At 52.3% G+C, this 121723-nt stretch overlaps 5 protein-coding genes and 1 long non-coding RNA gene across 20 annotated transcripts; 5 read left to right on the forward strand and 1 right to left on the reverse strand.

The window, feature by feature from the left end:
- The first annotated feature begins 10863 nt into the window (after positions 1-10863).
- IP6K2 (inositol hexakisphosphate kinase 2) lies at positions 10864-41390 on the forward strand. 3 transcript variants are annotated; one of them, XM_015077034.3, is made up of 6 exons: positions 10864-11023; positions 32891-33222; positions 35161-35383; positions 36270-36445; positions 39985-40160; positions 40616-41390. In XM_015077034.3, the coding sequence occupies exons 2-6, from the start codon at positions 33021-33023 to the stop codon at positions 41114-41116; spliced, it is 1278 nt and encodes a 425-aa protein (XP_014932520.1). In that variant the 5' UTR covers positions 10864-11023; positions 32891-33020; the 3' UTR covers positions 41117-41390. The 3 variants fall into 3 exon arrangements, with proteins under 3 accessions (XP_014932520.1, XP_014932519.1, XP_026894478.1); XM_015077033.3 differs by lacking the exon at positions 10864-11023 and adding an exon at positions 13793-13934; XM_027038677.2 differs by lacking the exon at positions 10864-11023 and adding an exon at positions 18354-20078.
- On the reverse strand, positions 40145-43077 carry LOC113593551 (uncharacterized). The gene is made up of 3 exons (XR_003413770.2): positions 42622-43077; positions 42358-42417; positions 40145-40284 (listed from the first exon to the last, which is right to left on the reverse strand). It is a non-coding gene; the product is annotated as an uncharacterized LOC113593551 (long non-coding RNA).
- On the forward strand, positions 42623-55076 carry NCKIPSD (NCK interacting protein with SH3 domain). 3 transcript variants are annotated; one of them, XM_015077031.3, is made up of 13 exons: positions 42623-42779; positions 45911-46020; positions 46270-46474; positions 46662-46752; positions 46958-47448; positions 48730-48900; positions 49050-49136; positions 49225-49363; positions 49444-49524; positions 49675-49803; positions 49898-49990; positions 50125-50297; positions 52540-55076. In XM_015077031.3, exons 2-13 carry the CDS (start codon positions 45974-45976, stop codon positions 52741-52743), a joined length of 1911 nt encoding a protein of 636 aa, XP_014932517.2. In that variant the 5' UTR covers positions 42623-42779; positions 45911-45973; the 3' UTR covers positions 52744-55076. The 3 variants fall into 3 exon arrangements, with proteins under 3 accessions (XP_014932517.2, XP_026894477.1, XP_053075392.1); XM_027038676.2 differs by lacking the exon at positions 42623-42779 and adding an exon at positions 43118-43403; XM_053219417.1 differs by lacking the exon at positions 42623-42779 and having other exon boundaries at positions 45927-46026.
- Positions 55077-60109: 5033 nt separating this feature from the next.
- LOC106979182 (cadherin EGF LAG seven-pass G-type receptor 3) lies at positions 60110-98199 on the forward strand. Of its 10 annotated transcripts, XM_027038674.2 has the most exons (54): positions 60540-65361; positions 66874-67524; positions 67903-68128; positions 68458-68573; positions 68943-69031; positions 69140-69297; positions 69832-69995; positions 70257-70382; positions 70473-70642; positions 71059-71244; positions 71795-71911; positions 72281-72452; positions 72594-72735; positions 72844-72964; positions 73283-73466; positions 73782-73883; positions 75280-75374; positions 75599-75808; positions 76034-76229; positions 76501-76656; positions 77055-77229; positions 77872-78039; positions 78263-78389; positions 78478-78684; positions 78891-79065; positions 79295-79407; positions 79857-79936; positions 80398-80524; positions 80962-81078; positions 81186-81334; positions 81610-81725; positions 82038-82196; positions 82767-82967; positions 83346-84234; positions 90231-90389; positions 90470-90609; positions 90841-90951; positions 91508-91671; positions 91881-92045; positions 92125-92277; positions 92557-92639; positions 92724-92871; positions 93365-93478; positions 93613-93690; positions 93984-94079; positions 94169-94275; positions 94422-94491; positions 95419-95511; positions 95597-95692; positions 96064-96234; positions 96871-97050; positions 97240-97294; positions 97541-97677; positions 97915-98199. In XM_027038674.2, exons 1-54 carry the CDS (start codon positions 61248-61250, stop codon positions 97927-97929), a joined length of 12633 nt encoding a protein of 4210 aa, XP_026894475.2. In that variant the 5' UTR covers positions 60540-61247; the 3' UTR covers positions 97930-98199. The 10 variants fall into 10 exon arrangements, with proteins under 10 accessions (XP_026894466.2, XP_026894468.2, XP_026894469.2 ...); XM_027038665.2 differs by lacking the exons at positions 90231-90389; positions 90470-90609; positions 90841-90951; ... (15 more) ...; positions 97541-97677; positions 97915-98199 and adding exons at positions 74103-74117; positions 85625-87382 and having other exon boundaries at positions 60110-65361; XM_027038667.2 differs by lacking the exons at positions 90231-90389; positions 90470-90609; positions 90841-90951; ... (15 more) ...; positions 97541-97677; positions 97915-98199 and adding exons at positions 74103-74117; positions 85625-87382 and having other exon boundaries at positions 60110-65361; positions 80401-80524.
- Positions 98200-98334: 135 nt separating this feature from the next.
- On the forward strand, positions 98335-100807 carry TMEM89 (transmembrane protein 89). Its single transcript, XM_015077030.3, has 2 exons — positions 98335-100216; positions 100609-100807. Exons 1-2 carry the CDS (start codon positions 99656-99658, stop codon positions 100792-100794), a joined length of 747 nt encoding a protein of 248 aa, XP_014932516.2. The 5' UTR covers positions 98335-99655; the 3' UTR covers positions 100795-100807.
- An 8749-nt stretch (positions 100808-109556) lies between these two features.
- Positions 109557-118315, forward strand: LOC106979218 (cytochrome b-c1 complex subunit 1, mitochondrial). 2 transcript variants are annotated; one of them, XM_015077023.3, is made up of 13 exons: positions 109557-109707; positions 109962-110102; positions 112110-112196; positions 113261-113390; positions 113610-113808; positions 114346-114425; positions 115841-115956; positions 116196-116339; positions 116471-116631; positions 116742-116827; positions 117162-117250; positions 117603-117678; positions 118120-118315. In XM_015077023.3, exons 1-13 carry the CDS (start codon positions 109639-109641, stop codon positions 118182-118184), a joined length of 1443 nt encoding a protein of 480 aa, XP_014932509.1. In that variant the 5' UTR covers positions 109557-109638; the 3' UTR covers positions 118185-118315. The 2 variants fall into 2 exon arrangements, with proteins under 2 accessions (XP_014932509.1, XP_014932508.1); XM_015077022.3 differs by having other exon boundaries at positions 109562-109707; positions 109959-110102.
- The last annotated feature ends 3408 nt before the right edge of the window (positions 118316-121723 follow it).

The following is a 121723-nucleotide window of genomic DNA, read 5'->3' on the forward strand; positions in this document are numbered from 1 at the left end:
GATTTGAGATTTGAAGGAGACTCCCTCCAGGTAGGGACTCCTCAGAAATTGTCACCGTCATCCTAGTCATCCTAAACATCATGGTGAAACTTGGCCAGAGATGCCTTTTGGGTCTAGGTTGCATTTTGTAATGTCATGTGCTAAAAAATCAAACTTTTCTGAAATTTGTTTCTACTGTGTGACATTTCTACCCCTTTTTCTTTGAGTTCTTCCCAACCAGAATCCTTGCTCCTGTGAGCACTTCTTTCTCTTCTGTCAAACCAGTTATCTGGCTTGTCTTTAAGTGCATAAGTCAAGCAGTGCCCAACCCATTTGTAGACTAGAGGGCAGGAGGCTGCCCAGGCTGGAGTGTGAAACCAAAGGAGCTACCCACAGACACTAGGAAAGCCAGGACCTGACCCCACCAATCAGTCCATCCTGATAGGCAGAAGGATGGGCATTTGCCGGTCAGCTGTTGGAGAAGGAGGTCTAAATAGTACCAGCCAAATCTCCATGGCCTTCTTGGCCACCGCCCTACCACTTCCTCCCTGTGCAGAATTGCACTGAGCCAAGGGTCAAAAGTCACTGTGTACTCTGCAGAAAGCCAGATCCAGCAATCTCTCTTCTGGCCAGGTCCTCAGGCCCCCAGAATGAGGAAGCAGGGATTTGCAGTTGGTTATTTTTCTGGCAAACTGGTAAAAAGGAAAAGCTTAAGTCTAGACCCACCAGAAAAGCAAAGCAGCACTTTCCAGCATAGCATCCAAGCATAGCTAGCCTGGACATTTTCATTTTGAAAGTGAAAGGCCTAGGCTCGAGGGGACATCTGCAGCACACTCTCCCATGCCTGCCATGAGCCCAGCCTGGGCAGCTGGAGGAGTGGGGGACCTGATGCCGAGGCTCGGATCTGTAGGACAATCGGGGCAGAGGCCTTTGGGGCAGATGTGCATCAATCCCAAGCAAGATGGAATCGCACATGAGCCACGTTGGACTCCTGGCGTCCTGTCCCAGAGCTGGCCCACAGCCCCATGCCCAGGATGCAAAATGAGGCCACATACAGATTCATATGACCCCAGATGAGGGGCTGTTGAAGCTTCCAGCTCCGGAAGCCAGAGTGCTCTCCTAACCAGGACAGAGCTGGAAGACAGAAAGCACATGACCTCCAGCCCCCCAACTCAGGGCACTGACCCTTCAGAACTCAAGATGGCTCCACTGGACTGACAGCTCCAGGCTAAGGCTGGTCAGATGAGGAGTTGGAGACCCTCCAGCACCTTGGCTTCCTCCTCTGTAAAGAAGGAAGCAGGCTATTGGAGGGCATCCACTCCGCTGCCCTTGGCTTTGCCTACATGCCTTGGCCCAGTGGAATTCCAGTCCGGCCCCTCACCTGCCTGGGCTGGGCCTAGGCCCAACCACAGTAGGGGGCTGGGGTTCAGTGGCTGGTATGGTCTCTCCCTTGTGATCACTTTAAGCTGGGCATCTCTGGCTCACAGCAAAAAGCAGGCCCACTCCCTGACAGAGAACTGGCCTCACAACTGAAAACCTATGTGAGTTATTCTCATACCTGAAAAATGGATAAAGCTAGTTTTATATCCCAGGAGGGCTAGCCTTGCGCCTGGGAACTGGTCATGGGCCAGGTTTACAAAGTGAAGGCAAAGGTACATTAAGAGTGCCAGAGTACGGCTCGCTGAGACCAGGCGGCCTTCCAGCACAATGGGAATTTCCAGTGTCCTTTGTGGCTCTTCGCAGCCTGGACATGGTGAGGACGAGGTGTGTGTCCAGGACAATGTGCTAGGAGCTGCCTCCATCTTGGTCCTGTGGGAGCCTTTTCTTGGTAATTTTCCTGCCTTTTGTTCCATAACAACAACAACAAAATCGGGAGTGATTTGCAGCCAGCCCCTCCCCAACTGGCATACTTCCCAGAGCTATGGATGCAGGGGAGGAGGTAGGGTTGTGGGGGACCTGAGTCCTGCCCCTGCCCTGGTGGGAACATCATGTTCTGAACTGGGCTCGGAGCTGCCTGTACAACCCTCTGACACTGGGGACCTTGGGAGCCCTGGGCCCCGGGGGGTGGAGTTGATGGAGAATGGCCAGCTTGATTTAAGGAACAGGCAGGGAAGGGTTTCTGATAGATAACTGACCCCAGAACAGCTCTACCCACACACTCCCTCCCGACCCTTTCCCTGGCCCTGGCCCTGGCCCCAGCAGAGAGGAGCCCTCCCTTCCTCAATCCCAGGCCAGGGCTGTGTGGGAAGAACAAAGTGGTCCCCAACTGGGATCTCTAGCACAGAAAGGCTGCCTCCATCTTCTGGTCCAACTCTCACTCCTCCACTTTTGGACAACTTCTTTCACCCTGGCAGATCCCTGCCCGGGGCCCAGCTACTTGCACCCCAGAGACAAGGTCTCTGCTCAGCAACCTCCGCCACGCTTCATCTCCAGGCCCCTTGCAGTGCTCGCTGCCTGGCCCTTGGCTCATCCTCTAACCTTTTGTGCCCCTGCCCCCTCAGCAATGGCCTCACCTCATCTTTAAAGAACACAGAAACGATGGGTCAGAAGCCCCGGGCTCCTCCTCCGTTCCCCATGTGCCCCCCTAGCTCCTGCCCCACTGTTCTCTTTTCATGGCAAAAGCCTTGAGACTTCCCTATAGTCACCTCCTCACCTCCTGTTCTGGCCACAGTACAGCACCGCAGTCCCCAGAGATTTACAAGAGCGGAGCCAAAGCACATGCTGGCTCCCCAGAGTCTTAGCTGAAGTCAGCACAATGGACTCCTCCCTCGTGCTTCAAGGACCGACCACCTTCTCGGGAACATCCAGTTCTCCTGGTTTTCTTCTCACCTCTGTTGCCAGCTTTAACTCAGACTACAGTTAAATGTTGAGTGTTCCAGGGGCGCCTGGGTGGCTCAGTCGGTTAAGCGTCCGACTTCGGCTCAGGTCATGAACTCACGGTTCGTGGGTTTAAGCCCCGCGTCGGGCTCTGTGCTGACAGCTCGGAGCCTGGAGCCTGCTTTGGATTCTGTGTCTCCTTCTCTCTCTGTGCCTCCCCTGTTCTCACTCTGTCTCTCTCTCACTCTCTCAAAAATAAAGATTAAAAAAAAAATTTTTTTTTTTAAATGTTGAGTGTCCCAGGGAGGGCTCCACTCCACTCCCCACCCTGGGACCCTTCAGCATTTTGTTAGAAGCAGCGTGGCTTTGGGTGTTATCTCCATGCTGCTCAGCCCCAGGTTTATACCTCCACCTGGGACACTGTGCTGAGCTGAGTGTCCAGTGGTCTGGGCTGGGATCCCTCCCCTGGGCTCCTCACTCTCCACCCACTGGGAACCTTCTGCAGTGTTTGCTTTGCTTTGCCTTTTTTTTTTTTAATTTAAAAAATTTTCAAAGTGTGGAATATAACTAATACCGAAAGGTGCATAAAACAAAGACATTCCGCTCAATGATTTCTCACAGGCCAAACACTCCTGGCGCCCTGCAGTGTCCCTGCGGCTCTTCAGTCATTCCTCCCTGCTCTGTCTTGGCTTAATATGAGGTGGTCATTACCTCGATTTTCTTGATCCTTAACCACTTAAACATGCCTCTCTAAAAAAACACTTTCTTGGGGCACCTGGCTGGCTCAGTCAGTGGAGCATGTGACTTTTGATTTCCAGGTGGGGGGTTCAAGCCCCACATTGGGTGTAGAGCTTACTTAAAAAAACAACAACAAATAAATAGCCACTTTCTTCATATGGTGATATAAACACCTATAATTAAATGCATAAGGGAGAACCCATCCTAACTGCTGGGTCTTAGCACAGTCTTTATCTTTTATCCCTTGAACAACACGGAGGTTAGGGGGCACCAACCCTCTGCACAGTCAAAAAAAACCCCATGTATAACTTTTGACTCCTCAAAAATTTAATAGCCTACTCTATGCTGACGGCTCAGAGCCCAGAGCCTGCTTCGGATTCTGTGTCTCCTTCTCTCTGCCCCTTCCCCGCTTGTGTTCTCTCTCTCTCTCTCTCAAAAATAAACATTAAAAATGTTTTTTAATTTAATAGCCTACTGTTGACCAGAAGCCTTACCAATAACATGAACGGTTGTTTGACACATTTTGTATGTTATATGTATTATGTACTCCATTCTTACAATAAAGTAAGCTAGAGGAAAGAAAATCATAAGAGAAAATACATATGCAGTACTGTACTGTATTTATGGGAAAATACGCAAATAAATGAGGTCCAAACCTGTGATGTACATGGGTCAACTTACACTGACATAGAGTGGTTTGCCTTTGTTGTGTACATTAGGCCATTTTGTACCCACTTTTCTGCATCTTTCTTTTCTCATTCATCTCAACTTGTTTCAAGCCCTCCAATTCAAGTGGTGTTATTCCAATTCCTTCTTTTTGATGATGACATAAAACCTGTCCCCAAGGGACACCTGGGTGACTCAGTCGGTTGAGCATCCATCTCTTGATTTTGGCTCAGGTCATGTTCCCAGGGTTATGGGATCGAGCCCTGTGTTGGGCTCCACGCTAAGCATGGAGCCTGCTTAAGATCCTTTCTCTCTCTCCCTCTGCCCCTCTTCCCCTCTCCCCCTCTCGTGCCTTTCTCTCAAAAACAAAACAAAACAAAAACAAAAACAAAAAAAAACAAAACAGGGGTGCCTGAGTGGCTCAGTTGGCATCTGACTTTGGCTCAGATCATGATCTCATGGTTTGAGCCCCAAGTCGGGCTCTGCTGACAGCTCACAGCCTGGAGCCTGCTTTGGATTCTGTGTCTCCCTCTCTCTCTGGCCCTCCCCCACTCACACTCTGTCTCTCTCTCTCAAAAATAAAAAATTAAAAACATTTAAAAAATTAAAAACAAAAACAAAAACAAAACTCTGTCCCCAGACTTTTTGGTACTTCTCCAGTGAAAGGTGGAGTCTAATTTCCCTCTCCTTGAACATATATCCCAGACTTAGTGACTTTGCTTCTAATGAATAAAATGAGGCAGAAAAGACACTGCGACTTCTGAGTCTAGGTTAGAAAGGGGATGCAGCTTCCACCTGGCTTCTTCTCTCTTGGGACAACCATCCTTGGAATCTAGCCACCAAGTTGTGAGGAGGCCCAGGGCACATGGAGGCCACGCGTGGGCATTTCAGGTCTCAGCTCAAGCCTCAGCTGACAGCTACACCTCAAGTGAGGAACTTTGGATGATTTCAGCCCCAGCATTCAAGCTGCCCAAACGGATGCAGCAGAGAACAGTTTCTGCTGAATCTTGCTCAAACGGCAGATTTGTGAGCAAATAAATGTAACTGTTTTAAGCCACTAAAGCTGGGTAATTTGTTACATAGCATAGTAGCCAGAACAGTGTGAAGGCACCAAAATGTTCCTACCATGGCCTTGTGGATGGGCCATCACTTTGCAATTTTTTTCCCACTACACATGATGTAGCAATAAATATCCCTGACCATATAGCCCACATCTCAGTGCTTTTATTTCTATAAGTGAGAATCCAAAGTTTGCGACTATAGGGTTTAAAGGCGTTTGCATTTTTATTTTACTGGGGTTTGCAAAATTGCTTTCCAAAAAGGTTGTAACCAGTCTTTGTCAGTAATGTTGGGACAAATCCTTTTCCTTACATCCTGAAAAGCAAGAGTTGGTGCAGTTCTTTTTAACTTTTGCTAGTTTACTAAATATAAAGTGACTTACCTTGTTTCTCTTCTTAAAAAAAAATTAATAGCCAGGGTGCCTGGGTGGCCCAGTCAGTTAAGCGTCTGACTCTTGATTTTGACTCAGGTCATGATCTCACCGTTCATGAGATCAAGCCCCACATGGGGCTGTGTGCTGACAGCGCAGAGCCTGCTTGGGATTCTTTCTCTCCCTCTTTTTCTGCCCCTCCCCAGCTCTCGTGTGTGTGTGTGTGTGTGTGTGTGTGTGTGTGTGTGCGCGCGCGCGCGCGCGCGCTCTCCCATTCTCTCTCAAAATAAATAAACATTTAAAAAAAATTAATAGCCTTGGGGTGCCTGGGTGGCACAGTCAATTCCTGATCTCCGCTCAGGTCATGATTTCGAGGTTCGTGAGTTTGAGCCTGTATTGGGCTCTGCACTGATGGTGCAGAGCCTGCTTGGGATTCTGTTTCTTCTTCTCTCTGCCTTTCTACCACTTGTGCTCTCTCTCTCTCTCCAAATAAATACATGAACATTAAAAAATGTTAAATTTAATAGCCTTTTCTTAAAGGAGTGGTTTCAGGTTCATAGCAAAATTGAGCAGAAAGTACAGAGTTCCCATATATCACCTCTTTGCCCCAACACACAGCCTTGCTCACCATCAGCATCCCACATCAGTGTGGTATGACTGTTAGAATCAATGAACCAATATTGACCTGTTATCAACCGAAGTCCAGAGTTTACATAGAGTTCATTCTTTTTGTTGTACATTCTATGGGTTTTGACAAATGGATAATGACATGAGCCCACCATTATAGTATTATACAGAACAGTTTCACTGCCCTAAAAAATCCTCCGTGTTCCACCCATTTATTCATCTCTCCCTCTCCCTCAAATGCCTGGCAACCACTGATCTTTTTATTCTCTCCATAGTTTTGCCATTGTTACATTTTAACTTTGATTTGTATTCCTTGCCTTCTGATGAACTTGACTATTTTTTCATGTTGTGAGGTTCTTTTGGTTGCCTCCCAATACCCTTTTTCTCCTTTATCTTTGCTAATAAATCCAAATTGTGTCCCGGGGCACCTGGGTGGCTCAGTCAGTTAAGCATCCAACTTCAGCTCAGGTCATGATCTCACAGCTTGTGAGTTTGAGCCCCACGTCAGGCTCTGTGCTGACAGCTCAGAGCCTGGAGCCTGGTTCAGATTCTGTGTCTCCATCTCTCTCCGCCTCTCTCTCTCTCTCTTTCTCTCAAAAATAAACATGAAGCAAAAATTAAAGGGGCACCTGGTTGGCTCAGTCGGTTAAGCATCTGGCTTCAGCTCAGGTCATGATCTCATAGCTGTTGAGTTCGAGCCCTGGGTCAGGCTCTGTGCTAACATCTCGGAGCCTGGAGCTTGCTTTGGATTCTGTGTCTCTCTCTCTCCCCCTCCCTCGCTCATGCTCTGCCTCTCTCTCTCTCTCAAAAATAAATAAACATTTTAAAAACTTTAAAAAAAAGGGTAAAAAAAAAAATCCAAATTTTGTCCAAAGTGGCAAGTGTCCAGTTTCAAGTGATGGATGAATCTTGACCCCATTCCCCGACCTCTAAGACTCTTAATACAATTTTCTGTAGGAAATTTCCCATCTAGTACAATTCCTATACTTTTCATAATAAATTATTCCTAAATATTTTATAGCTGTGTTATTGTTAATTGAATATTTTCCTCATTCTTATTGATTTCTAGGGGCTTATTTGTAGGAAATTTTTGACATATTTTTCTTGTATTTATTACCTTAACATTTTCTCTTATTAATTGTAGTAGTTTTCAAAGAAGTCCTTTTGATTTTCTAGATTTCCAATCATGACATTATGCAATCATGAATGTTTGCTCATTCCATAATTCCTTTATGCTTATTCTTTTTTACTTTACGATTTTATCTTTCTATTCAATTGAACTATATGAAACTACCAACTACCTACTACTTTCCTCTTTTCTCTCTCTCTTTTAAGATGTAACTCATTCCATTTTTTCTCTTGGTAATTTGGAAACTTCACTACTTTTTCCGTTACATTAATGGCTACCTTCTCCCTCCAGGCATGAGGACTGACCCTTCAGGATAATTTACCTGTTATGGGGGAGAGTTTAAGGCCAGTTGGCCCTTCCTCCTTGGTAGGTGACTTGTTCTATCTATCTGTGAGCTTGTACAATGTTCTCTTTCTCCTTGGAGTTTAAGAATTCACTATAGTCTTTCCTTTTCCATACTGCCTGGGAATGAGGCCAGTACCTCCCATCTGCAGACACAGCTTTTTCTTCAAGTCAGAAAAGTTTTCTTCTATCATTTATTTGGTTTGTGCCTCTATTTCAGCCATCCCTTTTTCTCCTTCTAGAACTCTTGTTTGCACAATAGGACGCCTGGATTTGGCCTCCAGATCTCTTGTCTGTGGTCTGTTCCTTCATGCCTTTGAGCTTTCCATTGAACTTTGAGCTATTTCTTCCATTAGACCCAACCACTTTCTTCATATTCCTCCAACATACCAAACTTGTTCTTTCCTTGGGGATCTTTGCACTTGTTATGCTATCTTCCTGGAATGGCTTCTCTTTCCCTGCTCAGCCAGGCCTCCAGGTTCATCTTAGCTCAGATGTCCCCTTCTCAGATATACCTTTCCTGCTGCATTGGACATAAACACCATACTCTGGACATCAGCTTGGTTCCTTTTCTTCATTATTCACACTGCCCATAATGAAGCTGCGTTTTTATTTGTTTGGCTGTTGTTGTTTTTACTGTTGGATCCATCCTTTACTTCCCCACACTCCTCACTGTGGGGCAAGGACTCTATAAATCCTTCAAATTCTTGTCGTGTCCCTTCTTCTCATGTACCTAGTGTCTAGCCCAGGTCACCCCTTGGTAAACACTTATGGAAGAAATATAAGAGTGAATTAATGCGGGGCTGCCCCAGGGAGACTCTACTCTGTCCAGCCTCAACCCCACACATAGGAACATTGGAATGGGAGAGTGGGTCATCAGAGGAAGCTGGGACAGTGCTTATCTGTGAGGGCTTGAATGACTGGTGCCTGTTGGGCCTTTTTTATTCTGTGACTATAGGCAGGGAACAGGAGCAAACGCTGGGTTGGGCTTCCTAGCAACCCTGCTGAGTGTGGGGACCTTTGGGCCTGACCCAGGCAGGGCTAGCCTTGATCTGGGGTACTCTCACCCTGCCCCAACCTCCCTCCTGCTGCCCCATTTTAATTTTTTTCCATAGCCCTTATCGTTTAATACCACGTGCCATTCTTATTCAGTCAGCCAACAGGTACTTCTGGAGCTTCCTTGGTATTTGAGGTGCTCAGGATATATCCGTGACTAAAACAGAGAGATTCTTACTTCACAGGGCTCTTGTTCTAGTGGAGGAAACCACGCTTCCTATAAAGGATAATAAATGCTTCCATAAAAAAGGTAACTGTTATGGAAAAGAGTGGAGCAGCGTAAGGGGATAAAGGTGATCTCACGTGCTGGTTGAAAGGTGCCTGTTGCAGTCTGAAATGAGGGACTTCGAGGGCATTTGGGTACAGTCCTGTGGAAATCTGCAGAAAGCATTCCAGGTATGGGAACACCTGGAGCCCAGCTCCTGAGCCAGGGGAGTGCATGGAGTGTGATATGTGAGAAATCGAGCTGCTGAGCAGTGGAGCCGGAGATGAACAGGGGAGATGCAGCCACAGAGGTAATGGGGGATCATAAGGCCCCTGACAGCTCTGACTTTTCCTTGGGCAGGTGCGACTGCAGGGCTCTGAACAGGTCAAAAGGGATTCTGATTTATGCATTTACAGGCTGGTGTGTGGAGAATGGACTGCAGGTGGCAAGAGCAGCAGCAGGAGACTGGAAGGTGGCCGTGACATTGCCCTAGAGAGAGAGATGGTGGTGGTTTGGGCTGGGTGAAATCCATGGACCTGGCAAGAAGTGCTCTCATCCTGGGTAGATGATGCATGGAAGGAATAGGACTTCTTGAATGTAAGTGGAAAGAAAGTAGTTAAGAGGTACTATGAGGCCTTTGGTCTGAGCAATAGAAAGGACTAAGCAGTCATCACTTTGAGCTGGGGAAAGTGAGGTAGAGTGTGTTTGGGGGATGAGCCAGAGCTAGGGTGGCACAAGTTGAATTTGAGATGCCAAGTGGAAGTCAGAGTGCAGATGCAGAGTCTACAGCTGGGCATTGAGTGTGGCCCTCAGGGTCTGGACTAGACATACACTTTTGGGAGTGATGGACATGAAGGTGGAATCTGAAGCCATGAACCTGGATAAGATTATGACAGAAATAATGTAGACAGAGAGAGGAGGCAAAGAGGAGGAACCAGTGAGGTGAGAGGAAACCACAAGGGCATGGAGCCCTGAAACTCACAGGTAAAGTGTTTCCAAGCGAAGAGAGATCAGCTGGTCACAGGAAGTCGTTCTTGCCCATTCCTATAAAGGCAGCCACCCGCCACCCCCCCCTCCACCTTTGAACCATTTTGGTTCAGTGCTATATTTCCAGCACAGTGTATAGGTATTCAGTACCTATCTGTTGAATAAATAAGCATATGCATGAATCCACACCTCTGCAACCCCCCAGTGCACGTACAGCATGGGGCTGCAACGTTGGCCTCATTTACAAAAAAGTGGAGATCAGGTAGGAGGCTCTGACCACTCTCAGTAGCACCTCCCTCCCCCCTCGAATTTGCCAGCTACACTGACATGCACTCAGGTGGGAGCTCTTCTGGCCAACCCATATGACCCAGGACAAATGAGCCTCAGACAAGTCATGCAGTGTGGAGGTTGGTAGGGCCTATGTTGGCAATGGGTCATCTGCCAGTCCCCAGAGGACTCTACAGTCATTCCTCTGTCCACCCCTCTGCATCCAGTCATCCATCCACCTGTGCATATAACCTTCCTTTGCTCACTGTCTACAGTCACTCTATTGCCCATCTTTCCATCCAACCACATCCAGTCCTGTGTCCCGCCATATGCTAGGGTGAAGAACTTCGCAGTTTGTTGCAGACTGCCTCAGTATTAGTCTTGGAAAGCCCACATCCCGGGAAACCCTTGGACTCTGGAAAAATGGGACACTTGGTTGAGCCATCCGTTCACCCAAGCATCCCTAGCACCCCACATGCCCCAAACCCATCTGTCCACCCTACCACCCACCTGACCTCCCCCTTGAAGGCAGGCAAGGCTCCGCCCCATCCCTGGCCCCGCTCCTCGCCCCGCCCCTCCCGGAAGCCGCTGCCTCGGATCCCGGCGCCCTAGCAACAGCGCTTTTCGCGCTGCCCAGTCCGCGAGCTGGGCTCCCGGTGTGAGCCAATAGCGAGGGGCTCCTGGAGCGAGGCGCGGTGGGCGGGGCTCGGCGCGGCCGCCGCCATCTTGATGGGAGAGAAACAATAGGACGGAAGCACCGCTGGACGGGCCGAGGCCGCAGGTAACGCCCGCCTTGTCCGGCCTAAGGCTCTGCCGCCCTGGTAGATTTGGTGGAGGATGTCTCCGGGCCGTTCGGGGGCGAAGTCTCTGGTCATTAGGAGTGTCTCCGAGTTATTTGGGGAGGGGCTCTCCCGCGATCTTGGGGGCGGGGGGGATCTCTCAGGGTCTTTGTGGGGCCGGATATCCTCCGGTCATTTGAGAGAGGCGTTATTTCTTCAGGTTACTGGGGGGAGACTGTCTCCCCTGATTTTGAGGGACAGAGTCTTTTCTGGTCATTGAGGGGTCTCCCAGGTATTTTGGCGGTGCAGGATCTACCCCGGTCGTTGAGGAGGTTTTCTCAGACCTTTGTGGGGGAACGATCTCCTGGGTCATTGCTTCCCAGGACAGCGGCGTCCGTGGTGTCCCGGGTTATTGGGGGTGGGGGGGGGGGGTTCTCCTTGAGTCTGCGGGTGGAGGAGTCAGCCCACCGCCTCAGGTGCCGTTTACCTGGGGCCGGCAGTTGTGCAGCCATTTTGAGTGTTGAGTGCCAGTGGGGCCTGTCAGCTGGTGTACGGTGAGGAAATCTGCCCACCTTGTTATCCAAAAAAGTCCCAGAATGGATCAGAGGACGCCTTCTTTAATAGTGATAAGCGTCGCCGTGGGTGGAGCTTTCATTTCTTTCACATTGGCTTAAAGACTGCTTTTGTCTCTTGCATTCTAAGGGTTTGTATCATTTTCCTCAGTTTCCTATGTTAAGAAAGCTGCACTAGCAGACAAATGAGGCCAAACGTTGTGAAAACAAAATGTGGAAAACAGAAAACCCGGTGCTCTTACGTACCAGGGAAACAGAACTAGTTACTGCTTGGAATGAAACATTTTGGTAGTTCTACGTAACCCAAGAATAAAATAATAGTTGGAAGGATGAAAGAATAGTTTGAAGAAAAAGTACTGAAACTTTTCAAAAGTGGCTAACAGAGATGTTCCAGTTCACCAGCTTTATGATTTTTTTTTTTTATAAAACACCATGATTACGGTAATTTTGATGAATTCTAGTATTTAAAGTATTTGCATTTTTAGTAGGGTTACATTTAAGTGACCTCAGATGCTTATTTACATAGGTTGCTGCTGCGGAGCTCGTATAATTGCATCCTGTAGCCCCGTGTTAAGTATGTGAAGAGAAGTTTCAGGGTGGTGGTGTTACTGTTTTAACTTTAGCCACTATCAGAATTAGAAACCGAGCAAAATGAATACTTTATCATATTTGACATGAAAGGCCAGTTGATGGCTTAGTGACTTTTTCTTTGGAGAAAAAGTCAGTTGAACTGTTAACTGTTACTCCAATTGGTTTATTTGCCTTGTGACTTTAGAATTCACAGGAATTGTTAGAAAGAAATCAAATGCATGAGAGCCAGCACTAGAGTTGAGATAATTGTAAAAACCAGTTCAGATGTAATAGAACTTCTGTGCTTCACCATTTCGTAAGTGACAGACCGGTACAACTGTATACTATCCTGGGGTCTGTTGGGCAGCGGAATGTGGGAGGAAGGAGCAACCACTGACTGGTGAACCTTAGCCAGTCTCCCTTGCAGAGGGGTGCCAGAGCCTTCTGTAGGCACCAGAGATGTCACTGGTATCTAGGCAACAGGGATGAGCCTGAGCCTCCCTGAGGCCAGCTTACTGAGGTGAAAATTTTCCATTGTTGGGATCATAAAGAAGATGCTCTGGGGAAGAATTTTCCCTTTAGGTGAAGTTATTGTACCTAGTGAGATAATCACCCTAACAAATTGAGCACATTGTTTTACAGTGGATGGTAAGCAGATGATTTCTCTTGTGTGATTACGTTTTTGTTTTTTAAATAAATTATATTTTTTGCCTACTTGAATACCAAGTAATAAAAGTAGCAAGTGGTATTAGTATTTTGCAGTATACTCTGGGAGCAAGAAAAGGTCCTGTTTCCACAAAATTGAATTTATAGTCCACCTCAGAGTTTGAAGGAAGAGACAGTCTCCTAAGCTTATGAACAGTTGGTTTAGTCTGTCATCCATCACTGGCTTCTGTAGTTACCAACTCCTAGTCCATCTTGTTCCACGTCACTCTGCCTGTCACTCCCCACCTTAAAAAAAAGCTGACTTTTTTAAGGTGGCATACCCCTAGAACATATTTTATCCATAAGTATTTCATTGTGTATCACTAAGAGACAAAGAGCTACCCATGCTATCTACAATGCCATTTTTTCTGCCTAAAAACCAATGACAGTACATTATTTTTTTCACCCAAATATCTGGTTGTGGTCAAATGTCCCTGATTTTCCCATAATTTTTTTTTTACAGTTGATTTATTCATATCAGGACCCAAATAAGATATGCACATTGCATTTGATTGAAGTGTCTCTTTTGTTTCTTAATTTTATATATGCTCTTTCTGTTTTCCTTATAGTTATTTTGTTATTGTTGTTTTTTTAATTTTTTTAACATTTATTTAAGACAGCGAGCAGGGGAAGGGGCAGAGAGAGATGGAGACACAGAATCCGAAGCAGGCTCCAGGCTCCGAGCTGTCAGCACAGAGCCCGACTTGGGGCTCAAACTCAGAAACCATGAGATCATGACCTGAGCTGAAGTGGGATGCTCAACTGATTGAGCCACCTAGGTGCCCCTCCTTGTAATTGTTTGGTTGAAGCAATTGTCATTTATCTTTTAGGATTTCCCATACGCTGGCTTTTGCTGATCACACCCTGTGCTTGAGACCTTTTCACTATGGTGGCTTGGTTTGAAGGGATTCTTCGTGTAGATCTTTTCAGCGAAGAAGTTGGGAAGGCTTTGCCAAAGCTCATTCAGAACTGAGCCGCAGACTGTGAACTCTGAGGGCTGTCAGGGACCTAAAGGGCCACACAGTGCAAGACCCTCCTCCTCTCTCTCTGTCGTGTGGTCCAAAGGGTATGTATGAGACCTAGATTTCCCATGTGAAACTGGGAGGAGATTCTTAACCCATGGCTTCCAGGGAGGGGGTAGATGTTCTGCCTCTTTGTCTCTTTACAGACCTTCTCTCACACTGCTCAGGCAGTTCTCACCTATAGGGGCCCTGACCCAGTGCTCTTCTTTCTTTGCACATTACTCTTAGAATGCCTTCTGTCTTCCCTTTGTAGGCTATTCCCAAATCTGTTTTCGAATTAGGTTCACTCAAGCTGCAAATCCATTGCTCCCAACTATCTGCTGAACATTTTTTCTTGGGTATTTGACCATCCCCTTATATTTAAGTGTCTGCAGTTCAACTCTGTGAATTCATGAACAAAAACATCCTTGTTCTGAAGTGGGAAGGCTCAATATTGGACTCATTCCTCTAATTTGATTCCCTGTATCAGGAGTTCTGAAGATAGAGTCCACAGTTGTTCACATCCCAGACTGTATGTAGAGTTCAGTGAGGATGTGCATTTTTCAGGAGAGAGGCCCACACATCTCAGATTCTTGAGGGGGCCAGTAACCCCCTAAAGGGTTAAGAACAGTGTGGTACACCTAGTCATCTACCAAATCCTGTTTCTCTACTTTCGCCACCCCCTTCCTTCTTTAATTCCCCTGTGTGGGCTGGCCACCAGCCTCCCTAGGTACATTGGAGAAGGCAGGAGAATCTGTGCCCTGCTGAGTGCCACTGAATGTGGGGAGGTCATTCCAGGTGGGACAGGTGTCTGGAGAAGGCAGCTCTGGTGTTTTGGGAGCCCCAGAACCTGGGGGTTCTCAGGACTCTTTCCTACTCCCTGCCCCTGGGATGACGGAGGAGAGACCCTTGAGGGAAGGAAGCTTAGGCTGGGAGAGGCTGGAAAGATCAGCTTGGTCTTGATCCTTATGTCCTCCTAGAGGTTGAAGCTCTACTAGGGGTACTCCTGCTATCATCTTCTTCTAGCAAACTCTCAGGCTCAGGACTGTGAAGGCGGTGTTGTCTCCTTCTCTTTCACCTTTGGTTTTGACATCTTAAGATAACCAGATACTAAGTTCATGAGCCCACAAAGTTACCTGAAACATGTCTGTGGTGTAAAAGTAACAGAGTAGCTTGAGAGCTTTCTAAGCACACATAGTTTTTCTTTAAAGGCTTATTTTTCTCCTCTCAAACCTCCTTTTTCACACGTGCTTCTTTTTTTATGTTTACTTATTTATTATGAGAGAAAGAGCATGAGTGGAGGAGGGGCAGAGAGGGAGAGAGAGAATACCAAGCAGGCTCTGCACTGCCCATGCAGAGCCCGACATGGGGTTCAATCCTACAAACTGGGAGATCATGACCTGAGCCAGAATCAAGAGTCGGACACTTAACTGACTGAGACACCCAGGTGCCCTTTCACATGTGCTTCTAATGTGTATAAGAATTCTATTTTGTTTACTCCTTAAGTAAGAATGCAGACAGTAGACCCCAATAGATGCTGGTTCTTCTGCCACCGTCCCTCTGCCTATGTCACTGCAGTAGTGACCTGTGAAACCAGGTTTTCCCTTTTCTCTCTGCCAGCTTAATTTCCCACAATCCTTGGTGGCTCACGGACATTACAGGGCAGAGTGAAACTGGGTGCAACCTCTATGCTTCGTCCCAGCAATTCTACTTCTAGGAATTTTCCTACAGAAATACTTCCACAAGAGTGCAAAGACAGCTACAAGGACACTCATTGAATTATTATTGTAATAAATAAATTAGTGTCAGTAGGGAAGTTAAAAAATGCATTATGATTATGTGTAAATATTATGTGTCTTTGAAAGGAATTCTGTATGGACAGATACATGGCTAAGGCATATAGTTTAATGGGGAAGAATAGCAAAACAACAAATGTTGAATGATCCTACTTGTGTGAGAAACTGGAGTAGTCAGAATCATAGAGACAGTTGAATGGTGGTTGCCAGGGGCTTGAAGGAAGGGAGACTGGACAGTTAATTGTTTAATGGGTACAGAGTTTTAGTTTGGGAAGATAAAAAGTTTTGGAGATGGGTGGTGGTGATGGTTGTATAAAATGTGAGTATACTTGGTGCCACTGAACTGTACCCCCCAAACAGTTTAAAAGGGTGAATTTTAGGGGTGCCTGGGTGGCTCAGTCGGTTAAGTGTCTGACTTAGGCTCAAATTCTGATCTCACAGTCGTGAGTTCAAGCCCTACGTCGAGCTCTGTGCTGACAGCCTGGAACCTGCTTCAGATTCTGTGTCTCCTTCTCTCTCCCCTGCTTGGATTCTGTCTCTCTCTCTCTCAAAAATAATAAACATTTAAAAAAAATTTTTTTTAAGGTGAATGTTCCATTGTTTCACACATTTCATCACAGTTTTTAAAAAGGTGAGAGAAACAGCCAATTTTACTGGGGGAGATGGGGGGAAGCAAAGTAATACATATACAGCCTGATCCTGTTTATGTAAAGAATAGAAAAATGCATGGAAGAAAATCTGCAGGATGAAGAGACTAATAATGGTGGTCATTTTATCACACTTACAACCAGTTAAAAATCTTTATATTTTTAAAGGCTAAACAAGATATCCTTTGGCACTCCATTCCTCTGCCTGGCGTTGAAGCCTCCTCTCTTTGCACTCCTTCCATGAGCACAGGCTTAGTATATGCCCTTATCGCCTCGTACTGTCAAGTCCCTCCTGTGACCTCCATTTCCCAGTGGACTCTGGAGGAACTGTAGGGCAGTGGGTAGAGAACAGCCCACGTTTGGGGAGTGCACTGCATGCGAGTCAGGCAGGAGGCTAGATGTTTTACTCTTGTTCCCACCTCAGAGCACCTCTGTAAAACTGTACCATGCCTGGTGTACAGATAAAGACAGGCACCAAGAAGAGGTAACGCACCGTTTTTACCCCAATATAAAGCAGGCCTTAACTTTGCCAGGAGAATTTTTTGAGGGGCGCCTGGGTGGCTCAGTCAGTTAAGCATCCGACTCTTGGTTTTGGGTCAGGTCATGATCTCATGGTTAGTGAGTCTGATCCCCGAATTGGGCTCTGTGTTGACAGTGCGGAGCCTGCTTGGGATTCATTCTGTCTGTCTGTCTGTCTGTCTCTCTCAAAACAAATAAACTTGAGAAAATAAAAATAAAAGAATTTTTTGATACAGCCCAATAAAAATAAAAGAATTTTTTGTATAAACTTAGAGTACTTGGAAAGTTGGCCTTGTACTTGTATAAACTTAGAGTACTTAGTACAAGTACTTAGTACAAGTACTTAGAGTACTTGGAATATTGGCCTACAATATTTATTGTTTTTAATTACACATACACATTTAGTTATTATCTAAACAAAATGTATTCCTTTAGAAGTTCTACTTTTTACCCACATATTTCATGAATTCTGTTCCAGCTTGTCTGTGTGCATCTTTGCCATTCTCAGAGCCACATTTGGAGGTGCTCTCCTCCTTTTTCAAAAAAAATTTTAATGTTTATTTTTGAGAGAGGCAGACAGAGTGTAAGCAGGGGAGGGGCAGAGAGAGAGACATAGAATCCGAAGCAGGCTCTAGGCTCTGAACTGTCAGCACAGAGCCCAACGCAGGGCTCAGACTCATAAACCAAACCGTGAGATCATGACCTGAGCTAAAGTTGGACGCTTAACCGCCTGAACCAGCCAAGCGCCCTAGAGGTGCTCTCCTCTTGAACATTTCCTTCTCACTTCTTAGTGGTAGATATGTGACATTGTTACCGGAACCGCTACCCTGAACTGGTTGTGATCTCTTGGGTGTGATCCTGCTACTGTGTTGATATATGTATATTTTTCTAAGTAACAGTATTACATACCATATAATGCATCCCAAAAGGAATGCTGTATCCTTCATCCTCAGTGTAGCTCCCCTCCCTACTGGCTCGCTCTTTCTCTCTCTCTCTCTCTTTTTTTTCTTTTTAATGCTTATTTATTTATTATTTTTTTAAATTCTTATTTATTTTTGAGAGAGCATGAACAGGGGAGGGGCAGAAAGAGAGGGAGACAAGAGGATTTGAAGCAGGTTGTATGCTGAGAGCAGAGAGCCCGATGTAGGGCTCAAACTCACAAACTGTGAGATCATGACCTGAGCCAAAGTCAGACGCCACCCAGGTGCCCCCTCACTGGCTCTTCAGTCTTCCTGAAAGTCTTCTCACCTTGGCCTGTTTTAAATTTTTTTTTTTTCAACGTTTATTTATTTTTGGGACAGAGCGAGACAGAGCATGAACGGGGGAGGGGCAGAGAGAGAGGGAGACACAGAATTGGAAACAGGCTCCAGGCTCTGAGCCATCAGCCCAGAGCCTGACGCGGGGCTCGAACTCCCGGACCGCGAGATCGTGACCTGGCTGAAGTCGGACGCTTAACCGACTGCGCCACCCAGGCGCCCCAACCTTGGCCTGTTTTAAAGGGCACCACTGCACTGGGTTAAGCTCTGGGGATGGAGGGAGGAAGCAAGCTCTTCCTGGTGTTGGTTGTGATGATATACCCCACAGGTACTTGCCTTGGGATCAGGGAGGCTGTAGCACATTACCATTTTGCCATTTTACATGGGAGGTTGGAGGGGAGATGAGGACATCTTTTTACCCAGAAAGTTTGTTGGACCTGACTGTAGTCCACATCTGGCTCAAGTGCACCTTGGGTTCATTTTTCTGTTTACAGACATTTTCTCCAATCTTTTTCAAGGTTGTGTATTTGTTTTTAATGTAAATTTGCATAAGTAGGGTTCTCTTCTAAGTGAAATTACACTAATTCAATTTTACAAGTAAGGATTAAGCTATGGTGACACATGAGCATTATCATTATATGCTGGCTAAAAGTTAATATTCTAGTAACAAAAAGTTTTTGTACTTAATGCCTCTGAGATGCCACTTAGTTAAGATTGAAATGGTTGGGAGGACGAAAGCTCCTAAATGTGGTCTTCAGGTCAGAACAGACAGCAAAACAAGCATGTGGTTAAACAGAAGTCATGCCTTGGTTTGATTTTAAATGTTCATGAAATGTAGCTGTTGGTGAAGATACATAGCACCTACAGCATCCTGCCCACAAAAAAATAGAAGTAACAGCTCCAGCAGCTGCTCATGGGACCCTCACTATGCTAAGTCTTTCACCTGTGTTCTTTTTGTTCCTGGGGTAATGTCATCCCACTCTGAACTGAAGGATTTGAGGCTTTGGGTTGTTTTTGAAACCCTTGTGACTTGGAGATGGAGCTCTAGTACCTGCTGTCATAAACTCCTTAGGACAGCCGGAATCAGTCTGGGCCTCTTGGGCTGCTTCTGCTTGCTTTCTGTTGTAGAGAATTCACAAAACTTTCTTTGCACTGCTGGGTTTGTTTGCTTGTTTTAACTCATTCTTGTGAATGTATTTAACTGAAAGTCATAATTGATCAAAATGGGAGGTTATTTAGTTTTGTTCTGTGTATCCATCCATTTATCTTACTTCAGACACTAATACATGTTTTAGAAATTGAGTGTCCAATCCCAGGCCAAGGAAGATTAAAACTTTTCTTTTAAGGAGGTAAGATGTGTTAGAGACAAAGAAGCAGAACACCTGGCTAGTGTTGCTATTTCTGCTCCAGACTTTTCTATCCCTAGCTGCACACTCAGAAATGAGGGGCCCCATGGGTTGTGTGAGCTCTGTCTTACTCTTTTGGGGAATGTAAAAATCTTGCATCCCCCTTCAAAGCTTGTTTTATAAGAATAGTAGATTATTTTTGTTTAACAAGTATAAAACTCATGCTAGATGCGAATTTTTACTGTAACCCTCCTCCCTACCTTTTTTATCTGGGATTGAGATCCCAGGTCTATACAACTTTGGTATCTTTGCTAAGGCTGCAGCAACTTTTGTCTTGGGATTAACCTAGCTCCACGCCTGCCTTCTTTCACTCTGATGCCCATTTGTTTAAAATGTGCTTGAAACTTGGTGTCTGTGGACTGCACCTTTAGCTCATTCCTCCCCTTTTCATGAGCAACAAGTGATGCTCTATCTCTGGAGTTCTCAGTTTAGCTTCTTTTACAGGGTGCTCTGTGGAGGTGTGTGAACCCAGCACCTGTTGGTTCTCATGCTAAACAGAATCATACTGTTTCCTTGAGAGACTGTCTATAGAGTTACCCAACAAAGGAAGAGGAAGGGTGGATATAGAATACATGACCAAAGAATGTATGTATATTTTTTAAAGTTTGTTTGCTTATGTATGTATGTATGTATGTATGTATGTATGTATGTTTATTTTTTGAGAGAGAGACACGGAGTGTGAGCAGGGGAGGGGCAGAGAGAGAGGGAGACAGAATCCGAAGCAGGTGAGCTTGTGAGATCATGACCTGAGCCAAAGTCAGGTGCCTAACTGACTGAGCCACTCAGGCGCCCCTAAAGTTTATTTATTTTGAGAGAGAGTGAGAGAGAGAGCACCAGCATGGGAGGGGCAGAGAGAGAGGGAGAAAGAGAATCCCATGCAGGTTCTGCACTGTCAGTGCAGAGCCCGATGTGGGGCTTGATCTCATGAACCACTGTGAGATCATGACCTGAGCCGAAATCAAGAGTTGGCCGCTTAACCTACTGAGCCACCCAGGTATCCCAAAGAATGTATATTTGTATGAGCTTGAACAACCTGACAGGAAAAACATACAGTACTCTTAAACCACTTAATTGCACACTGCTGAGATTATGGTCTCCTAAATGAGTTCTTAATGAACATTTTCAAGTTTTCTGCTATTATGAGTAGAGGTTTTACATGTAAGGCAGTGAAAGATGTCCTTCCATGAACAGTATATCTTCTCTGAGGTGAGTGCTTCTGGAGGAGAGATAGTGGAGTTGGTTGCCAACTCCCTGCTGAGGGTCTGGGTTTCTCTTCATCTATGTTCTTATTGGAGAGTATGCGAACACAAGTGTCTTTTCCCCAGGTCCTTTGAGCTGCTCCTGCCCCTGCCCCTTGTAGTATCTACGCTTGGCTTTATGGGACAAACACAGCGACACCTTCACAGGGTTGCATGCTTGAGGACCTTAGGGTTGATTGGGATGCTGCACCTTGAGAGCCCAGGGGAAGACTGTAAGCACCAGATGCAGAATCCTGGGGCATTTGGAAGTGTGGACCTTGCAGAGGTGCCAGGTGGGAGCTGACAGACTCTGGGCCCTGAAACACTGATGGATGTGGCCAGCAGGTCTAGGGCAGGTGAAGGCTAGGAAAGGAGGAAACAGGCTGCCCTCTTCCAGGAATGATTCATTTCACTCTCAGAAGAGTGTGTGTGTGTGGTTTTTTGTTTTTATAGAGAGAGCATGTGTGTACAGGGGGGACAGAGGGAGAGAGAGAGAGAATCTCTCCATGCCCAGCCCAGCACACAGAGTTGATGCAGGGCTTGATCCCACAACTGTGAGATGAGCCGAAATCAAGAGTCGGATGTTTGACTGAGCCAGCCAGGCACCCCAAAAGAGTGTTTTTATTTTGAAAATACTGGAGGTTCTTTGTATAGAACCAAAGAAAGGGAACACAGTGGCAAGATGTCAAAAGTGAAAGTTCCCCATTGGCCTTCCCTCCCAGTCCTCAAAATGTGCTCTTGAGTGACTGAAGTCACTGCCCTTCTCACAAGCTGGCTGATTCCAAAGAAGTCAGTGTATGATTTGCTTCAGAACTGTGGATGTGGTTGAACTTGATCTCCTCAAAGTTTCTTAGTATTTTGCTATGCTTTATTTTGGAAAGAAATCTCAGGACTTATGGAGGATGACTTGGCAAATGGCTCTATGTTAGGACAAAGTGCTGTGACCTGTGCCAGTGTCAGGAATTTTTTCATGCCCGTATCTCATTCTTTTTCTGGCTGGTCGTGGAGGAACACTGAGTATACTGAGTGGTTTGTGATAAAAGCTGCCAGATTGGTGCTTTGAGCCTGGGACACTTTGCAAACCCTTGAGGAAAGTATTAACTAAGTGAGGTTTTGCAAGGACCTGGAGCAGATTGTGCCCCCTGGACATATAGGACCTGGTGCAGTGCAGGATACACTTTGGTCCCTCCATCAGCAGGTACAGCACTCAGGGTGTCGGCCTAGGCATGTCAGGGATGCCTGGGTTCTGTGGCTGCCCATGAGGACTGAATCATTTTTGGCTCCCTCTGTTTTAGAGGATGAGCTCGTGTGTCATCTGGTTAGGGAACCAGCTGAGGGATGAGTAGGGGTAAACATCAACAACATGCAGAGAACATATAATCTTGCCTGAAGCCAATGGACCATTATTTGTCAGCACAAGAGAGAACTGTGACTCAAGGTAGGAAAGTCCCTCGTGGATTGAGCCCTCACAGCAATTTCGGCTGCAGTCTGAAGCAGCCATTTCTGTGTGTTTCTGTTGTGTGTATTTTTTAGGGGGTGGTGGGAGTCATAGACTGCACCAAGGAGGAGGAGACTAGAAATGAGAATTGCCCTTGAAAGAGGAGTAATGGGCTTCTTTCTAAGGAGGACTGAGAATTCCTGGTGTATGTATGAAACACATTTAGTTATTTAAAAGAAAATGTGATTCTCAGATAAAGAAGACATGTGACACCTTAGAATCAATAATTTCAATTTCCTTGAAGGAGTCGTGCTATGCTTTTAGCTAAAAAAAGCTTTTTAAGTTGCTAAAACTTTGTAATTCTATCAGTGTAACTCTGATGAACATATTTCTAGGTAGGCTGAAAGTTCCTTCTCATCCCCTTCCATTTTGGGACCCTCTAGTCTTTCATTCCAGAAATCTAATTTAACAAGGCAGAGAGATGGGGTAATGTGTCATGCTGGTGGTTCTAGAGAGGAGAAGCATCTGAGAGGCTGCTGCTTCCCTTACAGAAAAGCTTGTCTGGATTTTTGGAACAGAATCTGGTGTTTTATTTGTTCCTCAGCATTGGGGGAAGGATCTGTGTTATTATGGCTTTAATGAAACAGTTCCGTGTACAACTTACAGCTTTTCACTTATTAGAACTAGAATAAAGGGGCACCTGGGTGGTTCAGTCAGTTGTGCGTCTGACTTCAGCTCGGGTCATGATCTCACGGTTTGTGAGTTCGAGCCCCGTGTCAGGCTCTGTGCTCAACAGCTTAGAGTCTGGAGCCTGCTTTGGATTCTGTGTCTCCCTTTCTCTCTACCCCTTCCCCACTTGCTCGCTCACTCTCTCTCTCTCAACAATAAATAAACATTTAAAAAAATTTTTTTTAACTAGAATAAAATGCTAACGAGGGAGAAAATGAACACCACAGGCATCTGTGTCAAGTTGATGCAGAGATTGTGTCTTGTCTCTGGCCCTGCTGCTTCAGTGGAGCCAGTGCCTACCATGGCATTGGGAGGATGGGGGGAGGCGGGACAGACAGACACCTTGCCAGCCCGCCAGCCAGGCTGCAGCTCCTTTAAGGTTAGGACTAGGATTCCAGCCATTCTTAGCAGTGACTCTTTCATCTCAGGTACCTGGTTTTTGTGGTGACGTATACCTGTTATGGTGACCTCAGTACCTGGCACCTCAGTATGCCCATCATGGCCATGTCTACTCCAGGGGGCTGTTGCAAGAGCAAGGGTGTTACAGAACAGACTAAGTGCTCCAAAATGGGAGCTCTGGTCTCTAGCATGTTTGTATCACGTTGTCATTGAAGTTTGAGGAGTTGGTTACTTCCTTTTCTGATCTTCCAACACCTTGTATACACCTTAGGGTATGTGGGGGTTGTTAACGTATGGTCCATCTCCCAGGGTCTTCATCATGGAGTGGAGCTCTGAGCATGCAGTGTGGGCTAGGGCAGTGTTGGATGAGCTTAAAACCTTCAAGAGCTAAACAACTATCTGGGTTTTCCTATTTTAGTCTTAGTGATTTCTTTTCTTTTTTCACCTCTAATATTTTTCCTCCCTGTTGTAAAGATAATATATGCTCTGAGTTTGAGACTATTTCAAGAAGTTTGGGACATTTAGAAAACTGAAAAGAAAGGAATAACGTCTTACTACTTGGTACAAGGCAGATCCAGGTTTTGTGCTGTCTGAAGTTTATATAATGTAATATGAATATATATATATATATAATTTATTTATATAAATATATAATTATAACTGCCATCTTTAAACAAAAGAATTTACAATTATGAAACCAAGTAGGTAGGAAAGTGAGGATCTGTTTAGATTGAAAAAAAATCAGAAGATACACATTTCAAAATCAGACAAATACTACAACTGCAATACTTTTCCTACATTTTGAGGCAGCATTTTGATTACCTCTTCAGTGACAACAGTGTTATAATGTTTCTATAGAAAGGGCATACAGTTGCTCCCCTAGGTTGATGCTCATCTGCTTTCTCTTGTTGACAACTTAGAACAGTTTCTTTCAGCTTCACAACTCATCCTATGTCATGTAAATTTTTAGAACGTTGTCAAATTTGGGAAACCTGTATCAAGTTTTTTTCACACCTGAGCTGGGAGACTTGGAGGCATTCAACTTTTTTTTTTAAGTTGCCATTTTTAGGTGCACCTGGGTGGTTCAGTCTGTTAAGCCTCTGACTCTTGGTTTTGGCTCAGGTCATGATCTTACAGTTTTGTGAGTTTGAGCCCTGTGTTGGGTCTGTGCTGAGTGTGTGGAACCTGCTTGGGATTCTCCCTCTCTCCCTGCCTCTCTCCAATTCGTGCTCTCTCTCTCTCTGTCTTCCTCTCTCTCTCTGAAAAATAAACGTTAAAAGAAATAAAGTTGTCTTTTTTTAACATTTATTTATTTTGAGAGAGTGCGAGCAGGGGAGGGGCAGAGAGAGGAGAGAGGGAATCTCAAGCAGGCTTTTGCGCTGTTAGTGCAGAGCCCGATGCAGGGCTGGAGCTCACAAACGATGAGATCATGACCTGCACCAGAGTTAAGAGTTGGATGTTCAGCTGACTGAGCTACCCAGGTGTCCCAAGGCATACAGCATTTTTAATGCAGTGGCAGTGACAAAAGGGCCTTGGAAGGGGGTGGGACAGCCATGACCTCTGTGAGTAGCTGGTACTTTTTTAAATTTTTGTGTGTATGTGGTAAAATATACTTTATGTAAAATTTACCATTTTAACCATTTTTATTGTATGATTCAGTAGCATAGCTGGTACTTTTTGACAGTCATTTTCTCTATAATTCTTTGGACATAGTTGAGACAATATAGATTATACAATTTTTATATCTTGCTTTCATTTAAAAGAGTATATCATAAGCATTTTTTCTCAGATTGTTTAAAAATTGTAAAATTGATAAACTTTTTATAATATCTCGATAGTTCATCATGCACTCTTCTGTTACTTGACATGGAAGTGAGTGCGATCACAATGGGGTATAAGAGATACCTTGATCTCTGTGGTGCAGCGGTGGGAGTTTTCCTGAGGTTGGTAGTTTGATGCCCTGTACTCAGATGGGTCAATCTGGTCAGCCTCTATCCTTGCCTCCCACAAGGCACATGTTGACAGCTTTCCTCTTACTTCCTGGCTTTATTTTGCTAAAACTCCTTTTTGTGTATTCATTTTGTTATCAGGGGTTGTGCCTCATCTGGTACCCAGCTTCCTCAGAAGTCCAGGTCATGCAGGGAATGATTTTCCTTCTGCATTGTCTTGCTGAGATAACTTACTTAAATAAAGCTGGATGGCAGACCCACCAGTGTTGCTGAAAGAGGCCTTCAGCAGAGACTCAGCACCAACCCATGGCCATTCTTTGCTTTGCCTGCAAAAGATGGGGATGATCATCTTGTAGTGATAACTTTGCAAAGTAAAAGGTTTGAGTCTTTGGGATGTGAACTTTGAACCAACACAGAATTTCTGATTGCTAGTTTAGTATATTTGTTTTAAACTATGATAGAATTTTAATCTTCTTGAGGCCACATTTTTAAAGTTTATTCTTCAGTGACCATTCTTTCCCTGCCTGATTTTCTACAAAAGATAATTTTCCAGGAAGTTGATTGTCATTACATTAAGAGCTTAAGCTTTGTTTACATGAAATGTTTCCACATCACCAGGTCCCACATGAGTGTTAGGTGCAGAGTCCTTCATTTATATTCCTCAGTTATTGTAGACTTGATAGATGGGGAATTACAAATGCAAAATTAATACCAGTCAGTGCTCAGAATACATTTTGTAAAGTGTGTTGCATGCCTCATTTTAATAATTGTACCCACTGTATGTATGATTGGTTTGGGTTTGGATAATTGCAGTGGTTGCCTTTTGAGTTCTCTTGTTAATCTGTGTGTGACAGGTGTTCATGACGCAGTAGTGATTTTGAGGCACATCCTGTGAAGTGCCTACTCTGTTCGTGTTCTTCTGGACTCTGGAGATTCAGCATGAACGGAGCGGTCAGAAATCTCTGATTTTATGGACCTTTGTTTTTTGGTGGGGTCAGGGTCAGGGATAACAAAAAATAAACAAGACAAATAATAAAACATAGTATGTTACATAGTGATAGGTACTAAAGAGAAATAAAGCAGGGTTGTATAAGGGAGTGTGGACAGGGAGATATGTTACTTTCAGATGGGGTAGCTGATAAGGAAGGCCTCATTAAAGAAGTCATTTTGGGGCGCCTGGATGGCTTAGTCGTTTGAGCGTCCAACTTCAGCTCAGGTCATGATCTCACGGTCTGTGGGTTCAAGCCCCGCGTCGGGCTCTGTGCTGACAGCTCAGAGCCTGGAGCCTGCTTCAGATTCTGTGTCTCCCTCTCTCTCTGACCCTCCCCCATTCATGCTCTGTCTCTCTCTGTCTCAAAAATAAATAAAACATTAAAAAAATTTTTTTAAAGAAGTCACATTTGTATGAAGAGCTGAGGAGGTAAGAGAGTAAGCCAAGGGGGTACCCAGGGGAGAAGTGTACAAAGCAGAGGGAATGGCAAGTGCAAAGGCTCTGAGGTGGGTGTATTCCAGGCATGTTTGAGAAATAACAAGGAAGCTAGTATAAGAGGAGCCGACTTGATGCTGATTTTTCTTTCCTTCTGGGTGTTTTACAAGAAAGGCTTATTAAGGGCCTTCATGCTTCTGTTTTGCTTGATTGTAAAGGATGTTTTGCTTTGACTTTATAAGAATTAAAAAAGATAACCATGCAATTGGTTGTAGTCTGTGAGTAGGGGCGCCTGGGTGGTTCAGTCGGTTAAGAGTCCAATTTGTTTTTTTTTTTTTTTTTTACAATTTTTAAATTTTAACTTGTTTTATTTTTTATTTTTTAAAATTTACATCCAAATTAGTTAGCATATAGTGCAACAATGATTTCAGGAGTAGATTCCTTAGTGCCCCTTACCCATTTAGCCCATCCCCCCTCCCACACCCCCTCCTGTAACTCTCAGTTTGTACTGCATATTTATGAATCTCTTCTGTTTTGTCCCCCTCCTTGTTTTTATATTATTGTTTCCCTTCCCTTCTGTTCATCTGTTTTGTCTCTTAAAGTCTTCATATGGGTGAAGTAATACGATTTTTGTCTTTTTCTGACTAATTTCACTTACCATAATACCCTCCAGTTCCATGCACGTAGTTGCAAATGGCAAGATTTCATTATTTTTTTTGATTGCCAAGTAATACTCCATTGTACATATATACCACATCTTCTTTATCCATTCATCCATCGATGGACAAAGCGTCCAATTCTTGATTTCAGCTCAGGTCATGAGCCCCGAGTCGATTTTCTGTCTCTGCCCCTCCCCACAGCTTGCGCACGCATGCTCATACTCTCAAAATAAATAAATAAACTTAAAAAAAAAAAAGTCTGCCAGTATTAAGAGCCTGATAAAAATTAGGCTTTCAAAGTGAGCACATGGCTTTAGGATTAGCATTGGGTGTCATGGATTTACAAGGGGAAATTTGGCTATCTCTGAAAGTCTGTACCATCTGGCAATGCCTTCACAGAAAGGGAGGCGTCCGCACTTTGACCAAGATGGTGACCCAGGCTGGCCTTGGCAGGAGTGACTCAAAGATGCTCAGTGTAAGGCAAATGACCCGAGTGAGAACAGATGGGAAGGTAAATTTCATCCAGTGCATTTGCATGTAGAAACTATTTAAAACCTAATACGATCTTTTTAAATACAATTTTTTTCTGATTATTAAAATAATATATACTTATGAAAATTTGGTAAATTAAAAAGTATAAGAAAAAATTTAATCCCTTTATTGAAGTGTAAATTATATACAATAAGATTCATCAATTTTAAGTCTAATTTTATGAGTTTTGACAAATTTATGCAGTCATATAATTACTGCCCCAGTCATAGCTAAAACACTGTCATTACCCCTAAAAGTTCTCTTGGTCCCCTTTGCAGTAAATCCTATTCTCCTACTTCTGCAACTGCCTATCTACTTTCCATAGTTCTGCTTTTTCTAGAATTTTGTATAAATGGAATCTTATAGCACATAGTCTTTTCTGATTGGCTTTTTTTCACTTCTGATGCTTTTATGATGAATCTTTGTTGTTGCATGTATCAGTACATTCACTTTTATTACTGAATAATATTGCATTATATGCATATACCACAGTTTGTTTATTCATTCACCCATTTGATGGATGTTTGGGTTTCCACCTTTTGGCTGCTGTAAATAGTGCCTCTATGATCATTCATGTATAAGCCTATGTGGACATTTGTTTTAATTTCTCTTAGGCATATGCATATGTAGGATTGTTGGGTCATATAATAAGTATATGTTGAACTTTCTAAGAAACCGCCAAACTGTTTTCTGAAGCGGCTGTTACCTTTTTGCATTCCTACCAGCAGTGTTTAAGAGTTCAGTGACTGACCCTGGTGGTGGAGTCATGGGTTATGTGCAGATGCCGTATGGTGGCGGCTGTGGGGCTCAGGGAGAGCAGGTGTAGATGGTGAGTGTTGATTTTCCACCATCAGGCTAGTGTGCCTCACAACATTCCCTATCACTATCCAACCCTGGGGCTTTTCTTGAGGCAAATAAGTGGCCCCAGCAGACTCCATTTGTAGCCTCATTAAACTAAATTCTAGATGTGTGAGCTAACGGCTCAGGGCTTTTCATGAGTCATAGTTGTTTTATTTGCAATATATTAGAAGCTAAGATTATTAAGGTGTTGTTTCCAGTAAATTCTTCAACCAGTTTGACAGATTTAGGGAGATGGACTGTGGAGGAAATCTGTGTCCTGTCCTAGGATGAATTATGTTGTTTTCCTTACCTGTTCAGAGTTCATGGGCCAATGTGAGGCAATGTGGAAAATAAAATAGATGCTAAATCTGAAGGCAGTATTTTGTTTTCCACCCCACCCCCCCCTTGGTACAGGGTCCACACATTGCATGGACATCTCAGTAACCATTAATACTCTAGGATTCTTGGGAAACTGGGCCTTAGACTTTGGATGTTTAAAAACCATTGAGAGAACCCTCTGCTCAAACCACATGTGGAACAGAGAAAGAGCAGGTGAAAAAGCAGGTGTTTTGGGTACTTTTCTTCCTTCTGGCCAGGTTGAGGCCACTAATACGCTGCTCTGTAATCCTTGGGAAGTTTGATTTCTTCAATTTCCCACAGAGATAGGGCCTATAAGGGAAGCTAGACTGGAAGCTCCACTTCTTTGTCTGCACCCCAAATGTAAGAAATATGTAGTACAGTGAAGCCATACATATGTTCATATTGAGAGATTGAACATAATTGAAATAAAACAATCACAAAACAGGACTTACATTATTATGTGCAATACAATGATACTTTCTGTTTTTTAAGTTTATTTATTTATTTTGAGAGAGAAAGGCAGAGAGGAGTGAGTGGGGGAGAGGCAGGCAGAGAGAGAGAGAGAGAGAGAGAGAGAGAGAGAGAGAGAGAGAGAGAGAGAGAATGAATCCCAAGCAGCCTCCGCACTTCAGTGCAGAGCCCGATGCAGGACTCTAACTCATGAACTATGAGATCATGACCTGAGTTGAAGTCAGACACTTAACTGACTGAGCCACCCAGGTGCCCCTATTTTTTTTCTATATGATTAAAACAAACTAGTATTCACTAATTGCATTACACCACCCACAGAGTAGAGATCTACTTCAGGCCTCTCTTCTCCATTTTAGAAACCAGAAAACTGGAACCCAGAGGGAGCCAGGGACTTGGAGTCTTTCTCTAAGCAATCGAGTGGCAGAAGTGGGACTGGAACCCGGCTTCACCTCATTACAGGATAATCACTTGTCTCCCTAACATCACCTCACATTTGGCAGTTTCCTCTGTCATCAGCTTGCCTCAGGCAAGGGTTGGCCTTATTTTTCTTGCATCTCTACCCAAGATGATGATTACTCTCCAGTGAGCAATGTCCTACGGACTGCCAGAGTTGGGTGCTGCAGGGAGGGTGGCAAGGTGCCATGTCATACCCAGCAGCTAATGAATACACTGAGGACCTGGGAGTAGATGGAGACATTCACCTGGCCTTTTGGCCTCTAGCCACACTCCTGCACCATACTAGAGAGTGCTATGAAGGACCGGCTTTTGTTTTTGACCTTTGGTGTGGAGGTGGGTAAAAGATGCCTGGAGAGAGATATTTTTCTATTTAATTGAATAAATTTAAGGAATCTTGGACAGAGTTGGAAAGGGATTTGCATTGGTGTTAGCATTACTGACAACAAAAGCAGTTTATACTCGTATGAAAGGTTTGGATTGTTTCTAAAGCCTGGACCATGAGGAGCATCTTGTGCAATAACAATTTAATAATTATGGTACCTGGTTCGTGCTTGGGTACTTACTGGCAGACCGACTGTGAGTCAGTACAGTAGCTTTCCTTTGGTATTGCTCGTACTCCTGAGGTCTTTTCAGTGGGTTATTATGAACTGGTCTGTGTAAACCTGGAGAAAGGGCTTGTGTGGCCAAGTATACCAGAGCTCCACCTTCTGGAGAGAGTCTGGAATGTCTGGAATGTACTCATTCTTTGAACTGATGTCACAGAACCCTTGCCAGCACTTGCCCTCCTGAGGGCTTCTGTGATGCTGAGAAGGTGGTGCCAGGAGAGGAATCAGGACCTTTGATTTTCATCTCTTTGCATTTGGCACCCACAGTCAGTTCTCTCTAAAAAGAGATTAATACCAGTTGAAACTCTTAAAGAGAATTTTATAAATATATAGGAAATAATACAAATATAAATATAAAACATAGGGGTGCATCTGGGTGGCTCAGTCGGTTGAACATCCAACTGTTGACTTCGGCTCAGGTCATGATCAGATCATGAGGTTGAGTTGTACATGGGGCTCTGCGTTAACAGTGTGGAGCCTGCTTGGGATTCTCTCTCTTCTCTCTCTGCTCATCCCCCGCTTTTGCGTGCACGTGCGCGCGCTCTCTCTCTCTCTCTCAAAATAGTAAATAAACTTAAAAAATAAAAAATATAAGTACATGGTGAAGGCACTCTCACAACAGGCTAAGTGTCCCTTGGATGTAGGAGTACTGTATGAAGGTACTAATGCCAGAGACCCTGGGCACTAGAGGTGGCCCTATGACGGCATCCAAAAGATTGAGGTTCATTTGGGAGCTTATTGTCCCTGGCCCTTCCCTCACCTCCCCAAAGCAGTGTCATTGTTTGCAACAGAGAGAATAGTGTCTTCCTCACAGAAGGTATCTCAAGGACCAAATGAGGTAAGTTCCCTTGATGAGCCAACAACATTTAATAGGTGCTTTACTCACCTTAGAGGACAGCGGACCCATCTTTAGCAGACCTATTCTTACCCAGCATGTCAGCTGGGGTAATGGAAACTGGAAGAGTTGCCATTAAAAACCCTGTATGGGGGCGCCTGGGTGGCTCAGTCAGTTGAGTGACCGACTTCAGCTCAGGTCATGATCTCACAGTTTGTGAGTTCAAGCCACACGTCAGGCCTGGAGCCTGCTTCCGATTCTGGGTCTCCCTCTCCCTTTGCCCCTCCCCCTCTCGTGCTGTGTCTCTCTCTGTCTCAGAAATAAATAAACATAAAAGAAAAAAAAAGTAAAAAAAAACAAAACCCTGTATGTTTGATGAAATGGCCTACATGCTGTTAAGTAGTGGTAGTAGCAACCATGTAGTCTGTAAATTATAGACAGGAAACAGAACTACTAGCTTGACATGCCTTGAAGTGGTTAACAATTGTGTAGAGGTTGTTTTGCTAAGATCTGGGGTGTTTAGTGATGCAAAGTCAGGTCTAAGGCCTAAACCTCAGAGTGGATGAGAGCCCTGATTAGGGTAGGAGCACAGCTTTGGTTTAAAGGTGTGCCCCAGCTTTTGGAGATCAGGATAGAACTGATAAAAATAGTCAGTGACCTAGAACACCGTGTATCTTTTTAAATGGAGTTAGCCAGCCTTGATCAGTTGTTTTTAGATACAGACGTTAATCATTAAAGCTAGGCCCAAGCTCCACTGCTAATAAGGTTAATGGGGCTTGTCTTTGGCCTTGGGGTGGGGGTGGGGGGTGGACACCCTGGGGGAGTAGATCTTACTAGATGATGACTAAGCAGGTTTTCCTTTTAACTGCATTTTATAAAAGTACAATTAACGACTAAGAGTGAACCCTAATGTAAACTATGATGATGTGTCAATGTGGGTTCATCATCATTTGTAACAAACGTACCACTATGGTGGGAGATATTGGTAATGGGGAAGGCAACACGTGTGGGAGCAGGTGGTTATGTGTGCAGTCAGTGTATCTTCCTCTCATTTTTGCTGTGGGCCTAAAACTACTCTAAAAAATAAAGTTAAAAATATATATGCATGGAGTTAATCTTATTAGAAAATGGTAAGATTTAATCTGAATTATTAGCCTTGAAATGGGACTTTACCATATGTGGCTTTGCGTTTTTCCCGCCCATCTAACGCCGCTGTCGTGGTGGGAGGGCACTGGTGTGGGGGGTACACCCGGAGCCAGTCGCTGCCTGTCGGCATCTGGCCCCGCCCCGCGGGAGCTCTGGCTGTTTGTTTCTGCGGGAGAAGGCGGAGCCGGGGTGGGCGGCGTGGGTGGGGCCTGGCGAGAGCACAGGCTGCTTGTCTTTCCGCTGGAGGAAGGCTAGTGGCTCTAAGGCGGTTCCCAGGCCGCTTCCAATGCCAGTGTCTCTCTTTGCTTCCGGCAGAGCGTCCTGGCCCGCGCGACTGAGGAGTCAAAGCGAGACAGACGGACGCACGGACAGACGACGGACGGAGGACTCGCTGGCCGCTGGACCCCGCCGCCTCCCCCTTCTTCCTGCCGCCTGCGTCTGGAGGATGAGCCCAGCCTTCAGGGCCATGGACGTGGAGCCCCGCACCAAGGGCGTCCTACTGGAGCCCTTTGTCCACCAGGTCGGGGGGCACTCATGCGTGCTCCGCTTCAATGAGACGACCCTATGCAAGCCCCTGGTTCCGAGGGAGCACCAGTTCTACGAGACCCTCCCAGCTGAGATGCGCAAATTCACTCCCCAGTACAAAGGTGAGCCCCCGCTGCCATAGGGGTCTCCGCTGGCGAGGAGATGCAAGGCGGCACTTCGCAGCCGGGGAAGGCGCGGGCAACTATCCCGGGAGCCCTCCCCTCCTTCCTCCCCACTCTGTGTTTTCCCTTCTCCTCTTGGCCCTCAGCCCAGCACCTCACACCCTCAGTTTGCAAGCCCTGGTAAGATTGCTTAATTCTGTTTTGTTTTGTGGATTTGTTTTGAGTTTATTTTTGGTGGAAGTGTAGTTGTGTTTTATGTTCAGGTATCTCTTGATCACAGTACCCCATAGGAGTCCCCCCACCCCCGCCCATGGGAGACAGCGGGGGAAGACTTTGGGAGGATTTTTCCCAGAATGCTTGCGGCCTGCTTTTTGTCCTCCAGGAAACCAGAAGCCCTGGTGATTAGGTAGGCTGGGAGCAGGGTTGAGTCAGATGGAATGCAGGAGTGGGAGGCCTGTGCTGATTAGCTGAAACCCTTTGCTATTACGGAATGTCCCTGAAATTGCAATGTTATGGCAACTCTTTGATTCACATATGGTGACTCTCTGTTTCTTTTTAGAATGCATTTTTGGGGGGACAGCATTAGCCATCATCATGGTGTGGACTTTCCTGGGAATGGGGGATATTTTGTAAATCAAAGAACCCATTAAGGAAATTAAATTTACATTGCCTGGTTGTACAAAAGACTCTTGAACAACTTAGGTTCTTCTGGGACTGTTGAAACATGCTCTTTGAAGACAGAATGTACTGGGCGCCTCTCTCTGTACTCTGTGAATATGCATGTGTGTTGTGGTTGGGGGTGGGGGAGTTGAAGGCCCTCACTTGGTCCTTCTCTGTTGTTTTTTCCAGGACAAAGCCAAAGGCCCCTTGTTAGCTGGCCACCCTTGTCCCCCTTTTCCCCCTGGTTGTTTCCCCGTGGCCACAGGGAAGTGTGGTCCCCTGAATTCCCTACCCAGGCTCCTCTGCTCCTCTGCGCCCAAAGACAGGGACCACCTCAGAAGTGTCATCTCTCTCTGAGCACGCATTCCCCTGCAGCAAGCGAGCAAGCGGGCGGGCAGCAAGGACTGAGCAAATTGAGTGATCCCAGGCCAGAGAGGCCTGGGAGGAAAGGTGTTCAGCCAGTCGATTGTAAGGCGCTCGTCGGCACCTGCTGAAACGCTCCCACCTGACAGCCCCCTCCTCAAAGACTGTCTAATTACACATGGCAGGTTCTAGAGACTCAAGGGGGAGAGCTGCTTTCAAGGCCACCATGCGTCTGTGCTCCCGGCCCAACCTTATTTGCCTTGTGTTCATTTTGTTCTTTTGTGACTGCAAAGACCAATAAAGTAACATGTTTGAGGACAAAAGGCTTGGGGTGCCCACCCGTGTGGGGGTGCTGCAAGAAGCCTTTGCTAGGGTGTCTGTTGTGCTGTGTGGTTTGTTTTGTTTGCTCCTTTATTATTTTGTTTTGCTTGCCCAGTCTTCCCTTACCCTTGGACCCTTCTTACCCTTCAGGGCAAACCTTTGTTCCCAGTGTTCAGGCTCTGCTTTAAAGCAAGTCTCAGGCCGCCGGAGTTTCTGTTTAGGGCATCAAAAATTCCCGTAAGATATAAAGAGCAAATGTTTTTACGTCTCTTTTAGGATTAGAAGAATTACATAAAATTTAATAAACATTTTCAATAATGGAAAAATGTGTCTTGTAATTCTTTGGCTCTTGCCTTGTTGAGTGCATCAGAGAGGAAGACTCTCGGCCATGTTTGCTCCCTAATCGCTTGTCTTGTATGGTGTCATCTTTTCTAGCTGTTTTGATATTTGTTAGGTTTGCAGATGAGTTTGGGGCCTCTGGCAACATAGAGACTAAGGAACAGGGTAAGAAAAAACCAAATGTTACAATCATGTTATTTATAACACATCATCTTTGGAATTAAAAGTTCTTTCTGCTCCTCACCCCCCTTCCAGGTGTGGTATCAGTTCGCTTTGAAGAAGATGAAGACAGGAACTTGTGTTTAATAGCATATCCATTAAAAGGGGACCACGGAATTGTGGACAGTGTAGACAATTCAGACTGTGAACCAAAAAGTAAGCTTCTGAGGTGGACAAACAAAAAACATCACGTCCTAGAGACAGAAAAGAGCCCCAAGGACTGGGTGAGACAGCACCGGAAAGAGGAGAAGATGAAAAGGTGGGTATAAACTGAGAGGGGAACCCTGGACTCTATGGGAGGGGAGGTGTCATGGGATCTTAGTTATAGTCCGGTCGTCTGGAGCTAGAGACTCAAACGATGGTGCCTTGTCACTCAGTGGCCAGGTCCCACATGGCAGCTTCTTTGTAATGATTCTGGGTTAGGTTATGCCATTTTGGGTAAACAGCTACAGTGGCAGCTGTAAAAGAGTTTTAGTCACTCATTGCTCCTGCAGCTGCCCTGTGCCAGGCCCTGTGCTACATCCTGGGGATGTCGCAGTGGCCAAGGTAGGAACTGTCCCATCACCTCAAGTTGCTCATTGATGGTGGGAGACAAAATGGTCAGTTGGGCATCCCCGGAATGTAGGACCCACTGACACAGAGCCTTCCAAGAGCCGGTTCTTGGCAGAACTGGTAAAAATATAAATAATATATAAAAATTGAGAAGTGTTTATAATGTGGCTAAGTAGGTTGGCTTATTCCCATGGGATTTCAGTTCAGCTTTTCCCAGTCTCCAGCATTTGGAATCAGGGAACTTGGATGTAGCAGAAGCCAGGGGACAGTACTGCCTAGAAAAAAAGGTCAGTGAAGGCTGCTTGGGGGTGGGGGGGTATGCAGTGGTGGAGGCAGAGGCTGTTCTTGCATCTTAGGTTCTCTTGCTATAGAAAAAACAGTGATCTGGCCCTTTAATTTTTTCAAAGTCAACTTTCTTGAGGTATAATCCACTTAGAATAAAATGTATCCATTTGAAGTGTTCAATGTGTACACTAAAACCACCACCACATCAAGATCTCAAACTTCCCATCACTCCAAAAGTTTCTTCATGCCTCTTTGGCCCTGAATTCTGATAAGATGTTGTGATTTATTGGCTCCTTGTCTCTTTACAGCCATAAGTTAGAAGAAGAATTTGAGTGGCTAAAGAAATCTGAAGTCTTGTACTACAGCGTAGAGAAAAAGGGGAATGTCAGTTCCCAGCTTAAACACTATAACCCCTGGAGCATGAAGTGTCACCAGCAACAGTTACAGAGAATGAAGGAGAATGCAAAACATCGGAACCAATACAGTATCCTTTGCTCACAGGGTATCTTTGCCTTGGGGATAGGGGAGGGTAGGTGAGATCCTAGGAGCTCAGAGAGGTTGGGTTTATTTTCTAGTCATGGTTGTGCCAGGGCACCCTTTGTGGTAACCATAGGCAAATACCACTCCCTCAGGAATAAGGGCTGGTCTGGGAATACAGGTGGTGGGGAGGCGGTTGAGGGCCACCTCATGGAGGGACCAACCTGCATCAGGGAGGCTTTAGCCTAGAGTGCAAGGGGCTGGTTTGTGTTTTCAGACTCCTACAGAAGTCCCCAGATAGTGCTTCCTGCCAAGAATGGGAGTGGCAGATGGGTGCTTACCTTTCAATCCTGGTTCACCAGACTGGCACATGAATAAAGCATGGGGCTTCCCCCCCACCCCCCAGCTTTTTTTTTTTACTTAGTGATTTCTTTTTAATTTAATTTATTTAGTTTTTAAAGTTTATTTATTTTGAGAGTGAGTGTATGTGCATGCATGAGCAGGGAAGGGGCAAAGAGAGTTCCCAAGCAGGCTCTGTGCTGTTAGCACAGGACTCTATTCCAGGAACCGTGAGATCATGACCTGAGCTGAAACATAGGTGCCCCTTCTTTCTTTTTTTAATCTTGAGGGGGTAGTTCCTCAGAATTGAGTATGTTTTATTTTTTTAACTTTTTACTAGGGAAAATTTTACACATATTAAACATAGAATAATACTTTGAACTTATAAGTACCAGTCACCCAGTTTCGGTGATTAACCTACTTATGTCAGTTTTGGGCCGTGACTGTCTCTTATACGCAGCATCCCCCAGCTGAGCTGTTTCTTTCTCCCTTTCCCTTTCTCCCTTTCCCTTTTTCCCTTTCCCCCTTTCTCCCTTTCCCTTTCTCTTTTCCTTTCTCCCTTTCCCTTTCTTCCTCTCCTCTCCTGTCCTCTCCCCTTCCCTCTTTTCCTTTCTTCCAGAGGGAGGGAAGGAAGGGAGAGAAAATCCTAAGCAGGCCCCCGTGCTGTAAGCATGGAGCCCAGTGTGGGTTTTGAACCCATGAACCATGAGATCATGACCTGAGCTGAAACTAAGAGTCAAATACTCAGCTGACTAGCCACCCAGGTGCCCCCAACCGAGCTCTTTCTGAAGTGTCTCCTGTGTCATTGCATCCATACACATCTCATCATGCATCTTTAAGAGATAGGGGTTTTCTTTTAATTAAGTTAGAAAACGAGAACAAGTGGGGAAGGGGCAGAGAGAGGGAGAGAGAGGATCCCAAGCAGGCTCTACACTGTCAGCTCAGAGTCCGATGCGAGCTCAAACTCAAGAACTATGAGATGATGACCTGAACCGAGATCAGGGGTTGGACGCTTAACTGACTGAGCCACCCAGGCGCCCCAAGACAAGGGTATTTTTAAGATGTGAGCTCCTTAAAACTGGACAGTAGTGCCTTATTGTCAGGTATCTAGTTTGTGTCCACATTTTCCTAATTGTCTCATAAATATGTTTTTACTGACGGTTGGTTTGAATGGAGAGCCAAGTGAAGTCCACACATTTTTGGTTGAAATGTTTAAGTCTTTTTAAATACCGTTTTTATTTTTTCATCTTGGAAATTTCTTGTCAAAGAAACTAGGTCTTCTAAACTTTCCCACCATCTGAATTTTACTGATTACATCCCTGTGGTCTTTTACATGTTACTCTTTTCTCTTTGTTTCCATTAGGTTTTGATAATTTGATCTAGAGGCTTGGTCAGATTTAGGTTCAGTTTTGGGGTAGGTGGGAGCTAGGATCCCTTGGAAATGGTAGTGGCCATCAGGAAGTGCAGTATTTGTCTGTCTTGCCTGTGTTGCTATTGCCTTAGATCCATTTTTTCATTAGGCACTTTTCTAATTTTGTCATTCCTTCTTAGCTGGAATCTGTAAAGATAAACTTTTTCTCATCAATTATATGCTTATACTGAGGTATAGTTTATATAGGAAAGGTAGATTATTTACTGATTATTTGGAATAATGGGTGGGTTTTTTAACATCCATTCAAAATGCTAGTGGGTTTTTCAGCATTATTATGAACCTGTGAATTTAGACATATTTGATGCAGTTTTAGTCCATTGCAGTTTTATCTTTACTGATGCACAGATTCTTCCATGTTTTGTTTTGCCTTTTAAAATAGGCTCTTGAGAAGCACCTGGGTGGCTCAGTTGGTAAGCGTCCAACTTCGGCTCAGGTCATGATCTCATGGCTGGAGAGTTCAACCCCCGCGTCAGGCTCTGTGCTGACAGCTCAGAGCCTGGAGCCTGCTTCGGATTCTGTGTCTCCCTCTCTCTCTGCCCCTCCCCTACTCATGCTCTGTCTCTCTCTGTCTCTCAAAAATAAATAAACATTTAAAAAAATTTTTTTCGTACTTTAAAATAGGCTCTCGAGTTCTTCTGACACAATCATAGTAGTCTGTGACGACTCTCTTACTTTCTGGTATGAAAAGATGGCCCAGGGTCATGTATATTTCCTACTCCAGATGTGAGTTCAGTCATTCCTCTGAGGCAGGAGTTACAAACCTGCTCAGTAGAGGGCCAGATAGTAAATGTTTCTGGCTTCACAGGCTGAAGCTGCCACACCTCTGCCACTGTAGCTTGAAAGTAGTCATAGATAATCATGTAAATGAATGAGCATGACTATACCCCAATGAAACTGTTTATGATCACCAAGATTTGCATATCATTTAATTTTCCATGTGTCATGAAGTATTATGCATATTTTTTGACAACTTAAAATTTTAAGAACGATTTCTAGTTCATAGGCTGTACAACAAGTAGCCATAGTTCACCAATCCCTGCCCTAGGAAAACTGGTCTGGACACTAAGGGTGCTCACACAACTATCTGGTCATTGTTTCTAGACCTTTTCAGTGCCACACAGCTGGGAAATACACTTTTATTTTATTTAAAAAGTTTTGTTAATGTTTATTCACCCTTGAGAGAGACAGAGACAGAATGCAAGTGGGTTAGGGGCAGAGAGAGAGGAAGACACAGAATCCGAAGCAGGCTCCAGGCTCTGAGCTGTCAGCACAGAGCCTGACGCAGGGCTCGAACTCACAAGCTGTGCAATCATGACCTGAACCGAAGTCGGATGCTCAACTGACTGAGCCACCCAGGCGCCCCCGCATTTATTTTAAAGAGAAAATTTTTCATGAGTTTATGCAGATATTTCCAGTTCACATAGAAGGTTATGGGATTTATTTATTTGATGTTCTGTTTGAAACTTAGGACAGTGTGAAACCCTGTTCCCATACCTTGTTGAGTTGTGGCAGTGCCGTATGTGTGTCGCCCAGGCCTATGTTGAGTGCGGGTGCAGGCGGTCCTCATGCCAGTTCCCTGACAAGAATTCAGTTCTTTGATTTTAGCCCTCTAGTCAGCCTTGGGCTCCCTACATGGGGGATAGCAGGACTGATGGGGCCTTCTGTGGACCTGGGCTTTTCTGAGGCACTGTGTGCAGGCATTGTGCCCTGGAGTGCCAAAGCCCCCATGCAGCAGCACCTTTTCTTTAGAGGGAGGATTGTCCTTAACCACTCAGAATTCATCTTACTGGAAAATCTGACTTCCCGCTATGAGGTGCCTTGTGTCCTGGACCTCAAGATGGGTACCCGCCAGCATGGTGATGATGCTTCAGAGGAGAAGGCAGCCAACCAGATCCGCAAGTGCCAGCAGAGCACATCTGCTGTCATCGGTGTCCGTGTGTGTGGCATGCAGGTGAGGGGAGTGCTGGTGCATACCACGGGCTGGCTAGGGCATCCAGTAGCTTCTACTCTCCACCGTGGGCATAGTCCTGCTGTTTTCTCAAGATTTCAGCATGGCTGAGTGAGTCTGTTGCTTTCTGGTTAGAAAAAAAAAGCATGCATGCCTCGGTGAACTGTCTGGGGCTGAGCTGGTTGACTGAGTCCAGAGTCTCTGGACAGGAGTGGGAATGAAGGCAAGATGGTTAGGCCTTCTCCACCAACTGATATGCTAAGCAGGGGTCTGAGGACAGAACCAGGTCAGAGGGCTGCATCCTGAGTGGTGGTAGATCAGAAAGGGTATTGCCTTGTATGACTGGTATACTTAACAGGTTAAAGGACCTGATCCAGGGGTGTCCTATTGCTGCTGTTCCCCAGGGTCCAGGCTCTGAGACAGCTGTCAGCACCTAACCTGCTGGTCTCTTCCCACAGGTGTACCAGGCAGGGAGTGGGCAGCTTATGTTCATGAACAAGTACCATGGACGAAAGCTGTCAGTGCAGGGCTTCAAGGAGGCACTTTTCCAATTTTTCCACAATGGTCGGTATCTGCGCCGTGAACTCCTGGGCCCTGTGCTTAAGAAGCTGGCTGAGCTCAAAGCCATTTTGGAGCGACAGGAGTCCTACCGCTTCTACTCAAGCTCCCTATTGGTCATCTATGATGGCAAAGAATGGCCTGAGGTGGCCCTGGACTCAGATGCTGAGGACTTGGAGGACCTGTCTGAGGAGTCAGCTGACGAGTCTGCAGGTGCCTATGCCTACAAGCCCATCGGCACCAGCTCAGTGGACGTGCGCATGATCGACTTTGCACACACCACCTGCAGGCTGTATGGCGAGGACAGCGTGGTACATGAGGGCCAGGATGCTGGCTATATCTTCGGGCTCCAGAGCCTCATAGACATTGTCACAGAGATAAGCGAGGAAAGTGGGGAGTGAGTTTGCTGGCTGCACCAGCACCTGAGAGACTCTCTGTGTCCCAGGCACAGCTGTGCTGCGTCGGGGAGGAGGCCAGTATGGCCAGGCGTTGGCCCCTGCAGCCTGGAGCTGATGTGCAGAGGCCTCTGTGAGTCCCAGCCTGAGCCAGCCCCAATCGCGTTCGGAGTCTTTTATTTATTTTAACTGTTTCTTCAACATTCCACATTTGATGATGCAGATACCTCTTTCTTCCCTGAGTGTAAATGTTCTAATACAAATCTTTTTGTTAATTGTACACAGTGCTGCTGTCGTTCTTAAGTAGGGGCAGGCAGCCAGACCCCATCCCAGCCCTCAGAATCCTGACACGTTCTGTGTCCTCCACCCTAGCCCAGGAATATTCTTGCCACTGCCCCCACCTCACGGGCCCTGAGGTCACCCAAAGAGGACCTCCACACATATAACCTTAGGTTCCTTTTGGGTCTGTGCTGGCCTAGTGTCCCAGCATCCCCTAAGAACTACGTGACCCTTGATACAGGTCTTTTCCTGTCCTCCATGCAACTTAAGCCAAAGTTGGGCAGCAGGTGTGCCAGACCTTGGATCCATCTCCTGGACCACTGGCAGCAGCTAATTGGCTGGTCATTGTGATGTCAGATGTCCTGGAGCCAAACCAAGGCCTCAGGTAGCTGCCAGGCTCTGGTCTTTTGGCGATGGTGGGCTCCATGGTAGAAGGTCCCAGCAGGATGAGGGGGTGGGGGTCCCAGTGAGAAAGGGTGTTCCAGGCAGGGGGGTCCTCTTAACCAAACCTCTTGTCACCACTGCAACCCACAACTATGCCAATCTCCTGTCCTAAGCAGCTGTAGCCAGGGCGGCCCCGAAGAGAGCTACTTCTGTGCTAGGAGGGTTACTGGGAGGTGTGGCAGGAGGTCTTGAACTGCAGACCCAGTGCCAAGAAGGTAGGGTCTTGATGTCCAGTTCTATCAGCCCCACACTCCTTTCTGAGGCCCACTGTGCCTCTGTGTACTATGTCCCCAAATGCCAACTGCATGTACTGGCCTGGCTGTGCCCATACCCGCTACACCCTGGGCCCAGGCTTCTGGTGGGAAATGCGGCTGGACAGGAATGGGAGGCCCCCAGGACCCTTAGGGCCTCTCCCCTGGGTCCCTTCCTCCCTCAGGACATCAAGGACCAGTCCAGGCTAATTGGAGGTGTGCAGGGTCAAACCAGCTCTTAAAGCTACCTAGCACCCCCCTCCCCACCCTTACCAGCTCTTCTATCTGCTCAGAAGGGAGCATCAGACATAAGATGGTTTGGAGTTGTAAGTCCTATAAAGACAATAGAGCAATATGACAGCGACTGGGAGAGTAATGACCTTATGCTGTGAGGGAGGGAATTAGGTCCCAGGCAGAGGAAACCCTATGGAAAGACCCACATTAGAGGGGTAGAGAGAAGCTACTGAAGGGGGGGGGGGGTGCGGGGGGGGGGTGGGCATCCAGGACGTGAGAAATTGAGACTGGGGAATGGCTGACCTGGTTTCGGTGTGGCTGGAGTAGGGACTCCTCAGAGAGGGGTCATGAGGCCTGGGACACCAAGGAGACGGACCCCCCACAGGCGCCTCCAAGTGTCGAATCAGCGAGATCCAACAATGGGACTACGCTCGCGGAGTCGCCGTCCCTACTGTTAGTAGGTCAGGACCCACTCCCTCGGGATGGCAGGGACGCATGCGACTAGAGCGTAGGACACAGACTCTGCCAAAGGAGGAAGGACGGCCGCATACCGGGTTTGAGTGGAGGGCCAGGACGGAGACTCTGGGGTGGGGCGCCCGGGAGGGTGCGGAGCCAGTGGTCGGGGGTAGGGGTGTGTGGTCTAGGAGTCGGAGTTACCGGGACCGGACTGGAGGCCGACTGGAGGTGGACTCGAGCAGCACCGGGTCGCGCCGCTTGGAGCCGCCAGGGGGCGCCGCGATCCGCGCGGGGGCTGCCCCCCTCCCGAGGCGGGGCTGCGGCTGGCGGGCGGGCGGGCGCGCGCACGCGTCGTGTGTCACGGGGCGGGGCGGGGCGATCGCGGTTCTCCGGGCCTGCCGTCCTGGTTCCGCAGCCCCCGCCACCTCCACTGCCCCGGCGCGGCCCGGCCCGGCCCCATGTATCGCGCGCTCTACGCGTTCCGCTCGGCGGAGCCCAACGCGCTGGCGTTCGCCGCGGGCGAGACCTTCCTGGTGCTGGAGCGCAGCAGCGCGCACTGGTGGCTGGCGGCGCGGGCGCGCAGTGGCGAGACGGGCTACGTGCCGCCCGCCTACCTGCGCCGCCTGCAGGTGAGTGTGCCCCTCCCCAGCCCGGCCTCACCGGTCCTTAGACTGGGCCCCATCGCAGGCTCTCGGGACCGACCCCGGAGCCCCAGGCCCGCCAAAACTTCCCGCAGATAGGGAGTTTGAGCACCTGACCCTGAGACCCCAGACCCACGAGAACTGGGACCCCAGGAGCCCGCACTCCCAGAAAAGGCCAAGCCCTTGACAGCCAACTCTGAGGACTCCGGACCTGCAAGCCTAACTCTGGGACTGAGACTCCTTGGATCCCAGACCTATTGAGACTCATTGTCTGAACCCCCATCTAAGTAGAATTCAAGACTCAGTCCTGAGAATCCAGTACCACTGAATTCTGACCAGTTCCTCAGATCCCTGAGACCCCAGATTTGTAATTGGCCCTTTCACTGGATCCCCTGGATCCTACCCTCAGACCCCCAACTGGAGCCACTGCCTCCACCACTAAGACCCCAGACCACCCTGGACACCACCTGTTTCCCCACCGTCCTCCATCCTCACTTCTCCACTGAGGCCCTGGAGCCTAGATGATACTCGTATCTCCTAGATGACCCACTAAGGGTGGGACCTGAGTGTCTTTCACCCTCCTGTACTCAGCCACCCCTAAGCTCTTCTTCAGACTGACCCCAACCCTCTTGGAACCAAAGATCTCAGCCCTTAGTGACACTCCCTGGCACTACTCTCCCCACCCCCACCCCTCTATTACAAGCCATGTTCAGGCCCTGACTTAACAGACTAATTTTCTCTGAAAGTGAAAAGCTCCATCCCTCTGTGTCCCCAGCCTGGGGTGGGGGCTGCTCCCATTGTAAGGAAGTGAGATCTCTTCATGGCTTCCCCTGGTCTGACTATGACCCTATTTCCTTCCAGTGGAGGCTGCGTCTCCAGTTCCTGTTTCCCCAAGAATAGTCCTGCTGTGGGGGCTGGGGTGCAATGTCTCTAGCTGGTCTATTCTGACCTCAGGGGAAAGGAGGGCCTGGAGCCTCCAGGCCTGGCCTGTGCCAGACACCCCCGCCCCATCCTAGTCCTTATCCTTTTGGAAACATCCTGTCCCAGCCTGGTTCAGGACAGAAATAACAGGATAAATTTGGAGATGTCATCTGGTCTTGCCAGAGGGGATGGGCCCTGGACCCTCAGCTTGTTTCCATCTAGGAGTGCCTGGGGTATGAGTGGGGCCCTGGACACAGAGGCTGCCAGCTCTATCGTGAATGTGTCAGACCCAGCCTCTCTGGGGCTGGGGGCTTGTTGGAGGCCTCTTCTCGAAGAGCCTGTGAGGCTCCTCTCCAGGGCCAGTGGGGCTTGGTGTTTGGGGATGGCAGAGAGGCCACGGTTTCTCTCATAGTTTCTTTCTGCATACCTCCCTCTGCCTCAGTCTCCCTAACTCTGTCTGTCATTACGACTCTCTCCCTTTCTCTGTCTCCAGCTTTCAATTTCTTTCTGCGTTGTCTCCCTCTGCCTGTCTCGCTCTCTCTCCCTCCCTCCCTCTCTCTCTTTCTATCTCTTCCTTATTTTCTATGTGTATGTATTTCTTTTTCTGTTCCCCTTTCTGTCTGCTGTCTCTCTGCATTCTGGCACACCCCATGGTACCTGGAGGGCTTTGCTGACCTCTGCATCCATCTGTCTGTCCCCCTCAGGGAAGCTCCTTAGACCCTCTCTGGAGTGACGTCACCTCAGTTCTGAGACTTCCATGTAGCCTGATGGACCATCGTGGACAGGGAAGGGGTGAAAGTGGCTGGTCCCACAGCTGCCACCCCTTACTCTTCACACCATGCCAGGCAGGCTGGGTAGATTGGACCCCTGAGTTGCTGGGTCTGCAGCACGGAATCTGGGACAGGGGCCAGGCCCCTCTCCCATGTCCGTCCTTTGCCACAAACAGAACTGCCGCTTCCCAGGGCAGGTCTGGAAGATTCCTTGGAAACAGCTGAGGGGGATGAGGGCTAGAAGCAGGGGTGGAGAGAGGAGATCCCTTTGGCCCATCCCCAGCTGGTCCCTCAGGCCCATCCCAGGGCCTGCAGAAGGCTCTATGAGGACAGGGCTATTCTGGAGTGTGACCTTGGTTTTGCGAAGGATCAACAAGATCCAGAGTGATTTGTTAAGGGTTCCAGACACTAGAGGCTCCCTGCTTGGCATTTCAGCCTGGGCTCTGAGCCAAACCTGGGGAGAGACTAGGTGTGTACTGCTGGCCTCAAGCTGGGGGTCCCTGGGCTGTTTTTGCTCTGGACCCCTGATTTTCAGAGACAGCTAAGAGCCTCACTGTGGGGTCTGAGTGGGGCCCCAGGATGTAAAGCAGCGGCATGAGGCCACCCCATGCCCCAGCTCCCTGAGTGACACCGTTTGAGAACCTTATTTGATATTCTGGTTCAACTTCTGTGTTCATGTCTACCATTCCAGCCTTTAGCTATAATGGTCCTCTGTCTGCCCCGGTTGCATCCCGGGCTGGGTCTGGGCTCAGTACCCTCACTTGGCCCCCAGGTCTAACTGCCCATCCTTGCCCTCCCCCCCAGGGCCTGGAGCAAGATGTCCTCCAAGCCATTGACCGGGCCATTGAGGCTGTGCACAATGCAGCCATGCGGGATGGTGGCAAGTACAGCCTGGAGCAGCGTGGAGTCCTTCAGTGAGTGTGGGTGAGGGGAAGAGGGCACCGCCTCCACCCCATTACCCTAATGAGCACAGTTGGGTGGGGGTCCTTTAGTGGATACTGGGGTTGTGTGTAAGGCAGAGCTGGGGTAATGCAGAGTAGGGTGGGGCATGAGGGAGGTGGCAGGAGCCCGAGCTTTGGGGGGCCCAGGACCCATGGGGGAGCATGTAAGGACTTTGGGAGTTTAAGGTAACTCGCCCAGTAAGCTCCTTGTCCCTCCATCAGGAAGCTGATCCACCATCGGAAAGAGACTCTGTCCCGCAGAGGCCCCTCAGCCTCCAGCCCTGCAGCTATGACCCCATCCACCAGTGACCACCATCTGGACGCTGCTGCTGCCAGGCAGCCCAATGGGACGTGTCGAGCTGGGTTTGAGCGGCAGCACAGCCTCCCTAGTTCCGAGTATCTCGGGGCGGACGGAGGCCTCTACCAGGTATGTGGGGAGGACATCCTGGCCGAGGGAGGTGGGTGGAGCTTAGGCTTGGTCCAGAGGTTCCAAGGGTCCAGTCGGGTCAGTGATGCAGAGCCATAGTCCGCCTGTGCCAAGAGCTCAGGGCCTTAGCCAGGCCGGTACCCCAGATGGCAGCGTGTCCTCCCAGATCCCGCTTCTGTCCTCTCAGATCCCACCACAGCCTCGCCGAGCAGCACCCGCCATGCCACCTCCACCTGTGAAGCGCCGAGACCGTGAGGCCCTGGTGGCCTCAGGCAGTGGTGAGAGGCGGGATTGGGGCAATTGGGGAAGTACCCTGTGGTGGAATGATTGCTTTGCCTGTGTCAGAAAGTTGGGGGCTCTGGGCTTGGAGGGGTGGGTCTAGCAGAGAAACCAGGCCCTGTGTTGGGAGGGCGGGGCTCAGGGCCTGGAGGGGTAGGGGACCCAGGGGGCTGTCCCAGCACAGCATCCACTCTCTGCCCACAGGCGGCCGCAACACCACGCCCTCCGGGGGCAGTTCTGTGTCCAGCGGCTCCTCAGTCAGCAGCACCTCCCTTGACACGCTCTGTACCGGCTCTAGCTCGTCTGAGCTGGGCCCCAGCTGCTCACCCACGCCCCCACCTGTGCCCCGCCGAGGCACTCACACCACTGTGTCCCAAGCTCAGCCCCCTCCCTCCAAGGTGCCAGCCCCTGAGCCCCCTACAGAGGAGGTGGCAGTTGATACAACCTCAGCCCCTGATGAGCTGGAGGCCCTGGGTGCGCTGGACCTGGGGACTACAGAGGAGAAGGTGGTGGCCGAGACTGCTGTGCCCAAGACCATCGGGGCAGAGCTGATGGAGCTCGTGCGGAGAAACACCGGCCTGAGCCACGAGCTATGCCGTGTGGCTATTGGCGTCGTGGTGGGTCACATCCAGGCCTCTGTGCCGGCCAGCTCGCCTATCATGGAGCAGGTCCTCCTCTCGCTGGTAGAGGGCAAGGTGAGGGTGGGCGGCAGGGCCAGGGGCCTCCCCATCCTCGGGCCGCCCTGCCTCCCCTGCCCCATTCCCACTCTCATGCTTGTGTCCAGCCTTGACTCGACAGGTGTTTATTGAGCTCTAGCCTGGCATTCATTGTGCTGGGTGCTGGGGACATTTGAGCTGATCCTTGGAGGAGAAAGGGAGGAAGAGCATTCCAGGCAGAGGCTCAGCCTGGACCAAGGCCATGAGGCAGGACCGAGCTTGGCTCACAGGAGGAGGTGGAACAAGGCCAGCATGGCTGTAATACAGGGAGTGAGGGAACAGGTGGTGTGGGAGAGGTGAGACCCGGGGCAGGTGATAGATGAGACCAGATGCAGGTGGGCAAGAGTCATCTCTGGCTGCAGGGGAGGAGCGGACATAGAGCATGAGAGAAGGCAGTACCTCGCTGGCCTTGGCAGTGGAAAGGAGTGGGTGCTTTGAGAGCTGTGACAGAGGCCTCAGTACTGACTCAGGTGTGAGTCAGGTGTGTGGGCATTGTAGGGTGGGTGGGATCTTTTGCCAGGGTTGGGGCACTGGTCAGGAAGCGGGATTGGAGGGCGACGAGCCATCTCCATCTGGGGACCAGATGGGCCCAAGATCCCTCCTTAGGGCCCCATGACCTAGCAGCTCTGGTGTGGGGTGGAGGGAGCAGCAGGTCAGTGGACTTGTCTGTGTTGAGTACGGTGGGTGCTGCCAGGCTGGAAGCATTTGGGAGAGACGGGGGAGGTGGGGAGATGACCAGGCCTGGTGCCACTTCATGTGGATTCGGAGGGTGGCATCTCAGTCACACTCAGGCAGTGATACAGTCGGTGGCCTTCCTTGAGGAAGATGTTTCTACAGGGCTGGGATGAGCGGCAGGTTGTTGGAAGGCACCCACAGATGTGTCTCAGGCAGAATCTGAGCCCAGCAGGTTATCAAGACTGGGGGCAGTGGACTTGCTTGCAGAGGGGGTGTAGAATTGGGCTGGTGCCCTTGGGAGCTTTGATGTTGAGGTGTGGGCCACAGGAGCAGGGTCCATAGTGGGAGCTCGACGTGGGGCAGAGGGGAGGAAGGAAGAGAACCAGAGGCTGGTCCCCTCGCAGGTTCTGGGAGGACACTGACTAGGAGCAGCCCTGAGAGATGAGGCTGGGAACCCTTTCCCAATGTCGACCTGGAACTCACACCTGTGACATTCTCAGGGTCTGGGTTGACTTCTAAACCTTGGGGGCTTCCTGGAGATGGTGAGGGACAAGGAATGTGCTGAGCCATTCCTCTCTCCCCCAGGACCTGAGCACTGCCCTGCCCTCAGGGCAAGTCTGCCATGACCAGCAGCGGCTGGAGGTGATCTTTGCAGACCTGGCTCGGCGCAAGGACGATGCCCAGCAGCGCAGCTGGGCCCTGTACGAGGATGAAGGGGTCATCCGCTGCTACCTGGAGGAGCTGCTACATATTCTGGTGCGGGGTGGGGGCCCACGGGTGTCTCCCCCCGACCCTGCACTGTCCCCTCCAGTGCTCAGGAGTCTCCCCTGCGTGTACTCAGCTTGCTTATGTGTGGCCACACGGCTCACACTGACTGATTGTGTCATGCTTCCTCCTCTCCACAGACGGATGCAGACCCCGAAGTTTGCAAGAAAATGTGCAAGAGAAATGAGTTCGAGTCTGTCCTGGCCTTGGTGGCCTACTACCAAATGGTGTGTGCAAGACAGAGGGGCGGGGGCGTGGAGGCACCCGGGTAGAGGTGGGGGTTCCGGGCACTGAGTGCACAGGGTCTCCTGCCAGGAGCACCGGGTGTCCCTGCGGCTGCTGCTCCTCAAGTGCTTTGGCGCCATGTGCAGCCTGGATGCAGCCATCATCTCCACGCTCGTGTCGTCTGTGCTGCCTGTGGAGCTGGCACGGGACATGCAGACAGACACGCAGGGTGAGGCGAGGGGGAGCTTCCTGCCGTGTGGGGGGTTCCCACCATCTGTAGGGGCTCTCACCGCCTGCCTTGCCCCCCAGATCACCAGAAACTCTGTTACTCCGCCCTCATCCTGGCCATGGTCTTCTCCATGGGGGAGGCAGTGCCATATGCGCACTATGGTAAGTGAGCAGGTCACCGACCAGCTGACCGCTGGGAGCCCCACTGCACGTACCTGACAGGGATCGGGTGTCCCCAGAGCTGACGGAGACCCAGGGGGCTGGGTGGTGTGCACAGATGGGGAGGGCTGACTCCGTGCACCCCCCTCCCAGAGCACCTGGGCACACCCTTTGCCCAGTTCCTGCTGAGCATCGTCGAGGATGGGCTGCCCCTGGACACCACAGAACAGCTGCCCGATCTCTGCATGAACCTGCTTCTGGCTCTCAACTTGCACCTGCCAGGTGGGAATGGGGCCCAGCGGGAGGTGGCCGACCAGCTGGGGGTTCTGGCTGGGTACCTGTGCGCTGATCTACCGACACCCATGTCCTTCCTCAGCCCCTGACCAGAACGTCATCATGACCGCCCTGAGCAAACACTCCAACGTCAAGATCTTCTCCGAGAAGCTTCTCTTGCTCCTGAACAGAGGAGGTGAGGGTGCAAGGAATCTGTGTGGCGCTGCTTCGCTGTCCTGGGACTCCATGATCCCCAATAACTCCCTGCAGTGGCTCTGGCCCTCCCACAGTGACAGCCCTGACCCCTCTTCTCTTCCCCCTGCTTCCTAGATGACCCCGTGCGCATCTTCAAACATGAGCCGCAGCCGCCACACTCCATCCTCAAGTTCCTACAGGACGTGTTCGCCAGCCCTGCCACGGCTGCCATCTTCTACCACACAGACATGATGGCACTCATTGACATCACTGTGCGCCACATCGCGGACCTGTCGCCCGGAGACAAGGTACCTAGAGGTGGCTGCAGTGGGGATGGGAGGTGTGTAGAAACCGAAACAAAATGGACTGGAGACAGGACACTGATGGAGACTGGGGACGGGGCACAGCTGGAGCCAGGCCAGTGTGGAGGCCACTCAGTAAGCCATGGCAGGTGTGCCCAGACCCAGAGGAGCCCCGGTGAGCTGATCTGGGCCAGACTGTCTGGACACAGCTGGGGTGGGGAGGGCAGCGGGGTCAGGCGGGAGGAGGTGGCATTTACACAAGGCCTCAGAGGCTGCAGCAGGAGCTTCTGATCTCAGAAGAGGAGAAGTGACCTGATGGACACCCCGAACGGAGTGTGGACTGTATGAGCCCAGGGGAGGCGGAGGTCTGTGAGGAAGCAGCCGCAGCTGTCAGGGCAGCCCAGCCGTGGCCTCCTGGGAAGAGGTCAGATTTGTGGGTATGGGAGGTGGGTCCCAGGGCTTACCACTGGACTTGTGTTGAGCAATCAAGTGGATGAAGTGTGATTACTCAGGTGGGGAAACACTCTTTGGGGGGGAAATGGAGTTGCATTTTGACGTGTCAGGTTTGAGAAGATACCTGTTAGACAGCCAGGTACAGAGCACATTTAGGGTCAGTGGAGCTGAGTTGGGACACTGGAGAGACACGCTGGAGAGTTGCCTGTGCACCAGTGTGACGGGAAGCCTGTTTCAGGGCCACCACCTAGAGTGTGAGGAGGAGGGGTCAGAGGGCAGCTCGGGCCTCGGCCCAGGGCACAGTGAGGACAAGTAGGGAGGAGCCCAGGAGGAAACCCTGGAGAGAGCAGGAGCCCAAAGCAAGGTTCAGAGGAGGAGGGAAATGAGCTGTCTCCACAGTTAAGAGCCTGAGTAAGACGGAGGCTGCGAATTGGCCACTGGAATTGCCCCCACAGAGTCCCCAAGTGACTGACAAGCAGCGTCCGTGGAGTGGAGGGAAAAAGAATGGAACGTTTAAGAGAGAATTTGAAGTTGGAGGGGAGTGAGGGGGAAATTGGAAGCCGTAAATGGAGACAACCCCTGTAGTTCTTCTGTGAAGGGAGCAGAAAAGAGGGGGTCCGCCTGAGGGAGATGTGGAGTCATCAGGAAGTGTTCTAGAGGTAGGCGATGCTGGTGCAGGTCTCTGGGCCAGAGGGAATAATCCAGCAAGCATCAAGAAATGGCTGACGGGAGAGTGGGCCACCACAGAAGTCAAGTAGATCAGGCAGTGGCGGAGGGCCCAGGGCTGTGGAGGGACACCCCTCACCCTAAAGGGAGCCAAGGCAGCTTATTCTGGCAGAGACAGGTGAGATGTCGGTGCTGCGAGGGGAAGACAAGGGCTTTCTGAAAGATTGCTTGTTTTCTCCATGAAGCACAAGGCCAGCTGTCCAGGCATTTTGGGGTCTGGAAAGCCTAGAAAAGGTGGGCTGTGGTTCTTAAGGGCGTGTGAACATAGCAGAGAAAAGTGGCAGGAGCCAAGGCAGTGCTGCGTGTCCGTCTGAGGCTTGTGGTAGGGAAGGAAGCTGAGGCCTGCACAAGGCTCTGTGGCTGTCTAGGGCTTAGACACTGGGCAGTGATTTGTAGGTGCTGTGGTCTGACCAGGCTGGGGGGTTACAGGGTGGTGCTGCCTAGAGAAGGGATTGAGTCCTCTAACCATAGGGAAAGAGGGAAATAAGGGATGGTGAGGGGGGCAGACGGAGGAAAAGCATTGGGATCGTGTCAGTGGATTGGGGGTCTGTGGGGAAAAGGAGCAGCTGGGGTGTCAGACTAGAGGGCGTGTTAGAGCTGGACTCTGGCATGTGTGGAAGGTAGGACGGTGGCCAGGTCCTAGGAGTGGGTTGGGTATGAGGTGTGCCGACAGAGGGGAGAGAGCGGTGTCACAGAAGACAGCTGTGTTACTGGCCTGTGCATTTAGATGGACGGCTGTGCGCTTTAGTCAGAGAAAGAACATTAGAAAGCCTTCAGTTTTGGGAAGATAGAGCTGGCGGTTTCCCCTTGCCGCCTTTCTGAGCCAGGACTCCTGGGGGCTGGCCACGTTCTGGGACGCCTGTGTCTGGAATGGTCCATTCATTCACTTACTCAGCAACTGTTGAAGGCCAGTTCATGTGGCAGGCACATTGTGGGCGCTGGGGATGCAGCCCTGATCTTCGGTGCCGTGAGGCGGTCCGCAGCTCTGGGGTCCACGTGGCAGCCTGTTCCTGTCTGTGGCAGTGGCAGTGCCTCCCAGGGTCCCTGAGCTCACCTGCTCCTCCCACAGCTTCGCGTAGAGTACCTCTCCCTGATGCACGCCGTCATCCGCACCACACCCTACCTGCAGCACCGCCACCGGCTGCCCGACCTGCAGGCCACACTGCGCCGCATCCTGACTGAAGAGGAAGCCTCGCCCCAGGGCCAGATGGACCGCATGATTGTCCGAGAGATGTGCAAGGAATTCCCGGTGCTGGGCGAGGACCCCAGCTAGCGCCTTCCTCCCCTCCCTTCCCTGCAGCCCCGGTCAGGGTGCAGGGGACGCGGAGGCTTGGCCCTAAGCATGTTTTGCACAGACGGTGTGGGGGAGGTGGTGGTGGAAGGGACCTGAGCAGGGCCCCCACCTGAAGTAGAGCCAGTGCCAGGGGCCAAGTGTGGGATTGGGGACCACGCTCTGGGAGCTATGCTGGGGCAGAGGGCCTGTGTGAGCTAAAGCCCCTCCATCTCCCGGTAGGCTGCCTCTTCAGCATGCCCCCTCCCCCCCCCAGCACAAACACACACTCAGAGTCCCGCTGCTGCTCCGGGCTGGGCTAGAGCCGCCATCCCTGTCCTGCCTCGTCTGGGTCCTGGGCCTCAGCAAGCCATGTCTTTGGGGTGAGGGGAGCCACCTTCCGCCAGCTGTTCTTTGCCTTAGCTTTGCCGTGAGTGCTTCTCCTGTGCTCCCCGCTCCCCGTGGGGGTTGCTTTCCCTTGCTCCCACCCCCAGGGGTCTTGGCCAAGCTCCTGCTTTAAAGCAGAATCTTAGAGACAGGCCATCTATTCTGGAGCCTCACAGAATAGGGTGATGGCACTCAGAAAGCCAATGACAGAATATTTTCTCTGTAAAAATGTAGACTGAAAAGCCATGTGTATTTTCCCGTGTGCTGCAGCTCACCTTCGGAAATAAATCACAGGCATCCAGAAACAGGCTCCCCTGTATGATCCTGGGTTGTTGTGGGAGAGGATGGGCAGGGACGCTGGGGCCTCAGGACCTTGTCACTTGCTTGCCCTGATCTCTCCAGTGTAAGGAGGGGGTGGTCCCTGATAGGTCTGTCCATCAAAGTTCCTTGAGCCCTGTTCCAGCTTCTCTCCCTGAGTTCCTGCTTCTGGGCCAAGCCAAGTGCCCTGTGGTCCGTTTGTGGGCGACTGCCCTCCCAGACTTCACTTACATCTTTCTTTGCTTTGAATGCTGAGTCTCTCCCCTGTTGAAAGCCTCTCCTTCATAGCTGCTCTCAAATGAAGCAGGCCCCACCCCAGCCTCAGCCTCCCTCCCTGCCTGTCCAGCTCTGTTCCCTTTCTCATTTGTCAGTGGGTCCAACAAGAGCCCCTCATTTTGCAGCCTCAGCAGAGATTTGGCCATTACTGTAGGGCAAGGAGAGTATCTCAACAGCTGTGGGGTTTAGTTGGCACTACTGTTTGAGGAGAATTAGGGACCGTTTGGCAAAAACTTCATTTTCCTTGTGGGCTCCCAAGTTAACAAAGGTTCTCGCCATAAATGGGGGGAGGAGAGTCAGGAACCCACAGACAGACATCAGTCAGAAGTGGTTTTCATCAGTTCCCTTTGGTTTTTGACCCAGGACGATCCTCATAAGACCCTTCCACGTGTCCAGAGTTCCCGATACTGTGACTTCCAGTCATAACTTTTCCTTTTTCATTGGGGGGCTGAAGGCAGAAGGCTGTTCTGTTATTTTCTCAACAGGACTGTCTAATCCAGCAAGAAGCACAGAGAGGTCAGGGCTAGGGGTGGGGTCCCCTGAAAACAGGTCCTCAGGAAGCTGAGGCAGGAATATTTGACAGGGAACTAAGCACTGATGAGAACTGATGAGGGAACTAAGCACTCATGGCTGATGAGATGTCCTTCCTTAACTGCTGACTCGGGTTAAATGCACAGGCTCCCCTGCTGGACCTGAAGAGAGGCTGACAAAATGCCCCCCAGTAAAGCTGTGTGGCACAGCCTGGTCGCTTTTCATCCCAGAGCCATTCTGCCTTTCCCTTCACATCCAGAGTCAGTGACACTGACTTCCGGCCATGACTCCTTCCTCACTGGAGTGCTGAGAGAACCATGATTCTCCTCCTGAGATAGTGTAATTGAGTGAAAAGCACAGGTCCTGTGACAGCCCCCATGCCTTGCTCTGTTCCCTGTTTTGCGCACACACACACACTGGAAGGGCAGGGCTGTGCTGTGCCATCTGTCCCCATGCTGGCACCTATGATGAGCAAAGTAGGGCCCCATGGCATGAGGATCAGAAGGCCCTGCCGGTTTCTGTATGATTGTCCAAGAGGCCCTGGCACGTGTTTGTAAGGGATGCGAGAGCCCCAGGTGACAAAGTTACATACTGGCCTCTGGCAGCAAACAGATGCTGTGAGAGGGTGCAGACCTCCAGGACCCACTCAGCAGATACCCTGATGGTGCTCTCACAACACAAAATTAGAACCACAGAGGGAAATATGATTAGCCAGAGAGTTCCTCAGTGAGGAAACTCTTTGAGAAAACACCCCTTTGGCTGCTTGGAAGGATGGTAAATGTGGGATATGGTGAGCAAAAGAAAGGGCAGAGGGAGACAACTAAGCCACTCGGGTGGGTTTTTGGGTGGGGCTGAGGGAAAAAACTCAAGAAATTTTGAGGGGCAATGAGGGCTGGGGGGTTGGGCTGACCTCTGGTGTAGAAACGGGTACCTAATGGTGCTGGCACACACACATCAGGCAACTCCAGAGTGAGGGAGTGGGTAAAGATCACATGCCTGCTCAGTCCCCCAAAGATACAGAGGCTCTGAGTAGTTGAAAACAATGTTTTCTTTTTTTCTCTCTTTTAAAGAAATATTTTAATGTTTATTTTTGAGAGAGTGAGACAGAGTGTGAGCGGGGGAGGGCCAGAGAGGGAGACACAGAATCCGAAGCAGGCTCCAGGCTCTGAGCTGTCAGCACAGAGGTCAGAACATGACCTGAGCTGAAGTCAGAAGCGTCTGAAGTCAGACGCTTAACCGACTGAGCCACCCAGGTGCCCCTTTTGTTCTCTCTTTTTGAACTCATGACCAAGACCAAGAGTCACATGTTCTTCTGACTGAGCCAGCCAAGTACCCCATTTTTTCTCTGTTTTTATGGAAGAATAACATAGCCATGAAAAATACACCAAAGAATAGAGCTGAATGAATGACAGAGAATGCTGCTATCACCACCACCCAAGTCAAGAAATAGAGTATCACCAGTCCCTAAGGCCCACTTTGGTGCCCCTCTTTTTAAAAATTTTTTCATGTTTGTTTGAAAGAGAGAGACAGAGCACAAGAAGGGGAGGGGCAGAGAGTGACTCCCAAGAAGGCTCTACGCTGTCAGCGCAGAGCCCGATGTGGGGCTCCATCCCGCAAACTGAGATCATGACCTGAGCTGAAATCAAGAGCTGGACACTTTAACCGACAGAGCTGCTCAGGCGTCCCTGTGTGCCCCCTCTTAATCACTGATTCCTCCTTCCTCTCCAGACCTCCCTAGAGGCAATTACCGATCAGCTTTGCCTATTTTTGAACTTTACACAGATGGAATCATACAGTATAAACTCTTCTGTCTGGCTTCTTCACCATTAAGTTTCTGAAATTCTTCTGTGCGATAGTATGTGGTTCCAGTGTGTTCACCCCCAATGTTGTATGGGATATACCCTCATTTATTCACTGCTGATGACCTTTCAGTTTCCAGTTTTGGGCAATTGTGAATAGCGCTCTCAGGAACATCGTTACACAGGTCTTCTTGTTGCACATATGCATTATACTGGGGAATATGTTTTCATGAGCGGAACTGCAGGGTCACAAGCCAACGCTCCAAATAGTTTTTGCAAAGTAGCTGTACCAGTGTATGCTCCTCCAGTAGCGCAACTTCCAGCTTCTCCACCTCTTTCCCCAAATTGGGTGTTGTCAGCCATTTCTTTATGTTTGCTTTTAGTCATTCTGGTACACTATGGTAGTATTTTTAAATTTGTATTTCCCTAATGGCTAAAGAGGTTGAACACTTTTTCATTAGTTTAGTGGTTCTTTGGATCACTTGTGAAGTGTGTGTTCAAATCTCTGGCCTGCTCATCTGCTGGGTTGTCTATTTTTTTGTTGATTTGTAGTATGTATGTGGCATCTGAGTCCTTGGGTTATCTATTTTGCAAAATCTTCTCCCATCCTTAACATAGTCTTTTGATGAAAGTACATTCTTAGTTATAATGTAATCCAGTTTCTCAGGATTTTCTTTGTGCTTAGTGCATTTTGTGTCCTGTTAATAAATATTTGCTTAAAGTCATGAAGATATTCTGTATTGTCTTCTCAAAGCTATGTTCTCTTTCTTTCATATTCAGATGTCAAATCTATCTGGAATTATGTATGCAGTATGAAGTAGGGGTCTCATTTAATTTTTTTCTACACAGATATCCAACTGACCCTGCACCATTTTTTGAAAAGCCCAGGGGCACCTGGGTGGCTCAGTCTGTTAAGCATGACCAGCTCAGGGCATGATCTCACGGTCCGTGAGTTGGAGCCCCACATCAGGCTCTGTGCTGACCGCTCAGAGCCTGGAGCCTGCTTCAGATTCTGTGTCTCCCTCTCTCTGCTCCTCCCCCACTCATGCTCAGTCTCTCTCAAAAATAAAAAAAAATAAACATAAAAAAATTTTTTTAAAGGCCGTCATTTCCTCACATTGATTCTCTTTTTTTTTAAGTTTATTTAGTTTTGAGAGTGGGGGTAGGGGCAGAGAAAGAGAGAATCCCAAGCAGGCTCTGAGCTGTCAGCAGGGAACCCAACATGGTGATCGATCTCACGAACCATGAGATCATGATCTGAGCCGAAATCAAGAGGTGGATGCCCAACTGACTGAGCCACCCAAGGCACCCCTTCTCACGTTGACTCTTAAAAGCCACCCTTGGGGGCTCCTGGGTGGCTCAGTCGGTTGAGCATCCTACCCTTGATTTCAGCTTAGGTCATGATCTCAGGGTCATGGTATTGAGCCCCTCATCAAGCTCCATACTAAGCTACTTAAAACTCTCTCTCTCTCTCTCTCTCTCTCTCTCTCTCTCTCTCTCTCCCCTCTCCCTTACTTGCTCACTCTAAAAAAAAAAAAAAAAAAAAAAAGCCACCTCATCAAAATTCAAGGCTTCCCACATCTTTAGGCTTATCTCTGGATTATGTTTCAGGAGTCTATTCCTGTACTGGCACCATAGTCTTGGTTTCCTGTAGCTTTCTTATACCCAGTAGAGGAAAAACTGTCCTCCTACTTTGGTTTTCAAGGCTGTCTTGGGTGGGGTGCCTGGCTGGTTTAGTCAGTAGAGCTTGTAACTCTTGATTTCTGGGTTGTGGGTTCGAGCCCCATGTGGGTGTAGAGATTATTTTTAAAAATAATAATAAAACTTAAAAAAAAATACTGTGGGGTGCCTGGGTGGCTCAGTCACTGACTCTTGGTTTCAGCTCAGATCATGATTTCACGGTTTTGCGGGTTCAAGCCCCGCATCAGGCTCTGTGCTGGCAGCTCAGAGCCTGCTTGGGATTCTCTCTGTCTCCCTCTCTCTCTACCTCTCTCCCACTTGCACTGTCTCTGTCCCTACCAAAATAAATAAATAAACTAAAAAAAAAAAAAAAGACTGTCTTGGGTATTCCTGGCCCTCATTTTAGAACCTAGTTTATTAGTTTACACACACACACACGAATGCACACAGACAAAACCAACTGGGGTTTTATTGGAGTTGTATTGAAACCATATGTCAATGTCAATTTTGGAAGAAATGGCATCTTTACAATATTGAATCTTCCAATTTTTGAACATAGTTTTTCATCCATTTATGTATTTATTTCTTTCAATATCATGTGTGTGTTGCACATTTTTTAAATTTATTTTTTATTTTTTTACATTTATTTATTTTTGAGAGACAGAAAGAGAGAGAGCACAACTGGGGGAGGGGCAGAGAGAGAGGGAGACACAGAATTGGAAGCAGGCTCCAGGCTCTGAGCCATCAGCACAGAGCCTGACGCAGGGCTTGAACTCACGAACCGTGAGATCATGACCTGAACTGGTCGGACGCTCAACCGACTGAGCCACCGAGGTGCCCTGCACATTTTTTTTTTTAAATATTCATTTATTTGGGGAGCAAGAGGAGGGAGGAGGGGCACAGAGAAAGGAGAGAGAATCCTTTGCTGACAGCATGGAGCTTGATGCAGGGCTCCATTTCACAAACGGTGAGATCATGACATGAGTGGAAGAGTAGGCCACTCAACTGACTGAGCCACCCTGATGCCCTGTTGCACAATTTTCATTAGCTTTATTCCTGGCATTTTGTTACTTGATGCTTTTGTAAATGGCATATCAAATTTTCTTAAACTGTTGCTGATATGTAGAAATTACAGCTTATTTATTTATATAGAGATTTAATTTTTAAGTAATCTCTACACCTAACATGGTGCTCAAGCTTACAACCTCAAGACCAAGAGTTGCATGCTCCACCAACTGAGCCAGCCACGTGCTCCAACAATTGATTTTTATGTATTGACCTTGTATTCAATGTCTTTGCTAACTAAACTCACTCTAATAACTTACCTATGGTTCTTTAAAAATTTTTACATACACAATCCTATTGCTTGTGCTTGTTTTATTTTTTCCTTTCCAATCCTCATACCTTTTTATTTTTCCTGCCTTACAGCACTGGCTAGGCCCTCCCCTCCCATATAATATTGAGACTTGTGGTCATGAATGTAAAATGTTTTCCTCCAGTAATGTTCTGCTGCTCCAGAACATTGTTGGAAGGGAGGATCTATCATCAATACTTAGTTTCTGTCTTTACAGGGGACATTAGAAGCTGCTGCTGGAGCGGGGCTGGGGTGCGGGTGGGGGATGGGACACAGAGGTGAGTGCACAAGGGGAGGAGGAGCCACAAAGAGAGGATAACAGTGGAGGCAGGAACATTAGGGAGTGACAGGGCTGGCCACCGCCGTTACACCGCAAGTCAAGTGTATTAAGGAGAGGTCTAGGTCTTGCTCTTTACAGGAGCACCAGCTGAAGCCACTGCTAGCCCTAATGAAGACAGCAGAGCTCGATTTCCCTCTGCCATGGTTCCTTTACCCCTCTGCACAGTGCCCACTTAGCCTCCAAGACTTAGGATGGCTCCTCCTTCCCCTGTAGGTGCAGACTTCCTCTTGGTTATTCGAGGCTCTGCTCAGGCATTTTCTCCAGCAGGAAGCCGTCCCAGATCGCTAAGTTGCCTGAGGCAGCTCCCCAGGGACCCTAGTACTCTTCCCCCTAGCATGCCTCCTGCTTCCCTCCTTTGTTGGTGTAAAGTTTCGTGCCCTGCACTCGCTAGATTGTGGACCCGGAGGGCTACTGTACAGCCAAATCCTCGTCCCTGACCCCGCCCCTCCACGCCCTCCACCGACTGGACCCCGATCCAACCCAGTTCCGCCTCAGCGGCTCAGCAGTGCTCAATCCTCACGCCCATAGGAACCGAGACCGTATATCCGGCATGAAGTTCCGACCTTAGGGCGTCCTCAGATTCTGGAGCCCACCTGCCAGCTTTCCACAGCTAGGTAGGGCGCTCAGGAGGTGGGACCCACGGGAACCCCCCCTCCCGGAAGCGAAGAAGTCGAGGGGCCGAAGAATGTGCCGCCTGATTGGTCGATGGTGATGTCATATGTACCGTTGGAGTGGGCTGCAGGCCTGAGCCAGGAGTTTTGCTTTAGTTCCTAACTGGAGCCGCGCCCCTTGGAGCGTTCTGGGATCCCGCCCTAAACCCCTCCTTGGTCTGGGGACGCCCGCGCCCTTTATCCATGACGCTGCAGGGCGTTGCCGCTGCTGCCTTTGCAGGCCAGGGGGCAGAGAGCCTCCGGGATTATCTCTCCGGGCTACCTTGGAATCCACAGAGCCCTCCCCTAAGACAATGAGTCCGCCGTCGGGGGGCGGAGCCTCCCATTGTGCCAATAGTTCTCTCACAACCCGGTGTCGTCTTCTGTGACGTCTATTCCGCCTTATCTGCCCATTGGCCATCCGGAACCGACTTGCTCCTGGAGTTGCTCAGTTCTGGGAGAACTGTATTGAACCGTGGGAGGAGGATTGAGGTTCCGTTAGTCCCTTCAAGGGGTTAAGGGACGCAGTCGTGGAGGGCGAGGGGCGGGGATCCGAGGAAGCCGTGGCTGCAGTTATACAAGGCAACGCCGGGCTCCACGTGGCATCCCAGAGCTTTCGAGACCCGCGGCCTGGAGGAGGGTGTTTCCTCCAGTAGAGGGGCCCCCAGCGCAGGAGACTGCTGGGTTCCAGCAAGGCAGGGAAGAGTTTGTTCTCTATTCACGCCTGGGCGGGTCATCTCCAGTCCTTGCTCTGCAGAGACACTCCAAACAGATGGTCGCGACATGTTTCACGAGTTAAAACTCAGTGGTCGAACAGTTCAAGCTATCAACTTTAGGTCTGGCGTCCCAGGTCCCCATCCAGTCAACCTCCCCTGCGTCCCCGGGATTCCACATGGTACCCCTGCCAAGAGTCATGAGAACGCTCTCTCCGCAACATTGGCACCAATTTTCATACCAAACTCCAGGACAGGGTCCGGAACTAGTGCTCAGGAAGGGGAACAAAAGACCTGCAAACAGAAGAAAGAATAAGAGATGGAGCTGAGACCGCGCCTAGAAGAAGGAAGGCGGGTGAGGGGGGTGTCCCAAAGCAAGGAGGGTGGATCCAGGGGCGGCGAACCTTCCAACCCTTATTCAGCACCGCGGGCAGCAGTTATGCTTTGCCCTTAATAAAGATGGCGACAACAGCTTCAGAAGCCAGATTTGCCATGCGCAACGGGCTGTACCACAGGATTTGGGGCTTCGGGGCTGAGGTGGAACGAACCATCGCTGAAGCCGGGAGCCATGTTGGAGCGGCGGGAGGCGGCAGCCGCGTCGGGGATGCTGTGGTGGGGACGGCAAAAGCCGGGGCCGCACGCCAAAGGGGCTCTGGCTGCGGAGTAGATGGTGCCCAGAGGGCGAAGGCGGTGCGGAGCGACAGGCCGAGAGGCGGGGAACCGGGGCGGCGGCAGGGGCCCGGGAGGGGGCCCGAGCGGCGGGGCGGGCCCAAGGCCCGGACCGGGGCGAGGGGCGGTGGAGGCCGTGTGGGGAGGCGGGGGGTGATGGCGAGGCGGCCGCCTTGGTGGGGTCTCAGGGGGCCGACGACCCCACTACTCCTGCTCCTTCTCCTCCTCTCTTTGTTCCCTCTCAGCCGAGAGGAGCTGGGGGTCGACGGGGGCCAAGGCTGGGACCCAGGGGTAGCTGCCGCTACGGGGCCAGGGGCGCGGACCGGCGGCGGAGCCTTAGCTCTTTGTCCCGAGACGCCCGGGGTCCAAGAGGATGAAGAGCCTGGCCTGGGAGTCAGGGAGCCTGTCTTCTTGGGGCTCCGAGGGGGAAGGCAAAGCGCCCAGAGTGGTAGAGGGCTCCCTGAGCAGCCGGACGCGGGGTTGGGAGCGAAATATGGGGTCCAGGCTTTAGACAGACGCGGGCAAGGAACAGGACAGGGACCAGGGGCTCTGTTATGCTGGCGCCCAGAGGTCTCCTCTTGCGGGCGGACAGGACCCTTGCGAAAAGATAGTCAGTCTCCAGAGGCTCTGCCCCCAGGGGTCCCAAGTCTGAGGAACAGCTCTCCCTTCCCTTTGGACCTTCTGGTTCGGCCCCGTGGTTACAAGCCAGTGTTCTCCCAGAGGAATCCTGGAAGAGGCACCCCCAAAAAAGTGGGAACCACGCGCTGCTGCGGGGAATTGTGGGCACCGAGGCGTAGGGGTCAGAGCGAGAGAACCGCGACATCTCGAGCGGCGAGGACAGCCCCCCAGCCGGATTGTCCCCCCAGGGCTATAGGATGTGGCCCTGGGCTGGATTCAGCACCGCTCATAGAGAGGACAGCTCCCGAGTCTGTTTCAGCACTGCGCGAGTCTCGGACAGCTCTCGAGCCGACGCCCGAGCGCATGCGCTCGCGTGGTCTCTTCCGCCGCCGCTTCCTCCCGCAGCGCCCCGGGCCGCGCCCCCCGGGGATCCGGGCTCAGTCGGGAATCTGGAGAATACCCACAGCGAGCAGGATCCGCCCCCGTCGCGCCGCGAACCGCCACCCGCAGTTTCCGCAGTACAACTATCAGGCGCTAGTGCCCGAGAACGAGGCGGCTGGCACCGCGGTGCTACGCGTAGTGGCGCAGGACCCGGACGCAGGCGAGGCCGGGCGCCTAGTTTACTCGCTGGCTGCGCTTATGAACAGCCGCTCTCTGGAGCTGTTCAGCATTGACCCACTAAGCGGCCTCATTCGCACAGAGGCTGCCCTGGACCGCGAGAGCATGGAGCGGCACTACCTGCGCGTGACGGCGCAGGACCACGGCTCGCCGCGCCTCTCGGCCACTACCATGGTGGCCGTTACAGTGACCGATCGCAACGACCACGCGCCAGTGTTTGAGCAGGCGCAATACCGGGAGACGCTTCGCGAGAACGTGGAGGAGGGCTACCCCATTCTTCAGTTGCGTGCCACAGACGGCGACGCGCCCCCCAACGCCAACTTGCGTTACCGCTTCGTGGGGCCGCCAGCTGCGCGCGCCGCTGCTGCCGCCGCCTTCGAGATTGATCCGCGGTCTGGCCTCATAAGCACCAGCGGTCGCGTAGACCGCGAACACATGGAAAGCTACGAGCTGGTGGTGGAGGCCAGCGACCAGGGCCAGGAACCTGGGCCGCGCTCTGCCACTGTGCGTGTGCACATAACTGTGCTGGACGAGAACGACAACGCGCCCCAATTCAGCGAGAAGCGCTACGTGGCGCAAGTGCGCGAGGACGTGCGCCCCCACACGGTGGTACTACGCGTCACAGCCACCGACCGGGACAAGGATGCCAATGGACTGGTGCACTACAACATCATCAGCGGCAACAGTCGTGGTCATTTTGCGATCGACAGCCTCACGGGCGAGATCCAGGTGGTGGCACCTCTGGACTTTGAGGCAGAGCGAGAGTATGCCTTGCGCATCCGGGCACAGGATGCAGGCCGGCCACCACTGTCCAACAACACAGGCCTGGCCAGCATCCAGGTAGTGGACATCAATGACCATACTCCTATCTTTGTCAGCACACCTTTCCAGGTCTCTGTACTGGAAAACGCACCCCTGGGCCATTCGGTCATCCACATTCAGGCAGTGGATGCGGACCATGGGGAGAATGCCAGATTAGAGTACTCCCTAACTGGTGTGGCACCTGATATGCCCTTTGTGATAAACAGTGCCACTGGCTGGGTCTCTGTGAGTGGTCCCCTGGATCGTGAGTCTGTGGAGCATTATTTCTTTGGTGTGGAGGCGCGAGACCATGGCACACCTCCACTCTCAGCCTCAGCCAGTGTCACGGTGACTGTGCTAGATGTTAATGACAATCGGCCTGAGTTTACGATGAAGGAGTACCACCTACGGCTGAATGAAGATGCAGCTGTGGGCACTACTGTGGTCAGTGTGACCGCTGTAGATCGTGATGCCAACAGTGCCATCAGCTACCAGATCACAGGTGGCAACACCCGGAATCGGTTTGCTATCAGCACCCAGGGGGGTGTAGGTCTGGTGACACTGGCTCTGCCATTGGACTACAAGCAGGAACGCTACTTCAAGCTGGTGCTAACTGCTTCTGACCGTGCGCTTCACGATCACTGCTATGTGCACATCAATATCACAGATGCCAACACTCACCGGCCTGTATTTCAAAGTGCCCACTACTCAGTGAGCGTGAATGAGGATCGGCCAGTGGGTAGCACTGTGGTGGTTATCAGTGCCTCTGATGATGATGTGGGTGAGAATGCTCGCATCACCTATCTCCTGGAGGACAACCTGCCCCAGTTCCGCATTGATGCAGATTCAGGGGCCATTACACTACAGGCTCCACTGGACTATGAGGACCAGGTGACCTACACACTGGCTATTACAGCTCGGGACAATGGCATCCCACAGAAGGCAGACACCACTTATGTGGAGGTGATGGTCAATGATGTCAATGATAATGCTCCACAGTTTGTGGCTTCCCACTACACGGGATTGGTATCTGAGGATGCCCCACCTTTCACCAGTGTCCTGCAGATCTCAGCCACTGACCGAGATGCTCATGCCAATGGCAGGGTCCAGTACACTTTCCAGAATGGGGAAGATGGTGATGGAGATTTTACCATTGAGCCAACCTCTGGCATTGTCCGCACAGTGAGGCGGCTGGATCGGGAGGCAGTACCAGTGTATGAACTTACTGCCTATGCAGTGGACCGAGGTGTACCCCCACTGAGGACTCCGGTCAGCATCCAGGTGACGGTGCAGGATGTAAATGACAATGCCCCTGTCTTCCCAGCTGAGGAGTTTGAGGTGCGAGTGAAGGAGAACAGCATTGTGGGCTCAGTGGTGGCTCAGATCACTGCGGTAGACCCTGATGAAGGCCCCAATGCACATATAATGTACCAGATTGTGGAGGGGAACATCCCTGAGCTGTTCCAAATGGACATCTTCTCTGGAGAGTTGACAGCACTCATTGACCTGGACTATGAGGCTCGCCAGGAATATGTGATTGTGGTGCAGGCCACGTCTGCCCCTCTGGTCAGTCGAGCCACTGTGCATGTCCGCCTGGTTGACCAGAATGACAACAGCCCTGTGCTCAACAACTTCCAGATCCTCTTCAACAACTATGTATCCAACCGCTCAGACACCTTTCCCTCAGGCGTTATTGGGCGCATCCCAGCTTATGACCCTGATGTCTCTGACCACCTCTTCTACTCTTTTGAGCGGGGCAATGAGTTGCAGCTGCTGGTGGTCAACCAGACCAGTGGGGAGCTTCGACTCAGCCGCAAGCTAGACAACAACCGCCCACTGGTGGCCTCCATGTTGGTGACTGTCACAGGTGAGGGGTGGGGGGGCAAGCAAGTGACCCAGTGACCCCAACCTTCAGGGCCTCAGGGGCTCCACAGGGCACCTGAAACCAAAGAAGGATTTCCAAGCCTTCCAAGAATCCCTTAAATGCTGGGTTCCTGCACCCCCACAGGATCTGCCATAGGCTTTACAGGTTAGGTTCATAACCTGCTTAGGGTCTTGGACAGTCTGCACAGAACCTCAAAGATTCTAGGGCATATAGCAAGTCCCATAAAGACCGTATGAACTGTCTACTACACTAGGGATAGTGCCCCCATCCCCAAAAGCCTGCAGGTCCTGGCTTAATGCTCTGGAGGCCACAGGGAAAAGCCAGCATGGGCCAGTCAGCTCACACCTGTTCAGATGAAGCATTACTTTGGGTCCAGCTTGACCTTTACCCCGTATGTACAGGGAAGGTGGGCCAATAGTTTGATGGTCCTGAACAGCAGCTTACTCTGGCAGCTTCAGACAGAGAGTGGGCCCATACTGGCCTGACGGCTATCCGAGGGACTGACTGAGGACCTGCCCTTTGGGAAAATGTCCAGAGGCCCACGTGCCTCTTTTCTACCTCTACAGCCCCAGATTTTCACAAACACTCCCTCATAGGAGGGTGCAGGTGGGAGAGGCTCTTGCAATCGTGCCTACTGCGGCAGAGGTTGGGAGAGAGGCTTCAACTGCTGTTCACTTCCCAATTCTGGAGCATGGACTCCTCACACTGCCAAAGAAGGCACAGACTTCATTTATCCCTAAGTTCACTCAACAACCAATCCTTATTGTCCATCCAGTGTGTACTAGGGTCTGGGGACAAGGTATATAAGCACCTCATTCTCATTTTGAGAGGTGACCACTGAGATCACAGGACCCAGGTCTGGGATGACGGGCAGCTTTCTGATCCAAGAATTCTGAGGGGGCAGGTGGGTGGTGGTCAGGGTTCAAGACCTTCCTGGAGAGAGAGAGTTTGCTGAGCCAGGATTCTGGGGGATGGGGTTGAGTGGTCACAGGGCCAGGGGCCCTTCTAGTGCCACGGAAAAGCAGTTTGCTGACCAGAGATAGGGGATGGGTAAGCATTAATCTAGAAGTCTGTTTGTTTCTTTGAGGGGATGTTGTGCTGGTTATGCAATGCTGGGGGGTAGGGGTGGGTGGTCAGTGGCCCTGGCTCCTTTTTATGTTCTGAGTGAGGGTGGCTGCTGGCCATGATAACCTGGGGGAAGGTGAGTTACTATTTAGGGACTCTCTTGTGTGCTGTTAGAGGAATGGCTTACTGACCCAAGGGCTGACTCAGGTTTCTCCTGGTGTTGGAGGGAGGGGAGAGGAAGCAGCAGCTTGGTACCCTGATGCTGAGGGAGTTGGTGGTCACAAGCCCCAGACCCCCTTGTGTCTGGCAGGGTCAGCCTCTGACTCACAGGTCTGGGAGTCTAGGCATTCACTGGCCCCAGCTCTCTGAGTCCCGGGGAAGGGCAGCCGCTGACCCCAGACTGACCACTGCCTCTACCCCCACCCGCAGACGGGCTGCATAGCGTGACGGCGCAGTGTGTGCTACGCGTGGTCATCATCACGGAGGAGTTGCTGGCCAACAGCTTGACCGTGCGCCTTGAGAACATGTGGCAGGAACGTTTCCTGTCACCGCTTCTGGGCCACTTTCTGGAAGGCGTGGCCGCGGTGCTTGCCACACCCGCCGAGGACGTCTTCATCTTCAACATCCAGAATGACACGGACGTGGGGGGCACCGTGCTCAATGTGAGCTTCTCGGCGCTGGCGCCGCGCGGGGCCGGGGCAGGCGCTGCGGGTCCCTGGTTCAGCTCCGAGGAACTGCAAGAGCAGTTGTACGTGCGCCGCTCTGCCCTTGCCGCGCGCTCGCTCCTAGACGTGTTGCCCTTCGACGACAACGTGTGCCTACGCGAGCCCTGTGAGAACTACATGAAGTGCGTGTCCGTGCTGCGCTTCGACTCGTCTGCTCCCTTCCTGGCCTCAGCCTCCACGCTCTTCAGACCCATCCAGCCCATCGCAGGCCTGCGCTGCCGCTGCCCGCCCGGCTTCACGGGAGACTTCTGCGAGACGGAGCTCGACCTCTGCTACTCCAACCCGTGCCGGAACGGCGGCGCCTGCGCGCGGCGGGAGGGTGGCTATACCTGCGTGTGCCGCCCGCGCTTCACAGGTGGGCGGGCCGCGGGCCTGGAGGCGCCACGGGCAGAGCGTGAGGGCGGGACTACAGTGAAAGCGAGGATGGGGAATCTGTCTTGAGTCTCCCGGGGTCGGGTGCGGCGCCGCGGAGCGCGAAGCCGTGGAACCCGGCCGTGGGAGAACCTAAAGCCCTGAAGAAATGGAGGCCTTAGGCGGGCTGAGACTACGGTGGGGGCGTGGCCTGGGGCGTGGGGGCGTGACCGGAGCTGCTGGGAACGTGGGGCGGGGCCAGACCGCTAGGAGGCGTGTCCGCCCCCAGGGAGCTCGCCCTTTCTGTGGGCTGGGAGGCTTTGGAGGGGCGGGGCCCCCTGGAGCCGCGGGTGACCTCCTCCAACCTTGGTTTGACTCCTAGGAGAAGACTGTGAGCTGGACACGGAGGCCGGACGCTGCGTCCCCGGCGTCTGCCGCAACGGAGGCACGTGTGCCGACGGGCCCGACGGCGGTTTTCGCTGCCAGTGCCCGGCGGGCGGCGCCTTCGAGGGCCCGCGCTGCGAGGTGGCAGCGCGCTCCTTCCCTCCCAGTTCGTTCGTCATGTTCCGCGGTCTGCGGCAGCGCTTCCACCTCACGCTGTCCCTCTCGTAGGTGCCCGCCCGGTATCTCTGCGCGCCTCCACGCCGTCCCCACTCCCTCTGTGACCCTGAGTCAGATTCCCGGCTGCCCCATCCTGACGTCCCACAGGACATCGCCCCTCCCCGGGTGTCCTGCCTGGGTGTCTCGGAGCATCACTGTCCCTGACATCACTGCATTGTCCCTGACGTCACTGCACTGTCCCTGAGGTCACCGCACCCGCTCTCCTCCTTTCCTGCTTCACCCTAGCCTGGCTGGCGCCCCGTGAAACTTCTTGTCGCAGGGATGGTGGGTGTGAGGAGGTGTCCCGCTCGTGACTTGCCCTGTCCACCCCACCCAGGTTCGCAACAGTGCAGGCCAGTGGACTACTCTTCTACAACGGGCGCCTGAACGAGAAACACGACTTCCTGGCCCTGGAGCTTGTGGCCGGGCAAGTGCGGCTTACATATTCCACGGGTGGGTGCTCCCGTGGATGTATATGTGGGGAAGTGGGTACATGAGTAGGTGAGATGGCTGGGGGGTATAAGCCTCGAGTCCCCTCAGGTTTGCCTCACTGCACACCTAAACATGTACCTCCATGTCAAACAGACATCAGTGAGGATCTTACCCCCTTAGCCATTCCCTGGGAGAAAGTCCATCTCTCCAAGTGGTGTGTGCTTCTCCTATCTTCCAAGGTACTCTGGTCCAGCCAGTATGGTCACCAGTGGATGGGACTGATCTGATGTATCCCTGGCCATCCTGGGAGTAACTGTACCTGAGTAGGGATGGGGAGGGAAAGGTAACTAGGCAGCTCCAGACAACCTTCCACATGTATCCCCTGCACAGGTGAGTCCAATACAGTGGTCAGCCCTACAGTTCCAGGGGGCCTGAGTGACGGGCAGTGGCACACAGTGCATCTGAGATACTACAACAAGGTGGGCACCACCCTTGGCATGGCAGTATGAGGGGAGCTGGGATGCCAGGTTCTGCCCCTTAGGGGTCAATCCTGGAGGTCCTGTTGAGTGGTGTGCCTGGGTTTCTAGCCCCGGACAGATGCTCTGGGGGGTGCTCAGGGCCCCTCCAAGGATAAAGTGGCTGTGCTGAGCGTGGATGACTGCGACGTGGCTGTGGCTCTGCAGTTTGGTGCTGAGATTGGCAACTACTCATGTGCAGCTGCTGGCATGCAAACAAGCTCCAAGAAGTGAGACCCCAGCCCCTGATTCCCATGCTTTCTGCCTGCCAAAGCCCACTCCAACCCTGACCCCATGCCTGTCTCCAACCTGCCACCCCATCCTTCCCCAAATCACAAATCCTCTCTCCACTATGACACAAATCCTCTCCCCTACCTCACTGTAGCCCCATCTCTTTATTCTACCCCTGCCTCCCTGCTCCCACACACGGTCCCCAAGCACCCAGTTCTCCAGTATCTACTGCCCCCTTCCTAATGCCCCACATCCCCTTAGATTCTTCGCCAACCACCCAAATGCCTCACTGTTTCATCCTAGCCTTCAGCCCCTCCCCTTCACCTTTCCCTAGACCGTCTGCCCATCATGAGCTCTCCTTTGCACCCCCACAACTAAAGTTAGGCCCCAGCTTCTTCCCTGGCCTTACCTTCCCCCCTAAATCACCTTTACCCTCTGAGTCCTACTTCCACCCCACCCCCACTTCTGTGGCCCTCAGGAGCAACCCTACCTTGGCCTCTGTCCCAACAATGATGAGGACCCCTGATCCTCAGGTCCCTGGACCTGACGGGCCCTCTGCTCCTGGGGGGTGTCCCCAACCTCCCCGAGAACTTCCCCGTGTCGCACAAGGAGTTCATTGGATGCATGCGGGATCTGTACATTGATGGCCGCCGAATGGACATGGCAGCCTTCGTTGCAAACAATGGCACCATGGCAGGTAGGCCATGTCCCCACATTAGGGAGGGGGAAGAGGGCTATGTGGAGTGATTCCAAATCTGACCTCATCCTTGTTTCCTTTGCTGGCAAGCATTGTGCCATAGCTTAACCCTTAGGGCCTGTCTCCTTCCAACTCCATCTTGAGAGAATCTGGGGCTAAAATCATGGCCACTTTGGCCCCTCTGGACCCCTGTGTCCTGTCTAATACTTGTGCCCCCTGCCCCCCACGTTCTCACATCTGCCATGTGCCTTCCTCTCCCAGGCTGCCAGGCCAAGCTGCACTTTTGCGACTCGGGTCCCTGTAAGAACAGCGGCTTCTGCTCAGAACGCTGGGGTGGCTTCAGCTGCGACTGCCCTGTGGGCTTCGGTGGCAAAGACTGTAGGCTCAGTGAGTGGGCATCATGGGGCAAGAGGGGCCTGCAGGGTAAGGTCTTTTCCTCAGGTGGGACCTGTGATCTTCTTCCTTTTATCCCCCCAGCCATGGCCCATCCCCATCATTTCCGTGGCAATGGGACGCTGAGCTGGGACTTTGGAAATGACATGACTGTGTCTGTGCCGTGGTACCTGGGGCTGGCATTTCGGACACGGGCGACTCAGGGGGTCCTGATGCAAGTGCAGGCTGGGCCACACAGCACACTCCTCTGTCAGGTGTGTCTGTCCTCCTGGCCCCTCCCTAGACCCTCAACTCTCAACCTCTAATGCCACCAGCAACATTCCTGGTCTGTTACAACCTAGTCCTGCCAGGTGTACTGACCATACTTGACCCTGCTCTGGACCCTGGCCCTTGATCCTCTTCCCCACCATAATATCCTCTGCAGGTGCAGGGCCCCAGAATATCTTTTTTTGTGCTAGCTGCACCAATCCATAATCCCTGATCTTGACCTCTGAGTCCCCTAACTTCACTCTCAGGGACATGGTGTCCCTATGGCACAATGCCCTGTGTGCCAGATATAGCCTTAGCCCTGCAGTTCTGATGTCTGAACCCCCTGATCTCACCTCTTGACTCTCCAAGCCCCAGCCCAACTTGGGGCCCTGACCCCAGGGCTGTGCTTCTCTATCTGCAGCTGGATCGGGGGTTGCTGTCGGTGACAGTGACCAGGGGCTCGGGCCGTGCTGCCCACCTCCTTCTGGACCAGGTGACTGTGAGTGATGGCCGGTGGCACGATCTGCGGTTGGAATTGCAGGAGGAGCCAGGTGGCCGGCGGGGCCACCATGTCCTCATGGTCTCACTGGACTATAGCCTCTTCCAGGTCTGATCTCTGACTCTTGGGTAGTCCGTTAGTCTCCCAACCAGACCCACCTCATTTGACCCCTCTCTAGTCCAGATCCCCTCAACTGTCTCCACTGTACATCACTCTCCCTGCAGTCCCTTCCTCATGCCCCTGCTTTGAGCCCACCCTGCCAGCCAGGCCTGCTCAGGTTAGAGAGGCTATCCAGATTTCTGGCCTGGTCTTGGGGTACCTCTGCAGCCAGTACATTCCCTAACTCTTGGGAACCCCTTCTGGCCTCTGCCCTGATCTCCCTGTCTCAAAGCTCTGAAATTTCAGGGTCTATTCTGGGTCCAGGAAAGAGAGGCCTGTCTGAGCCCAGCTCTTTACTGAAACCTTGCTATTATCCATCCCCCACACTCCAGCAGGTCCTCCGCACTCACGGGCAGCACATGCCCAGACCATTCTCCTGGTCCAGAGGGACAGAGGATGGTCATGCAGGGCTAGGACAAGGCCAAGACTGACTCTAGGGTAGGGCAGGGATCCATCAGGTGCCCCCACACCCCCAGTGCTGACTGTACCCCTCCCCCAGGACACCATGGCAGTGGGGAGTGAACTGCAGGGCCTGAAGGTAAAGCGACTCCATGTGGGAGGCCTGCCCCCCAGCAGTGAAGAGGAGGTTCCTCAGGGTCTGGTTGGCTGTATCCAGGTGGGGGTCAGCACGGGAACATGATTTGGGCCATTAGGGTGCATGGTCAGTGGTCAGGAGCACCTTGGGACTTGAAAAGCTGCATTCACATAGGGGTTGGCATGGGGAGGAGATGTGACCCAGAGCCATCAGAGATAGGCCTTTCTGTGCTGTTGGCGGTGAGGGTCTAGCTTACATTATCAAGGGTCATTAGAGGTCTGTGTCAGGGACAGCACGATTAGGGGTCCCATGGGGGGCCGAGCTGGGGATATTGGGGTCAGGGTCTGGGCTTTTTGGGGGGTTTGAGGGAGACTGCATGTCAGGTGGCTGGCTCTGTAGGGGCTGAGATGCTTTGACATGGGGCTCACACCTTGCTGGCTGTGTCCATAGGGGGTATGGCTCGGCCCCACGCCCTCGGGATCCCCAGCCCTGCTTCCTCCTAGCCACCGAGTGAACGTGGAACCTGGTTGTATAGTGACCAACGCCTGTGCATCTGGACCCTGCCCACCCCACGCTGACTGCCGAGACCTCTGGCAGACATTTTCTTGTACCTGCTGGCCAGGTGTGAATTGGGGGTGGGGCAGGGTGGATTTGGGTAGGAACTGGGGGCTCATGGTAAAGACTGGGATCACTGGAAGGACAGGTACCTGCTTCCTCCCATGCTCTGTGGCCAGTGTCCTGAGCTCGCTGACCCAACCTGCAGGTTACTATGGCCCAGGGTGTGTGGACGCCTGCCTCTTGAATCCCTGTCAGAACCAGGGGTCATGCCGCCACCTTCCAGGAGCTCCCCATGGCTATACCTGTGATTGTGCAGGTGGCTATTTCGGGCACCACTGTGAGCACAGGTGAGGGGCTGGAGACTGAGATGATGGAAAGACCTGGGGTGGGGGGAGGGAGTTGTCACTGAGATATCTCGGAGGCATCTCACATCTCACCTGGCTGTCTACCTCCAGGATGGACCAGCAGTGCCCACGGGGCTGGTGGGGGAGCCCAACCTGTGGCCCTTGCAACTGTGACGTTCACAAGGGCTTTGACCCCAACTGTAACAAGACAAATGGGCAGTGTCACTGCAAGGTATGCCTGGCCCCTGACCCCTGACCTTTTAACTTTTCTCTAGCCATGATTTGTGATTCTTATCGAGCTTGCTGATCTCTGCCACCTGATTTAGGCCCTAGCCTCTTACCCCTGTCCTGTCATCTAACTGCCACCTCTAGTCCTTGATGTCTGATTTCTCCCTTACATTTCATTTGAAGCCCAATCTTCCTTCTGGCCTGTGAGTACTGTTCTCTTGACCCTTTGCCCTTAATTCCACTCATTCCTCAAGCCCTGACCTGAGACCCCTACCTTAAGCCCCGATCTCTGACCTCAGGCCCCTGATCCATTCTCGAATAGGAGTTCCACTACCGACCACGGGGCAGCGACTCATGCCTCCCATGTGACTGCTACCCTGTGGGCTCCACCTCGCGTTCATGTGCACCCCACAGCGGGCAGTGCCCCTGTCGCCCAGGAGCCCTTGGCCGCCAGTGCAACAGCTGTGACAGTCCTTTTGCGGAGGTGACGGCCAGTGGCTGCCGAGGTGAGCAGGCTCCACGCAGCTCCACATATAGAGGGCTGGCTCTGGCATGCTGCCACCAAGCTTTCTGGCGTGTTTGACTCCTTGGGTAGGGCTCTGGGAAGTGTTTCCTGAAGGAGACCACTGATACCTAGACGCCCCCCACGTTTGTCCCAGATACTTTGATGACTTGTTACAGAACCTGACAGGCCAGCTCCTGTAAGGCCAGAGAGGGAGTGCTGGATAGTGGGTCTGATGTGGGTGGTAAAGGAGTAGTGGGTGTGGCTATCATTTTCCCCAGTCCCTGGCTGCCTGGTTCAGTGCTTCCTCTCTCTTTAGTGCTCTATGATGCCTGCCCCAAGTCCCTGAGATCTGGCGTGTGGTGGCCCCAGACCAAGTTTGGCATGATGGCCTCAGTGCCCTGTCCTCGAGGGGCCCTGGGTGAGTACCTGGGGGGGCAGGGGCATCATTGAGGGTGGGAGTAGGTCTGTCCTCTGACTGCTGGAGCCACTTCTTTTCCTGAGTTGGGTGGCATTGCTCCTGCAAAGAAGTGGGAGTGGGGTAGGGGTCCATGTGGGCTCCTCAATACCTCCTAGGGGGTCTGGGTCCCTCCCCACCCCCTCATTGAGCCTCCATCTGTTTCTCTTGGCTTCTGGGCAGGATTGCGGGGTGCAGGTAAGGGGTACGTGTTTGCTCAGGTGTGCTGCGCCCCCCCACCCCACTGCCAGAGCTTTTGCAGACCCCTCCCGCTGCCTGAAATCTCTGCGGACCCATCCCCACTGCCTGAGGTCTCTAAAAGCTACTCTCAGCTGCTTGAAGTCCCTGGAGGCCCCTTCCCACTGTCTGAGGATGCTGGAGGCCCTTTTCTGATGCTTGAGGTCCTCAGAGGCCCCTCCCCACTGCCTGAGGACCCTGCAGACCCCTCCCCACTTCCTAAGATCCTTGCAGACCCCCTCCTCAGTTCCTGAGGTCCCTTCAGGCCTTTTCCTATGTCGAAAGTCACGAAAAACGCCCTCCTCTCTGTTTGAGGACCCTATAGACTCCTCCCTGCTGCCTGAGGGCCCCTCCCCACTGCCTGAGGTCCTTGCAGAACCCTCCCTGCTGCTTGAGGTCTCCACAGTGGCTGGACAGAGATCATCTCTGTATGCATGCTCATGTGTGTGTCTTTCTGTGCCTGTGCACGTGTCTGTGTGTCTGTCTTGGGGGGGTTCTGTGTTCAAGTTAGGGTCCCTCTTGCTGGTGGCTATGAGCTCTCTTAAGACCCAGGTCAATTCTCATTCAACCCCCATCCCCATCTCACAGACAAGGGCAAGAGGGCAGCAGAGTCCACCACTGGGACAGTTGAAGCTAGTGTGAGAACTTTCACCCCACCCTCACTTTGGTCACACAATACTCCTGGAAACCTTGGTCTGTGTGTGCATACATGGAGAGAGCATGTGTGTCTGTGTGTTTGTCCTGATCCACACGTCTGTGTATGTGCAGACGTGGGCACTGGTCTGTGTGTTTGCTTGCCCTGGGCCACATGTCTGTGAATGTGCTCTGGCCCGTGTGTGTGTGTGTGTGTGTGTGTGTGTGTGTGTAAGAGAGAGAGAGAGACAGAGAGAGCGCGCACCTTTCTGCTCTGCTTTATGTAATCAGTGGTTCTGAATGGCCCACAGGCCCCCTGAGACTGATAGGCAGCTGGGACCTGCTTGGGCTGGGAGCTTGTCCAGCCACAGATGCCTACTATTCTGGTCTCTGCTTCAGAGCTCCCCCTGGGTTGGGGGAGGGTGCTGTGCTCATCAGATCAGTGAAGGTGTTCCGGCCCCAGGCCTGACCATGGTTCACCTGTCCCTAGGTGCTGCTGTGAGGCTGTGTGATGAGGACCAGGGTTGGCTGGAGCCTGACCTCTTCAACTGTACCTCCCCTGCCTTTCGAGAACTCAACCTGCTGGTGAGACTGCCCAGACCTGACCCTGCACTCAAGACCTGTGCTAGCCCTGGCCCTGGCCTCAGCTTCCCCAGGCCTGGGCTGGGGCACAGACATCATACCCCAGCCTTTGACCTCCTGGGCTTTTCCTGGTTGCCCTTTAATCTGGCCAAACCCTTCTTCCTGTGAAGCTTTTGAGAAAGGCCTAAGGGACCACAGAGCGACCATCCCCATCTTTGTCCTGGCAGCTGGATGGCCTAGAGCTGAATAAGACAGCACTGGATACTGTGGAGGCCAAGAAGCTGGCCCAAAGGCTGCGGGAGGTGACTGGCCACACCGACCACTACTTTAGTCAAGATGTCCGAGTCACTGCCCGACTGCTGGCCCACCTGCTGGCCTTTGAGAGTCACCAGCAGGGCTTTGGGCTGACAGCCACACAGGATGCCCACTTCAATGAGGTGGGGCTATTTCCTGTGCTCCCCATCTCCTGGACCCCTGCTCAGGCCCCTCCTGACCCTGGGGAAATAAAGGCCCTGGGCTCTCCCTCTTCCCTTGTCCTCTCCCAACCCACCCCCTTGCCGGCTGGGGCGTGTCTGAGCACCCAGCCATAACCCTCAGACCTGCCTTGTCTCCCCTCACATGTCCTCACCTGGCTGAACCCACTTTCATCTCCCTGATTCTAGAATCTGCTGTGGGCTGGCTCTGCACTGCTTGCCCCAGAGACCGGGGACCTGTGGGCAGCGCTGGGGCAGCGGGCCCCTGGGGGCTCCCCAGGCAGTGCAGGGCTGGTGCAGCATCTGGAGGAGTATGCAGCCACGCTTGCAAGGAATATGGAGCTCACATATCTGAATCCCGTGGGGCTGGTGACGCCCAACATCAGTATGTGGCGAGTGGCATGGGGGGGAGGCAGGAAGGGGGCTGTGAAAGGGCAAGGACCTGGAAATTTGAGGGGCTGGGGGCTATTGATGTCAATATTAGTAGCGGGAGGCTGTGCCACCTCCCTCAGTGCTTTGCAGGGACGGGCTCTGTGCTGGTAGCAATGAAGTGAGGGATTGTGGGACTTGGGTATAAGATGCAGATAGGAGGGTGTGGGGCCTTCTGCATGGGGAGAAGATCCTTGTTGGGTCTCACCCCTCTTCCTCCTGGGCAGTGCTCAGCATCGACCGCATGGAACACCCCAGTCCCACCCGGGGAACCCGTCGCTACCCTCGTTACCACAGCAACCTTTTCCGGGGCCAGGATGCCTGGGATCCTCACACACACGTGCTGCTGCCTCCCCAGTCCCCACGGCCATCCCCACCTGAAGGTGAGATCCCTTGGGTGACCCCTGGCCCGGCTCCTGTTTCCCTATCCCACCTCTTTCACCAGATAGCATATTGCCCTCCTGCCAGTTCTCCCCTTGTCAGACCCACGCCATGTCAGACCCCTGTGTGAGACCCTCCCATGTCAGCCCCCCACACTGCTCTCGCCTCGCCGGACTCTCTCCCTCACCACAGATGATCTCTCCCACGCCTTGATATTCAGGATCCAGCCCTAGAGAGCCCATATCCCCTTCATGGGTTCCTGCTTTCTCCATCTCCCAGACCTGGACCTACAGGGAAGAGATTCCCATGCTTGATGCTGCGATGGGTTGGTTCAGAGCTGGGTTTGTGGGTGCTTGGGGTCAGAGGTCACTGACAGTGGTTCTTCCCCCTCCCCTGGCAGTTCTGTCCACAAGCAGCAGCAGCATGGAAAACTACACCTCCTCAAGTGTGGGCCCCCCTCCGGTCCCCCCGGAGCCCGAGCCTGAGCCTGGGATCTCCATTGTCATCCTCCTCGTTTACCGCACCTTGGGGGGGCTGCTCCCTGCCCAGTTCCAGGCCGAGCGCCGGGGCGCCAGGTACCACGGGGGGCATTACTTCCAGGCCTCTCACCCCTGAGTTGCCTGTAAGCTTCTACCCGGTCTAGCATCCATTTTTTCGTGGGCGAATGAGCAAGTTCACAGTCATCCTGAGACAGCTCCCATGTGCAGCTCCAGGGAGCCTTGTCCGTGCTGGCTTCTAGGTGAATCATGTTCTGTGGAGTTGTGCAGGGTTGCAGACAGGCACAGAGCCACAGGTGGGGACAGTCTCATAAAGGAGAGGTACATGTGCCGGGTACAGACAGGCAGACTGGCTAACAGAGGCAGGCAAAGACAGGCTGACCAATCGATGGAGGTCAGATCGGGGTGGCAGGGACGGCAGTTTGAGGTAGACAGTCTGAAGCTGCTCAGGCCATAGACCCCAGTGTAGACAGTGAGTCTGAAGTCTCTCGGCTGCGGAGAACCTGCCATTTCCGCAGAACCATGACAGCCTAGCTATGCCATTGGACTCAGGGTCTTGAATCAGCCCAGTGGGAGGCTGAGGGGGTTCCCCAAAATAGCATCCGCTCTGGGGCATCCCGACTCTCAGTCAGCCATGCCGATGGCATGAAGACCAAGATGTAGGCAGTCAGAGCTTGGGGAAGTCAGCAGGGTCTGAGCCCAGGTGGGGTGTCTCCTCAGGCTCCCCCAGAACCCTGTTATGAACTCCCCGGTGGTCAGCGTGGCTGTGTTCCATGGACGCAACTTCCTAAGGGGTGTCCTAGAGTCCCCGATCAGCTTGGAATTCCGCCTGCTACAGACAGCGAATCGGAGCAAGGCGATCTGCGTGCAGTGGGACCCGCCTGGCCCGTGAGGACCTCCGCTCCGGAAACCCTTGGTCCCCTGTTGGCCCCCGGGGAGCCCAGCCTGCCCCTGGGGCCCCTACCAATGTCCCTAGGCACCCAGGCCAATGAGGAATGTGGCTCCTCAGCTTCAGGCCCCCTGCCCCTCCCCACTGTCTGTCACAACCCCTCGCCAGGCCACGGGGCACTTTCCCAAGGGGATGATAGGTCTAACTGCCCTGTGGCTGCAGGGCGGACCAGCATGGCATGTGGACGGCACGGGACTGTGAGCTGGTACACAGGAATGGGTCTCATGCTCGATGTCGCTGCAGCCGGACAGGCACCTTTGGAGTTCTCATGGATGCTTCGCCCCGTGAGGTGGGACTGTGTTCAGAGTCCTGAGGACGTGGGCAGGCCAAAGGGCAGGGGTGACCAACACCCCCAGTGACCATCCTTGTCTCCACAGCGGCTGGAGGGTGACCTGGAGCTGCTGGCGGTGTTCACGCACGTGGTCATGGCAGTGTCTGTGGCCGCGCTGCTTCTGACCGTAGCGGTCCTGCTGAGCCTGCGCAGCCTCAAGTCCAACATGCGTGCGATCCATGCCAACGTGGCGGCTGCCTTGGGCGTGGCAGAGCTCCTCTTCCTGCTGGGGATCCACAGGACCCACAACCAGGTGCAGGGTCGGGGCCAGGGGACCTGTGTCTCGATGGCCTTACCTGGCTCAGAAAGTCCTGGAGCCAAAGCTCAGGGTCAGGGGTCAGGGATGCTCAGGTTGGGGCCCGGGTTTGGGGCACGATGCTGGGTCAAGGTGCTGTGGTTTAGGGGTCAGAAGCGGGGTGAGGCAGGAGTGGCGCTGACGCCCCCCAACCCTGCCTTCAGCTGGTGTGCACTGCGGTCGCCATCCTCCTGCACTACTTCTTCCTCAGCACCTTCGCGTGGCTCCTTGTGCAGGGGCTGCACCTCTACCGCATGCAGGTTGAGCCCCGCAATGTGGACCGCGGCGCCATGCGCTTCTACCACGCCCTGGGCTGGGGCGTCCCTGCCGTGCTGCTGGGTGAGGGCTCTGCTCCCTGGCCCATCCGGGCCTGCGACCCCTGGCTTGTACCTATCACGTAGCCTGACTCCTGCCCCCGCCCCCAGTCCCGACCATTACCCCAACCTCCATCCCTGCCCCCCACCATGCCATGTGCTCAGCAGGGAGCCTGCTGTGCCCCCACCCCTGGCATGAGAAGGTCAGCTGCTCTAGAACATACCCCTTCAGTCCTTCCTCTCCTCCCCTACAGGCCTTGCTGTCGGCCTGGATCCCGAGGGCTATGGGAACCCTGACTTCTGCTGGATCTCGGTCCACGAACCCCTCATGTGGAGCTTTGCAGGCCCTGTCATCCTGGTCATCGTGGTGAGTGTGCTGTACCTGGTGCCACCCGCGCGCTCTGCAGCAGGTGCGGTGGTGTTGGTGGAGGGGTGCCGGGTGGCAGTTGGCAGGTTTCCAGGCCTCGGCCTCAATTTCTGTTCTCCACTTGACTGGCACAGAGATGGGAAGTGTGGGGTCAGAAACTGGGCTGCCTCTCTCTCTCTGCGGATCTCTATTTCCCTTTCTCAGTCCCTCTCTGGTTCCCTATCTCGGACATTTTCTGAGCCAAAGTGCCTCTCTGTTTCTGATCTCCCTGTTGTGTGTGTGTGTGTGTGTGTGTGTGTGTGTGTGTGTGCGCGCGCGCGCGCCTGTGTGCATGTGTGTTTCTCACTGCTTCTGCCTCTCTGTGTCTTGGTCTCTCTCTGTCCCTGTCCCTCTCTCACTGTCTCTCTCTCTGTCCTGCCCCTGCTCCACATGTCTGGCCATGGGTCCAGATGAATGGGACCATGCTTCTCCTCACTGCCCGCACATCCTGCTCCACTGGGCAGAGGGAGGCCAAGAAGACCTCTGTGCTGTGAGTTGTCTGGCTGGGGGAAGCGGGGGATTCTTAGAATGGCAGTCCCTTCCTTGGCAGGCTGAGCTCCAGATTCTGGGTGGGGAGATGAAGTCCTACCTGCCCTGGCCAGCCCCTCTCTGGTGCCCTCGTCATACTCTGCCCCACACATGCTCTGCCCTGCTGTCTCCCCTGAGTCTCCCTTGGTCTGGGTGGCTCACTGTGCCTCCTGCCCCCGTGTCCCACCTATCTCCCACGCTTCTCTCATAGCCCGCCCCTACTTCCCACATATTTTCCCCATGTCCCCTCATGGCTCCCTGACTATCCTCCTGGTTCTTTTGGTGACTCCTGTCTCCCCTAGTGTCCTCTGGAGACCGCCATGTTCCTTTGTGATTTCCTGTCCTTCCATGACCCCTGTGTGTCCCCCGCATGAGCCTTGCATGACGCATGCTTGTCCCCTTGTGTTCTTCCCTGTTCCGCAGCAGGAGCCTTCGCAGCTGCTTTCTGCTGCTTCTCCTGGTCAGTGCCTCCTGGCTCTTCGGCCTCTTGGCAGTCAACCACAGTGTTCTGGCCTTCCACTACCTCCATGCTGCACTCTGCGGGCTCCAGGTAACTGGCACCCCTCCCCACCTCCGGCCTGGTGGGGCTTCAGCAGGGTGGCCCAAACCCTGGGCAGGCCATCGAGCCCAGTCTAGAGCTGACTCCTCTGGATGACTGATGCCGGGTAGGGTGCCCGTCCTGGACTTCCTTCCCCAGCACTGTGGCTCCTGGCCACTTGCTGGTCCACACAGACCTCCACTGACTTAGTCACTTGGGCCACTCTGACGCCTCCGAGATTCTCGCTGACTCCCTTACTGGGTCACCCCTGGACCCCTCACTCCCTCACACTGACTTGCAATGACTGATCCCCCTTGCTGACCCATAGTGACTTATATGAGCCTCGACTGACCCCCTGCTGGCCCTCCTCTGACCTGTGACTCATTTCTGATCTCTCACTGACTTTCGGTAACCCCTCGTTGACTCCATGCTGACCCTTACTGACACAGGGCCTGGCAGTGCTGCTGCTCTTCTGTGTCCTGAATGCAGATGCCCGGGCTGCCTGGACACCAGCCTGTCTGGCTAGAAAGGCAGCGCCCGAGGAGGCAAGGCCAGCGCCTGGCACGGTGAGGGGCTCTCAGGGCTGGGGAGTCAGGCCGGGGGCCCCGAGAGGCCAGGGTTGGAGGCCTCTCCAGAGCTGGCTCACACTCCTGTCTGCACCCACCTCCTGTAGGGGCACGGGGCTTACAACAACACGGCCCTCTTTGAAGAGAGTGGCCTCATCCGCATCACCCTGGGTGCCTCCACTGTCTCCTCAGTGAGCAGTGCTCGCTCTGGCCGGACCCAGGACCAAGACAGCCAGCGGGGCCGCGGCTACCTCAGGTGAGCAGAGCAGCCTTCTTGGGAGGAGGACATATAGCTCAGACCAGTCCCACTTGACCAGAGGGTGGCATTGCTGGTCCTGGGATGATGGTTCTACCCATCTTGGCACCTGGTTCCCCGCTACTGCTTCTGCCCTAGATGCCTCTTGCCACATACCCAGGGGTGCTTTCAGAGCCATTCCACAGCAGTTGGCTATGTGCTCACAGCCACCCCAGCCTCCAAAGCACCCCATCACATCCCTCTTTGATGGGAGGGGGCGGTTCCTGCATTTCCAGGGACAATGTCCTGGTTCGACATGGCTCAGCTGCTGACCACACTGACCACAGCCTCCAGGCTCATGCTGGCCCCACTGACCTGGATGTGGCCATGTTCCATCGAGATGCTGGTGGAGGTAGGGGCCAGGGCCGGGGCGGGGGAAGGGAGGCAGAGGATCTCCCCACCATTTCCCTTTCTTGAGAGCAACAGCTGACTGCAGTGGGGCGAGCTCCCCACAGGTCACTGCCCCAGGAGGCACCTGGTTCTCCTGCCAAGTCCCAGCCCTTCTGTACTGACCCCCACTCCAGACTCTACCTAGGTCCCCAGCCCCAGCTCCCTGCTGTAGCTAACCCAAGACCCTCAGCTCCAGGCTCTTTCTTGACCCCCAAGTTCCTCATCTCCCTGAGCCATTGATGTGCCTTCCTCCTTCTGATCTTCCCAACTCTAGCTGCAGACTCTGACTCTGACAGCGACCTGTCCTTGGAGGAGGAGAGAAGTCTGTCCATTCCATCCTCAGAAAGCGAGGACAATGGCCGGACACGGGGGCGTTTCCAGCGTCCACTCCGCCGGGCAGCCCAGAGTGAGAGGCTCCTCACTCACCCCAAAGGTGAGAGGGTATCTCTGACCCCATGGGTGACCAAGGGACACCCCATATTCCACTTGGGTGTGACCCAGGGACGCTGACATCCTCTGAAGATTCCTGGGACCAGCCTATTGGGAACCTGGGGTCATCATTAGGCCCCTGCACACCTCTCCCTATCTTCCTAGTGGTTCTGCTGGCTAGAGGTCCAGGAACAGCCTGGGCAACAAGGTCAAGGTCAGAGTCAGGGATGTTACAGGGTGACATGTCATTCTTCCAGCCCCTCTTCTTCCATGAGGGTTGGGGTTCAGCCTGGTTTTTTCTTCCAGGATTTTTCTTGACCCCTCAGCCATCAAGTCCCCCCACCCCTACTCTCTGTCCACCTCCAGAGTGGCAGGCTCACCAGTAACCCTCTGCATGGGTCCATTGATTTCTGAGAAACACTCTCTTATTCCTACCTCTGCTCAATCAGTACAGCCAGAGTTTCAGGAGTCATTAGGGTCAGGGTTAGGGGAGTGGTCACTGAGTCTGGATCACAGGGGTCATGAATCAATGGGGTCAATTCAGAGGCTCCTGTAACCTGCTCTGGCTCCACAGACGTGGATGGCAATGATCTTCTGTCCTACTGGCCAGCCCTGGGGGAATGTGAGGCCACTCCCTGTGCTCTGCAGACCTGGGGCTCCGAAAGGCGCCTGGGGCTGGACACCAGCAAGGACGCAGCCAACAACAACCAGCCGGACCTGGCCCTGACTAGTGGAGATGAAACCTCCCTGGGCCGGGCCCAGCGCCAGAGGAAAGGTACGACCCCTGACTTTGTCCTGTATTTCAGGGACCCCAGAGACTGCTTCTACCCCAGCCCAGGGGATTCTTGCCCCTTTGAGCCTCACCTGCATTGCCAGGACCTGGGGGTTGCTCCTCCTCTGATCTCAAGGGAGGTCTGCCCCTACTCCTGTACCTTGGAGACTGACGCTGTCCCGACCCAGGGGATGACTGCCTTCCCACTCTAAGCCCTATCCTGCTGCCGCAGTGGGATCCCCAGGGGCTGCCTCTGCAAGGGTTTCTGTCTCCAACCCTTTGTCACAGGGATCCCAGGGGCAGCTGCATCCCTAGACCCAGGGAGTGTCTGCCACCCCCTGCCCCACATACTTACTTTACTCCCATTTGTTCCTCACACAGGCATCCTGAAGAACCGATTGCAGTACCCACTGGTGCCACAGACCCGGGGTGCCCCTGAGCTGTCCTGGTGCCGTGCAGCCACCTTGGGCCACCGTGCTGTGCCAGCTGCCTCCTATGGTCGTATCTATGCTGGAGGGGCCACAGGCAGCCTTTCGCAGCCAGCCAGCCGCTACTCCTCTCGGGAACAGCTGGACCTGCTCCTCCGGCGGCAACTCAGCCGTGAGCGACTGGAGGAGGCCCCTGCCCCTATGCTTCATCCCCTGAGTCGGCCAGGTTCCCAAGAACGCCTGGATGCCGCGCCAGGCCGCCTGGAGCCCAGGGACCGGGGCAGCACCCTACCACGGAGGCAGCCACCGAGGGACTACCCTGGTGCCAGGGCCGGCCGCTTCGGGTCACGGGATGCTCTGGACCTAAGGGCGCCCTGCGAGTGGTTGAGCACACTGCCCCTGCCCCACAGTGCCCGGAACCTTGACCCACAGCCCCCGCCTCTGCCCCTGTCTCCCCAGCGGCAACTCTCAAGGGACCCCCTCTTGCCATCCCGGCCCCTGGATTCTCTGTCCAGGAGATCGAACTCAGGGGAGCAGCTGGACCGTGTGCCTAGCCGGCACCCCTCACGAGAAGGCCTCGGGCCACCCCCGCAGCTGCTCAGAGTTAGGGAGGACCCAGCCAGTGGCCCTAGCCATGGCCCCTCTACAGAGCAGCTGGACATTCTCTCCTCTATCCTTGCCTCCTTCAACTCCTCGGCTCTCTCCTCCTCTGTGCAGTCCTCAAGCACGCCCTCGGGCCCTCACATCACTGCCACGCCTTCTGCCACAGCCTCTGCGCTTGGGCCCTCCACACCACGCTCTGCCACATCCCACAGCATCTCAGAGCTATCTCCAGACTCAGAGTAAGCAGGCTCTAGCCACTTGCCCTTACCCTCATCAGCTTAAGGCAACCTCCTGTGTACCCTGGCCTGTGTTCTGCCACAAAATGGGGTGTGGGTTGGCCCTGGCTTAGCACAGCCAGGGTGCCATGGGCTGGGGGCAGAAATCTGGCGGGGAATGGTGGTGTGATTAGCCGGAACTTGCAGGGTGTATGATTGGTGCCAGCCACCCTCCCCTGTACCTCCTGGGCGAAGGAAGAGAGATAGGTGCCTTCCGGAGGGCTTGAACAAGAGGAGGGGGTGAGAGCAGGTGCCAAGGCTTGGCAGTAGGAGGTAACCTGGTATGTGGAAGGGGCAAGGAGGAGAGGAAGAGTCATTGCCTGAGAGGCTTTGTTTAGGAGGTGGTATGGGATAAGGAGGGGCCAGAAGTGGTGCCAGGATATGGGCATCTTCTATTCCAGGCTGAAGAGCTAACTTTGAAAGTAAGTCATTTATCCATTGATTGATCGATTGATTTAGTCAATGTTAGGTTCCTCGTGCCTGTGGGCACCGTGAGGTGGAGCACGTAGGAACTGAGCTGGGACCTGGTGCGTTTCAGGTGCCTATGGGGCATCTGTGGGGTAGGGAAAAGCAGTCGTACCTGGGAAGCAGCTGGATACACAGGAGCCAGAGGAGTGGGGAGGAAACAAGGGCTGCGAGGCTTTGGAAACCAAGAGGAGGAGAGTTGAGTTTTGAGAAGGAGGAACAGCTAGGTCAGGCTCTGTGGAGGGCTGCAGGGCGAAAGGAGGCTTTGGGGAGAAGGGGACCCCAGGTGTGGGACAGGAGGCCAATAGAAGAACCCAGGCAGAGTCCGAGGAAGAGAAAGGAAGGAGGAGCAGGGGACTTGGGGCCTGGTGCCAGGGACTCTGGAAGGGTGCTGGGGGAGGGTTGAGGGAGAGCTATGAGTATTGCCTGGACCCAACTGCAGCCCAACTTTGGGGTCTGACTGGTGGGGGTCGGGGGTGGGCCTGGGGGGCTGAGCAGGGGTTTGGGTTCAGGAATCACACTTGACTTCTCCGAGTCTCTGTTTCCATATCTGTAAAATGTGTCTGTAGTAACAAACTTTCTGAGATGTGGAGATTTTTTGAGACAAAAATCTGTCAAGTGCTTAATGTAGTATTTGTACATAGTAGGTGCTCGCTGAATGCCTAGAGAGAAGACAGGAGGCCGTGGGGCCTTGCTGATGAGTCTTGGGGTGCAGAAGGGGTAAAGGGGCTTGAGAACCCTGAAATAGGTGTAAGGGGGCTGGGGACTGAGAGGCAAAGGTGATGGGGTTGGGGGAAGATGGTGGGGGCCCAGGCTGTGGTGGAAGCCCAGAGCCCCCTGACTGAATTCTCTCAGCAACCACCTCTGACTACCGCATTCAACTCTGCAGAGTTCCCAGAAGCGAGGGGCACTCCTGAGGGGCAGACTCACGGACCAGGAATGGCTGAGGGCAATGGAAGATTAGAGCTAACAGAAGAGACTCCGGGAGTCAGGGGCTGATCCCCAGGCAGCCTCCTGCCCGCCCCCCAGCTCTCCCTGTTGCTGCAGTGCTGAGGCTCCTTGCTCTCTCTGTGAGCAAATCCCGCCATGCGTGTAACAGGTGCAGGGGGAAGAACTGAAAGGAGGACTTTTATACGTTTTGTACCTTTGTAACCAGAGAGATATGCGTATGTTATTTTTCAGCTTTTCTGTCTCCTGGGGTTCTGAGGCTGGGCTGGGAGGGGAAGGGGACAGAGGGTAGAGTTTGGCCCCATTTGGGTCCCTAGCAAACCATATGCTCTTTCCTCTCATCTTACTGGGGCGGATTCAGACAGGAAGGGCAAGTAGCCTCCCACCCATTGATCTGAATATTGTTAGGGCCCAAAGTACAGAGCTGATCTTTGCTTTTTCTTGGATGCCCCAAGGGCCAAACTTCAGGGACAAGGGGTTGGTCTTGGAAACAGGGGTCCTCTGACCTCCTCACAGGGCTTGCTCACGCTGCCCCTCCCCGTGGATGTGTGTGTTTATTATGTGGAGTCCCTGCCACTTACTGCCTTATGACCTAGGACTGATGCTGTGGGGTGCTGGTGGAGCAGCAGATGTCATGTTTACAGAGCAAGGCTTCCCTTTCTCTCCTGGGGAGGGGCTCAGGCCTCTGTTCAGACATTCCTGCAGAGGGTGGACTAGGGGGTCATTTGCCAGCCCCTACCCCTGCTATGAGCAAAAGTTGTCCATGGTGCCATTTGATGCCCTGACCCTGCCCTGTGCTAGAATTTCTTCCGAGGGGTAGGGTAGGAGTGGGGGCAAGGGGAGCAAAAGCAAGGGAATTGAAGACACAGAATGTAGGTGCCACTGCCTCCCATGTTTACAGGACCCTCCCTGGCCCTTGGCACCTGGGCTGCAGTAACTAGTTCCATCCTACTCTATTTTCTTCTATAGGGAAAAATGACTGTTAGGACCCTGTTCACAAAACTCTCTTTTATTACTTTGTCTGATGTCCAGAACTGGGGACTTCTAGATTTTGTTACTTTGTTTACAGGTCAAGATTTAAAACATTTTACAAGTTTGTTTACAACTGAAAACTTTGAACTTTTACACTTTGTTTACAGTTGAGAATGTGTTTTTCCCCCTTTGTTTACAAGTGAAAGATAGAGAAGATGGGAGAGGGGCTTGAGGACCCTGGACCTGGCCATCTTGAGGAGTTTCTAGCCTCTACCTCTCCCAGGCCAAAGGCCAGCCCTGAGCCCCCTGTTGAACAGCAGACCCAGAAATCCTCCAGAGCGGGCATCCTTTTACCGCTACGAACAATGGGTTGTGCAGGGTTGTAGGGGGTTCTGTGCAGACACCCCCCTGCCCCTTCCCCGCACATACTCTTGGGAGGCAGTTTCCAAGGAGATTAAAAGTTCTTCTTCACTGACTGGTGCCAAATCCGCCAGCCAGGACCCCAGCTCTCCTTACCCAGCAGAATGACCCCAGCCCTTGAAGGGTTAAGGGGCCCACTGTGGGGAGAGGGGGTCGTCCTTGCTATGTCCTAGGTTCTATAGATGTCTCTCGGTGGGGGTCCCCTGCTCCAGCCCAGTGGCCCTTTCCCTGTCTGTGTAAATTGTTCCGTGAAGCCGCGCTCTGTTTTGGGAATAAACTTCTATAGAAAATGGTTGTTGCCTCTTTCTGTTTGGGGGTGGGGGTGTAGGGTAGGAAGGTGGCTATGAATGATTCAGGCCAGGTTGACCTTTGGGAGAAATCTGAGCTCTGCACCCCCCTCAATATTCAGTTATTTTTAGCACATTTCGTCTGACATTTGGACCAGGTTCCCATCTCTTTCACCCCTAATTCTGGCCTGGCGCCTTGTGATCGGGGCCTGAAGTACGAGCACAGGTGCTGGGAGTAAGGTGCCAGGGAAACTCCTCTCTCTCAAGGTGGCAGCATGATGACTTGGTCTTCAGGGTGTGCAATTGTAACCTCGAATTTGCCCTGGCTAGGGGCCCAGTCAACCCTAAGAACTGCCCTTGCTAACCCCTCAGCCCATTAACAGCACTGACCCCCACCAGCCTCTAGGACTTGGACCTGGCTGGGACATCGCGTTCCTTCTCCGCTCAAGCAGAAATCTTTAGACAGAAACCGAGATGCCAGGCTGTGCTCTGTATGGAGGAAGGGAAACTCTCAGTCTCATTCTGGGTCTGGGTGTCCAGAGTTGAAGGGCAGCCTAGGGCACCTTCGGTGTCAGACATTGCCTGATCTTAGGAGAGACTGAAGGTGGCGCCCGCAGAGACCTGATACCCCAAGGAGAGCTATGGCTCTGGCCACCAGTAGCGCCCACAGGCAGCCCATTGGCGGGTTTCTCGCCCCATCCCGCGGGGTCCTTCCACGAGAAGCCAAGACTTGGTATTCGCCTTTGTCGTACTCAGGGACCTGGGGCCGCGGCTATGGCCAGCTCCGCGCAGGTCTTTAGTCCCAGTTCTGCAGTTCTACCAGGTTTAGACAGGAGATTAAAAGTGAGCCCGGAGGGGCAGTACTAACCAGGCCGCAGGGGAGGAAGGGGTTAAATCTTCCGCCTTGGGGCTAGCCCAGCCCGAGGCTCGTCACTTAGGCCCCGCCCGACCACTCTGATTCGTCCAAGCCTTCCCTGTCCTATCCGGGGATTGGCTCCTCGGAGAGCGCCGAAAGGCCTCATCCCGGCCCCGCCTCCCGAGCCTCAGCGGCCTCCAGCCCCAGTTCCTGCAGCAGCCAGCAATTGGCAGCCCGCTGGCCATGGGGCTGTCGGAAGCGTTGGGGTGAGTGCAGGGCGTGGCCCTGGTTCCCCGTGTCTGTGTCCGCGAGCCGCCGCGTGGTCTCGGTGCAGAAGCCGGCTTGGGTTAGCTCCGAAGGCGTACCGCCAAGTCCGGAGCAGGCATCTGCCTGCAACGCCTGTGTTTGCCGCTTTGCCGATTTTCTGCAGGCAGCTATCCCCTGAAGCGAGGGATGGGGGCGGGAACTGGCGCGACCCTCTCTCCTGAGGACTGTGCGGGAAGCCACTCGAACGCCGCCCGCGAGCTGGCTTCGGGCCGCGGGAGGCGGCTGAGTGTGGAGGAGACCCGGCCCAGGAGGTGCGCACATGGGCGCGTTGGGGCGGGAGGTCGTCGTTGCACGGAGTCCATAACGGTGTCCTGAACCCACCTAGCTGTACAACTGATCCCGGATACTGGGATACGGCTGGAAGGGCTGCGGTGCCCTCCCAGAGGGAGGGGCCAATGATCTAGGCCCCGCCCTCCAAACACGCGCTCCGTTGGGTGGTGGGAGCGCTTTAAGAAGACCTGCGTGACTCACGGAGGAGGGGCAAGGGGGCTCAAAGATCTCTGTGAGACTGCGGTGCCAAGAGTCTCTGAGGATCTTCCTTGTGCGCACTCTACTCCCTTCTCCAAGCAGGACATTCAGGTTAGAGGCTCTTCCCAGGCGAGTTCCTACCCCTCCGGTGGGATCCTACCCCTAGGTCAGAGCTCACAGATCAGAACTTTCCTGAAAATTTTCCCAGCTGGGGAGTTTCCCCTCAGGGAAGATTCCTGCGCAGCGGAGATCTATTCTCAGGTGAAAGCTTTCACCCATTCCAGGTGGGAGCCTCCCCCAGGTAAGAGCTTCTCTTAGGTGAGAGTACCTTCCACATGAGAACTTTACTGGTAGGTGAAAACTTTCCCCACTGAGAAAGCTTCCTCCTCAGTATGAGCTACCCCGCCCCCCCCCCCCCTTAAGAATTCCCTCGCCTCCAGATCTCCTATTCCTAGAGGAGATCCACCTCCCGCTTCAGGTGGGAGCCTGGGTAGATGAAGAGATTCTCCCAAGACAGAACATACCTGGCTGATGAAAACTTTCCTGTCAGTTGAGAGCTTTCCCCTACGTGAGATCTCACCTGGGAACGGGAGTTCTTGAGGGGGGGATCTTCCCACTTTGAGTGGGAGCTTGCCTTTCCAGGTGAGACCCCTTTCTCCAGGTGAGAACCATTCCCTGGCTTTGTGAGATTAAGCCTGAGTTTGTCCACAACCTGGACCCCGGGGCTGGAGGCCCAGGGGCAATCTTAGCCTCAGCACCTTCCTTCCCTTAGAGGGGAGCCCCTCTAAAGAGGAGCCTGCCTGAAGAGCCGGAACCCTGGTTGCTGGATCCCTTCCTTGTGTGTGCTCTCAGATGGCCAGCACGGAGCTCATGGAACAGCTGGATAAGGACTCAGAGACTAAACGGGGATTGGCTGGGGGATGGGCTGGGGGGGGAGGGGGACAGTCAGCCTGGGACCTGGACCTGGTAGAGCGCTCACAGCTGTCCCTGGGTTGGAGGTATGGATTGTATTCATCCTGATGTGTTTTTATAGGGAACTTTGGCCCAGTGAGAGACTTATGCTAGACAAAGTTCAGGGATTGCCACTGGCTGGGCGTGGGGCCAGCTGGGAGCTGGACCTACCTAGATCTTGAGGATGACTCTCTGACTCCAGGTGGAAGTGTGAGGGAGGTTGGACCAGGGTTACACTCACTATGACTCTGGTCTTGCCACCCCAGTCAGAGGGACACAGAGGCACTGTTGCCTGTGACGCAGGCCATGGAGCTGAGGAAGCGAAACTACTACGTGGAACGGCCACTGCTGAATCAGGAACAGCTGGAGGAGCTGGGATGCTTGACCTCAGCCACCGAGACCCACCAGTGGCGAACCTGGTTTCAGTAAGGCTGAGGGTGGGGGCTGGGGGCACCGACCGGACTTAGGTAGACTGTGTTCCCAATGCCTACCATTGTGTCCTCAGGTGCTCCTACACTCGGGCCCGAGCCCTTCTCCTCCAACACCTCCCAGTTTTGGCGTGGCTACCCCGGTATCCCGTGCGTGACTGGCTCCTAGGTGACCTGTTGGCTGGCCTGAGTGTGGCCATTATGCAGCTACCACAGGGTGAGCCATACCTGACCCAGAGGCTGTACCCTCAGTCTTTGGGGGGTGATCTGCAGCCCTTCAAGGCCCTGGCCCGGAAGCCCTGTGGTCTTGTGCCCACCCACCACCCACCCGCATCTGAAGCTTTGAGCCCTGCCCCTGGAACTATGGACCATGACCTAGGGCTGGGATTCCCTCATCCTTTTCAAGGCCCAGTCTTCCAAGCCTACATTGCTACCATTTCGCCTCCAGGCCTGGCCTATGCCCTCCTTGCTGGACTGCCCCCCGTGTTTGGCCTCTACAGCTCTTTCTATCCTGTGTTTATCTACTTTCTGTTTGGCACTTCCCGGCACATCTCCGTGGGTGAGTGGAGCCAGGCTCAGCCTTGCAGGAGGATGTCCATGTTCCCCCATGGAGGACAGGATGAGGGCAGGCTGAGGAGGGCAAGGGAACTTAGGGAAAGGGACAGCATTGGTGTTGGGCTACTGGGAGACTGGCCCAAGGTCATTCCCAGGCAGGACTAGGCCTCTGACTGTGGGGCCACAGATTCAGGATAGCTCCTGGCTCCAGGAGGATGTGTGTGAGGCATTGCAAGGGGCCCAGAACTTGGCAGAGGCCTGACTAGCCTGAGGCAGGCTGTCCCCCTTTCCTCATTTCACCTTCCACGAGGGGAATGATTCTGAGCCGATGGACATGAGTGGAACAGGGCAGATGATGCAGGGCCAACGTTTCTAGCCACCCTCAAGAGCCCCTGAGCTCTGGGTTCATACATGACCACCAGCATTGCCTCTGTTTGTATGGCATACTCTGAAGATACTTGTCTAGAGCTGAATGTCTCCTGGCCTCTGCCTTAAGGACAGGGCTCCTGGTTAGGGCAGTGCCCTCTCCCCTTCAGACCTGCCCTGACCTGTCCCTGCAGGTACCTTTGCTGTCATGTCTGTAATGGTGGGCAGTGTGACGGAATCCCTGGCCCCGGATGAGGACTTCCTGCAGGCTGAGAATGCTACAGTCGATGAGGAGGCCAGAGATGCTGCCCGGGTGCAACTGGCCGCCACACTCAGTGTCCTGGTTGGCCTCTTCCAGGTGCAGAGCAGTCAGGAGTATGTGTTTCCCACCCCCACTGCTGCCAACCCCATCCCCACCCTCACCTGCCAGTTCCCCTGAGTCTGACCATCGCTGCCCTTCTCACTATTGCTGTTCACTCATGCCCCTTGGATTCCACCTGCCCCGGGCTGTGCTCTAACTGCCCTGAGGGCCTTTGTCTTCCCTGACTGTCCTTGGCCACCCCACAGGTGGGGCTGGGCCTGGTCCACTTCGGCTTCGTGGTCACCTACCTGTCAGAGCCTCTGGTCCGCGGCTATACCACAGCCGCGTCCATACAGGTCTTCGTCTCGCAGCTCAAGTATGTGTTTGGCCTCCAACTGAGCAGCCGCTCTGGGCCGCTGTCCCTCATCTATGTGAGTGAGGGTGGGAGGAGGGACATGTAGGGTGTGCTCCACCATCTGGAGTGCTGGCTGTGACCCTGCCTCCCCTCAGACAGTTCTGGAGGTCTGCTGGAAGCTGCCCCAGAGCGTGGTTGGCACTGTGGTCACCGCATTGGTGGCAGGAGTGGTGCTGGTGCTGGTGAAACTGCTGAATGACAAACTGCAGCGACATCTGCCCCTGCCGCTCCCTGGGGAACTGCTCACGGTTCGGATTCTTCGGGGCAGGGGGGAAGGGCAAGGGAGGATATGTCCCTGCCAGCAGGTACCCTCGGGGATTTAAAGACCAGCCAGAGTGGGCACCAGGGAGAGTTCCTGGAGAGTGGCTGGAACCACAGCAGAAAGGTCCCATGTTGGTGCCTTCCAGTCCCCAAACAGCACCTTACCCGGTCGTCCACTTCTCCCCATCTCCTGAAGGCTTTGCTTCAGGCCCCCTTCTTCCCTGCCAAAGTAGTTTCTCTACACTCTGACTGTCCTCTCCCCCCAGCTCATCGGAGCCACAGGCATCTCCTATGGCGTGGGTCTGAAGCGCAGATTTGGGGTGGATGTCGTGGGCAACATTCCTGCAGGGTGAGCTCTGGCCCCTGTCGGGTTAGGGAGGGGTGGGCGGCCAGGGCCAGCACCCTCCTTTGGCCTCACAGATGCCCTTTGCAGGCTGGTGCCCCCAGTGGCCCCCAACCCCCAGCTGTTCGCCAGTCTTGTGGGCTATGCCTTCACCATCGCCGTGGTTGGTTTCGCCATTGCCATCTCACTGGGGAAGATCTTCGCCCTGAGGCATGGCTACCGGGTGGACAGCAACCAGGTCTGGCGGCAGGATATGGGGCAGCTGGGTAAACACAGATGCCAGGGCCTGGGGGGTGGGGGTGGGGCAGTGTGTGGTATAGCAGGTGGGACAGGGGGAAATAGCAAACAAGGGGCGCCTGGGTGGATTGGTCAGTCGGTTAAGCATCCGACTTTGGCTCAGGTCATGATCACACGGTTTGTGGGTTTGAGCCCCATGTTGGGCTCTGTGCTGACAGCCTGGAGCCTGCTTCAGATTCTGTGTTTCTCTCTCTGCCCCTCCCCCGCTCATGCTCTGTCTCTGTCTCTCAAAAATAAATAAACATTAAAAAGAAAGAAAAGAAACAGCAAACAAATGTGCTGGGGCCACGCAGGGGACTGGGACAGTAGCCAGGGCATTCGGGACAGTAGCCAAGTCTGGAGGCTGTTGAATGAGGATGGAGGTAGGGGACACCTGGGCCTAGATACAGTGGTACAGTGACCAGACATGACACACCCGCACTTCCCTCCACCAGGAGCTGGTGGCTCTCGGCCTCAGTAACCTCGTCGGGGGCATCTTCCGGTGCTTCCCTGTGAGCTGCTCCATGTCCCGCAGCCTGGTACAGGAGAGCACTGGGGGCAACACGCAGGTGGGCTTCGGGTGCGGGTGTGCATCTGTGCGCACGCACACCGCTCTGGCTGGGCGGTCCTGCCTGCTCCTCCCTGCACCCTACTCCCCTACCCTCCACCCCACCCCACCCCCCTGCTCACTCCCACCCTGCAGGTGGCTGGGGCTGTCTCCTCCCTCTTCATCCTCATTATCATCGTCAAACTTGGGGAACTCTTTCAAGACCTGCCCAAGGTGAGCCGCCTCCTCCCCACAGCCAGGCTTGAGGGACCTGGCCAGGCCAGGGGCTCAAATCAGTCAGGTCCTAGGTGAGGGGCAGGGACACAAGCTCATGCCCAAGGTTGAGCTCTTTGGGGTGGGATTTGGAGTTAAGGATCAGGGACTGGAACCCTTCCGAGTGAGATCCAAGTTGCTCAGTTCAGAGGGCAGGTGGCGGCTGGCATCGTGCGGGGCTCAGGCCCGGGTGGTCAGGGTTGTCAGCACCCGGGCGCCTCTCGGAAGTCCCTGGTGACACTCCCCTCACCCAGGCAGTCCTGGCAGCCGTCATTATCGTGAACCTGAAGGGCATGTTGAAGCAGTTCACCGACATATGTTCCCTCTGGAAGGCAAATCGAGTGGATCTGGTGAGAGGCCTGTGAGCCCATGGGTGGGGGTGGGGACCTACAGCAGGGCCCCCTCTAGAGTCTGTTGACCGCTGCCCTTCTGCTTCTAGCTCATCTGGCTGGTGACCTTTGTGGCCACCATCCTGCTGAACCTGGACCTTGGCCTGGCCGTTGCAGTGGTCTTCTCCCTGCTGCTTGTGGTGTTCCGTACGCAGCTGTGAGTCTCCCCTCTGGGTCCCCCCATCCCAGCTCGTGAGGGAGCGAGGCCCACACTTTCTCCCCACCGCTTTCCTGCATCTCGGGGGTCACCCAGGCTCCCTGGTACCCCCTCGCTGCCCCTTCCTCACATGGTCTCCTTCACAGGCCCCGCTACTCTATCTTGGGGCAGGTGCCAGACACGGATATTTACCGAGATGTGGCTGAGTACTCAGAGGTGGGTGGCAGGGGCTGAGCAGGAGGCCTGGGGGTGGGACAGAGGCTGAATGGGCCTTTGTTAGTCTTGTCTGTGCCTGGCAAAGACCCTGGGGACTGAGGGTACTTTGGTCCTTGGAGCTTCAGGGGAGGAGTTCTAGTCTGCCACCCTCCTCAGAGCTAGGAAGGGACAGAGGAGGAGTGGATAGAGGGGCCATGGGAGCCTGAGGAGAGGTGTCTGTCTTATCCTGTGGAGCAGCTCTGGGACAGGAATGCTGGTGGGGCAGGAGCTTGGGGCACCAGGGTGAAGGAGAGGCTGTTTCTGATCTGATCAGCAGAGTTTCTACATCTCTATCATTCGTTTACCTCCTGAGAAGTTTCATGCTTAATAGTAGGGGCAGTGGAATAAAACAAGCCCATTCCTGCTGACTTGGAGACTTGGAGTCTGAGTACAGTATAATCAGGCAGAGGGAGGAGTGGTCAGGAGGGGGAGCAGCTCAGCTGGATGGAAAGGGAGGTGGGGGCACATTGTGCAGGCCCAAGTGCTGAGCAGAGACCTGGACTGTGTCCTGGGTGGAATGGGAGCTGGGGAGGGTCTCTCTGTGTACATGCAGAAAACAGACCACAGAGTGGGGGGTGGAGACCCAAGAGGAGGCCCAAGAGCCTAGCCTGGGTTTTAACAGAAGGGAGGGGAGATGGGAAGGGAAGGTTCAGGGTGCCCTGGAAGAAGCTTTGATGGGCTTGGCTGAGGGTCTGGGTGGTGGGGGTGAGGGGTAGGGAGCAGGACGAGGTGTTAGGGTTATGTAGCCAAACCTGTGGCCCAAGGTCTGGGAGGGCAGGGGCTTGGTGATGGGGGGCCCTTGGGCCATACAGGAGAGGAAAGCAGGAGAGCAAGATACAACCAGGAGAGCAGAGGGCTCAGCCACCCCCAACCCTGACCCATCCCTAGGCCAGGGAGGTCCCAGGCGTGAAGATCTTCCGCTCCTCAGCCACCATGTACTTTGCTAATGCTGAGCTCTACAGCGATGCACTGAAGCAGAGGGTGAGGCCTGGGGTCCCCAGGGTGAGTGTCATAGGGTCCCTTACCTCCCCAGAATGTCTGCATCCCTTCTGACATTTCTCTCTAGTGCGGTGTGGATGTTGACCACCTCATCTCCCGGAAGAAGAAGCTGGTCAAGAAGCAGGAGCAAAAGCTGAAGCGACTGAAGAAGCTCCAGAAACAGGCAGGGGCCTCTCTGAGCCAGGGACTCCTGGCCTCCTGACTTCTTAACCTCATTCATTCTCCTCTTCTCCCTGATGCCCCCAGGACCCCTGCTTTGCTCCCCTGGTGGGTCAGTGCTCTGGGTGGAGTTTTGTTTTCTCCCACATCCTGAGCCAGTAACAAGCGTGGACCACCACAATCCTTTTTCAGTCTGGCTGTTCCTGGAACTGGTCAGAACCCCACCACCTTCAGTCTGGCAGCCCTGGGTCCCAAGCTTCAGTTCCTGGCCTGCCTACCTGCCCAAAGCCTGGGGGTGGTACCAGACTTGCCTGGCTTGGCTGTCAGATGACAGCTGGGACAGCTTTTTATGGCCCCTCTCTTCCCCTGACCTAGACTGCCGCCTCCAAGGACACTTCTGTTTCTATCGAAGTCAACTCCAGCACCAGAGACATGGAGAGCAACAACATGGAGGACTCCAAGGCCGAGGGAGAGGGGTCAGCCATGAGCTGCAGAGATGGGGGTGACCATGCATGTCCTGAGAGGAAGGCCACGGACCTACCAGCTGTGGGTTTTAAATGGTTGTGCCAGTGGCAGGGGGGTGGGTGGTGGATTAGATGCCCTATGGGGAGAGGTCTAGTGATCTGCCATAGATTCTGCTTGTGGCTCTCTGGTCTGCCATCGGAAGACCTTGAATTTGTAGAGTTCACAAGACCCCACAGTCTGTGCTCATGGGTAAAGGGAAAGGATTGGGAGTGGGGGAAAAATATGGGATCAAAAGGGATGCCAGGCTCAACTAGAGACCCAGATGGTATGCCAGGGTGTCTGCGTTTGCACATGTGTCCTTGGGCCCCCTCCCTGCTCCGCCCTGACTGACTGAGGGTAGGCTACAATTGCCCAGCACCCTCCCTTCTTAAGCCTCCCTAGTAAGCCTGGGTGCGGGAGGTAACAGAGCAGTATATGCAAGTCTGTATGTGCTCCTGAGTCTGGGCGTCCTCTCCTGTGTGTCCTCATGTGTCCCTCTTGCCTTTGCATACAAGAGACTCCCCACACCCTGGTTCTCCAGTGTCCCCTGAATGTCCCAATATATGTGGGTGTTTACGTGCGTGCTCCCACATCTGACCCTATATGTCCTTGTATGTCTGTGTGCTCCTTGACATCACTCCTTCATGGGCAGCCTTTGCAGTGTGTCTGGTTTGCCAGCAGGTGAGCACAGGGAATGAGCTAGAAGGTATGGCAGCCAGCGGTCAAGAAGATGCTAAGGCCCCAGATGTGACCACACTGAAAGCCCTGGGCCTGCCTCAGCCGCACTTCCACAGCCTCATCCTGGATCTGGGAGCCCTCTCTTTTGTGGACACTGTGTGCCTCAAGAGCCTGAAGAATGTAAGGGGCTGGGGGCTGGGGACACTCCTAAGAAGAGCCCTGGGAGAGGACAAGTCCCCCTCAAGCCTCCCGACCCCATAACTAGATCCAAGAGCCCTCTGAGCTCCCCCTCAAAACTCCCTCCCACCCCAGCCTCCCTCTTCGGAACCCACAAGGCTCCCTCTGAGTCTGGCCCCCTTTCTGCTGCAGATTTTCCGTGACTTCCGAGAGATCGAGGTGGAGGTGTACATGGCCGCCTGCCACAGTGCGTGGGGTGGGGACATGAGCGGTCTGGGAGGGGAGTGGGCTCTTCCAGCCAAGGAGTTAAGGTCTCTGAAACTGGTCAGAGGTGTCTTGAGGGGGCAGGTGTCAAGGATCAAGAGTGACTGGAGGTTTAGATGTAGCCTCAGGGGTAGAGGTCAGGGATGAAATGGGTCAGGGTATTCGGGGGACTGGGGTTGGGGTTCCTGGTGGTTCTATGAGTCAGGGGAGACCTATTCCTTGCCTACAGCCCCTGTGGTTGCCCAGCTTGAGGCTGGGCACTTCTTCGATGCATCGATCACTAAGCAGCATCTCTTTGCCTCTGTCCACGACGCTGTCCTCTTTGCCCTCCAACACCCGAGGTCCAGCCCTGCCAGCCCTGTTTTGGTGAGCTGGCCTCTGTCTTGCTGAGCTTTTTGTCTGTCTACTGCTTGTCCCTACCCTGACCCCCAGCTTCAGGAAGTCCACCCTTCCTGGATGGATCTGCCCCTGGTGGACCCATTGCTGCCCCTTCCTGCCTTTAGCTGAAGCTGCTCCTGGGAGCAGGGGTTGCTGTCCTGGGGGAAGGGGCTGATATGTGTCCTTTGGAAACTGACCAGAGCCTCCCCTCCTCTGCCTCCTCAGATGACCAAACTCTGACCATGCTGCCACCCTGCCTGAGACTGCTCCCCTCTGAATGTTGTAACTTGTGAGAACGACCCCCCCCCAACCCTGGGCTGCCTCCAGATGTCCCCCAGGAGTCCCCTCCATATAAACACACACACATACACACAACTCAGGGATGGAGGTTCTGGGACTCCAAGTTCAGTGCTATAGGCCTGGGATGGGGCACTGGAGTCAGACTGGCACTGGCTGGGTTGGGGGAAGATGTCTGATTTTAGCCCCAGAAATAAAGATTTATTTGCCTAACACCAGGCTCTGCTGTGCCTTGGTGGGGGCTTGATGGGGTGGGCAGCCATCTACAGCCCTGGCTCCTGACCTTTCTTATGCCCCAAAGTGGGGACTGGAGTCAGAAGTTGGGGGGAAGGTTTGGGGAGGGCAGAGTCAGGTGAGACAGCAGACAGCCACCAGAGGGAAAGTTACGGGGCCCAGGGTGGGGGTACCCCAGGTCCAAGTTCCCCAGCTGCTCTCAACCCTTGGCACCTATGTCTTCATCTGGAAGATAGTTGGAATCAGAGCTTCTTCTCAGGAATGATCCCAATGAGGTGCAGCCCCCGGAGGGTGTGAGTGAACCGGGGGGGGGGGGCGGCGGGGAAGCATGGTGTTCACAGGTGCTGCTGGTCTGTGTTTAGAAGAATGTGCAGGATTGTCCACTTGGGAAAATGCCTGTTCATAATCATTACATCACCTGGGCTCTGCAGGTCATGGTCAACCAAGGAACGTGCTCATTTCTACCATAAAATGCCAGCATCTAGGCATGTTCCCTAGTGGGCAACAGTGGGCCTTTAGGCCAGCTGAGCTCTGAGTGATGGCGGGGCAGTGCGGCTAGAATCTTTCTGGGCCTGTGTCTCGGCAGTATAGTGAAATGATGATTATACCTGCTTCCTGAGTTGCTCAGTGAATATTAAATGAGTCAGTGCCACAAAATGCTTACAGCAATGCTGGGCTTGAGTCACCTGCTCAAAAGCACATGAACACTGCTGTCCCCCAGGTACTGACCAGGTGCTCAGCTCTGTGCTGGACAAGTGGACAGAGGCTGACCCCTCCTTCAAGTCACTGAAGCGCCCCTTGTCCAGCTCAGTTTTTATCGTGTTCTGCATCAGCACCCTGTTCTGTGTTCATGAATCCTCCTCCCTGCCCCAGCCCCCAGAATCACAGCCCAGGAAGTCAGAGCTTTTTATCTGCTTTGTCACACGTATCCCAGCACCAGGAATGGTGCCTGGTGTGCTTGGCAAATATTGGGTGAGTGAAGCTTATGTGTCTGAGTGGAGGGCAGACCTCAAATAAGAAGCTGCAGAGAGTTAGAACTTCTTTGAAGAAAAAAAAAAAAACAGGGTCACACAACAGAGAAGGGACTGTGTTGCCCAGTATGCTCATGGGAGGGAAGCTAAGGGAGCAGATGACACAGACTGAAACACCAGCCATGAGAAATGGTGGACCGTGTCCTGGCATAGGGAACAGCACTTGTTTTGGGGAACACTGGAGAGGCCTGCCTGAGTCTGGAGGGAGGCCACAGCACACAGGACCTCACGGGCCAGAGAGAACCTTCAGGCTTTGTTCAGAGCCTGTGGGGGCCCCACAGTTTTGAGGGCTCACCCTACTGTGATTTGGACTGTGGGGTAGGCTGGGCTTTGGGGACCAGCAAGCGGCTCTGTGCCAGACAGCAGCCTTAGGGACCATGGGGTGTTAGAATTTGAGGGACTGAATGTTAGGTGAGGAAGGAAGCAGGGAGGAGGCTGGGGGAAGGAGTTGTTCTTCAGTCCTGGGCTGGCTAAGAGATCGGCACCCAGGCCTCAAGCGTACCGCCTATCTTGGCCCTGGAAGCCCCCCTTCCCCACCCTGCTGTGTTTTCTGGCCAGTCTGCCCCTCAGGAAAGGCCATGGACCCAGCTGGAACCTGCTGCCTGCCCCTGGGGGAGGGGTGTTTGTCTGTTGCCAGGCACCCAGGTTCCACCCGGGGACTTGGCACAGCCATGCTGCTCACACCGTTCGCCCTGCTACTGCTGCCCCTGCTGGCGATGCCAGCCCCCTCCCATGCCTGGTCACGGCCCCTGTGGTACCAGGTGGGGCTGGACCTACAGCCCTGGGGGTGTCATCCGAACACCTTGGAAGGCTGTGGGGGCAGTCTGGGCTGTCCTGGCCACTGGATGGGCCTGGGGATGAACCGTATCTACCCTGTGGCTGGGGTCACACTCACCACCACCATGATGCTGATGGTCAGCCGTGCGGTGCTACAGCGGTGGCGCTCCCAGGGCACTAAGTCTGAGGTGAGCACAGCACTGCTCTGTTCCCCCAGCCTCCTGCCTCCACTCAGACCCAGTGAGATCACGTCCTCTACCCAACCCTCCCCCAGTCAACCTACCCATGCCTGTGCCCCTCCCCCACCGCTCACACTCTCTGGTCCCTACATCTGTCCACACCCATCAACCCCTGACCACTCCCAGTACTCTGTCCCCATCTGTCCCTCCGCCCCTTAATATCCTTATTCCTCATCCAGCCCCCTTGGCCCCCACGACCACCCCAGCCTATGGCAGACCCTCGGTGACCCTCCACCACCATCTGCCTTCCTATGCCCTTCTCCCTGGCCCCATCGCTGCCCCTCACCGCACCCTGATCCCATCCCTCTGCTCTCACTCTTGACTCTTGGTCCTATCCTCAGCACCCGCAGGTGACCACTAGCCCCTCTGGACCCTGGAAACGGCGGAATCCGATCTCAGACCGCGCCCTGCTCATTGGGGTCCTGCACATGCTGGATGCCCTCCTGGTCCATATTGACTGCCACCTGCGGCGTATAACGACCAAACAGAAAACCCCAATAAAGGGGTCTCCCACCCAGAGTGGGTGACCCAACATATGTCTCTCTTTGCCTGGTGGCCAGTCGGGGTGGGGGTGGCCTGAGGCCCTGGGCCAGGCTCAGGCCTGTGTGTGTGTCGTCTCCAAGCTCGCCTGGACCCTGTGTCTCCTTTTTATTTTTGCAGTCGGCAGACTTGAGGCCTCTGTGCCCAGGATGGGTGGGCTGACTCACACTCCTCCATTGCCCCCACTGACAGCCCCCTCTTCCTTAAGGTCTCACTCATAAATACATCTCCTTCTCCAGGGCTCCTTAGGGGCCCTGGTGTGGTGGGACAAGACTTGACCATCAGGGAAGACTTGGCTGGTCCACGGAGGGCTGCCCAGAGGAGGTAACAACCCGACTGAGTCAGTGAGGGCACCCAGTTGGGGATGAGGGGGGTCGGGAGGTGGAGGGTGAGCCTCGGCCACCTTCATCTTTATGGCGGCCTCAACCGTGCTCTGGCACCCGAGTGGTCCTTGCTCTAAGGCCCCTGAAAGTGGAGTGAGGGCTGAACTTCACCCCTTCTCTTCCTTCTACTGAGGACAATCCAGGTTGAGTGGGTACTGAGGCCTATGCATGTTTATCTGTTTTAGAAAAAGAATATAAAATTACGAATTCAAAAATAGAAATAAGTGCATTAAAATGAGGAAAAAATGGTGAGAGATTATAAATGTTAAAAAGCTGACACTACAGGGGATCCTGGGTGGCTTATTCTGTTAAGCGTCCGACTCTTGATCTCAACTCAGGTCTTGATCTCAGGGTTGTGAGTTCAAGCCCCACTTTGGGCTCCACAATGGGCATGAAGCCTACTTAAGAAAAAAAAAAAAGTGATGCTGCAATGCAAAATCTAGACCAATAATGTGTTTGTGGCGACTTCCTAACACATTAATACTTGTACTCCTATACTTTCTGGCTGCTGACTCTGATAACCTCTATATAGGATGAAGATTTTGTAGTACAGAGGGGACATATCCTCTATACACAGAAAATAGATGAATTCAGTCTTCCTTCTAACATGGTTGATTGTTGAAATTTGTGTTTTAATTATTGATAGTTTAGAAAATCCCTCTCCTAAACTATTATTGATGATGTCACATAAATTGTCTGGATGGTTTTCAAATTTGGAAAACTGCCATCAACTTGCTTTCATACAGAAGCTCTATATTTTGGAAGAATTTCCCAAAGGTAGGCTCTGGCTCCACATACATTTCAAAACTTGTTTTCTCTCCATGGCTCACAATTTTTCTAGCACCGGGAACTCTGGGGCAGGTGCTAAATGCAATAGGATCCTGCATTTCTGTCCTGACCAGAAGCTCTGTCTGACCTGGCAGGAGGTTCCTGGAGGCCTCATGCACCAGGACAGAAATGACAAGGTGAATGCACACCCGAGTGGAGCAACCACATTAGGTCCCTCTAAACCCCGGCCAAGTGTGTCCCCTTGGTAAACTTGGAGGTGGTCCCCTTTCAGGGAAGCCCGCTGCTGCCAGTCATCAAGAAGGGTCTCAGCTGCAGGCGGCCTCGTCACAGCTAGTTTTTGCCCTTGGCACAACCCTTTCCCTCTCTCCCTCAGATGCTGATCTCGACTCCCTGGTAAATGTCTTAATCTCCCTCTGGGGAGTCTGCTTCCTAGAGAACCCAACCTGGGACAATCCCCAACCCACCTTCCTCTTGGCTGAACCCCCCACATGTTATAACTTCTCCAGTATCCCCGTAAGAGGTGAGGTAGGATGGAGGGATTGACTAGAAAAGGACAGAGGTTCTAACTACATGCAGTTAGAATATCTTCATTTCGTGAGTTTAAAAAAGACTTGCCTCTATGGACACACTCCTGGGGCTCCTCCCAAGGTCTGGAAGAGAAGGGCATTGAAGCTTGAGATTCATCAGCCTCTTGTTAGGCCCACTTCTACATTCTACAAGGTTCAGTAAGCACCTACCATTTGCTAGTCTATTGTGGATACCAGGATCCATTGATGTACAGAACAGAACCAGCTCCTCTCTTATTCAAATGGGAGGGTGGTGGTGGTGGTGGTGGTGGTGGTGGTGGTGAAACCAACTCAATAAAAGCCATGACTCTGCAGAGAGATGTGCTGGCCTAGTCAGGGCAGTGGGCGGCAGGCGGGTGGGGGCATGGAGCAAAGGTGGGCTGACTGCTGACACTTGAAAAGTGAGGTGACTAAAGTAGGGGACAGTGCTCCAGTCAGAATGACAGGTCCTTGTGGAGGGTGTGGGGGTGGACCTTGGCCTGGTCCAGGAACTACAAGATGGTCAGAATTTCAGTGGAAAGAAGGAGCCCTGGAGAGGAGGAAGGGGCAGGCTGGGGAGGGACAGGGTTTGGTACCTCCTGGTGAGGATATGGTGGGCAGAATAGTGGCCCTTCAAGATGCCCATGCAATCTTTGGATATGTTATAGTACCTGGCAAAAAGAACTTGGCAGATGGAATTAAAGATCTTTTTGGATTATTTTGCTAGGCCCAATGGAATCACATGAGCCCTTAAAAGTGATGAAGAGGGCAGGAGAGTTGGTTAGATTTAAATTGTGAGAGGTACTTGATCCTCTGTTTCTGGTTTTGAAGATGGGGGAAGGGATCTCCCACCATCCAAAAATCCAAGGAATTCAGGCGAGCTCTGGAAGCTGGAGATAACTCTCTGGTGACAGCCAGCAAGAAAACAGGAACCTCAGACCTACAACCACTAGGATCTAAATTCTACCAACAACCCAAATGATCAAGGACACAAATTCTCTCCTAGAACCTCCAGAAATGAACATAGCCCTGCTGATGCCTTAATTCAGCCAAATGAGATACATGTTGGACTTTGAGCCTATAGAATGGTGAGATAATAAATTTGTGTTCTGAGCCATTGAGTCTGAGGTAATTTGTCATGCTGGCAATAGAAAACTAATACAGATGTTGATATCGAGAGCAAGGTACTACTGTAACAAAGTCCAGAAACATGGAAATGGCTTTGGAATTGAGCAGTGAACAAAAGGTGGAAGAATGTCAAGGAGCATAATGGAAAAAGCCAAGACAGCCTTAAACCGTTAGCAGAAATCTTGACTTTGAGAATGCTGCCAGCGAGGGTTCAGAAGGAAATGAGGAACATGTTATTGGAAACCAGGAGGTTTCCTTTCTCCCTTTTCTCCTTTCCGGGAGGAAAGCTTAGTGGAGTTGTGTCCAGCAGTTTGGTGAAAGGCAGAACTTGTGAATGATGAAAGTGGACATTAAGTAGAGGAGATTTCCAAGGAAACTGTTGAAAATTCAGCCTCTGCTCTTTTTGCTATTTATGGTAAAATGCAAGAGGAGGGAGAAAGATTGAGAGAAAAATGGTCAAAACAGAACCAGGACCCGATACTGGAAATTCTCAGCCAACTGTCCAAAAAAACACTTTCCCCCAAATTATTGGAGTTGATATAATTCTTTTATTGTAATAAATTTTTTTAATGTTTTATTTTTTGAGAGACAGAAAGAGACACAGTGAGAGCAGGAGAGTGGCAGAGAAAGAGGGAGACATAGAATCTAAAGTGGGCTCCAGGCTCTGAGCTATCAGCACAGAGCCCCATGCGGGGCTCGAAGCCACAAATGCGAGATCATGACCTGAGCCAAAGTCGGATTCTCAACCGACTGAGCCACCCAGGCACCCCTATATAATTCTAATCAAATTAGGCTTTTCTTTTAGATGGAATATTCTTTTTACAAATCATTTAGAACAGGGTGTGACATCACAAAAGATGGCAGAGTAGGACTCTCCAGGAATCCTTTTCTCCACCAAAATAACTATCAAGCTAGCAGAAACTGCAGCAGCTATTTTTGGAACTCAGAAGTCTAGTTGAACACTTGCAGCATCCAAGGGAGAACTTGATGAAGAATTCAATTCAATGAATTTCCCTGTTTCAACCCCCAAAGGCTGAAGCAGCTTCCCAGCTGCAGGGAATTTAAGTAGACCTCACCCCCCACGCCCATCCCCACATTTCCTTTGGGAGCAAGACGTTTAAGGAAATCTTTGTCAGGCCACTGGCTGATTGCAGAAATAATAAATTCGAAACTTCAATTACTACACACAACAAGGAATACACACTTCGTAAAAGTAGTATGGAAAGGTCATGATGGCTCCACTCCTCAACAAGCTGAAATCAGCAATCCCTAAAGAGAGAATTCGATCTCCAGAATTATCATATGTAACACTCAGAACGTCCAGTTCTCAACAAACATTACAAAATATGCTAAGAAATGGGAAAGTGAGGCCCATTTGCAGAGAAAAAAAGGAACCTGACAGGAAACATCCCTAAGTACGCCCAGGCAATGGAATTATTAGTGAAAGGACACTATAGCCAAATAGCTAAAGAAAACCAGAAAAATAATGTCTGCCTAAAATTAGAATATCAGTAAAAACGAAAATTTTAAGGGGCACCTGGGTGGCTCAGTTGGTTGGGTGTCCAACTTCAGCTCAGGTCATGATTTCATGGCTCGTGAGTTCGAGCCCCATGTCGGGTTCTGTGCTGACAGCTCAGAGCCTGGAGGCTGCTTAGGATTCTGTGGCTCCCTCTCTCTCTCTGCCCCTCCCCTGCTCATGCTCTGTCTCTCTCTCTCTCTCTCTCTCTCCTTCAAAAATAAATAAACATTAAAAAAATTAAATAGGAAAAAAACCCACAAAATTGTAAGTGGATCTAAAAATTCTGGAGCTGAAGACTAGAATACCCGAAATGGAAAACTCACGAGAAGGGTTCAGCAACAGATTGGAGCAGACAGAAGAAAGGGTCAGTGAGCTTAAAAGTAAGATGACTGAAATTATCCAGTCTGAGAATCGGAAAGAAAAAGGATGAAGAAAAAATGTGCAGCTCTTGAGGAACCTGTAGGACACTATCAAGCAGAAAAATATATGCATTGCAGAAGTTTCAGGCAGAGTAGAAAGAGAGAAAGGGGCAGAAAAAAATTTTTGAATAATGGCCACCCCCTTCCCCTCATATCTGATGAAAGGCATATCCAAAAAGTTTGGTCTGGTGGAATGGGGCTTAGCATAAATGACTATTTGGGATCTCTTGTTTTTAACAACATATGTTGTATGATCCCACCAATGTGAGATACTTAAAATAGGCAAGTTTATACAGAAAAAAAGCAGAATCGAGATTATCAGGGGCTGGAAGAAGAAGGAAATGGTCAGTTATTTTCTGTTTAGGATGCTGAAAAAGTTCTGGAAATAGTGGTGATGATTGCACAACATTTTGGATGTAATTAATGCCACTGAGTTGTGTACTTAGTAGTTAAGATACAAAATTTTATGTATATGTTAGGACAATGTAAATCTAAAAAAATTTTTTTTAATATGAAAAAAAATTTTTAAATAGGAAAAAATCCAGAATAAACTGGTGAGTATATCAAACAAATATTGAGTGAGAAGAGTAAGTTGAGTGCCAGAGCCTTCTCAGGCAGCCCACACAGACCTGGTTACGTGTTTGAGAATTTCTGGGGTGGGTAATAAAGGAGATATGGATAGAGATGGATAGAAAAAGAAGGTCTGGTCAAGAAATGTTGTTAGAGGGGCACCTGGTTGGCTCAGTTGGTAAAGCATGCGACTCTTGATCTTAGGGTCATGAGTTCAAGCCCCACGTTGGGCATAGAGATCACTTAGTAATAATAGAAATGCTGTTAGAAAGTTCAGTTTGCAACTCAGGGAGAAAAAGGATATTTTGACTTCACCTCATTCCATATACCGAGTAAATTCCAAAGAACAGTGAATCATCAAAGACTCTTGCCAAGTTATTGCAATGGCTGCTGCTTGTACTTGACTTTTCAGTAAACATTTCCTTTTTGACCAACATCTTGAAACACATCCTTCCCCAGACTCCTACATCACACTTCCTGGTTGTATCATTGCCTTTCCCTTCTCACGCTAGGGTAGCAGTGGGGATGGGAGACGGGGATGTAGAAGACTGGATATAGAAATTATTTGGAACAGAATTCACTAAAGGATTAAGTGGGAAATTTGAGAGAGGAATCAAGATGGCTCCTAGATTTTTTTAAAAGTTTATTTACTTATTTTGATAGAGAACAAAGGAGAGAGAATCTCAAGCAGGCTCTGTGCTATCAGTGCAGTGGCTCCTGGTTGTTGTTGTTGTTGTTTTAAGAGAGAGACAGCAGGGAAGAGGGGCAGGAGAAAGAGCATCTTTTTTTTTTTTTTTAACATTTATTTATTTTTGAGAGACAGAGGCAGAGTGCAAATAGGGGAGGGGCAAAGAGAGAGGGAAACACAGAATCTGAAGCAGGCTCCAGGCTCTGAGCTGGTAGCACAGAGCCTGACTTGGGGCTCAAATCCGTGAACCGTGAGATCATGACCTGAGCCAAAGTTGGACGCTTAACCTACTGAGCCACCCAGGTACTCTGGGAGAGAGAGAATCTTTATTTATTTATTTATTTATTTATTTATAAACGTTTATTTATTTTTGAGACAGAGAGAGACAGAGCATGAACGGGGGAGGGTCAGAGAGAGAGAGGGAGACACAGAATCTGAAACAAGCTCCAGGCTCTGAGCTGTCAGCACAGAGCCTGATGCGGGGCTTGAACCCACAAACCATGAGATCATGACCTGAGCCGAAGTCAGATGCTTAACCAACTGAGCCACCCAGGCGCCCCTGGGAGAGAGAGAATCTTAAGCAGGCTCCATGCTGAGCATGGAGCCCAATATAGGGCTTGATCCCATGACCCTTGGATCATGACCTGAGCCCAAATCAGATAGATGCTCAACCAACGGAGTCACCCAGGCACCCCAGTGGCTCCAAGATTTTTCACCTGAGCAACTGGGTTAATGGAGGTGTCATTTACAGAGATGAAAGCAATTATAGGAGGAATACGTTTGGGAGGGAGAGTGAAGAGTTCAGTGTTAGCCATGTTTAATTCTCCAGGGGAGATAGTGAATTATGGGAATATAGGAGCCATTGTATGCACAGACAGAACTGAAGCCATGAGGCTGGATGAGATGACCAGAAAGCAGTCTTGATCAGGAAGGGAAGAGGTAGCCAGAACTGAGCCCTGGGCTCTCACTCTGTTAGATTGGGAGGTGAGGAAGAACCAGCCAAGGTTCTTGGATTGTCCAGGGAGGAGTGTCCAGGGAGGTAGGACAAGAACAGCGGAGTACGGGAACCTGAAGGTGGAGAAAGGATGAGGGTCTCATGAGGAAAAAGTGTCCAATTACATTGAAGGAGGCCACTAGGGCTCCCTGGTTGCCATGACAGATGTGGTTTTTGAGGAGTGATGTGGGCATTGGACTGGAGTGGATTTGGGAGAGAATGGGAGGAGAAGAATTGCATGCAGGGAACTCTTTGGGGGAGCTCTGCCAGAAAGGTATAGGATGTGGTGGTCACTGGAGGAGGTTGTCATAGGCAAGAGAAGCCTAAGGAGATGTGGTAACTAAATGTGATGTGGTAACTAAATGTAATGTGGTATCCTGGATGGAATCCTAGAATGAGGCGGGGGTGGGAGATAGAAACTAAGGTAATTTGAATAAACTATAGACTTTAGTTAGTAATAGTGTACTGATATTGGTTCATTAATCACAATCAATGTACCTTAATAATGTCAGATGTTAATAATATAGGAAACTGTGCACATGTGTATAAGGGGGATATATATGGGAATTCTCAACTATCTGCTCAACTTTTCTGTAAATATAAAACTTAAGTTTTAAAAAAGTGGAAAGATGGACTAATTAGAAGATTCTATTTCATTTTATTTTTCACGTCTAAATCAGTGCTTCACACACTGAAGCATCTTTTGTCTACTTTTTGTAAAAGACAGTTATAATTTACATTTGACATTTTTTGAAAGATCGCAAAGACAAAACAATAAAGCACGTATCAATCATGTAGAGTTCAGAATTATGCTCTTTCAAAAGTAACTTTTTTTGTAGAAACTAAAAATTCTGCATTAAAATAACATAAGTGTATTCTCCTTCCCCTCAATCCATTTTCCAGAAGTCATTCGGCTGAAAGTTTCGAGGGAGTTCCTCCAGAATTTTTTCTATGAGGTCTACTAGAAAAGGCACATCGCTTCGTGTGTGTGTTTTTTCAAACAAGGAATCCTATTTCACAAATTGGTCTCTATACTGTTCCTTTTTCTTAGCAATATATTGGGTTTTTGTTTTGTTTTTTAGAGAGAAGGGATTTTTTTAATGTTTTTTATTTATTTTTGGGAGAGAGAGAGAGAGAGAGAGCAAGAGCCGGGGAGGGGCAGAGGAAGGGGGAGACACAGAATTCACACTCCAGGCTCTGAGCTGTCAGCATAGAGCCCGACACGGGGGACTCGAATTCGTGAACCAGGAGGTCATGACCTGAGCCAAAGTCGGACGGCGAACCGACTGAGCCACCACCCATGCGCCCCTTAGCAACATCTTGATAACTTCCTTCGATGTCAGGCATCTGAATCTGCTTCACCCTTTAAAGAGAAAACCGCAATCAGAAGCTACCTCATAGTCCCAGGAGCCCTCGCTGGTGCTTTACCCCGGGGCGGGGGGCTCCCATTCTCAGACACGCGGCGGCTGCAGCCCTACACAGCGCTGGAACTCCCGAGTACACAGTGGATTCGGGACGCCCGCGGTTCGTGAGAAATATCGCGCATTCTGCCTCCCACGGGTGAAAGGGGAAGAGGAACTGGACTGCGAACGGACCCGCGCAGGCCAGGTGGGTTGATGTGCGCAGGTACCGGTGGACACCGGGACAGAGCCACCGACTAGCCGCATGTGAATATCCATGGTCTCCGCTAGGAGGCGGCCGAGCGCCATATTTGCGGTAGTGCGCCTGCGCCTCGGACGCCACTGCGTCCACTCTACGCAAGCGTGGCGCGACCTGGCGCTGACTGGAGCTCGAAGATGGCGGCTTCCGCAGTTTGCCGGGCGGCTAGCGCCGGGACTCGAGTGCTGCTTCGCACCCACCGCTCGGTGAGGCGACAGCGAGAGCGCAAGGCCGCGGAGCGCGGGGCTTCGGAACCCGAACGGGGAGTGGACTGTTAGCGGCGACGGGTCGAGAGTGGGGAGGTTCTGGGGTCAGGGCCATGGGAAGGTCACGGCGCTGAGCGGGAATAGGAGTGTCGCGGCGGACCGGAGGTCTGGGGACGGGGTTCCCACTGCTGGCCTGGGAGCCGAGGAGCGATCCCGCAACCCAGCCCTAAGTCTCGGTTGTCCCTTTCCAGCAGCCGACCCTGCTGAGGTCGCCTGCCTTGAGGACCACCGCCACCTTCGCTCAAGCTCTCCAGAGCGTGCCAGAGACACAGGTCAGCTTGCTGGACAACGGGCTGAGAGTGGCCTCCGAGCAGTCCTCCCAGCCTACCTGCACGGTGAGCGGGGCCCCCTCTTGGGAGGTCGCCTCCATACGGCTCCTGGCGTCTTTTCTCAAGACAGGGTGTGACCTTGGGCTCGAGTCCTCTGTGGTTTGGGTCAGACTTCTCTCCGCCGCTGGATTGATTCTGCTACCTTAATCCCGACCCCAGCTAGGCTTGACTTCTTGGGCCATTCCTTACTATAACACTCATTTAGCATATGATGCCTGCCAAGCAGGAGGCCAAGTTCCTTTCCAGCGTTTTCCTTTCCTTAAGCAGCGCATACGAGAGAAGTGATCCTGTTTTCATTTTACAGTGAGGAAAATGGGTTTCAGAGACCTAAGGTGACCGCTAAACTCATGGCCCAAAGTCATGATCTCCTGGCTAGACCACTCACGCACTTGCGAAAGGAATGCATTTGAAGATTCCAAAGAAATGGATGACTTTCCAAAAAATACAAATTTTCAAAATTGACTTAAGGAGAGAAATCTTGGCTAGATACAGTATATGAATAGGTGAGAAGATTCTCAAGATGTAATCCTCTTCTCTGGACCCCACACTCCAGGGTTAAGTGGTTTTATTGGTAAATTCTTTTAGTTTTTCAGGAACAGATAATGTCTTTTGTTATAAGTTGTTACTAAATACAGTAAAAGATCATGGGCAGCTTCCTTATATGACACTTCTATGAACTGATCTGTTAAGACAGTTTGGGAGATGGGGCACCTGGATGGCTCAGTTGGTTAAGCGTCTGACTCTTGGTTTTTGGCTCAGGTCAGGATCTCAAGGTTTGTGCATTCAAGTCCTGCCATTGGGCCCTGCACTGACCACGCAGAATCTGTTTGGGATTCTCTCTCTCTGTCCCTCCTCTGTTCACACTCTCTCCCTCTCTCAAAATAAGTAAATAAACTTAAAAAAAAAAAAAAGTTTGGGAGAGAATGCTGTATTTCATGGACTCTGAGATGCTCTAGATTGTAAGGGGCACCACTGTGCTCCAAATGTCAGAGAAAGATCGCTGTCAGTTATAATCCAAAGATACAGGTTGTTAGGCGAACTCTACTTCCTAAGATGTTAGTTATGAAATAGATGTCAGTGTAAGAATTTACAACATATGTGTATCAGCATCTCTTAGGAAAGTAAATGTGAAATTTTTAAATCAACTGTGAAGGAAAATTAAAAGACTAGAACTATGTGACCTATGTGAGGTGCATAGTGTGGCGTGTGTTTCATAGCACACCAGGAGACTATTAAGAAAATCATGCGAGGGGCCCCTGGGTGGCTCTGTCGGTTAAGCGTCCAACTTCTGCTCGGTGATGATCTTGAGGTTCGCGAATTTGAGCCCTGTGTCAAACTCTGTGCTGACAGCGCAGAGCCTGGAGCCTGCTTTGGATTCTGTGTCTCCCTCTCTCAGCTCCTCCCCCGCTCACACCCTGTCTCTCTTTCTCTCAAAAATAAATAAACATTAACAAAAAAATTTTTTTTCTTAATTATGGGATTCTCTCATTGGGTGCCAAGGAGACACGGTGCAATGTTAGGTATCCAGGTCTGATTAAAACTTTTTTTAATAATTGTGAGCGAAGTCTACTTGCTTAATAGGATAAAACATTCAGCGTCTAAACCAACAGCCTCCTTCCTTAATGGGGAAATGACAGAATCACCAGAACAAAGGTAGGGTATAATTTTTAGAAAAGAGAAAATAAATTGTTGTTTGCAAATGATGTGTTGCTTGCCTAGAAAAAATTAAAAAATCAACTGAAAAGCAAGACAGAATATAAAAAGTTCACATTGGTAATGGACCCGAGTGAATGTGCACAGTTAGAAACTTCCTTGGAGTAGGTCCTTTTTCAGCCAGTGCCTGTGCCCAGGGCATAGCTGTATCTCCAAGCACAGGGGGCCTACTGAGACAGCTCTCCCCCACTCTGGGACCATGAGCCCCATCCTGGGACTTCTGCTGAGTCACCCAGAGTAGGGTGTGAGTGGAGTCTGGGGTGGTTTGTGTGTTACCTTTGTTGGTGGCTTCTCGTCCAGGTCGGGGTATGGATTGATGTTGGCAGCCGTTACGAGACTGAGAAGAACAACGGGGCAGGTTACTTTCTGGAGCATCTGGCTTTCAAGGTGAGGCTCCTGAAGTCCTGCATCACCCCTGGGCTTACAGCTGCCTATTGTCCCTCCTGAGGATGCAGGTCAGCAAAGCCAACCTCTTCAATTATGGGCTTCAGCTAGGGGGGCGATCTCTGGCTGGCCTTTCTGGAAGGAACCATGAGGGCTTGGCCTCTCCTGAGTGAGCACTTACCTGGTCAGCCCCTGCACAAGGCTCCTAGAGCCAGAAAAAAACCCGGGGAGCTGCAGGAACCCCACTCCTCACAGAGAGGCCAGGCCTTTGTTATGTGCGCACGCTGGTGTGGAATCGAACACGTAGATAGATAACGTGCGTTTTAACAAATTCACAGACACAGGCAAGTATGTGTTCTTGTGAAATGTTCTGCTCTGGCAGAATATCCAGACATCTCGTTTGTAGAAGTAAATACTGAGCTTTCTTGAAGGTGGGGACAGTCACCACCCTCAGCCCCTAAGCCAGCCCATGTTGGTATGGAGTCTGAGTTTTTTGAATGAATGAAAAAATGGAGAAGGAGATATGGATCGGTAGGGGTGTGGAGCAGGACCGGGTAGGTAGCTTAGCCAGCAGCAGCATCACAGATGTGTATGTAGATCTCAACATGCGTGTGTGTGTGCCCGTGGACAGCAACACCCACACATACATAGGGGACTGGGGTCAAGTCCCACAGAGGTGTCCACTAGCACATACACAGTCATATGAATGGCATGGGGGTAGAGTGGGTAATGGCAGTGTCATCTAAACATTGATGTGACATAATCTGGCTATGACTGTCAGTAAGGTGATTGGTAAGATCAGACTGCTATGGGGCTCTGGATTTCAGGCAGCACTTGCACTGACCGTGCCCTTCTCTCCTGGCCCCTGGCTGTCTCCATTCTGTTAGCCCATGATACTGTGGCCTGCTCGGCACTTGGTGAGGACAGACTGTAGACTGTACATCCCCATAGTCTTTGATGAGGAAGGTGCCTGTAGACCACTGGTCCTGCTGGGACTTTAGCCTTTGAAGATAGGGGTCCTCAGTTCCCATGTGGCTCCTGATGGTCATCTTGATATCTGGTTCCAGGGAACAAAAAATCGGCCTGGCAATGCCTTGGAGAAGGAGGTGGAGAGCATGGGGGCCCATCTCAATGCCTACAGCACCCGGGAGCACACAGCATACTACATCAAGGCGCTATCCAAGGACCTGCCAAAAGGTAACATCTGGAGGATGGGGCAGGGACGGGGACAGGACTTCAGGGGTACAGAGGACAGGCCCCCAGGAACTTGGCCTGGCTGAAGAGTGGGGTTACCATGACAGCAGATCCTTGCCGCAGGGCATGCAGGCATGCCAGGCCTGGGGGTTTTGTGCTGTTACTGGCCTGCAGTGGCCCCACCTGCCCTTTGGTTCCCAAACCTGCCCTTCTCACGTTCAGCTGTGGAGCTCCTGGCCGACATTGTGCAGAACTGTGCCCTAGAAGACTCCCAGATTGAGAAGGAGCGTGATGTGATCCTACAGGAGCTGCAGGAGAATGATGCATGTATGCGGGATGTGGTCTTTGACTACCTGCACGCCACAGCATTCCAGGGCACACCTCTAGCCCAGGCTGTGGAGGGGCCCAGTGGGAATGTCAGGTGAGGTTTGGCTGGGCCTGTGCTGGAATGTGTTCAAGCCCCGTCCACGCGAGTTTGGTTTTAGTTGCCCTTTGCTATTATACGTTCTTAATTTGCACAACTGGAAATGTCTTCTCTGTGCCCTGTGGTCCTTGCAGGGCTTTTTAAATACCTGTACGGTCTTCACTCACATTGCAGGCGTCTTTGTAGGGTATGATTCTGTGCGTGTCCTGAAATCCTGAGGGAGGGAGCGTTGGGAATCTGTGTGGCTCCTTGTTCCCGGGTGGGATAAGCACTGATACCGCCCCTTGAGAACCTCACAGCATCAGCTCACCCCCTCCTCAGAGAGGAAGGACTGAGCCTGACCTAAAGGCAGACGTGAAGTGGGGCCCCAGAGGACTGGTCGACAGAGATGAGAAAGGGGATTGAGGGCTGTGCTAGGGCTTGCTCCCTGGAGAAGCCATGTCTTCCCTTGTCTATCTCCTCAGCACTGTTTTGTGAGACCCAGACTGCTGTGGTTTGGGAGAGGCATTAAGCCATTGGCCATATGTCTTGCAGGAAGCTATCTCGTGCAGACCTGACCGAGTATGTCAGCAGGCATTACAAGGCCCCTCGCATGGTGCTCGCAGCAGCTGGAGGTGAGTGATGGGCTCACTGAAGCCCTGTGGTAATGGGTGCGTGGGCACCAGCCTTGCTTACTGGAGCCCAGGTCTCTTGGTTCTGACCACAAGGGATCTTCCACTCCTGGGCACCCTGTTTCTGTCTTGTTCTTGTGGAGAGTGATCTCTCTCCCATGCTCTCTGAGGTGGGATGGCATTCTGCCCTACCACCACCACTGGGACCTGCCACATAGGGATGCTGCTCCCCCTCATTAGTACAGGCCTTTCTCAGCCCCACCTGTGTTAGGAGATCCAGTTTGCAGGCTGGTGGGAGATACTAGCCCCAGGTTTGTTCCTTATAGCTTTGCTAGTGGGCAGGCCAGACACTGGGGTGTGACAACACACATTCAATGACAAACCGGGAAGTGCCTTCAAGGGGAGGCACCCAGTGGCAGGGGGACTGAAATGGAGGACCCAGAGTTGGAGGTTAGGGGGTGCTCTTGGAACACATTATTGTTGGAACTGAGGTCTAAGGAATGGGGGCGGTCATTCAGGTGAGGAGTAGGGAGCCCGAGCAGAGGGGCAGGGCGGTGTCATGGCCTGACACTTGGCTGCCACATGGGGGGCCAAAGCAGAGGCAGGCCAGCCAAGGAGGGGCTGTGGCATGTTTCTGGTGGGAGGCAGCAGGAGCAAGGGAGGGAAGTGGATGGACTCAGGATAGTTCTATCGATGGAAATCTGCAGGAGGTCTGGCCGTGGTGGGGAGGGTGAGATTAAGGATGTTTCTCTAGCTTGTGGTCTTGGCAGCTGGATGGGTGAAAAGGACTGATGCAAAGAGCATGATTGGGGGCTTCAGGGCCTGGGAACCTGGGAACCAAGAGCAGTGTAAGCTAGTGACATGTGAGATTGTGTTGAGTCCAGTGGGGTCCGGGCACCTACGGGTCGAGATGCTAGAGCAGCAGAGGCCTCCTCTTGTCAAGGCGAGGATGTGAAGTCTGCAGGGGTCCTGAGGGCCTGAAATTACAATGTTGTTTATAAACGTACCCGGAGGTGGTCACGGCCCTGCAGTAGCACCTCTTTGTGTCCTCTCATTTGCCACCGCCCACAGGGCAGCAGCCCCCATTGGCTTGAGGAAGGGCCAGAGGGGCAAAGCAGGACAGGTGGCCTTGTGCCCAGGGAGCCCCCATCTCGTCCTTGATGTGGGTGAGAACGCATCACATGAGGACCCACCTTCAGGCGCAGCATGCAGCTGCTTCCCTGTGGTTGAGGTGACGGATGCTGTTCGACCCTGAGGTGCTTGCCCTGCCTGTGAGGCGGAGTCTGTGGCGGATTCTCTTCCCTCACCCTGTCCTGATGTCCTGTTTTCCTTCTGCCGTCTCCTAGCAAGATGGGACGTGGGGTCCTCCCCCTGTGCGTGAGTCCCCTGACTGGTAACCATGCTCTCTGTCTCGGCAGGGGTGGAACACCGGCAGCTGGTAGATCTTGCCCAGAAGCACTTCAGCGGCGTCTCTGAGACATACACAGAGGACGCTGTGCCCACTCTCGCTCCATGCCGCTTCACTGGCAGCGAGGTGGGTGGCCTTGTGGGCAGGGGTAGTGTTCTCAGCTGGGGCCTCTGGAAGGATGCTTGCGTACAAGGTTATCTTCATGACTCCAAAGGTGCCTCAGGAGTTGTGAACGGGTCCTGTGGCTGCTGCCTCAAAAGCACACACGTTCACGCGCGCATGGGCATGCTTCACCCACACCCTGTACCTTTTCTCGTCGCCCGGACGTTGTGGCCGTCCCTCAGTCTCGCCATGTACTGTTTCAGATCCGCCACCGCGACGATGCTCTGCCATTGGCCCATGTGGCTATTGCGGTAGAGGGGCCTGGCTGGGCCAACCCGGACAACGTGGCCCTCCAAGTAGCCAATGCCATCATTGGCCACTATGACTGCACTTATGGTGGTGGCACGGTGAGTGCCAGGACGGGCACGGGACTTTGTCCTCAAGGAACAGAGGGTGTCAGGCCGTGGGCTCCTGTACTGGGGTTCAGGGTGTGAACCACAGGCAGGAGGGTGGGTGCTGATGGTCCTTGCCCCGGTAGCACCTGTCCAGCCCACTGGCTGCAGTCGCCGTGGCCAACAAGCTGTGCCAGAGTTTCCAGACCTTCAATATCTGCTATGCAGACACTGGGTTGCTGGGTGCACACTTTGTCTGCGATCGCATGAAAATCGATGACATGATGTTCTTCCTGCAAGGCCAGTGGTGAGTGTCAGCCTAGTACTGCTGGGTGCAGGAGGGGCCTTTGAGGACAGTGAGGGGCTAGGAGACAGCACGGTCTCTTGGGATGACCATCCCATCCCCTGCCCTTTTAGGATGCGCCTGTGCACCAGTGCCACAGAGAGTGAGGTGCTCCGGGGCAAAAACATCCTCCGAAATGCCCTGGTGTCTCATCTGGATGGTGAGTGCAGCAGCCCTGTGGGGAGGGGGTGGAGTGCATCCTGGCAGGGACATCCCCAGTGTAGCCACCATTCCCAACTAAGATGGGAAAGGCAAACTTCGAAGGCCATGCCATACCCCACTCCCACCCCCAGGGGCTTGGCATGTCGGATACAGGTGTGGGTGGGCCAGGTCAACAACAGCCCATCGCTACGGTAGCAGATGGCTGTAGAAGTGAGGGTTGGGATCTGGAGTCTGAGCACAGTCCCAGTGTCAGCCTGGAGCCAGAGCTTCACTGTGTGCCTGTGGTCCGGGACTGGACCGGGTGGACCTGGAAGCCTCCCCTGACCTTGCAGGCACCACTCCTGTGTGTGAGGACATCGGACGTAGTCTCCTGACCTATGGCCGCCGCATTCCCCTGGCCGAGTGGGAAAGCCGGATTGCGGTAACGAGGGCCCCTGGGAGATGTTCTGGAGTCTAGACCTGGCAGGCTCCCCAAAGGGCGGGGAGTTGAGGCCTGACGGTGCAGATTGCTCCCGTAGGCTTCCCTGATGTCCTAGGCAGAGTCACCAGCAGGGGTGGCATAAGTGGAGGGCAGGGCAGAGGCACTGATGGCTGAGGAGATGGGTGGGGCCTGTGGCGGTCTACAGGAGGAGGGCCCTGCCGCCTTTCCCCTTTGGGTAAGGGGGCAGTGCCATGGTTCATATGGAAGATCTTGGTCGGCTGGGTAGTGTTGACTGGCTGAGGTGGTCCCAGGAGCCTGCCTGTCAGTTGGCGTGCTCTGTCTCACCCTGCAGGAAGTGGATGCCAGTGTGGTACGTGAGGTCTGCTCCAAGTACTTCTATGATCAGTGTCCAGCAGTGGCTGGATTTGGTGAGTGGCCTAGAGGGCCTGTTCTTTATCCTTCTCAGGTCTCCTCTTAGGCTCCCCTTCTGCCTCTGCTCCCCCACCCCCTAGCCTATCCTGGCAGGAGCAAACTGAGGCCCCTGAGAGGCTCTGCCCAATTGCCTGGCTGCCAGGGAGTTCTTGCTCAGAAAACCTGTCCCAGCAGCTCCCTGACTCCCTGCCAAGGTGCCTCCATCAATACCCCACACCCGCCAGGTAACGGACACCTCCATGTATGGGGTGGGGCTCCAAGAGCCAGGGAGCATGAAGGGACAGGCTCAGCACCCCTGGGGGAATGTGCTTTTCCTTTTTTCCACTCAGAGCCTGTCTTGTGCTGCTCCGGGCAGCCCTGGATCGGGTGCGGCACAGGGCCAGGTGTCCCTGTGCAGGCCAGGCACCCCACCCTGACGCCCCACCCTATCCCCACAGGCCCCATTGAGCAGCTCCCAGACTACAACCGGATCCGTAGCGGCATGTTCTGGCTGCGTTTCTAGGCTGGAAGGCTGTGCAGGCAAGAGGGCGGGGCCGGGGTTCATGGTCTACCTCCCGCCCCCTAACATACCACCTCAGCTCTTCAGACCTGTGTGCGGATTACCTTACCTCCAATAAAAGCCTGTGTTGAGAACTGCGTTGTTCTTCTCTTCACATTGCCATGGAGTCCACTGGGCAGTGGATGGGGGAGCAGGGACTTCCCTCCAGTTGTGTATCCCCCAGATCCTTCCATCTTCCCACATGCTGATGTATCCTCAGCCAGGGGCAAGCGTGGGGGCCACAGCACAGAAGCCGGAAGCCTTTGATGCCTGCAGGAGTTGAAGCCAGATGTTTCCACTTAGCCACATGGGGTATGCTCCTGACTAGTCTGTCCCAAGAGTAGGGTGTGGGAACCCATGCTTTTGCCCTGGTAGAGGTCCCAGCTTGGGAACTCTGGTGGCTCAGGAGGGAAGCGCTTTGATGTGGGCCTTGTGCAATCGCCTTCTGGCAGTCCCTGGTTCCCTGGATGGACCAGGAAGGTTAAGGACTGTCCCTGAGGAAGCCTCCTTCATAGGTTTACTCTGGATTCTGGGAGGAGGATAGCCTGGGGCATAGTGTTCCTATTTGATTTCTAACTGTTGCCTGGACAGGCAGGGCAAGAATCCTTTGCCTCGATTTGCCGCTGACTCAGGCTCCGAGAATAGCCCTGAGCTCAGTGGGGCCTGAGCCCCCCTCCCTTGACTAGATCTGTCCCAGGCAAGTCCTGAGCTGCTGGCCTGATGATCCCCTTCCCATCTCCCTGAGGCAGCCAGGACCTGGTGGAGCTCTCAGCTATCTAGTCCCCCCACCAACCACCTTCAGGCCCTGGTCCCACAAAGCAGGTGGGCAGGTAGGCCCTTCTCCCTGTGTCCCCAGCCCTTCTGCAATCAAGTTCCCTGGGAGCCCAGGAGGGAAGTGGAAATGAGAGGCTGGATTCTCCTACGAGAAGTGCTGCTGGCAATCAGTTGGGAGCAGGGTCCTGGGACAAGGGTTGTTGAGAAGTGGGCTCTTCAAAAGTCACCCAGCCTCCCAGTCCTGTAGTGGCCAAAACAACTCTTGAATCACTCTTGCCCTGCCCCAGTGCTTTCCCTCCCCCCTGCATCTCTTTGTTGCCACCAGTTGTCAATTAGGAAATAACTTTCAAGCGCCTTCTAGAGCCCAGAGCTGGATCCAGGATTCAGGTCATCCTCCTACTTTGTGCGATTGGCTCAAGAGAACCTGCTGGACAGCAGAGAACTCTGACAGACCCACCCTGGGTGCTTACAGATGCAACACACCCAGTCTGGGAAACAGCAAATGCTTAATCTTGGTCTAAAGTTTGAGCTTCTGGAATGTGGGGCTTGATTTCTAAGCCCAGGCATGGTCTTCAAAGGCTCCAGGTGTGCTGGACACAGAAGAGAGCCCAAGTGCCTGGAAGTGATCTGGTCCTAATGGGTCTTGCACACCAAGCCAGGGAATTTGCTCTTTACTCTGGAGGCATGTTGGAGGAGATGCATTGGAGGTTACTGGGAAGAGAAGTGACTTGGGCAGCCTGAGACTTAGCACAAGGACTCTCAGGCTGGATTTCTGTGGCACACTAGTGAGCTGCAGTGTGGTAGAGCAGTGGTCACAGCTGTAGGAAGAGCTGGAGCGAGCTTCAGGGGACAAGCAGGACAGCAGCCCCAAAGGGGCCGGGGTACCCCAGAGGAGGGGTACCCTGGAAGATGATAACCTGCCTAGCTTTGGTCACAGTTCTGATAAGAAATTTGGAGGTGTCCGGACAGTGGGATGTGTGGGGCTTGAATCCTGAAATAAAGCCCCTGTTAGAGATGTGGTGCCACCTGGCAGAGGTAGTGACTGAAGCCAGAGAAGCAAATGTCTGGGGGATGTGAGAAGAAGGACAGAACTCTGGGGCCCCACTACCCAGATGGAAGGAGCTGAGCTCAGGAGCTGTGCCCTAGTGTGTGTGCCTGCCGGGAGGTTGGAGCCAGCGGTCTCAGAGGGTCACATTTGCTCATGGGCCTCCTGGGAGCTCGTTTCACACCCATCCCCACCTGTGCTCAAACCTCCCTAACAGCCTCTCTCAGCACCGTTTGAAAGATCCTCATGCAGCAGGCAGCCCTTCCTTTCAGGGGCACATCATGGTCCTGATACCTTCTCAGCCGGGTGTCCAGTCTCCCTAAAGGCTAGACCGTGTGTGTGACCATACTGTATGTGTCCTCTGCTGTACAAGAGGAGCTAAGGGTCTTGGAGACTGTAGGGAGATTGTGTCTGGTTCTCTGCTGCACTCACCTACCGGATAGCTTCAAGGGGTTTGGGTCCTGGGACATAGCTGAGGAGACCATGACCTTGGAAAAAGGTTCTGGGCCCCATAGGTCACAGCACTGTATCCTGTGAGGGGGAGGGTTCAATAATAAAAGGGGTCATTCTGTAGCTTCAGTCTTACGGGCAGTAGGGAAACGGACAGCATGATGGTCTTCATTGCCTCCAGCTCTGGCCATACCAGAGACCCCAGGCCGTGAAGGAGCCCAGGGAAAATGAAGTGCTGTCCCCATCTCTCCCCACTCATTCTGTTGATTCCCAGGAGAGGGCTGGGGCCAGGCAGTCAGAAGGGGCCCGGTGGCAGTGATGAGTATAGACATACTTTGTGGGCTTCTCAGAATTCTCTAGGACTGGCAGGAAAACAAACAAAAAATGGGGCCTGGTGTTCTTGGGACTATCTCTGCCTTGGTGTCACTCCCCTATAAGACACTCATGTACAAAGATTCACCTCCTCTGGGTAGTATTTGTGACCTGGAGATGCGTTCAAGGGGACTGTCTACAGCCACAGAAGCCAGTCGAGGGAGATGGGTGGGAAGTCAGGCTGGTTAAGGGGAGAGCTGTGGGGCAAGGGTAGTTATAAAGGTGGCAGCCACAGGTGGCCCCTGAGGGCAGTGAGGAAAGGAGGGAGGGCCCACAGTGGCCTCTGGGCCTGGTGGGGTTAATGGGTGGAAGAAGGTCTTTGGGAAGAACAGAGTGAAGGAGACTCTGGCAGGCCAGAATGAGGACATGTAGTTAGGGGGACTTAGAGCAGGACAGGGCCACCAGTGGGGGTGTAGGCAGGAAGGGGTGGATTCCTGAGAGCTGAGCTGTCACTGTGGGTGGTCCCACCCTGCACATATGGACAATCCCGGTCCCTACAGGCACAGCTGGATGGCATCTGCCTGGGACTGGTTTAGGGCATGGTAGGGGGTGTGGGGTAGTGGGGTAGACACGTATGCATATGCATGACACAGAATCTCTCCTCCTGGCTTCCCCCTCCCAAGGTGGGGGTGGGGTGGGGTGGGCATTTTTCAGATGCAGACCAGTGGTGCCTTGGTTTCCCTGGGATGAGCCCAGAGCCCCTCATTCCCTGGGGGCTGTTCTGGCTGTCAAGGGGTTTGGGGTGGGGCACAGGAGATCCAACAGACAGAGGGATGGCTGAATCACAGGAGTGGCCGGCGGGACTCATGGCCTGAAGGCTTGTCTGGGCACCCCCATAGGGTGCGGGGTGAGTCATCTCCAG

This window comes from Acinonyx jubatus, chromosome A2 (genome assembly GCF_027475565.1).
Source record: "Acinonyx jubatus isolate Ajub_Pintada_27869175 chromosome A2, VMU_Ajub_asm_v1.0, whole genome shotgun sequence".
NCBI classification, from domain to species: Eukaryota; Metazoa; Chordata; class Mammalia; order Carnivora; family Felidae; genus Acinonyx; species Acinonyx jubatus.

Bases quoted from the DNA above. Each gene is read 5' to 3' on its own strand.
- LOC106979218 (XM_015077022.3), top strand. From the start codon at position 109,639: ATGGCGGCTTCCGCAGTTTGCCGGGCGGCTAGCGCCGGGACTCGAGTG. The intron at 116,632-116,741 runs GTGAGTGTCAGC...CTGCCCTTTTAG, and splicing joins TTCTTCCTGCAAGGCCAGTG to GATGCGCCTGTGCACCAGTG. The intron at 117,679-118,119 runs GTGAGTGGCCTA...CTATCCCCACAG, and splicing joins TCCAGCAGTGGCTGGATTTG to GCCCCATTGAGCAGCTCCCA.
- NCKIPSD (XM_027038676.2), top strand. From the start codon at position 43,233: ATGTATCGCGCGCTCTACGCGTTCCGCTCGGCGGAGCCCAACGCGCTG. The intron at 46,475-46,661 runs GTATGTGGGGAG...CTGTCCTCTCAG, and splicing joins CGGACGGAGGCCTCTACCAG to ATCCCACCACAGCCTCGCCG. The intron at 50,298-52,539 runs GTACCTAGAGGT...CTCCTCCCACAG, and splicing joins ACCTGTCGCCCGGAGACAAG to CTTCGCGTAGAGTACCTCTC.
- TMEM89 (XM_015077030.3), top strand. From the start codon at position 99,656: ATGTTAGGTGAGGAAGGAAGCAGGGAGGAGGCTGGGGGAAGGAGTTGT. The intron at 100,217-100,608 runs GTGAGCACAGCA...TCCTATCCTCAG, and splicing joins CCCAGGGCACTAAGTCTGAG to CACCCGCAGGTGACCACTAG.
- IP6K2 (XM_015077034.3), top strand. From the start codon at position 33,021: ATGAGCCCAGCCTTCAGGGCCATGGACGTGGAGCCCCGCACCAAGGGC. The intron at 35,384-36,269 runs GTGGGTATAAAC...GTCTCTTTACAG, and splicing joins AAAGAGGAGAAGATGAAAAG to CCATAAGTTAGAAGAAGAAT. The intron at 36,446-39,984 runs GTATCCTTTGCT...TTAACCACTCAG, and splicing joins AAAACATCGGAACCAATACA to AATTCATCTTACTGGAAAAT.
- LOC106979182 (XM_027038674.2), top strand. From the start codon at position 61,248: ATGGCGACAACAGCTTCAGAAGCCAGATTTGCCATGCGCAACGGGCTG. The intron at 92,640-92,723 runs GTGAGCTCTGGC...TGCCCTTTGCAG, and splicing joins GTGGGCAACATTCCTGCAGG to GCTGGTGCCCCCAGTGGCCC. The intron at 93,691-93,983 runs GTGAGCCGCCTC...CCCCTCACCCAG, and splicing joins TCTTTCAAGACCTGCCCAAG to GCAGTCCTGGCAGCCGTCAT.